Source organism: Petromyzon marinus, unplaced genomic scaffold (genome assembly GCF_048934315.1).
Source record: "Petromyzon marinus isolate PM22_M1 ecotype Great Lakes invasive population unplaced genomic scaffold, UKy_Petmar_22M1.pri1.0 PM_G_Scaffold_8, whole genome shotgun sequence".
NCBI lineage: Eukaryota > Metazoa > Chordata > Hyperoartia > Petromyzontiformes > Petromyzontidae > Petromyzon > Petromyzon marinus.
This window is the reverse complement of record NW_027423035.1, coordinates 1219193-1363371: the sequence shown is the minus strand read 5'-3', so window position 1 is coordinate 1363371 and position 144179 is coordinate 1219193.

Below are 144179 nucleotides of genomic sequence, written 5' to 3'. Positions count from 1 at the left end.
TGTATAGGTGACTTCCAATTCAGCCATATTGCATGGGGGACATTGTGCTGGTGGCCATGTTCTATAGGTGACTTCCAAGTCAGCCATATTGCTTGGGGGACATTGTGCTGGTTGTATTGTATAGGTGACTTCCAAGTCAGCCATATTGCATGGGGGACATTGTGCTGGTTGTGTTGTATAGGTGACTTCCAAGTCAGCCATATTGCATGGGGGACATTGTGCTGGTTGTATTGTATAGGTGACTTCCAAGTCAGCCATATTGCATGGGGGACATTGTGCTGGTTGTATTATATAGGTGACTTCCAAGTCAGCCATATTGCATGGGGGACATTGTGCTGGTGGCCATGTTCTATAGGTGACTTCCAAGTCAGCCATATTGCATGGGGGACATTGTGCTGGTTGTGTTGTATAGGTGACTTCCAAGTCAGCCATATTGCATGGGGGACATTGTGCTGGTTGTATTGTATAGGTGACTTCCAAGTCAGCCATATTGCAAGGGGGACATTGTGCTGGTTGTATTGTATAGGTGACTTCCAAGTCAGCCATATTGCATGGGGGTCATTGTGCTGGTTGCCATGTTCTATAGGTGACTTCCAAGTCAGCCATATTGCATGGGGGACATTGTGCTGGTGGCCATGTTCTATAGGTGACTTCCAAGTCAGCCATATTCGCATGGGGGACATTGTGCTGGTTGTCTTGTATAGGTGACTTCCAAGTCAGCCATATTCCATGGGGGACATTGTGCTGGTGGCCATGTTCTATAGGTGACTTCCAAGTGAGCCATATTGCTTGGGGGACATTGTGCTGGTTGTGTTGTGTACGTGACTTCCAAGTCAGACATATTGCATGGGGGACATTGTGCTGGTTGTCTTGTATAGGTGACTTCCAAGTCAGCCGTGTTGCATGGGGGACATTGTGCTGGTGGCCATGTTCTATAGGTGACATCCAAGTCAGCCATATTGCATGAGGGACATTGTGCTGGTTGCCATGTTGTATAGGTGACTTCCAAGTCAGCCATATTGCATGGGGGACATTGTACTGGTTGTCTTGTATAGGTGACTTCCAAGTCAGCCGTGTTGCATTGGGGACATTGTGCTGGTGGCCATGTTCTATAGGTGACTTCCAAGTCAGCCATATTGCATGGGGGACATTGTGCTGGTTGCCATGTTGTATAGGTGACTTCCAAGTCAGCCAAATTGCATGGGGGACATTGTGCTGGTTGCCATGTTGTATAGGTGACTTCCAAGTCAGCCATATTGCATGGGGGACATTGTGCTGGTTGTGTTGTATAGGTGACTTCCAAGTCAGCCATATTGCATGGGGGACATTGTGCTGGTTGTATTGTATAGGTGACTTCCAAGTCAGCCATATTGCATGGGGGACATTGTGCTGGTTGTATTGTATAGGTGCCTTCCAAGTCAGCCATATTGCATGGGGGACATTGTGCTGGTTGCCATGTCCTATAGGTGACTTCCAAGTCAGCCATATTGCATGGGGGACATTGTGCTGGTTGTCTTGTATAGGTGACGTCCAAGTCAGCCATATTGCTTGGGGGACATTGTGCTGGTTGCCATGTTCTATAGGTGACTTCCAAGTCAGCCATATTGCATGGGGGACATTGTGCTGGTTGTCTTGTATAGGTGACTTCCAAGTCAGCCATATTCCATGGGGGACATTGTGCTGGTGGCCATGTTCTATAGGTGACTTCCAAGTGAGCCATATTGCTTGGGGGACATTGTGCTGGTTGTGTTGTATACGTGACTTCCAAGTCAGACATATATTGCATGGGGGACATTGTGCTGGTTGTCTTGTATAGGGGACTTCCAAGTCAGCCGTGTTGCATGGGGGACATTGTGCTGGTGGCCATGTTCTATAGGTGACTTCCAAGTCAGCCATATTGCATGGGGGACATTGTGCTGGTGGCCATGTTCTATAGGTGACTTCCAAGTCAGCCGTTTTGCATGGGGGACATTGTGCTGGTTGCCATGTTCTATAGGTGACTTCCAGGTCAGCCATATTGCTTGGGGGACATTGTGCTGGTTGCCATGTTGTATAGGTGACTTCCAATTCAGCCATATTGCATGGGGGACATTGTGCTGGTGGCCATGTTCTATAGGTGACTTCCAAGTCAGCCATATTGCTTGGGGGACATTGTGCTGGTTGTATTGTATAGGTGACTTCCAAGTCAGCCATATTGCATGGGGGACATTGTGCTGGTTGTGTTGTATAGGTGACTTCCAAGTCAGCCATATTGCATGGGGGACATTGTGCTGGTTGTATTGTATAGGTGACTTCCAAGTCAGCCATATTGCATGGGGGACATTGTGCTGGTTGTATTATATAGGTGACTTCCAAGTCAGCCATATTGCATGGGGGACATTGTGCTGGTGGCCATGTTCTATAGGTGACTTCCAAGTCAGCCATATTGCATGAGGGACATTGTGCTGGTTGTGTTGTATAGGTGACTTCCAAGTCAGCCATATTGCATGGGGGACATTGTGCTGGTTGTATTGTATAGGTGACTTCCAAGTCAGCCATATTGCAAGGGGGACATTGTGCTGGTTGTATTGTATAGGTGACTTCCAAGTCAGCCATATTGCATGGGGGTCATTGTGCTGGTTGCCATGTTCTATAGGTGACTTCCAAGTCAGCCATATTGCATGGGGGACATTGTGCTGGTGGCCATGTTCTATAGGTGACTTCCAAGTCAGCCATATTGCATGGGGGACATTGTGCTGGTTGTCTTGTATAGGTGACTTCCAAGTCAGCCATATTCCATGGGGGACATTGTGCTGGTGGCCATGTTCTATAGGTGACTTCCAAGTGAGCCATATTGCTTGGGGGACATTGTGCTGGTTGTGTTGTGTACGTGACTTCCAAGTCAGACATATTGCATGGGGGACATTGTGCTGGTTGTCTTGTATAGGTGACTTCCAAGTCAGCCGTGTTGCATGGGGGACATTGTGCTGGTGGCCATGTTCTATAGGTGACATCCAAGTCAGCCATATTGCATGAGGGACATTGTGCTGGTTGCCATGTTGTATAGGTGACTTCCAAGTCAGCCATATTGCATGGGGGACATTGTACTGGTTGTCTTGTATAGGTGACTTCCAAGTCAGCCGTGTTGCATTGGGGACATTGTGCTGGTGGCCATGTTCTATAGGTGACTTCCAAGTCAGCCATATTGCATGGGGGACATTGTGCTGGTTGCCATGTTGTATAGGTGACTTCCAAGTCAGCCAAATTGCATGGGGGACATTGTGCTGGTTGCCATGTTGTATAGGTGACTTCCAAGTCAGCCATATTGCATGGGGGACATTGTGCTGGTTGTGTTGTATAGGTGACTTCCAAGTCAGCCATATTGCATGGGGGACATTGTGCTGGTTGTATTGTATAGGTGACTTCCAAGTCAGCCATATTGCATGGGGGACATTGTGCTGGTTGTATTGTATAGGTGCCTTCCAAGTCAGCCATATTGCATGGGGGACATTGTGCTGGTTGCCATGTCCTATAGGTGACTTCCAAGTCAGCCATATTGCATGGGGGACATTGTGCTGGTTGTCTTGTATAGGTGACGTCCAAGTCAGCCATAATGCTTGGGGGACATTGTGCTGGTTGCCATGTTCTATAGGTGACTTCCAAGTCAGCCATATTGCATGGGGGACATTGTGCTGGTTGTCTTGTATAGGTGACTTCCAAGTCAGCCATATTCCATGGGGGACATTGTGCTGGTGGCCATGTTCTATAGGTGACTTCCAAGTGAGCCATATTGCTTGGGGGACATTGTGCTGGTTGTGTTGTATACGTGACTTCCAAGTCAGACATATATTGCATGGGGGACATTGTGCTGGTTGTCTTGTATAGGTGACTTCCAAGTCAGCCGTGTTGCATGGGGGACATTGTGCTGGTGGCCATGTTCTATAGGTGACTTCCAAGTCAGCCATATTGCATGGGGGACATTGTGCTGGTGGCCATGTTCTATAGGTGACTTCCAAGTCAGCCGTTTTGCATGGGGGACATTGTGCTGGTTGCCATGTTCTATAGGTGACTTCCAGGTCAGCCATATTGCTTGGGGGACATTGTGCTGGTTGCCATGTTGTATAGGTGACTTCCAATTCAGCCATATTGCATGGGGGACATTGTGCTGGTGGGCATGTTCTATAGGTGACTTCCAAGTCAGCCATATTGCTTGGGGGACATTGTGCTGGTTGTATTGTATAGGTGACTTCCAAGTCAGCCATATTGCATGGGGGACATTGTGCTGGTTGTGTTGTATAGGTGACTTCCAAGTCAGCCATATTGCATGGGGGACATTGTGCTGGTTGTATTGTATAGGTGACTTCCAAGTCAGCCATATTGCATGGGGGACATTGTGCTGGTTGTCTTGTATAGGTGACTTCCAAGTCAGCCATATTCCATGGGGGACATTGTGCTGGTGGCCATGTTCTATAGGTGACTTCCAAGTGAGCCATATTGCTTGGGGGACATTGTGCTGGTTGTGTTGTATACGTGACTTCCAAGTCAGACATATATTGCATGGGGGACATTGTGCTGGTTGTCTTGTATAGGTGACTTCCAAGTCAGCCGTGTTGCATGGGGGACATTGTGCTGGTGGCCATGTTCTATAGGTGACTTCCAAGTCAGCCATATTGCATGGGGGACATTGTGCTGGTGGCCATGTTCTATAGGTGACTTCCAAGTCAGCCGTTTTGCATGGGGGACATTGTGCTGGTTGCCATGTTCTATAGGTGACTTCCAGGTCAGCCATATTGCTTGGGGGACATTGTGCTGGATGCCATGTTGTATAGGTGACTTCCAATTCAGCCATATTGCATGGGGGACATTGTGCTGGTGGGCATGTTCTATAGGTGACTTCCAAGTCAGCCATATTGCTTGGGGGACATTGTGCTGGTTGTATTGTATAGGTGACTTCCAAGTCAGCCATATTGCATGGGGGACATTGTGCTGGTTGTGTTGTATAGGTGACTTCCAAGTCAGCCATATTGCATGGGGGACATTGTGCTGGTTGTATTGTATAGGTGACTTCCAAGTCAGCCATATTGCATGGGGGACATTGTGCTGGTTGTATTGTATAGGTGACTTCCAAGTCAGCCATATTGCATGCGGGTCATTGTGCTGGTTGCCATGTTCTATAGGTGACTTCCAAGTCAGCCATATTGCATGGGGGACATTGTGCTGGTGGCCATGTTCTATAGGTGACTTCCAAGTCAGCCATATTGCATGGGGGACATTGTGCTGGTGGCCATGTTCTATAGGTGACTTCCAAGTCAGCCGTTTTGCATGGGGGACATTGTGCTGGTTGCCATGTTCTATAGGTGACTTCCAGGTCAGCCATATTGCTTGGGGGACATTGTGCTGGTTGCCATGTTGTATAGGTGACTTCCAAGTCAGCCATATTGCATGGGGGACATTGTGCTGGTTGTCTTGTATAGGTGACTTCCAAGTCAGCCATATTCCATGGGGGACATTGTGCTGGTGGCCATGTTCTATAGGTGACTTCCAAGTGAGCCATATTGCTTGGGGGACATTGTGCTGGTTGTGTTGTATACGTGACTTCCAAGTCAGACATATATTGCATGGGGGACATTGTGCTGGTTGTCTTGTATAGGTGACTTCCAAGTCAGCCGTGTTGCATGGGGGACATTGTGCTGGTGGCCATGTTCTATAGGTGACTTCCAAGTCAGCCATATTGCATGGGGGACATTGTGCTGGTGGCCATGTTCTATAGGTGACTTCCAAGTCAGCCGTTTTGCATGGGGGACATTGTGCTGGTTGCCATGTTCTATAGGTGACTTCCAGGTCAGCCATATTGCTTGGGGGACATTGTGCTGGTTGCCATGTTGTATAGGTGACTTCCAATTCAGCCATATTGCATGGGGGACATTGTGCTGGTGGGCATGTTCTATAGGTGACTTCCAAGTCAGCCATATTGCTTGGGGGACATTGTGCTGGTTGTATTGTATAGGTGACTTCCAAGTCAGCCATATTGCATGGGGGACATTGTGCTGGTTGTGTTGTATAGGTGACTTCCAAGTCAGCCATATTGCATGGGGGACATTGTGCTGGTTGTATTGTATAGGTGACTTCCAAGTCAGCCATATTGCATGGGGGACATTGTGCTGGTTGTATTGTATAGGTGACTTCCAAGTCAGCCATATTGCATGGGGGTCATTGTGCTGGTTGCCATGTTCTATAGGTGACTTCCAAGTCAGCCATATTGCATGGGGGACATTGTGCTGGTGGCCATGTTCTATAGGTGACTTCCAAGTCAGCCATATTGCATGGGGGACATTGTGCTGGTTGTGTTGTATAGGTGACTTCCAAGTCAGCCATATTGCATGGGGGACATTGTGCTGGTTGTATTGTATAGGTGACTTCCAAGTCAGCCATATTGCAAGGGGGACATTGTGCTGGTTGTATTGTATAGGTGACTTCCAAGTCAGCCATATTGCATGGGGGTCATTGTGCTGGTTGCCATGTTCTATAGGTGACTTCCAAGTCAGCCATATTGCATGGGGGACATTGTGCTGGTGGCCATGTTCTATAGGTGACTTCCAAGTCAGCCATATTGCATGGGGGACATTGTGCTGGTTGTCTTGTATAGGTGACTTCCAAGTCAGCCATATTCCATGGGGGACATTGTGCTGGTGGCCATGTTCTATAGGTGACTTCCAAGTGAGCCATATTGCTTGGGGGACATTGTGCTGGTTGTGTTGTATACGTGACTTCCAAGTCAGACATATTGCATGGGGGACATTGTGCTGGTTGTCTTGTATAGGTGACTTCCAAGTCAGCCGTGTTGCATGGGGGACATTGTGCTGGTGGCCATGTTCTATAGGTGACATCCAAGTCAGCCATATTGCATGGGGGACATTGTGCTGGTTGCCATGTTGTATAGGTGACTTCCAAGTCAGCCATATTGCATGGGGGACATTGTACTGGTTGTCTTGTATAGGTGACTTCCAAGTCAGCCGTGTTGCATTGGGGACATTGTGCTGGTGGCCATGTTCTATAGGTGACTTCCAAGTCAGCCATATTGCATGGGGGACATTGTGCTGGTTGCCATGTTGTATAGGTGACTTCCAAGTCAGCCAAATTGCATGGGGGACATTGTGCTGGTTGCCATGTTGTATAGGTGACTTCCAAGTCAGCCATATTGCATGGGGGACATTGTGCTGGTTGTGTTGTATAGGTGACTCCCAAGTCAGCCATATTGCATGGGGGACATTGTGCTGGTTGTATTGTATAGGTGACTTCCAAGTCAGCCATATTGCATGGGGGACATTGTGCTGGTTGTATTGTATAGGTGACTTCCAAGTCAGCCATATTGCATGGGGGACATTGTGCTGGTTGCCATGTCCTATAGGTGACTTCCAAGTCAGCCATATTGCATGGGGGACATTGTGCTGGTTGTCTTGTATAGGTGACGTCCAAGTCAGCCATATTGCTTGGGGGACATTGTGCTGGTTTCCATGTTCTATAGGTGACTTCCAAGTCAGCCATATTGCTTGGGGACATTGTGCTGGTTGTGTTGTATAGGTGACTTCCAAGTCAGCCATATTGCATGGGGGACATTGTGCTGGTTGTCTTGTATAGGTGACTTCCAATTCAGCCATATTGCATGCGTGACATTGTGCTGGTTGTGTTGTATAGGTGACTTCCAAGTCAGCCATATTGCATGGGGGACATTGTGCTGGTTGTATTGTATAGGTGACTTCCAAGTCAGCCATATTGCATGGGGGACATTGTGCTGGTTGTATTGTATAGGTGACTTCCAAGTCAGCCATATTGCATGGGGGACATTGTGCTGGTTGCCATGTCCTATAGGTGACTTCCAAGTCAGCCATATTGCATGGGGGACATTGTGCTGGTTGTCTTGTATAGGTGACGTCCAAGTCAGCCATATTGCTTGGGGGACATTGTGCTGGTTGCCATGTTCTATAGGTGACTTCCAAGTCAGCCATATTGCTTGGGGGACATTGTGCTGGTTGTGTTGTATAGGTGACTTCCAAGTCAGCCATATTGAATGGGGGACATTGTGCTGGTTGTATTGTATAGGTGACTTCCAAGTCAGCCATATTGCATGGGGGACATTGTGCTGGTTGTATTGTATAGGTGACTTCCAAGTCAGCCATATTGCATGGGGGACATTGTGCTGGTTGCCATGTCCTATAGGTGACTTCCAAGTCAGCCATATTGCATGGGGGACATTGTGCTGGTTGTCTTGTATAGGTGACTTCCAAGTCAGCCATATTGCTTGGGGGACATTGTGCTGGTTGCCATGTTCTATAGGTGACTTCCAAGTCAGCCATATTGCATGGAGGACATTGTGCTGGTTGTGTTGTATAGGTGACTTCCAAGTCAGCCATATTGCATGGGGGACATTGTGCTGGTGGCCATGTTCTATAGGTGACTTCCAAGTCAGCCATATTGCATGGGGGACATTGTGCTGGTTGTCTTGTATAGGTGACTTCCAAGTCAGCCATATTGCATGGGGGACATTGTGCTGGTGGCCATGTTCTATAGGTGACTTCCAAGTCAGCCATATTGCTTGGGGGACATTGTGCTGGTTGCCATGTTGTATAGGTGACTTCCAAGTCAGCCATATTGCATGGGGGACATTGTGCTGGTTGCCATGTTGTATAGGTGACTTCCAAGTCAGCCATATTGCATGGGGGACATTGTGCTGGTTGTGTTGTATAGGTGACTTCCAAGTCAGCCATATTGCATGGGGGACATTGTGCTGGTTGTATTGTATAGGTGACTTCCAAGTCAGCCATATTGCATGGGGGACATTGTGCTGGTTGCCATGTCCTATAGGTGACTTCCAAGTCAGCCATATTGCATGGGGGGCATTGTGCTGGTTGCCATGTTGTATAGGTGACTTCCAAGTCAGCCATATTGCTTGGGGGACATTGTGCTGGTTGCCATGTTCTATAGGTGACTTCCAAGTCAGCCATATTGCTTGGGGGACATTGTGCTGGTTGTGTTGTATAGGTGACTTCCAAGTCAGCCATATTGCATGGGGGACATTGTGCTGGTTGTCTTGTATAGGTGACTTCCAATTCAGCCATATTGCATGGGGGACATTGTGCTGGTGGCCATGTTCTATAGGTGACTTTCAAGTCAGCCATATTGCTTGGGGGACATTGTGCTGGTTGTATTGTATAGGTGACTTCCAAGTCAGCCATATTGCATGGGGGACATTGTGCTGGTTGTGTTGTATAGGTGACTTCCAAGTCAGCCATATTGCATGGGGGACATTGTGCTGGTTGTATTGTATAGGTGACTTCCAAGTCAGACATATTGCATGGGGGACATTGTGCTGGTTGTATTGTATAGGTGACTTCCAAGTCAGCCGTGTTGCATGGGGGACATTCTGCTGGTGGCCATGTTCTATAGGTGACATCCAAGTCAGCCATATTGCATGGGGGACATTGTGCTGGTTGCCATGTTGTATAGGTGACTTCCAAGTCAGCCATATTGCATGGGGGACATTGTACTGGTTGTCTTGTATAGGTGACTTCCAAGTCAGCCGTGTTGCATTGGGGACATTGTGCTGGTGGCCATGTTCTATAGGTGACTTCCAAGTCAGCCATATTGCATGGGGGACATTGTGCTGGTTGCCATGTTGTATAGGTGACTTCCAAGTCAGCCATATTGCATGGGGGACATTGTGCTGGTTGCCATGTTGTATAGGTGACTTCCAAGTCAGCCATATTGCATGGGGGACATTGTGCTGGTTGTGTTGTATAGGTGACTTCCAAGTCAGCCATATTGCATGGGGGACATTGTGCTGGTTGTATTGTATAGGTGACTTCCAAGTCAGCCATATTGCATGGGGGACATTGTGCTGGTTGTATTGTATAGGTGACTTCCAAGTCAGCCATATTGCATGGGGGACATTGTGCTGGTTGCCATGTCCTATAGGTGACTTCCAAGTCAGCCATATTGCATGGGGGACATTGTGCTGGTTGTTTTGTATAGGTGACGTCCAAGTCAGCCATATTGCTTGGGGGACATTGTGCTGGTTGCCATGTTCTATAGGTGACTTCCAAGTCAGCCATATTGCTTGGGGACATTGTGCTGGTTGTGTTGTATAGGTGACTTCCAAGTCAGCCATATTGCATGGGGGACATTGTGCTGGTTGTCTTGTATAGGTGACTTCCAATTCAGCCATATTGCATGGGGGACATTGTGCTGGTGGCCATGTTCTATAGGTGACTTCCAAGTCAGCCATATTGCTTGGGGGACATTGTGCTGGTTGTATTGTATAGGTGACTTCCAAGTCAGCCATATTGCATGGGGGACATTGTGCTGGTTGTGTTGTATAGGTGACTTCCAAGTCAGCCATATTGCATGGGGGACATTGTGCTGGTTGTATTGTATAGGTGACTTCCAAGTCAGCCATAATGCATGGGGGACATTGTGCTGGTTGTATTGTATAGGTGACTTCCAAGTCAGCCATATTGCATGGGGGTCATTGTGCTGGTTGCCATGTTCTATAGGTGAATTCCAAGTCAGCCATATTGCATAGGGGACATTGTGCTGGTGGCCATGTTCTATAGGTGACTTCCAAGTCAGCCATATTGCATGGGGGACATTGTGCTGGTTGTCTTGTATAGGTGACTTCCAAGTCAGCCATATTCCATGGGGGACATTGTGCTGGTGGCCATGTTCTATAGGTGACTTCCAAGTGAGCCATATTGCTTGGGGGACATTGTGCTGGCTGTGTTGTATACGTGACTTCCAAGTCAGACATATATTGCATGGGGGACATTGTGCTGGTTGTCTTGTATAGGTGACTTCCAAGTCAGCCGTGTTGCATGGGGGACATTGTGCTGGTGGCCATGTTCTATAGGTGACTTCCAAGTCAGCCATATTGCATGGGGGACATTGTGCTGGTGGCCATGTTCTATAGGTGACTTCCAAGTCAGCCGTTTTGCATGGGGGACATTGTGCTGGTTGCCATGTTCTATAGGTGACTTCCAGGTCAGCCATATTGCTTGGGGGACATTGTGCTGGTTGCCATGTTGTATAGGTGACTTCCAATTCAGCCATATTGCATGGGGGACATTGTGCTGGTGGCCATGTTCTATAGGTGACTTCCAAGTCAGCCATATTGCTTGGGGGACATTGTGCTGGTTGTATTGTATAGGTGACTTCCAAGTCAGCCATATTGCATGGGGGACATTGTGCTGGTTGTGTTGTATAGGTGACTTCCAAGTCAGCCATATTGCATGGGGGACATTGTGCTGGTTGTATTGTATAGGTGACTTCCAAGTCAGCCATATTGCATGGGGGACATTGTGCTGGTTGTATTGTATAGGTGACTTCCAAGTCAGCCATATTGCATGGGGGTCATTGTGCTGGTTGCCATGTTCTATAGGTGACTTCCAAGTCAGCCATATTGCATGGGGGACATTGTGCTGGTGGCCATGTTCTATAGGTGACTTCCAAGTCAGCCATATTGCATGGGGGACATTGTGCTGGTTGTGTTGTATAGGTGACTTCCAAGTCAGCCATATTGCATGGGGGACATTGTGCTGGTTGTATTGTATAGGTGACTTCCAAGTCAGCCATATTGCATGGGGGACATTGTGCTGGTTGTATTGTATAGGTGACTTCCAAGTCAGCCATATTGCATGGGGGTCATTGTGCTGGTTGCCATGTTCTATAGGTGACTTCCAAGTCAGCCATATTGCATGGGGGATATTGTGCTGGTGGCCATGTTCTATAGGTGACTTCCAAGTCAGCCATATTGCATGGGGGACATTGTGCTGGTTGTCTTGTATAGGTGACTTCCAAGTCAGCCATATTCCATGGGGGACATTGTGCTGGTGGCCATGTTCTATAGGTGACTTCCAAGTGAGCCATATTGCTTGGGGGACATTGTGCTGGTTGTGTTGTATACGTGACTTCCAAGTCAGACATTTTGCCTGGGGGACATTGTGCTGGTTGTCTTGTATAGGTGACTTCCAAGTCAGCCGTGTTGCATGGAGGACATTGTGCTGGTGGCCATGTTCTATAGGTGACTTCCAAGTCAGCCATATTGCATGGGGGACATTGTGCTGGTGGCCATGTTCTATAGGTGACTTCCAAGTCAGCCGTTTTGAATGGGGGACATTGTGCTGGTTGCCATGTTCTATAGGTGACTTCCAGGTCAGCCATATTGCTTGGGGGACATTGTGCTGGTTGCCATGTTGTATAGGTGACTTCCAAGTCAGCCATATTGCATGGGGGACATTGTGCTGGTTGTCTTGTATAGGGGACTTCCAAGTCAGCCATATTGCATGGGGGACATTGTGCTGGTGGCCATGTTCTATAGGTGACTTCCAAGTCAGCCATATTGCTTTGGGGACATTGTGCTGGTTGTATTGTATAGGTGACTTCCAAGTCAGCCATATTGCATGGGGGACATTGTGCTGGTGGCCATGTTCTATAGGTGACTTCCAAGTCAGCCATATTGCTTGGGGGACATTGTGCTGGTTGCCATGTTGTATAGGTGACTTCCAAGTCAGACATATTGCATGGGGGACATTGTGCTGGTGTCAATGTTCTATAGGTGACTTCCAAGTCAGCCATATTGCATTTGGGACATTGAGCTGGTTGCCTTGTATAGGTGACTTCCAAGTCAGCCATATTGCTTGGGGGACATTGTGCTGGTTGCCATGTCCTATAGGTGACTTCCAAGTCAGCCATATTGCATGGGGGTCATTGTGCTGGTTGCCATGTTCTATAGGTGACTTCCAAGTCAGCCATATTGCATGGGGGACATTGTGCTGGTGGCCATGTTCTATAGGTGACTTCCAAGTCAGCCATATTGCATGGGGGACATTGTGCTGGTTGTCTTGTATAGGTGACTTCCAAGTCAGCCATATTCCATGGGGGACATTGTGCTGGTGGCCATGTTCTATAGGTGACTTCCAAGTGAGCCATATTGCTTGGGGGACATTGTGCTGGTTGTGTTGTATACGTGACTTCCAAGTCAGACATATTGCATGGGGGACATTGTGCTGGTTGTCTTGTATAGGTGACTTCCAAGTCAGCCGTGTTGCATGGGGGACATTGTGCTGGTGGCCATGTTCTATAGGTGACATCCAAGTCAGCCATATTGCATGGGGGACATTGTGCTGGTTGCCATGTTGTATAGGTGACTTCCAAGTCAGCCATATTGCATGGGGGACATTGTACTGGTTGTCTTGTATAGGTGACTTCCAAGTCAGCCGTGTTGCATTGGGGACATTGTGCTGGTGGCCATGTTCTATAGGTGACTTCCAAGTCAGCCATATTGCATGGGGGACATTGTGCTGGTTGCCATGTTGTATAGGTGACTTCCAAGTCAGCCAAATTGCATGGGGGACATTGTGCTGGTTGCCATGTTGTATAGGTGACTTCCAAGTCAGCCATATTGCATGGGGGACATTGTGCTGGTTGTGTTGTATAGCTGACTTCCAAGTCAGCCATATTGCATGGGGGACATTGTGCTGGTTGTATTGTATAGGTGACTTCCAAGTCAGCCATATTGCATGGGGGACATTGTGCTGGTTGTATTGTATAGGTGACTTCCAAGTCAGCCATATTGCATGGGGGACATTGTGCTGGTTGCCATGTCCTATAGGTGACTTCCAAGTCAGCCATATTGCATGGGGGACATTGTGCTGGTTGTCTTGTATAGGTGACGTCCAAGTCAGCCATATTGCTTGGGGGACATTGTGCTGGTTGCCATGTTCTATAGGTGACTTCCAAGTCAGCCATATTGCTTGGGGACATTGTGCTGGTTGTGTTGTATAGGTGACTTCCAAGTCAGCCATATTGCATGGGGGACATTGTGCTGGTTGTCTTGTATAGGTGACTTCCAATTCAGCCATATTGCATGGGGGACATTGTGCTGGTGGCCATGTTCTATAGGTGACTTCCAAGTCAGCCATATTGCTTGGGGGACATTGTGCTGGTTGTATTGTATAGGTGACTTCCAAGTCAGCCATATTGCATGGGGGACATTGTGCTGGTTGTGTTGTATAGGTGACTTCCAAGTCGCCATATTGCATGGGGGACATTGTGCTGGTTGTATTGTATAGGTGACTTCCAAGTCAGCCATATTGCATGGGGGACATTGTGCTGGTTGTATTGTATAGGTGACTTCCAAGTCAGCCATATTGCATGGGGGTCATTGTGCTGGTTGCCATGTTCTATAGGTGACTTCCAAGTCAGCCATATTGCATGGGGGACATTGTGCTGGTGGCCATGTTCTATAGGTGACTTCCAAGTCAGCCATATTGCATGGGGGACATTGTGCTGGTTGTCTTGTATAGGTGACTTCCAAGTCAGCCATATTCCATGGGGGACATTGTGCTGGTGGCCATGTTCTATAGGTGACTTCCAAGTGAGCCATATTGCTTGGGGGACATTGTGCTGGTTGTGTTGTATACGTGACTTCCAAGTCAGACATATATTGCATGGGGGACATTGTGCTGGTTGTCTTGTATAGGTGACTTCCAAGTCAGCCGTGTTGCATGGGGGACATTGTGCTGGTGGCCATGTTCTATAGGTGACTTCCAAGTCAGCCATATTGCATGGGGGACATTGTGCTGGTGGCCATGTTCTATAGGTGACTTCCAAGTCAGCCGTTTTGCATGGGGGACATTGTGCTGGTTGCCATGTTCTATAGGTGACTTCCAGGTCAGCCATATTGCTTGGGGGACATTGTGCTGGTTGCCATGTTGTATAGGTGACTTCCAATTCAGCCATATTGCATGGGGGACATTGTGCTGGTGGCCATGTTCTATAGGTGACTTCCAAGTCAGCCATATTGCTTGGGGGACATTGTGCTGGTTGTATTGTATAGGTGACTTCCAAGTCAGCCATATTGCATGGGGGACATTGTGCTGGTTGTGTTGTATAGGTGACTTCCAAGTCAGCCATATTGCATGGGGGACATTGTGCTGGTTGTATTGTATAGGTGACTTCCAAGTCAGCCATATTGCATGGGGGACATTGTGCTGGTTGTATTGTATAGGTGACTTCCAAGTCAGCCATATTGCATGGGGGTCATTGTGCTGGTGGCCATGTTCTATAGGTGACTTCCAAGTCAGCCATATTGCATGGGGGACATTGTGCTGGTGGCCATGTTCTATAGGTGACTTCCAAGTCAGCCATATTGCATGGGGGACATTGTGCTGGTTGTGTTGTATAGGTGACTTCCAAGTCAGCTATATTGCATGGGGGACATTGTGCTGGTTGTATTGTATAGGTGACTTCCAAGTCAGCCATATTGCATGGGGGACATTGTGCTGGTTGTATTGTATAGGTGACTTCCAAGTCAGCCATATTGCATGGGGGTCATTGTGCTGGTTGCCATGTTCTATAGGTGACTTCCAAGTCAGCCATATTGCATGGGGGACATTGTGCTGGTGGCCATGTTCTATAGGTGACTTCCAAGTCAGCCATATTGCATGGGGGACATTGTGCTGGTTGTGTTGTATAGGTGACTTCCAAGTCAGCCATATTGCATGGGGGACATTGTGCTGGTTGTATTGTATAGGTGACTTCCAAGTCAGCCATATTGCATGGGGGACATTGTGCTGGTTGTATTGTATAGGTGACTTCCAAGTCAGCCATATTGCATGGGGGTCATTGTGCTGGTTGCCATGTTCTATAGGTGACTTCCAAGTCAGCCATATTGCATGGGGGACATTGTGCTGGTGGCCATGTTCTATAGGTGACTTCCAAGTCAGCCATATTGCATGGGGGACATTGTGCTGGTTGTCTTGTATAGGTGACTTCCAAGTCAGCCATATTCCATGGGGGACATTGTGCTGGTGGCCATGTTCTATAGGTGACTTCCAAGTGAGCCATATTGCTTGGGGGACATTGTGCTGGTTGTGTTGTATACGTGACTTCCAAGTCAGACATATTGCATGGGGGACATTGTGCTGGTTGTCTTGTATAGGTGACTTCCAAGTCAGCCGTGTTGCATGGGGGACATTGTGCTGGTGGCCATGTTCTATAGGTGACTTCCAAGTCAGCCATATTGCATGGGGGACATTGTGCTGGTGGTCATGTTCTATAGGTGACTTCCAAGTCAGCCGTTTTGCATGGGGGACATTGTGCTGGTTGCCATGTTCTATAGGTGACTTCCATGTCAGCCATATTGCTTGGGGGACATTGTGCTGGTTGCCATGTTGTATAGGTGACTTCCAAGTCAGCCATATTGCATGGGGGACATTGTGCTGGTTGTCTTGTATAGGGGACTTCCAAGTCAGCCATATTGCATGGGGGACATTGTGCTGGTGGCCATGTTCTATAGGTGACTTCCAAGTCAGCCATATTGCTTTGGGGACATTGTGCTGGTTGTATTGTATAGGTGACTTCCAAGTCAGCCATATTGCAATGGGGACATTGTGCTGGTGGCCATGTTCTATAGGTGACTTCCAAGTCAGCCATATTGCTTGGGGGACATTGTGCTGGTTGCCATGTTGTATAGGTGACTTCCAAGTCAGACATATTGCATGGGGGACATTGTGCTGGTGTCAATGTTCTATAGGTGACTTCCAAGTCAGCCATATTGCATGGGGGTCATTGTGCTGGTTGCCATGTTCTATAGGTGACTTCCAAGTCAGCCATATTGCATGGGGGACATTGTGCTGGTGGCCATGTTCTATAGGTGACTTCCAAGTCAGCCATATTGCATGGGGGACTATGTGCTGGTTGTCTTGTATAGGTGACTTCCAAGTCAGCCATATTCCATGGGGGACATTGTGCTGGTGGCCATGTTCTATAGGTGACTTCCAAGTGAGCCATATTGCTTGGGGGACATTGTGCTGGTTGTGTTGTATACGTGACTTCCAAGTCAGACATATTGCATGGGGGACATTGTGCTGGTTGTCTTGTATAGGTGACTTCCAAGTCAGCCGTGTTGCATGGGGGACATTGTGCTGGTGGCCATGTTCTATAGGTGACATCCAAGTCAGCCATATTGCATGGGGGACATTGTGCTGGTTGCCATGTTGTATAGGTGACTTCCAAGTCAGCCATATTGCATGGGGGACATTGTACTGGTTGTCTTGTATAGGTGACTTCCAAGTCAGCCGTGTTGCATTGGGGACATTGTGCTGGTGGCCATGTTCTATAGGTGACTTCCAAGTCAGCCATATTGCATGGGGGACATTGTGCTGGTTGCCATGTTGTATAGGTGACTTCCAAGTCAGCCAAATTGCATGGGGGACATTGTGCTGGTTGCCATGTTGTATAGGTGACTTCCAAGTCAGCCATATTGCATGGGGGACATTGTGCTGGTTGTGTTGTATAGGTGACTTCCAAGTCAGCCATATTGCATGGGGGACATTGTGCTGGTTGTATTGTATAGGTGACTTCCAAGTCAGCCATATTGCATGGGGGACATTGTGCTGGTTGTATTGTATAGGTGACTTCCAAGTCAGCCATATTGCATGGGGGACATTGTGCTGGTTGCCATGTCCTATAGGTGACTTCCAAGTCAGCCATATTGCATGGGGGACATTGTGCTGGTTGTCTTGTATAGGTGACGTCCAAGTCAGCCATATTGCTTGGGGGACATTGTGCTGGTTGCCATGTTCTATAGGTGACTTCCAAGTCAGCCATATTGCTTGGGGACATTGTGCTGGTTGTGTTGTATAGGTGACTTCCAAGTCAGCCATATTGCATGGGGGACATTGTGCTGGTTGTCTTGTATAGGTGACTTCCAATTCAGCCATATTGCATAGGGGACATTGTGCTGGTGGCCATGTTCTATAGGTGACTTCCAAGTCAGCCATATTGCTTGGGGGACATTGTGCTGGTTGTATTGTATAGGTGACTTCCAAGTCAGCCATATTGCATGGGGGACATTGTGCTGGTTGTGTTGTATAGGTGACTTCCAAGTCGCCATATTGCATGGGGGACATTGTGCTGGTTGTATTGTATAGGTGACTTCCAAGTCAGCCATATTGCATGGGGGACATTGTGCTGGTTGTATTGTATAGGTGACTTCCAAGTCAGCCATATTGCATGGGGGTCATTGTGCTGGTTGCCATGTTCTATAGGTGACTTCCAAGTCAGCCATATTGCATGGGGGACATTGTGCTGGTGGCCATGTTCTATAGGTGACTTCCAAGTCAGCCATATTGCATGGGGGACATTGTGCTGGTTGTCTTGTATAGGTGACTTCCAAGTCAGCCATATTCCATGGGGGACATTGTGCTGGTGGCCATGTTCTATAGGTGACTTCCAAGTGAGCCATATTGCTTGGGGGACATTGTGCTGGTTGTGTTGTATACGTGACTTCCAAGTCAGACATATATTGCATGGGGGACATTGTGCTGGTTGTCTTGTATAGGTGACTTCCAAGTCAGCCGTGTTGCATGGGGGACATTGTGCTGGTGGCCATGTTCTATAGGTGACTTCCAAGTCAGCCATATTGCATGGGGGACATTGTGCTGGTGGCCATGTTCTATAGGTGACTTCCAAGTCAGCCGTTTTGCATGGGGGACATTGTGCTGGTTGCCATGTTCTATAGGTGACTTCCAGGTCAGCCATATTGCTTGGGGGACATTGTGCTGGTTGCCATGTTGTATAGGTGACTTCCAATTCAGCCATATTGCATGGGGGACATTGTGCTGGTGGCCATGTTCTATAGGTGACTTCCAAGTCAGCCATATTGCTTGGGGGACATTGTGCTGGTTGTATTGTATAGGTGACTTCCAAGTCAGCCATATTGCATGGGGGACATTGTGCTGGTTGTGTTGTATAGGTGACTTCCAAGTCAGCCATATTGCATGGGGGACATTGTGCTGGTTGTATTGTATAGGTGACTTCCAAGTCAGCCATATTGCATGGGGGACATTGTGCTGGTTGTATTGTATAGGTGACTTCCAAGTCAGCCATATTGCATGGGGGTCATTGTGCTGGTGGCCATGTTCTATAGGTGACTTCCAAGTCAGCCATATTGCATGGGGGACATTGTGCTGGTGGCCATGTTCTATAGGTGACTTCCAAGTCAGCCATATTGCATGGGGGACATTGTGCTGGTTGTGTTGTATAGGTGACTTCCAAGTCAGCTATATTGCATGGGGGACATTGTGCTGGTTGTATTGTATAGGTGACTTCCAAGTCAGCCATATTGCATGGGGGACATTGTGCTGGTTGTATTGTATAGGTGACTTCCAAGTCAGCCATATTGCATGGGGGTCATTGTGCTGGTTGCCATGTTCTATAGGTGACTTCCAAGTCAGCCATATTGCATGGGGGACATTGTGCTGGTGGCCATGTTCTATAGGTGACTTCCAAGTCAGCCATATGGCATGGGGGACATTGTGCTGGTTGTCTTGTATAGGTGACTTCCAAGTCAGCCATATTCCATGGAGGACATTGTGCTGGTGGCCATGTTCTATAGGTGACTTCCAAGTGAGCCATATTGCTTGGGGGACATTGTGCTGGTTGTGTTGTATACGTGACTTCCAAGTCAGACATATTGCATGGGGGACATTGTGCTGGTTGTCTTGTATAGGTGACTTCCAAGTCAGCCGTGTTGCATGGTGGACATTGTGCTGGTGGCCATGTTCTATAGGTGACTTCCAAGTCAGCCATATTGCATGGGGGACATTGTGCTGGTGGCCATGTTCTATAGGTGACTTCCAAGTCAGCCGTTTTGCATGGGGGACATTGTGCTGGTTGCCATGTTCTATAGGTGACTTCCAGGTCAGCCATATTGCTTGGGGGACATTGTGCTGGTTGCCATGTTGTATAGGTGACTTCCAAGTCAGCCATATTGCATGGGGGACATTGTGCTGGTTGTCTTGTATAGGGGACTTCCAAGTCAGCCATATTGCATGGGGGACATTGTGCTGGTGGCCATGTTCTATAGGTGACTTCCAAGTCAGCCATATTGCTTTGGGGACATTGTGCTGGTTGTATTGTATAGGTGACTTCCAAGTCAGCCATATTGCATGGGGGACATTGTGCTGGTGGCCATGTTCTATAGGTGACTTCCAAGTCAGCCATATTGCTTGGGGGACATTGTGCTGGTTGCCATGTTGTATAGGTGACTTCCAAGTCAGACATATTGCATGGGGGACATTGTGCTGGTGTCAATGTTCTATAGGTGACTTCAAAGTCAGCCATATTGCATTTGGGACATTGAGCTGGTTGTCTTGTATAGGTGACTTCCAAGTCAGCCATATTGCTTGGGGGACATTGTGCTGGTTGCCATGTCCTATAGGTGACTTCCAAGTCAGCCATATTGCATGGGGGACATTGTGCTGGTGGCCATGTTCTATAGGTGACTTCCAAGTCAGCCATATTGCTTGGGGGACATTGTGCTGGTTGCCATGTTGTATAGGTGACTTCCAAGTCAGCCATATTGCATGGGGGACATTGTGCTGGTTGCCATGTTGTATAGGTGACTTCCAAGTCAGCCATATTGCATGGGGGACATTGTGCTGGTTTTGTTGTATAGGTGACTTCCAAGTCAGCCATATTGCATGGGGGACATTGTGCTGGTGGCCATGTTCTATAGGTGACTTCCAAGTCAGCCATATTGCTTTGGGGACATTGTGCTGGTTGTATTGTATAGGTGACTTCCAAGTCAGCCATATTGCATGGGGGACATTGTGCTGGTGGCCATGTTCTATAGGTGACTTCCAAGTCAGCCATATTGCTTGGGGGACATTGTGCTGGTTGCCATGTTGTATAGGTGACTTCCAAGTCAGACATATTGCATGGGGGACATTGTGCTGGTGTCAATGTTCTATAGGTGACTTCCAAGTCAGCCATATTGCATTTGGGACATTGAGCTGGTTGTCTTGTATAGGTGACTTCCAAGTCAGCCATATTGCTTGGGGGACATTGTGCTGGTTGCCATGTCCTATAGGTGACTTCCAAGTCAGCCATATTGCATGGGGGACATTGTGCTGGTGGCCATGTTCTATAGGTGACTTCCAAGTCAGCCATATTGCTTGGGGGACATTGTGCTGGTTGCCATGTTGTATAGGTGACTTCCAAGTCAGCCATATTGCATGGGGGACATTGTGCTGGTTGCCATGTTGTATAGGTGACTTCCAAGTCAGCCATATTGCATGGGGGACATTGTGCTGGTTGTGTTGTATAGGTGACTTCCAAGTCAGCCATATTGCATGGGGGACATTGTGCTGGTTGTGTTGTATAGGTGACTTCCAAGTCAGCCATATTGCATGGGGGACATTGTGCTGGTTGTCTTGTATAGGTGACTTCCAAGTCAGCCATATTGCATGGGGGACATTGTGCTGGTTGCCATGTAGTATAGGTGACTTCCAAGTCAGCCATATTGCATGGGGGACATTGTGCTGGTTGTCTTGTATAGGTGACGTCCAAGTCAGCCATATTGCTTGGGGGACATTGTGCTGGTTGCCATGTTCTATAGGTGACTTCCAAGTCAGCCATATTGCTTGGGGGACATTGTGCTGGTTGTGTTGTATAGGTGACTTCCAAGTCAGCCATATTGCATGGGGGACATTGTGCTGGTTGTCTTGTATAGGTGACTTCCAATTCAGCCATATTGCATGGGGGACATTGTGCTGGTGGCCATGTTCTATAGGTGACTTCCAAGTCAGCCATATTGCTTGGGGGACATTGTGCTGGTTGTATTGTATAGGTGACTTCCAAGTCAGCCATATTGCATGGGGGACATTGTGCTGGTTGTATTGTATAGGTGACTTCCAAGTCAGCCATATTGCATGGGGGACATTGTGCTGGTTGTATTGTATAGGTGACTTCCAAGTCAGCCGTGTTGCATGGGGGACATTGTGCTGGTGGCCATGTTCTATAGGTGACATCCAAGTCAGCCATATTGCATGGGGGACATTGTGCTGGTTGCCATGTTGTATAGGTGACTTCCAAGTCAGCCATATTGCATGGGGGACATTGTCCTGGTTCATCTTCTTTGGTTCTTTCGGTAAAGTCACGTAGAATGAGAATAAAATAATAAATTGATAAAATAAAATAACACAATAATATTCTCACGACGTTTCGGCCACAACACAAGCGGCCTTCATCAGGTGAAGGGAGCGAGACTGTCTGGTAGGACAGCGCTGGAGTGAGAGAGCCACGTTCAGATCACGGCTTTTAAGCTGTGTGAGAGGAACAAAGAGCCTTGACGAAGGAATTAGCATAAAATTTAGCATTGAAAAGGCTGAATGATTAGCTTGTGACTGGTCACAGAAATAGCTATGTTAAAAGTTAAAGCATACACATCCGCAGAGGCACCCATTGTTAAAAGGAATTAGCATAGAATTTAGCATTGAAATAGCTAAATTAAGGCATTCGCTTGTAACTGCTACAGAAATAGTTACGTTGAAGTCAGAGCATACACATTCACCGAGGCACTTAGTACAAATCAAAACAGGAGAATTTAGCATTGAAATAACTAGGCGAATTTAGCATTGAAATAACTGGGTGATTTGCTGGTGACTGGTCACAGAATACTATATACTATATAGTGAACCAATAAAAACTAAAATATAAATTACCTTCATGTTATCAATAAACTCTATATTCTCCAATCAGCTAAGCTACCAACCATAAGTCGTTATATATCACAATGCTATATGGCGAAAAAATGGGTGGATTCTTACCCTCAAATTTCCGTACCACGGATAGCTACGGGCCCCGTTCAGACGGACGAGTTCGTCCATGGTCGGAACAGAGGAGGGGGAGAGAGACAGCTGCGAAGCCCTAGTATACTCCATGTTGTAAACCATACCATTAACCGTGGTGTGAGAGGTATTAAGAGGCAATGCTGGCGAAAGAGCTGCGGTCTGAAGGTCATCGTAAAATTACAATTAATTAAGAACAGAAATGATTTAACACATCTTTCCAGTGGTTACTAAGCCTGAATCCATCTTCTCGGTTGAAATTGTCTCTGTGCTTGTATATGTGAATGGCCTCATGAACGAATCTCTCATGGTAGCCAGTTGGTTTGCAAAGAACCTCCGTCTTGGAGAAGTCAATGTCATGTGAGCCCACTGAATTGTAACAGTGATCTGCCACGGCAGAGGAGTTCGTCTTACCGTGTTTCAAGTCTGCTTTATGTTCGCGGATGCGGTCCGAGATATGTCTTTTGGTTTCTCCAATGTAGCTACTACCACAGAGGCACTTTAGTTTGTAAACGCCCGGGTACTGTATGTCTGGAAGAGCATCTTTTACAGATGGAACTAAATCACGGATTTTGTGTACTGTGTTGAATCGGACCTGGATCTTGTGTTTATTCAGGATTTTGGCGATCTTTTTAGTGACCCCTGCAATGTAGGGTAAGGTGATGGTTTTGAGTGGCTCCACAAGAGGATCCTTCTTCATGACTGGAGTGATGGCTTTGCGGATTGTGTAGTCGGAGTAGCCATTAGCCCTGAGAGCCTGGTGTACGTGCTTGAGTTCACTGGTAATGTGTTCCTGGTCGGAAATGCATTGGGCTCTATGGTATAGAGTCTTGATGAGGCAGTTCTTCTGGGATGGATGGTGGTGGGAATCCGGTTTCAAGTAAGCATCTGTATGGGTAGCTTTCCTGTAGACAGAGTGGCTCATTGAACCATCATGTCTCCTTTTAATTAAGACATCCAGAAAGGGTAGTTTGCCATCTTTTTCGACCTCCATGGTAAATCTGATGGCTGGGTGTATGGAATTGATGTGGTCGCGGAATTGGTCTAGAGCAGGCTGGCCATGTGGCCAGATGACAAAGGTGTCATCAACGTACCTCTTCCATAAGGTCGGGCGTAGAGTGGCAGTCTGGATGGCGTCAGTTTCAAATTTTTCCATGAATACGTTGGCTACAACCGGAGATAGGGGGGAGCCCATTGGGGTGCCCTCAGTTTGTTTGTAGAAAGTTCCATTCCAGGTGAAGTATGTGTTGGTTAAGCAATGTCTCACCAGGGGGGGTACATCAGTATGCAGTCCTTGATGAACCAGGTCTTCAATGATAGCGATGGTGTCAGGTACCGGGACTTTGGTGAACAAGGACACCACATCAAAACTGACAAGCAGGTCGTTTGGGGACAGGGAAATGTCTTTGATTGTCGATACCAGGTGAGTAGAATTTAGTACCGCAGAGGTGGTTTTTCCAGTGAAAGGTCGCAGTATATCAGCCAGAAAACGTGCCAGTTTGTAGGTGGGGGAGCTGATAGTAGAGACGATGGGACAAGGGGTGTATCTTCTTTGTGTATCTTTGGAAGGCCATATAATCTTGGTGGTCTGGCAGCAGAGGGTTTCAACAAGAACTGTTTGTTCTCATCAATTAATGCTGTTGAATCAGAGATAATTTTGTTCGTTTTGGTGACCAGGCTGTTGGTGGGATCTCTTTTTATTTTTGTATAGCTGCCATCGTTGAGTAGTTCTTGAATTTTGTTGTTATATTCTGTTTTGTCCATGATGACAGTGGCATTGCCTTTGTCGGCTGAGAGAACGACAATATCATCCCTCTTTTTTAATTGAGATAATTCAAAACGTTCGTCTTTGCTGATGTTGCTAGGTGGCAACTTAGCGTTTTTGAGGGTTGCAGCGATTTCAGATCTTGCTACGTCTGCAGAGATGTGACTCAAGCCCTTGAGTGCAACGTCGACATGGGCAATGATATCATTAACCGGTAAGTGTCTCGGTGTGACAGCAAAGTTTAGACCTTTAGCTAAAATCATTGCAGTCACGAAAGCTTTAAATCGAAATTTAACCGCCTCTACGGGGAGGGATTCCACACATCCTTAAGATCATTCAACAGACTTCGGGATAAGAAGGCTCAACTAATCGAGTCTCTCACCTTTCTGAAGAGATGCCGTGACTCTAAGGTAATACCAACCGCATTTACACTAACCTCTGCTATGAATCATTGCAGTCACGAAAGCTTTAAATCGAAATTTAACCGCCTCTACGGGGAGGGATTCCACACATCCTTAAGATCATTCAACAGACTTCGGGATAAGAAGGCTCAACTAATCGAGTCTCTCACCTTTCTGAAGAGATGCCGTGACTCTAAGGTAATACCAACCGCATTTACACTAACCTCTGCTATGAATCATTGCAGTCACGAAAGCTTTAAATCGAAATTTAACCGCCTCTTCGGGGAGGGATTCCACACATCCTTAAGATCATTCAACAGACTTCGGGATAAGAAGGCTCAACTAATCGAGTCTCTCACCTTTCTGAAGAGATGCCGTGACTCTAAGGTAATACCAACCGCATTTACACTAACCTCTGCTATGAATCATTGCAGTCACGAAAGCTTTAAATCGAAATTTAACCGCCTCTACGGGGAGGGATTCCACACATCCTTAAGATCATTCAACAGACTTCGGGATAAGAAGGCTCAACTAATCGAGTCTCTCACCTTTCTGAAGAGATGCCGTGACTCTAAGGTAATACCAACCGCATTTACACTAACCTCTGCTATGAATCATTGCAGTCACGAAAGCTTTAAATCGAAATTTAACCGCCTCTACGGGGAGGGATTCCACACATCCTTAAGATCATTCAACAGACTTCGGGATAAGAAGGCTCAACTAATCGAGTCTCTCACCTTTCTGAAGAGATGCCGTGACTCTAAGGTAATACCAACCGCATTTACACTAACCTCTGCTATGAATCATTGCAGTCACGAAAGCTTTAAATCGAAATTTAACCGCCTCTACGGGGAGGGATTCCACACATCCTTAAGATCATTCAACAGACTTCGGGATAAGAAGGCTCAACTAATCGAGTCTCTCACCTTTCTGAAGAGATGCCGTGACTCTAAGGTAATACCAACCGCATTTACACTAACCTCTGCTATGAATCATTGCAGTCACGAAAGCTTTAAATCGAAATTTAACCGCCTCTACGGGGAGGGATTCCACACATCCTTAAGATCATTCAACAGACTTCGGGATAAGAAGGCTCAACTAATCGAGTCTCTCACCTTTCTGAAGAGATGCCGTGACTCTAAGGTAATACCAACCGCATTTACACTAACCTCTGCTATGAATCATTGCAGTCACGAAAGCTTTAAATCGAAATTTAACCGCCTCTACGGGGAGGGATTCCACACATCCTTAAGATCATTCAACAGACTTCGGGATAAGAAGGCTCAACTAATCGAGTCTCTCACCTTTCTGAAGAGATGCCGTGACTCTAAGGTAATACCAACCGCATTTACACTAACCTCTGCTATGAATCATTGCAGTCACGAAAGCTTTAAATCGAAATTTAACCGCCTCTACGGGGAGGGATTCCACACATCCTTAAGATCATTCAACAGACTTCGGGATAAGAAGGCTCAACTAATCGAGTCTCTCACCTTTCTGAAGAGATGCCGTGACTCTAAGGTAATACCAACCGCATTTACACTAACCTCTGCTATGAATCATTGCAGTCACGAAAGCTTTAAATCGAAATTTAACCGCCTCTACGGGGAGGGATTCCACACATCCTTAAGATCATTCAACAGACTTCGGGATAAGAAGGCTCAACTAATCGAGTCTCTCACCTTTCTGAAGAGATGCCGTGACTCTAAGGTAATACCAACCGCATTTACACTAACCTCTGCTATGAATCATTGCAGTCACGAAAGCTTTAAATCGAAATTTAACCGCCTCTACGGGGAGGGATTCCACACATCCTTAAGATCATTCAACAGACTTCGGGATAAGAAGGCTCAACTAATCGAGTCTCTCACCTTTCTGAAGAGATGCCGTGACTCTAAGGTAATACCAACCGCATTTACACTAACCTCTGCTATGAATCATTGCAGTCACGAAAGCTTTAAATCGAAATTTAACCGCCTCTACGGGGAGGGATTCCACACATCCTTAAGATCATTCAACAGACTTCTGGATAAGAAGGCTCAACTAATCGAGTCTCTCACCTTTCTGAAGAGATGCCGTGACTCTAAGGTAATACCAACCGCATTTACACTAACCTCTGCTATGAATCATTGCAGTCACGAAAGCTTTAAATCGAAATTTAACCGCCTCTACGGGGAGGGATTCCACACATCCTTAAGATCATTCAACAGACTTCGGGATAAGAAGGCTCAACTAATCGAGTCTCTCACCTTTCTGAAGAGATGCCGTGACTCTAAGGTAATACCAACCGCATTTACACTAACCTCTGCTATGAATCATTGCAGTCACGAAAGCTTTAAATCGAAATTTAACCGCCTCTACGGGGAGGGATTCCACACATCCTTAAGATCATTCAACAGACTTCGGGATAAGAAGGCTCAACTAATCGAGTCTCTCACCTTTCTGAAGAGATGCCGTGACTCTAAGGTAATACCAACCGCATTTACACTAACCTCTGCTATGAATCATTGCAGTCACGAAAGCTTTAAATCGAAATTGTCCTGGTTGTCTTGTATAGGTGACTTCCAAGTCAGCCGTGTTGCATTGGGGATATTGTGCTGGTGGCCATGTTCTATAGGTGACTTCCAAGTCAGCCATATTGCATGGGGGACATTGTGCTGGTTGCCATGTTGTATAGGTGACTTCCAAGTCAGCCATATTGCATGGGGGACATTGTGCTGGTTGCCATGTTGTATAGGTGACTTCCAAGTCAGCCATATTGCATGGGGGCCGTGTGCTGGTTGTGTTGTATAGGTGACTTCCAAGTCAGCCATATTGCATGGGGGACATTGTGCTGGTTGTATTGTATAGGTGACTTCCAAGTCAGCCATATTGCATGGGGGACATTCTGCTGGTTGTATTGTATAGGTGACTTCCAAGTCAGCCATATTGCATGGGGGACACTGTGCTGGTTGCCATGTCCTATAGGTGACTTCCAAGTCAGCCATATTGCATGGGGGACATTGTGCTGGTTGTCTTGTATAGGTGACGTCCAAGTCAGCCATATTGCTTGGGGGACATTGTGCTGGTTGCCATGTTCTATAGGTGACTTCCAAGTCAGCCATATTGCTTGGGGGACATTGTGCTGGTTGCCATGTAATATAGGTGACTTCCAAGTCAGCCATATTGCATGGGAGACATTGTGCTGGTGGCCATGTTCTATAGGTGACTTCCAAGTCAGCCATATTGCATGGGGGACATTGTGCTGGTTGTCTTGTATAGGTGACTTCCAAGTCAGCCATTTTCCATGGGGGACATTGTGCTGGTGGCCATGTTCTATAGGTGACTTCCAAGTGAGCCATATTGCTTGGGGGACATTGTGCTGGTTGTGTTGTATACGTGACTTCCAAGTCAGACATATTGCATGGGGGACATTGTGCTGGTTGTATTGTATAGGTGACTTCCAAGTCAGCCGTGTTGCATGGGGGACATTGTGTTGGTGGCCATGTTCTATAGGTGACTTCCAAGTCAGCCATATTGCATGGGGGACATTGTGCTGGTTGTCATGTTGTATAGGTGACTTCCAAGTCAGCCATATTGCATGGGGGACATTGTGCTGGTTGTCTTGTATAGGGGACTTCCAAGTCAGCCATATTGCATGGGGGACATTGTGCTGGTGGCCATGTTCTATAGGTGACTTCCAAGTCAGCCATATTGCTTGGGGGACATTGTGCTGGTTGTATTGTATAGGTGACTTCCAAGTCAGCCATATTGCATGGGGGACATTGTGCAGGTGGCCATGTTCTATAGGTAACTTCCAAGTCAGCCATATTGCATGGGGGACATTGTGCTGGTGGCAATGTTCTATAGGTGACTTCCAAGTCAGCCATATTGCATTTGGGACATTAAGCTGGTTGTCTTGTATAGGTGACTTCCAAGTCAGCCATATTGCTTGGGGGACATTGTGCTAGTTGCCATGTCCTATAGGTGACTTCCAAGTCAGCCATATTGCATGGGGGACATTGTGCTGGTTGTCTTGTATAGGTGACTTTTAATAAGCAAGCAATATTGCTTGGGGGACATTGTGCTGGTTTTATTGTATAGGTGACTTCGAAGTCAGCCATATTGCATGGGGGACATTGTGCTGGTTGCCATGTTGTATAGGTGACTTCCAAGTCAGCCATATTGCATGGGGGACATTGTGCTGGTTGCCATGTTGTATAGGTGACTTCCAAGTCAGCCATATTGCATGGGGGACATTGTGCTGTTTGCAATGTTGTATAGGTGACTTCCAAGTCAGCCATATTGCATGGGGGACATTGTGCTGGTTGCCATGTTGTATAGGTGACTTCCAAGTCAGCCATATTGCATGGGGGACATTGTGCTGGTTGCCATGTTGTATAGGTGACTTCCAAGTCAGCCATATTGCATGGGGGACATTGTGCTGGTTGTGTTGTTTAGGTGACTTCCAAGTCAGCCATATTGCATGGGGGACATTGTGCTGGTTGTGTTGTTTAGGTGACTTCCAAGTCAGCCATATTGCATGGGGGACATTGTGCTGGTTGTATTGTATAGGTGACTTCCAAGTCAGCCATATTGCATGGGGGACATTGTGCTGGTTGTATTGTATAGGTGACTTCCAACTCAGCCATATTGCATGGGGGACATTGTGCTGGTTGTGTTGTATAGGTGACTTCCAAGTCAGCCATATTGCATGGGGGACATTGTGCTGGTTGTATTGTATAGGTGACTTCCAAGTCAGCCATATTGCATGGGGGACATTGTGCTGGTTGTCTTGTATAGGTGACTTCCAAGTCAGCCATATTGCATGGGGGACATTGTGCTGGTTGCCATGTCCTATAGGTGACTTCCAAGTCGGCCATATTGCATGGGGGACATTGTGCTGGTTGTCTTGTATAGGTGACTTCCAAGTCAGCCATATTGCTTAGGGGACATTGTGCTGGTTGCCATGTTCTATAGGTGACTTCCAAGTCAGCCATATTGCTTGGGGGACATTGTGCTGGTGGCCATGTTCTATAGGTGACTTCCAAGTCAGCCATATTGCTTGGGGGACATTGTGCTGGTTGCCATGTTGTATAGGTGACTTCCAAGTCAGCCATATTGCATGGGGGACATTGTGCTGGTGGCTATGTTTTATAGGTCACTTCCAAGTCAGCCATATTGCATGGGGGACATTGTGCTGGTTGTCTTATATAGGTGACTTCCAAGTCAGCCATATTGCATGGGGGACATTGTGCTGGTGGCCATGTTCTATAGGTGACTTCCAAGTCAGCCATATTGCTTGGGGGACATTGTGCTGGTTGTATTGTATAGATGACTTCCAAGTCAGCCATATTGCATGGGGGACATTGTGCTGGTTGCCATGTTGTATAGGTGACTTCCAAGTCAGCCATATTGCATGGGGGACATTGTGCTGGTTGCCATGTTGTATAGGTGACTTCCAAGTCAGCCATATTGCATGGGGACATTGTGCTGGTTGCCATGTTGTATAGGTGACTTCCAAGTCAGCCATATTGCATGGGGGACATTGTGCTGGTTGCCATGTTTTATAGGTGACTTCCAAGTCAGCCATATTGCATGGGGGACATTGTGCTGGTTGCCATGTTGTATAGGTGACTTCCAAGTCAGCCATATTGCATGGGGGACATTGTGCTGGTTGTGTTGTTTAGGTGACTTCCAAGTCAGCCATATTGCATGGGGGACATTGTGCTGGTTGTCTTGTATAGGTGACTTCCAAGTCAGCCATATTCCATGGGGGACATTGTGCTGGTGGCCATGTTCTATAGGTGACTTCCAAGTGAGCCATATTGCTTGGGGGACATTGTGCTGTTTGTGTTGTATACGTGACTTCCAAGTCAGCCATATTGCATGGGGGACATTGTGCTGGTTGTCTTGTATAGGTGACTTCCAAGTCAGCCGTGTTGCATGGGGGACATTGTGCTGGTGGCCATGTTCTATAGGTGACTTCCAAGTCAGCCATATTGCATGGGGGACATTGTGCTGGTGGCCATGTTCTATAGGTGACTTCCAAGTCAGCCATATTGCATGGGGGACATTGTGGTGGTTGTCTTGTATAGGTGACTTCCAAGTCAGCCATATTCCATGGGGGACATTGTGCTGGTGGCCATGTTCTATAGGTGACTTCCAAGTGAGCCATATTGCTTGGGGGACATTGTGCTGGTTGTGTTGTATACGTGACTTCCAAGTCAGCCATATTGCATGGGGGACATTGTGCTGGTTGTCTTGTATAGGTGACTTCCAAGTCAGCCGTGTTGCATGGGGGACATTGTGCTGGTGGCCATGTTCTATAGGTGACTTCCAAGTCAGCCATATTGCATGGGGGACATTGTGCTGGTGGCCATGTTCTATAGGTGACTTCCAAGTCAGCCGTGTTGCATGGGGGACATTGTGCTGGTTGCCATGTTGTATAGGTGACTTCCAAGTCAGCCATATTGCATGGGGGACATTGTGCTGTTTGCAATGTTGTATAGGTGACTTCCAAGTCAGCCATATTGCATGGGGGACATTGTGCTGGTTGCCATGTTGTATAGGTGACTTCCAAGTCAGCCATATTGCATGGGGGACATTGTGCTGGTCGCCATGTTGTATAGGTGACTTCCAAGTCAGCCATATTGCATGGGGGACATTGTGCTGGTGGCCATGTTCTATAGGTGACTTCCAAGTCAGCCGTTTTGCATGGGGGACATTGTGCTGGTTGCCATGTTCTATAGGTGACTTCCAGGTCAGCCATATTGCTTGGGGGACATTGTGCTGGTTGTCATGTTGTATAGGTGACTTCCAAGTCAGCCATATTGCATGGGGGACATTGTGCTGGTTGTCTTGTATAGGGGACTTCCAAGTCAGCCATATTGCATGGGGGACATTGTGCTGGTGGCCATGTTCTATAGGTGACTTCCAAGTCAGCCATATTGCTTGGGGGACATTGTGCTGGTTGTATTGTATAGGTGACTTCCAAGTCAGCCATATTGCATGGGGGACATTGTGCAGGTGGCCATGTTCTATAGGTAACTTCCAAGTCAGCCATATTGCATGGGGGACATTGTGCTGGTGGCAATGTTCTATAGGTGACTTCCAAGTCAGCCATATTGCATTTGGGACATTAAGCTGGTTGTCTTGTATAGGTGACTTCCAAGTCAGCCATATTGCTTGGGGGACATTGTGCTAGTTGCCATGTCCTATAGGTGACTTCCAAGTCAGCCATATTGCATGGGGGACATTGTGCTGGTTGTCTTGTATAGGTGACTTTTAATAAGCAAGCAATATTGCTTGGGGGACATTGTGCTGGTTTTATTGTATAGGTGACTTCGAAGTCAGCCATATTGCATGGGGGACATTGTGCTGGTTGCCATGTTGTATAGGTGACTTCCAAGTCAGCCATATTGCATGGGGGACATTGTGCTGGTTGCCATGTTGTATAGGTGACTTCCAAGTCAGCCATATTGCATGGGGGACATTGTGCTGTTTGCAATGTTGTATAGGTGACTTCCAAGTCAGCCATATTGCATGGGGGACATTGTGCTGGTTGCCATGTTGTATAGGTGACTTCCAAGTCAGCCATATTGCATGGGGGACATTGTGCTGGTTGCCATGTTGTATAGGTGACTTCCAAGTCAGCCATATTGCATGGGGGACATTGTGCTGGTTGTGTTGTTTAGGTGACTTCCAAGTCAGCCATATTGCATGGGGGACATTGTGCTGGTTGTGTTGTTTAGGTGACTTCCAAGTCAGCCATATTGCATGGGGGACATTGTGCTGGTTGTATTGTATAGGTGACTTCCAAGTCAGCCATATTGCATGGGGGACATTGTGCTGGTTGTATTGTATAGGTGACTTCCAACTCAGCCATATTGCATGGGGGACATTGTGCTGGTTGTGTTGTATAGGTGACTTCCAAGTCAGCCATATTGCATGGGGGACATTGTGCTGGTTGTATTGTATAGGTGACTTCCAAGTCAGCCATATTGCATGGGGGACATTGTGCTGGTTGTCTTGTATAGGTGACTTCCAAGTCAGCCATATTGCTTAGGGGACATTGTGCTGGTTGCCATGTTCTATAGGTGACTTCCAAGTCAGCCATATTGCTTGGGGGACATTGTGCTGGTGGCCATGTTCTATAGGTGACTTCCAAGTCAGCCATATTGCTTGGGGGACATTGTGCTGGTTGCCATGTTGTATAGGTGACTTCCAAGTCAGCCATATTGCATGGGGGACATTGTGCTGGTGGCTATGTTTTATAGGTCACTTCCAAGTCAGCCATATTGCATGGGGGACATTGTGCTGGTTGTCTTATATAGGTGACTTCCAAGTCAGCCATATTGCATGGGGGACATTGTGCTGGTGGCCATGTTCTATAGGTGACTTCCAAGTCAGCCATATTGCTTGGGGGACATTGTGCTGGTTGTATTGTATAGATGACTTCCAAGTCAGCCATATTGCATGGGGGACATTGTGCTGGTTGCCATGTTGTATAGGTGACTTCCAAGTCAGCCATATTGCATGGGGGACATTGTGCTGGTTGCCATGTTGTATAGGTGACTTCCAAGTCAGCCATATTGCATGGGGGACATTGTGCTGGTTGTGTTGTTTAGGTGACTTCCAAGTCAGCCATATTGCATGGGGGACATTGTGCTGGTTGTCTTGTATAGGTGACTTCCAAGTCAGCCATATTCCATGGGGGACATTGTGCTGGTGGCCATGTTCTATAGGTGACTTCCAAGTGAGCCATATTGCTTGGGGGACATTGTGCTGTTTGTGTTGTATACGTGACTTCCAAGTCAGCCATATTGCATGGGGGACATTGTGCTGGTTGTCTTGTATAGGTGACTTCCAAGTCAGCCGTGTTGCATGGGGGACATTGTGCTGGTGGCCATGTTCTATAGGTGACTTCCAAGTCTGCCATATTGCATGGGGGACATTGTGCTGGTGGCCATGTTCTATAGGTGACTTCCAAGTCAGCCATATTGCATGGGGGACATTGTGGTGGTTGTCTTGTATAGGTGACTTCCAAGTCAGCCATATTCCATGGGGGACATTGTGCTGGTGGCCATGTTCTATAGGTGACTTCCAAGTGAGCCATATTGCTTGGGGGACATTGTGCTGGTTGTGTTGTATACGTGACTTCCAAGTCAGCCATATTGCATGGGGGACATTGTGCTGGTTGTCTTGTATAGGTGACTTCCAAGTCAGCCGTGTTGCATGGGGGACATTGTGCTGGTGGCCATGTTCTATAGGTGACTTCCAAGTCAGCCATATTGCATGGGGGACATTGTGCTGGTGGCCATGTTCTATAGGTGACTTCCAAGTCAGCCGTGTTGCATGGGGGACATTGTGCTGGTTGCCATGTTGTATAGGTGACTTCCAAGTCAGCCATATTGCATGGGGGACATTGTGCTGTTTGCAATGTTGTATAGGTGACTTCCAAGTCAGCCATATTGCTTGGGGGACATTGTGCTGGTTGTGTTGTATACGTGACTTCCAAGTCAGCCATATTGCATGGGGGACATTGTGCTGGTTGTCTTGTATAGGTGACTTCCAAGTCAGCCGTGTTGCATGGGGGACATTGTGCTGGTGGCCATGTTCTATAGGTGACTTCCAAGTCAGCCATATTGCATGGGGGACATTGTGCTGGTGGCCATGTTCTATAGGTGACTTCCAAGTCAGCCGTGTTGCATGGGGGACATTGTGCTGGTTGCCATGTTGTATAGGTGACTTCCAAGTCAGCCATATTGCATGGGGGACATTGTGCTGTTTGCAATGTTGTATAGGTGACTTCCAAGTCAGCCATATTGCATGGGGGACATTGTGCTGGTTGCCATGTTGTATAGGTGACTTCCAAGTCAGCCATATTGCATGGGGGACATTGTGCTGGTCGCCATGTTGTATAGGTGACTTCCAAGTCAGCCATATTGCATGGGGGACATTGTGCTGGTTGTGTTGTTTAGGTGACTTCCAAGTCAGCCATATTGCATGGGGGACATTGTGCTGGTTGTGTTGTTTAGGTGACTTCCAAGTCAGCCATATTGCATGGGGGACATTGTGCTGGTTGTATTGTATAGGTGACTTCCAAGTCAGCCATATTGCATGGGGGACATTGTGCTGGTTGTATTGTATAGGTGACTTCCAACTCAGCCATATTGCATGGGGGACATTGTGCTGGTTGTGTTGTATAGGTGACTTCCAAGTCAGCCATATTGCATGGGGGACATTGTGCTGGTTGTATTGTATAGGTGACTTCCAAGTCAGCCATATTGCATGGGGGACATTGTGCTGGTTGTCTTGTATAGGTGACTTCCAAGTCAGCCATATTGCATGGGGGACATTGTGCTGGTTGCCATGTCCTATAGGTGACTTCCAAGTCGGCCATATTGCATGGGGGACATTGTGCTGGTTGTCTTGTATAGGTGACTTCCAAGTCAGCCATATTGCTTAGGGGACATTGTGCTGGTTGCCATGTTCTATAGGTGACTTCCAAATCAGCCATATTGCTTGGGAGACATTGTGCTGGTGGCCATGTTCTATAGGTGACTTCCAAGTCAGCCATATTGCTTGGGGGACATTGTGCTGGTTGCCATGTTGTATAGGTGACTTCCAAGTCAGCCATATTGCATGGGGGACATTGTGCTGGTGGCTATGTTTTATAGGTCACTTCCAAGTCAGCCATATTGCATGGGGGACATTGTGCTGGTTGTCTTATATAGGTGACTTCCAAGTCAGCCATATTGCATGGGGGACATTGTGCTGGTGGCCATGTTCTATAGGTGACTTCCAAGTCAGCCATATTGCTTGGGGGACATTGTGCTGGTTGTATTGTATAGATGACTTCCAAGTCAGCCATATTGCATGGGGGACATTGTGCTGTTTGCCATGTTGTATAGGTGACTTCCAAGTCAGCCATATTGCATGGGGGACATTGTGCTGGTTGCCATGTTGTATAGGTGACTTCCAAGTCAGCCATATTGCATGGGGACATTGTGCTGGTTGCCATGTTGTATAGGTGACTTCCAAGTCAGCCATAATGCATGGGGGACATTGTGCTGGTTGCCATGTTTTATAGGTGACTTCCAAGTCAGCCATATTGCATGGGGGACATTGTGCTGGTTGCCATGTTGTATAGGTGACTTCCAAGTCAGCCATATTGCATGGGGGACATTGTGCTGGTTGTGTTGTTTAGGTGACTTCCAAGTCAGCCATATTGCATGGGGGACATTGTGCTGGTGGCCATGTTCTATAGGTGACTTCCAAGTGAGCCATATTGCTTGGGGGACATTGTGCTGGTTGTGTTGTATACGTGACTTCCAAGTCAGCCATATTGCATGGGGGACATTGTGCTGGTTGTCTTGTATAGGTGACTTCCAAGTCAGCCGTGTTGCATGGGGGACATTGTGCTGGTGGCCATGTTCTATAGGTGACTTCCAAGTCAGCCATATTGCATGGGGGACATTGTGCTGGTGGCCATGTTCTATAGGTGACTTCCAAGTCAGCCGTGTTGCATGGGGGACATTGTGCTGGTTGCCATGTTCTATAGGTGACTTCCAAGTCAGCCATATTGCTTGGGGGACATTGTGCTGGTTGCCATGTTCTATAGGTGACTTCCAAGTCAGCCATATTGCATGGGGGACATTGTGCTGGTTGCCATGTTGTATAGGTGACTTCCAAGTCAGCCATATTGCATGGGGGACATTGTGCTGGTTGCCATGTTGTATAGGTGACTTCCAAGTCAGCCATATTGCTTGTGGGACATTGTGCTGGTTGCCATGTTGTATAGGTGACTTCCAAGTCAGCCATATTGCATGGGGGACATTGTGCTGGTTGCCATGTTGTATAGGTGACTTCCAAGTGAGCCATATTGCATGGGGGACATTGTGCTGGTTGTGTTGTATAGGTGACTTCCAAGTCAGCCATATTGCATGGGGGACATTGTGCTGGTGGCCATGTTCTATAGGTGACTTCCAAGTGAGCCATATTGCTTGGGGGACATTGTGCTGGTTGTGTTGTATACGTGACTTCCAAGTCAGCCATATTGCATGGGGGACATTGTGCTGGTTGTCTTGTATAGGTGACTTCCAAGTCAGCCGTGTTGCATGGGGGACATTGTGCTGGTGGCCATATTCTATAGGTGACTTCCAAGTCAGCCATATTGCATGGGGGACATTGTGCTGGTGGCCATGTTCTATAGGTGACTTCCAATCAGCCATATTGCATGGGGGACATTGTGCTGGTTGTCTTGTATAGGTGACTTCCAAGTCAGCCATATTCCATGGGGGACATTGTGCTGGTGGCCATGTTCTATAGGTGACTTCCAAGTGAGCCATATTGCTTGGGGGACATTGTGCTGGTTGTGTTGTATACGTGACTTCCAAGTCAGCCGTGTTGCATGGGGGACATTGTGCTGGTGGCCATGTTCTATAGGTGACTTCCAAGTCAGCCATATTGCATGGGGGACATTGTGCAGGTGGCCATGTTCTATAGGTAACTTCCAAGTCAGCCATATTGCATGGGGGACATTGTGCTGGTGGCAATGTTCTATAGGTGACTTCCAAGTCAGCCATATTGCATTTGGGACATTAAGCTGGTTGTCTTGTATAGGTGACTTCCAAGTCAGCCATATTGCTTGGGGGACATTGTGCTAGTTGCCATGTCCTATAGGTGACTTCCAAGTCAGCCATATTGCATGGGGGACATTGTGCTGGTTGTCTTGTATAGGTGACTTTTAATAAGCAAGCAATATTGCTTGGGGGACATTGTGCTGGTTTTATTGTATAGGTGACTTCGAAGTCAGCCATATTGCATGGGGGACATTGTGCTGGTTGCCATGTTGTATAGGTGACTTCCAAGTCAGCCATATTGCATGGGGGACATTGTGCTGGTTGCCATGTTGTATAGGTGACTTCCAAGTCAGCCATATTGCATGGGGGACATTGTGCTGTTTGCAATGTTGTATAGGTGACTTCCAAGTCAGCCATATTGCATGGGGGACATTGTGCTGGTTGCCATGTTGTATAGGTGACTTCCAAGTCAGCCATATTGCATGGGGGACATTGTGCTGGTTGCCATGTTGTATAGGTGACTTCCAAGTCAGCCATATTGCATGGGGGACATTGTGCTGGTTGTGTTGTTTAGGTGACTTCCAAGTCAGCCATATTGCATGGGGGACATTGTGCTGGTTGTGTTGTTTAGGTGACTTCCAAGTCAGCCATATTGCATGGGGGACATTGTGCTGGTTGTATTGTATAGGTGACTTCCAAGTCAGCCATATTGCATGGGGGACATTGTGCTGGTTGTATTGTATAGGTGACTTCCAACTCAGCCATATTGCATGGGGGACATTGTGCTGGTTGTGTTGTATAGGTGACTTCCAAGTCAGCCATATTGCATGGGGGACATTGTGCTGGTTGTATTGTATAGGTGACTTCCAAGTCAGCCATATTGCATGGGGGACATTGTGCTGGTTGTCTTGTATAGGTGACTTCCAAGTCAGCCATATTGCATGGGGGACATTGTGCTGGTTGCCATGTCCTATAGGTGACTTCCAAGTCGGCCATATTGCATGGGGGACATTGTGCTGGTTGTCTTGTATAGGTGACTTCCAAGTCAGCCATATTGCTTAGGGGACATTGTGCTGGTTGCCATGTTCTATAGGTGACTTCCAAGTCAGCCATATTGCTTGGGGGACATTGTGCTGGTGGCCATGTTCTATAGGTGACTTCCAAGTCAGCCATATTGCTTGGGGGACATTGTGCTGGTTGCCATGTTGTATAGGTGACTTCCAAGTCAGCCATATTGCATGGGGGACATTGTGCTGGTGGCTATGTTTTATAGGTCACTTCCAAGTCAGCCATATTGCATGGGGGACATTGTGCTGGTTGTCTTATATAGGTGACTTCCAAGTCAGCCATATTGCATGGGGGACATTGTGCTGGTGGCCATGTTCTATAGGTGACTTCCAAGTCAGCCATATTGCTTGGGGGACATTGTGCTGGTTGTATTGTATAGATGACTTCCAAGTCAGCCATATTGCATGGGGGACATTGTGCTGGTTGCCATGTTGTATAGGTGACTTCCAAGTCAGCCATATTGCATGGGGGACATTGTGCTGGTTGCCATGTTGTATAGGTGACTTCCAAGTCAGCCATATTGCATGGGGACATTGTGCTGGTTGCCATGTTGTATAGGTGACTTCCAAGTCAGCCATATTGCATGGGGGACATTGTGCTGGTTGCCATGTTTTATAGGTGACTTCCAAGTCAGCCATATTGCATGGGGGACATTGTGCTGGTTGCCATGTTGTATAGGTGACTTCCAAGTCAGCCATATTGCATGGGGGACATTGTGCTGGTTGTGTTGTTTAGGTGACTTCCAAGTCAGCCATATTGCATGGGGGACATTGTGCTGGTTGTCTTGTATAGGTGACTTCCAAGTCAGCCATATTCCATGGGGGACATTGTGCTGGTGGCCATGTTCTATAGGTGACTTCCAAGTGAGCCATATTGCTTGGGGGACATTGTGCTGTTTGTGTTGTATACGTGACTTCCAAGTCAGCCATATTGCATGGGGGACATTGTGCTGGTTGTCTTGTATAGGTGACTTCCAAGTCAGCCGTGTTGCATGGGGGACATTGTGCTGGTGGCCATGTTCTATAGGTGACTTCCAAGTCAGCCATATTGCATGGGGGACATTGTGCTGGTGGCCATGTTCTATAGGTGACTTCCAAGTCAGCCATATTGCATGGGGGACATTGTGGTGGTTGTCTTGTATAGGTGACTTCCAAGTCAGCCATATTCCATGGGGGACATTGTGCTGGTGGCCATGTTCTATAGGTGACTTCCAAGTGAGCCATATTGCTTGGGGGACATTGTGCTGGTTGTGTTGTATACGTGACTTCCAAGTCAGCCATATTGCATGGGGGACATTGTGCTGGTTGTCTTGTATAGGTGACTTCCAAGTCAGCCGTGTTGCATGGGGGACATTGTGCTGGTGGCCATGTTCTATAGGTGACTTCCAAGTCAGCCATATTGCATGGGGGACATTGTGCTGGTGGCCATGTTCTATAGGTGACTTCCAAGTCAGCCGTGTTGCATGGGGGACATTGTGCTGGTTGCCATGTTGTATAGGTGACTTCCAAGTCAGCCATATTGCATGGGGGACATTGTGCTGTTTGCAATGTTGTATAGGTGACTTCCAAGTCAGCCATATTGCATGGGGGACATTGTGCTGGTTGCCATGTTGTATAGGTGACTTCCAAGTCAGCCATATTGCATGGGGGACATTGTGCTGGTCGCCATGTTGTATAGGTGACTTCCAAGTCAGCCATATTGCATGGGGGACATTGTGCTGGTGGCCATGTTCTATAGGTGACTTCCAAGTCAGCCGTTTTGCATGGGGGACATTGTGCTGGTTGCCATGTTCTATAGGTGACTTCCAGGTCAGCCATATTGCTTGGGGGACATTGTGCTGGTTGTCATGTTGTATAGGTGACTTCCAAGTCAGCCATATTGCATGGGGGACATTGTGCTGGTTGTCTTGTATAGGGGACTTCCAAGTCAGCCATATTGCATGGGGGACATTGTGCTGGTGGCCATGTTCTATAGGTGACTTCCAAGTCAGCCATATTGCTTGGGGGACATTGTGCTGGTTGTATTGTATAGGTGACTTCCAAGTCAGCCATATTGCATGGGGGACATTGTGCAGGTGGCCATGTTCTATAGGTAACTTCCAAGTCAGCCATATTGCATGGGGGACATTGTGCTGGTGGCAATGTTCTATAGGTGACTTCCAAGTCAGCCATATTGCATTTGGGACATTAAGCTGGTTGTCTTGTATAGGTGACTTCCAAGTCAGCCATATTGCTTGGGGGACATTGTGCTAGTTGCCATGTCCTATAGGTGACTTCCAAGTCAGCCATATTGCATGGGGGACATTGTGCTGGTTGTCTTGTATAGGTGACTTTTAATAAGCAAGCAATATTGCTTGGGGGACATTGTGCTGGTTTTATTGTATAGGTGACTTCGAAGTCAGCCATATTGCATGGGGGACATTGTGCTGGTTGCCATGTTGTATAGGTGACTTCCAAGTCAGCCATATTGCATGGGGGACATTGTGCTGGTTGCCATGTTGTATAGGTGACTTCCAAGTCAGCCATATTGCATGGGGGACATTGTGCTGTTTGCAATGTTGTATAGGTGACTTCCAAGTCAGCCATATTGCATGGGGGACATTGTGCTGGTTGCCATGTTGTATAGGTGACTTCCAAGTCAGCCATATTGCATGGGGGACATTGTGCTGGTTGCCATGTTGTATAGGTGACTTCCAAGTCAGCCATATTGCATGGGGGACATTGTGCTGGTTGTGTTGTTTAGGTGACTTCCAAGTCAGCCATATTGCATGGGGGACATTGTGCTGGTTGTGTTGTTTAGGTGACTTCCAAGTCAGCCATATTGCATGGGGGACATTGTGCTGGTTGTATTGTATAGGTGACTTCCAAGTCAGCCATATTGCATGGGGGACATTGTGCTGGTTGTATTGTATAGGTGACTTCCAACTCAGCCATATTGCATGGGGGACATTGTGCTGGTTGTGTTGTATAGGTGACTTCCAAGTCAGCCATATTGCATGGGGGACATTGTGCTGGTTGTATTGTATAGGTGACTTCCAAGTCAGCCATATTGCATGGGGGACATTGTGCTGGTTGTCTTGTATAGGTGACTTCCAAGTCAGCCATATTGCATGGGGGACATTGTGCTGGTTGCCATGTCCTATAGGTGACTTCCAAGTCGGCCATATTGCATGGGGGACATTGTGCTGGTTGTCTTGTATAGGTGACTTCCAAGTCAGCCATATTGCTTAGGGGACATTGTGCTGGTTGCCATGTTCTATAGGTGACTTCCAAGTCAGCCATATTGCTTGGGGGACATTGTGCTGGTGGCCATGTTCTATAGGTGACTTCCAAGTCAGCCATATTGCTTGGGGGACATTGTGCTGGTTGCCATGTTGTATAGGTGACTTCCAAGTCAGCCATATTGCATGGGGGACATTGTGCTGGTGGCTATGTTTTATAGGTCACTTCCAAGTCAGCCATATTGCATGGGGGACATTGTGCTGGTTGTCTTATATAGGTGACTTCCAAGTCAGCCATATTGCATGGGGGACATTGTGCTGGTGGCCATGTTCTATAGGTGACTTCCAAGTCAGCCATATTGCTTGGGGGACATTGTGCTGGTTGTATTGTATAGATGACTTCCAAGTCAGCCATATTGCATGGGGGACATTGTGCTGGTTGCCATGTTGTATAGGTGACTTCCAAGTCAGCCATATTGCATGGGGGACATTGTGCTGGTTGCCATGTTGTATAGGTGACTTCCAAGTCAGCCATATTGCATGGGGGACATTGTGCTGGTTGTGTTGTTTAGGTGACTTCCAAGTCAGCCATATTGCATGGGGGACATTGTGCTGGTTGTCTTGTATAGGTGACTTCCAAGTCAGCCATATTCCATGGGGGACATTGTGCTGGTGGCCATGTTCTATAGGTGACTTCCAAGTGAGCCATATTGCTTGGGGGACATTGTGCTGTTTGTGTTGTATACGTGACTTCCAAGTCAGCCATATTGCATGGGGGACATTGTGCTGGTTGTCTTGTATAGGTGACTTCCAAGTCAGCCGTGTTGCATGGGGGACATTGTGCTGGTGGCCATGTTCTATAGGTGACTTCCAAGTCAGCCATATTGCATGGGGGACATTGTGCTGGTGGCCATGTTCTATAGGTGACTTCCAAGTCAGCCATATTGCATGGGGGACATTGTGGTGGTTGTCTTGTATAGGTGACTTCCAAGTCAGCCATATTCCATGGGGGACATTGTGCTGGTGGCCATGTTCTATAGGTGACTTCCAAGTGAGCCATATTGCTTGGGGGACATTGTGCTGGTTGTGTTGTATACGTGACTTCCAAGTCAGCCATATTGCATGGGGGACATTGTGCTGGTTGTCTTGTATAGGTGACTTCCAAGTCAGCCGTGTTGCATGGGGGACATTGTGCTGGTGGCCATGTTCTATAGGTGACTTCCAAGTCAGCCATATTGCATGGGGGACATTGTGCTGGTGGCCATGTTCTATAGGTGACTTCCAAGTCAGCCGTGTTGCATGGGGGACATTGTGCTGGTTGCCATGTTGTATAGGTGACTTCCAAGTCAGCCATATTGCATGGGGGACATTGTGCTGTTTGCAATGTTGTATAGGTGACTTCCAAGTCAGCCATATTGCTTGGGGGACATTGTGCTGGTTGTGTTGTATACGTGACTTCCAAGTCAGCCATATTGCATGGGGGACATTGTGCTGGTTGTCTTGTATAGGTGACTTCCAAGTCAGCCGTGTTGCATGGGGGACATTGTGCTGGTGGCCATGTTCTATAGGTGACTTCCAAGTCAGCCATATTGCATGGGGGACATTGTGCTGGTGGCCATGTTCTATAGGTGACTTCCAAGTCAGCCGTGTTGCATGGGGGACATTGTGCTGGTTGCCATGTTGTATAGGTGACTTCCAAGTCAGCCATATTGCATGGGGGACATTGTGCTGTTTGCAATGTTGTATAGGTGACTTCCAAGTCAGCCATATTGCATGGGGGACATTGTGCTGGTTGCCATGTTGTATAGGTGACTTCCAAGTCAGCCATATTGCATGGGGGACATTGTGCTGGTCGCCATGTTGTATAGGTGACTTCCAAGTCAGCCATATTGCATGGGGGACATTGTGCTGGTTGTGTTGTTTAGGTGACTTCCAAGTCAGCCATATTGCATGGGGGACATTGTGCTGGTTGTGTTGTTTAGGTGACTTCCAAGTCAGCCATATTGCATGGGGGACATTGTGCTGGTTGTATTGTATAGGTGACTTCCAAGTCAGCCATATTGCATGGGGGACATTGTGCTGGTTGTATTGTATAGGTGACTTCCAACTCAGCCATATTGCATGGGGGACATTGTGCTGGTTGTGTTGTATAGGTGACTTCCAAGTCAGCCATATTGCATGGGGGACATTGTGCTGGTTGTATTGTATAGGTGACTTCCAAGTCAGCCATATTGCATGGGGGACATTGTGCTGGTTGTCTTGTATAGGTGACTTCCAAGTCAGCCATATTGCATGGGGGACATTGTGCTGGTTGCCATGTCCTATAGGTGACTTCCAAGTCGGCCATATTGCATGGGGGACATTGTGCTGGTTGTCTTGTATAGGTGACTTCCAAGTCAGCCATATTGCTTAGGGGACATTGTGCTGGTTGCCATGTTCTATAGGTGACTTCCAAATCAGCCATATTGCTTGGGAGACATTGTGCTGGTGGCCATGTTCTATAGGTGACTTCCAAGTCAGCCATATTGCTTGGGGGACATTGTGCTGGTTGCCATGTTGTATAGGTGACTTCCAAGTCAGCCATATTGCATGGGGGACATTGTGCTGGTGGCTATGTTTTATAGGTCACTTCCAAGTCAGCCATATTGCATGGGGGACATTGTGCTGGTTGTCTTATATAGGTGACTTCCAAGTCAGCCATATTGCATGGGGGACATTGTGCTGGTGGCCATGTTCTATAGGTGACTTCCAAGTCAGCCATATTGCTTGGGGGACATTGTGCTGGTTGTATTGTATAGATGACTTCCAAGTCAGCCATATTGCATGGGGGACATTGTGCTGTTTGCCATGTTGTATAGGTGACTTCCAAGTCAGCCATATTGCATGGGGGACATTGTGCTGGTTGCCATGTTGTATAGGTGACTTCCAAGTCAGCCATATTGCATGGGGACATTGTGCTGGTTGCCATGTTGTATAGGTGACTTCCAAGTCAGCCATAATGCATGGGGGACATTGTGCTGGTTGCCATGTTTTATAGGTGACTTCCAAGTCAGCCATATTGCATGGGGGACATTGTGCTGGTTGCCATGTTGTATAGGTGACTTCCAAGTCAGCCATATTGCATGGGGGACATTGTGCTGGTTGTGTTGTTTAGGTGACTTCCAAGTCAGCCATATTGCATGGGGGACATTGTGCTGGTTGTCTTGTATAGGTGACTTCCAAGTCAGCCATATTCCATGGGGGACATTGTGCTGGTGGCCATGTTCTATAGGTGACTTCCAAGTGAGCCATATTGCTTGGGGGACATTGTGCTGTTTGTGTTGTATACGTGACTTCCAAGTCAGCCATATTGCATGGGGGACATTGTGCTGGTTGTCTTGTATAGGTGACTTCCAAGTCAGCCGTGTTGCATGGGGGACATTGTGCTGGTGGCCATGTTCTATAGGTGACTTCCAAGTCAGCCATATTGCATGGGGGACATTGTGCTGGTGGCCATGTTCTATAGGTGACTTCCAAGTCAGCCATATTGCATGGGGGACATTGTGGTGGTTGTCTTGTATAGGTGACTTCCAAGTCAGCCATATTCCATGGGGGACATTGTGCTGGTGGCCATGTTCTATAGGTGACTTCCAAGTGAGCCATATTGCTTGGGGGACATTGTGCTGGTTGTGTTGTATACGTGACTTCCAAGTCAGCCATATTGCATGGGGGACATTGTGCTGGTTGTCTTGTATAGGTGACTTCCAAGTCAGCCGTGTTGCATGGGGGACATTGTGCTGGTGGCCATGTTCTATAGGTGACTTCCAAGTCAGCCATATTGCATGGGGGACATTGTGCTGGTGGCCATGTTCTATAGGTGACTTCCAAGTCAGCCGTGTTGCATGGGGGACATTGTGCTGGTTGCCATGTTCTATAGGTGACTTCCAAGTCAGCCATATTGCTTGGGGGACATTGTGCTGGTTGCCATGTTCTATAGGTGACTTCCAAGTCAGCCATATTGCATGGGGGACATTGTGCTGGTTGCCATGTTGTATAGGTGACTTCCAAGTCAGCCATATTGCATGGGGGACATTGTGCTGGTTGCCATGTTGTATAGGTGACTTCCAAGTCAGCCATATTGCTTGTGGGACATTGTGCTGGTTGCCATGTTGTATAGGTGACTTCCAAGTCAGCCATATTGCATGGGGGACATTGTGCTGGTTGCCATGTTGTATAGGTGACTTCCAAGTGAGCCATATTGCATGGGGGACATTGTGCTGGTTGTGTTGTATAGGTGACTTCCAAGTCAGCCATATTGCATGGGGGACATTGTGCTGGTGGCCATGTTCTATAGGTGACTTCCAAGTGAGCCATATTGCTTGGGGGACATTGTGCTGGTTGTGTTGTATACGTGACTTCCAAGTCAGCCATATTGCATGGGGGACATTGTGCTGGTTGTCTTGTATAGGTGACTTCCAAGTCAGCCGTGTTGCATGGGGGACATTGTGCTGGTGGCCATGTTCTATAGGTGACTTCCAAGTCAGCCATATTGCATGGGGGACATTGTGCTGGTGGCCATGTTCTATAGGTGACTTCCAATCAGCCATATTGCATGGGGGACATTGTGCTGGTTGTCTTGTATAGGTGACTTCCAAGTCAGCCATATTCCATGGGGGACATTGTGCTGGTGGCCATGTTCTATAGGTGACTTCCAAGTGAGCCATATTGCTTGGGGGACATTGTGCTGGTTGTGTTGTATACGTGACTTCCAAGTCAGCCATATTGCATGGGGGACATTGTGCTGGTTGTCTTGTATAGGTGACTTCCAAGTCAGCCGTGTTGCATGGGGGACATTGTGCTGGTGGCCATGTTCTATAGGTGACTTCCAAGTCAGCCATATTGCATGGGGGACATTGTGCTGGTTGTATTGTATAGGTGACTTCCAAGTCAGCCATATTGCATGGGGGACATTGTGCTGGTTGTATTGTATAGGTGACTTCCAAGTCAGCCATATTGCATGGGGGACATTGTGCTGGTTTGCCATGTTCTATAGGTGACTTCCAAGTCAGCCATATTGCATGGGGGACATTGTGCTGGTTGCCATGTTGTATAGGTGACTTCCAAGTCAGCCATATTGCATGGGGGACATTGTGCTGGTTGCCATGTTGTATAGGTGACTTCCAAGTCAGCCATATTGCTTGTGGGACATTGTGCTGGTTGCCATGTTGTATAGGTGACTTCCAAGTCAGCCATATTGCATGGGGGACATTGTGCTGGTTGCCATGTTGTATAGGTGACTTCCAAGTCAGCCATATTGCATGGGGGACATTGTGCTGGTTGCCATGTTGTATAGGTGACTTCCAAGTCAGCCATATTGCATGGGGGACATTGTGCTGGTTGCCATGTTGTATAGGTGACTTCCAAGTCAGCCATATTGCATGGGGGACATTGTGCTGGTTGTGTTGTTTAGGTGACTTCCAAGTCAGCCATATTGCATGGGGGACATTGTGCTGGTTGTGTTGTTTAGGTGACTTCCAAGTCAGCCATATTGCATGGGGGACATTGTGCTGGTTGTATTGTATAGGTGACTTCCAAGTCAGCCATATTGCATGGGGGACATTGTGCTGGTTGTATTGTATAGGTGACTTCCAAGTCAGCCATATTGCATGGGGGACATTGTGCTGGTTGCCATGTCCTATAGGTGACTTCCAAGTCGGCCATATTGCATGGGGGACATTGTGCTGGTTGTCTTGTATAGGTGAATTCCAAGTCAGCCATATTTCTTAGGGGACATTGTGCTGGTTGCCATGTTCTATAGGTGACTTCCAAAGTCAGCCATATTGCTTGGGGGACATTGTGCTGGTGGCCATGTTCTATAGGTGACTTCCAAGTCAGCCATATTGCTTGGGGGACATTGTGCTGGTTGCCATGCTGTATAGGTGACTTCCAAGTCAGCCATATTGCATGGGGGACATTGTGCTGGTGGCTATGTTTTATAGGTCACTTCCAAGTCAGCCATATTGCATGGGGGACATTGTGCTGGTTGTCTTATATAGGTGACTTCCAAGTCAGCCATATTGCATGGGGGACATTGTGCTGGTGGCCATGTTCTATAGGTGACTTCCAAGTCAGCCATATTGCTTGGGGGACATTGTGCTGGTTGTATTGTATAGATGACTTCCAAGTCAGCCATATTGCATGGGGGACATTGTGCTGGTTGCCATGTTGTATAGGTGACTTCCAAGTCAGCCATATTGCATGGGGGACATTGTGCTGGTTGCCATGTTGTATAGGTGACTTCCAAGTCAGCCATATTGCATGGGGGACATTGTGCTGGTTGCCATGTTGTATAGGTGACTTCCAAGTCAGCCATATTGCATGGGGGACATTGTGCTGGTTGCCATGTCCTATAGGTGACTTCCAAGTCGGCCATATTGCATGGGGGACATTGTGCTGGTTGTCTTGTATAGGTGACTTCCAAGTCAGCCATATTTCTTAGGGGACATTGTGCTGGTTGCCATGTTCTATAGGTGACTTCCAAGTCAGCCATATTGCTTGGGGGACATTGTGCTGGTGGCCATGTTCTATAGGTGACTTCCAAGTCAGCCATATTGCTTGGGGGACATTGTGCTGGTTGCCATGCTGTATAGGTGACTTCCAAGTCAGCCATATTGCATGGGGGATATTGTGCTGGTGGCTATGTTTTATAGGTCACTTCCAAGTCAGCCATATTGCATGGGGGACATTGTGCTGGTTGTCTTATATAGGTGACTTCCAAGTCAGCCATATTGCATGGGGGACATTGTGCTGGTGGCCATGTTCTATAGGTGACTTCCAAGTCAGCCATATTGCTTGGGGGACATTGTGCTGGTTGTATTGTATAGATGACTTCCAAGTCAGCCATATTGCATGGGGGACATTGTGCTGGTTGCCATGTTGTATAGGTGACTTCCAAGTCAGCCATATTGCATGGGGGACATTGTGCTGGTTGCCATGTTGTATAGGTGACTTCCAAGTCAGCCATATTGCATGGGGGACATTGTGCTGGTTGCCATGTTGTATAAGGTGACTTCCAAGTCAGCCATATTGCATGGGGGACATTGTGCTGGTTGCCATGTTTTATAGGTGACTTCCAAGTCAGCCATATTGCATGGGGGACATTGTGCTGGTTGCCATGTTGTATAGGTGACTTCCAAGTCAGCCATATTGCATGGGGGACATTGTGCTGGTTGTGTTGTTTAGGTGACTTCCAAGTCAGCCATATTGCATGGGGGACATTGTGCTTTTTGTGTTGTATAGGTGACTTCCAAGTCAGCCATATTGCATGGGGGACATTGTGCTGGTTGTATTGTATAGGTGACTTCCAAGTCAGCCATATTGCATGGGGGACATTGTGCTGGTTGTCTTGTATAGGTGACTTCCAAGTCAGCCATATTGCATGGGGGACATTGTGCTGGTTGCCATGTCCTATAGGTGACTTCCAAGTCGGCCATATTGCATGGGGGACATTGTGCTGGTTGTCTTGTATAGGTGACTTCCAAGTCAGACATATTTCTTAGGGGACATTGTGCTGGTTGCCATGTTCTATAGGTGACTTTCAAGTCAGCCATATTGCTTGGGGGACATTGTGCTGGTGGCCATGTTCTATAGGTGACTTCCAAGTCAGCCATATTGCTTGGGGGACATTGTGCTGGTGGCCATGTTCTATAGGTGACTTCCAAGTGAGCCATATTGCTTGGGGGACATTGTGCTGGTTGTGTTGTATACGTGACTTCCAAGTCAGCCATATTGCATGGGGGACATTGTGCCGGTTGTCTTATATAGGTGACTTCCAAGTCAGCCATATTGCATGGGGGACATTGTGCTGGTGGCCATGTTCTATAGGTGACTTCCAAGTCAGCCATATTGCTTGGGGGACATTGTGCTGGTTGTATTGTATAGATGACTTCCAAGTCAGCCATATTGCATGGGGGACATTGTGCTGGTTGCCATGTTTTATAGGTGACTTCCAAGTCAGCCATATTGCATGGGGGACATTGTGCTGGTTGCCATGTTGTATAGGTGACTTCCAAGTCAGCCATATTGCATGGGGGACATTGTGCTGGTTGCCATGTTGTATAGGTGACTTCCAAGTCAGCCATATTGCATGGGGGACATTGTGCTGGTTGCCATGTTTTATAGGTGACTTCCAAGTCAGCCATTTTGCATGGGGGACATTGTGCTGGTTGCCATGTTGTATAGGTGACTTCCAAGTCAGCCATATTGCATGGGGGACATTGTGCTGGTTGCCATGTTGTATAGGTGACTTCCAAGTGAGCCATATTGCATGGGGGACATTGTGCTGGTTGTGTTGTATAGGTGACTTCCAAGTCAGCCATATTCCATGGGGGACATTGTGCTGGTGGCCATGTTCTATAGGTGACTTCCAAGTGAGCCATATTGCTTGGGGGACATTGTGCTGGTTGTGTTGTATACGTGACTTCCAAGTCAGCCATATTGCTTGGGGGACATTGTGCTGGTTGTCTTGTATAGGTGACTTCCAAGTCAGCCGTGTTGCATGGGGGACATTGTGCTGGTGGCCATGTTCTATAGGTGACTTCCAAGTCAGCCATATTGCATGGGGGACATTGTGCTGGTGGCCATGTTCTATAGGTGACTTCCAAGTCAGCCATATTGCATGGGGGACATTGTGCTGGTTGTCTTGTATAGGTGACTTCCAAGTCAGCCATATTCCATGGGGACATTGTGCTGGTGGCCATGTTCTATAGGTGACTTCCAAGTGAGCCATATTGCTTGGGGGACATTGTGCTGGTTGTGTTGTATACGTGACTTCCAAGTCAGCCATATTGCATGGGGGACATTGTGCTGGTTGTCTTGTATAGGTGACTTCCAAGTCAGCCGTGTTGCATGGGGGACATTGTGCTGGTGGCCATGTTCTATAGGTGACTTCCAAGTCAGCCATATTGCATGGGGGACATTGTGCTGGTGGCCATGTTCTATAGGTGACTTCCAAGTCAGCCGTGTTGCATGGGGGACATTGTGCTGGTTGCCATGTTCTATAGGTGACTTCCAAGTTAGCCATATTGCTTGGGGGACATTGTGCTGGTTGCCATGTTGTATAGGTGACTTCCAAGTGAGCCATATTGCATGGGGGACATTGTGCTGGTTGCCATGTTGTATAGGTGACTTCCAAGTCAGCCAAATTGCATGGGGGACATTGTGCTGGTTGCCATGTTGTATAGGTGACTTCCAAGTGAGCCATATTGCATGGGGGACATTGTGCTGGTTGCCATGTTGTATAGGTGACTTCCAAGTGAGTCATATTGCTTGGGGGACATTGTGCTGGTTGTGTTGTATAGGTGACTTCCAAGTCAGCCATATTACATGGGGGACATTGTGCTGGTTGTGTTGTATAGGTGACTTCCAAGTCAGCCATATTACATGGGGGACATTGTGCTGGTTGTGTTGTATAGGTGACTTCCAAGTCAGCCATATTGCTTGGGGGACATTGTGCTGGTTGCCATGTTGTATAGGTGACTTCCAAGTCAGCCATATTGCATGGGGGACATTGTGCTGGTTGTGTTGTTTAGGTGACTTCCAAGTCAGCCATATTGCATGGGGGACATTGTGCTGGTTGTGTTGTTTAGGTGACTTCCAAGTCAGCCATATTGCATGGGGGACATTGTGCTGGTTGTATTGTATAGGTGACTTCCAAGTCAGCCATATTGCATGGGGGACATTGTGCTGGTTGTATTGTATAGGTGACTTCCAACTCAGCCATATTGCATGGGGGACATTGTGCTGGTTGTGTTGTATAGGTGACTTCCAAGTCAGCCATATTGCATGGGGGACATTGTGCTGGTTGTATTGTATAGGTGACTTCCAAGTCAGCCATATTGCATGGGGGACATTGTGCTGGTTGTCTTGTATAGGTGACTTCCAAGTCAGCCATATTGCATGGGGGACATTGTGCTGGTTGCCATGTCCTATAGGTGACTTCCAAGTCGGCCATATTGCATGGGGGACATTGTGCTGGTTGTCTTGTATAGGTGACTTCCAAGTCAGCCATATTGCTTAGGGGACATTGTGCTGGTTGCCATGTTCTATAGGTGACTTCCAAGTCAGCCATATTGCTTGGGGGACATTGTGCTGGTGGCCATGTTCTATAGGTGACTTCCAAGTCAGCCATATTGCTTGGGGGACATTGTGCTGGTTGCCATGTTGTATAGGTGACTTCCAAGTCAGCCATATTGCATGGGGGACATTGTGCTGGTGGCTATGTTTTATAGGTCACTTCCAAGTCAGCCATATTGCATGGGGGACATTGTGCTGGTTGTCTTATATAGGTGACTTCCAAGTCAGCCATATTGCATGGGGGACATTGTGCTGGTGGCCATGTTCTATAGGTGACTTCCAAGTCAGCCATATTGCTTGGGGGACATTGTGCTGGTTGTATTGTATAGATGACTTCCAAGTCAGCCATATTGCATGGGGGACATTGTGCTGGTTGCCATGTTGTATAGGTGACTTCCAAGTCAGCCATATTGCATGGGGGACATTGTGCTGGTTGCCATGTTGTATAGGTGACTTCCAAGTCAGCCATATTGCATGGGGACATTGTGCTGGTTGCCATGTTGTATAGGTGACTTCCAAGTCAGCCATATTGCATGGGGGACATTGTGCTGGTTGCCATGTTTTATAGGTGACTTCCAAGTCAGCCATATTGCATGGGGGACATTGTGCTGGTTGCCATGTTGTATAGGTGACTTCCAAGTCAGCCATATTGCATGGGGGACATTGTGCTGGTTGTGTTGTTTAGGTGACTTCCAAGTCAGCCATATTGCATGGGGGACATTGTGCTGGTTGTCTTGTATAGGTGACTTCCAAGTCAGCCATATTCCATGGGGGACATTGTGCTGGTGGCCATGTTCTATAGGTGACTTCCAAGTGAGCCATATTGCTTGGGGGACATTGTGCTGTTTGTGTTGTATACGTGACTTCCAAGTCAGCCATATTGCATGGGGGACATTGTGCTGGTTGTCTTGTATAGGTGACTTCCAAGTCAGCCGTGTTGCATGGGGGACATTGTGCTGGTGGCCATGTTCTATAGGTGACTTCCAAGTCAGCCATATTGCATGGGGGACATTGTGCTGGTGGCCATGTTCTATAGGTGACTTCCAAGTCAGCCATATTGCATGGGGGACATTGTGGTGGTTGTCTTGTATAGGTGACTTCCAAGTCAGCCATATTCCATGGGGGACATTGTGCTGGTGGCCATGTTCTATAGGTGACTTCCAAGTGAGCCATATTGCTTGGGGGACATTGTGCTGGTTGTGTTGTATACGTGACTTCCAAGTCAGCCATATTGCATGGGGGACATTGTGCTGGTTGTCTTGTATAGGTGACTTCCAAGTCAGCCGTGTTGCATGGGGGACATTGTGCTGGTGGCCATGTTCTATAGGTGACTTCCAAGTCAGCCATATTGCATGGGGGACATTGTGCTGGTGGCCATGTTCTATAGGTGACTTCCAAGTCAGCCGTGTTGCATGGGGGACATTGTGCTGGTTGCCATGTTGTATAGGTGACTTCCAAGTCAGCCATATTGCATGGGGGACATTGTGCTGTTTGCAATGTTGTATAGGTGACTTCCAAGTCAGCCATATTGCATGGGGGACATTGTGCTGGTTGCCATGTTGTATAGGTGACTTCCAAGTCAGCCATATTGCATGGGGGACATTGTGCTGGTCGCCATGTTGTATAGGTGACTTCCAAGTCAGCCATATTGCATGGGGGACATTGTGCTGGTGGCCATGTTCTATAGGTGACTTCCAAGTCAGCCGTTTTGCATGGGGGACATTGTGCTGGTTGCCATGTTCTATAGGTGACTTCCAGGTCAGCCATATTGCTTGGGGGACATTGTGCTGGTTGTCATGTTGTATAGGTGACTTCCAAGTCAGCCATATTGCATGGGGGACATTGTGCTGGTTGTCTTGTATAGGGGACTTCCAAGTCAGCCATATTGCATGGGGGACATTGTGCTGGTGGCCATGTTCTATAGGTGACTTCCAAGTCAGCCATATTGCTTGGGGGACATTGTGCTGGTTGTATTGTATAGGTGACTTCCAAGTCAGCCATATTGCATGGGGGACATTGTGCAGGTGGCCATGTTCTATAGGTAACTTCCAAGTCAGCCATATTGCATGGGGGACATTGTGCTGGTGGCAATGTTCTATAGGTGACTTCCAAGTCAGCCATATTGCATTTGGGACATTAAGCTGGTTGTCTTGTATAGGTGACTTCCAAGTCAGCCATATTGCTTGGGGGACATTGTGCTAGTTGCCATGTCCTATAGGTGACTTCCAAGTCAGCCATATTGCATGGGGGACATTGTGCTGGTTGTCTTGTATAGGTGACTTTTAATAAGCAAGCAATATTGCTTGGGGGACATTGTGCTGGTTTTATTGTATAGGTGACTTCGAAGTCAGCCATATTGCATGGGGGACATTGTGCTGGTTGCCATGTTGTATAGGTGACTTCCAAGTCAGCCATATTGCATGGGGGACATTGTGCTGGTTGCCATGTTGTATAGGTGACTTCCAAGTCAGCCATATTGCATGGGGGACATTGTGCTGTTTGCAATGTTGTATAGGTGACTTCCAAGTCAGCCATATTGCATGGGGGACATTGTGCTGGTTGCCATGTTGTATAGGTGACTTCCAAGTCAGCCATATTGCATGGGGGACATTGTGCTGGTTGCCATGTTGTATAGGTGACTTCCAAGTCAGCCATATTGCATGGGGGACATTGTGCTGGTTGTGTTGTTTAGGTGACTTCCAAGTCAGCCATATTGCATGGGGGACATTGTGCTGGTTGTGTTGTTTAGGTGACTTCCAAGTCAGCCATATTGCATGGGGGACATTGTGCTGGTTGTATTGTATAGGTGACTTCCAAGTCAGCCATATTGCATGGGGGACATTGTGCTGGTTGTATTGTATAGGTGACTTCCAACTCAGCCATATTGCATGGGGGACATTGTGCTGGTTGTGTTGTATAGGTGACTTCCAAGTCAGCCATATTGCATGGGGGACATTGTGCTGGTTGTATTGTATAGGTGACTTCCAAGTCAGCCATATTGCATGGGGGACATTGTGCTGGTTGTCTTGTATAGGTGACTTCCAAGTCAGCCATATTGCATGGGGGACATTGTGCTGGTTGCCATGTCCTATAGGTGACTTCCAAGTCGGCCATATTGCATGGGGGACATTGTGCTGGTTGTCTTGTATAGGTGACTTCCAAGTCAGCCATATTGCTTAGGGGACATTGTGCTGGTTGCCATGTTCTATAGGTGACTTCCAAGTCAGCCATATTGCTTGGGGGACATTGTGCTGGTGGCCATGTTCTATAGGTGACTTCCAAGTCAGCCATATTGCTTGGGGGACATTGTGCTGGTTGCCATGTTGTATAGGTGACTTCCAAGTCAGCCATATTGCATGGGGGACATTGTGCTGGTGGCTATGTTTTATAGGTCACTTCCAAGTCAGCCATATTGCATGGGGGACATTGTGCTGGTTGTCTTATATAGGTGACTTCCAAGTCAGCCATATTGCATGGGGGACATTGTGCTGGTGGCCATGTTCTATAGGTGACTTCCAAGTCAGCCATATTGCTTGGGGGACATTGTGCTGGTTGTATTGTATAGATGACTTCCAAGTCAGCCATATTGCATGGGGGACATTGTGCTGGTTGCCATGTTGTATAGGTGACTTCCAAGTCAGCCATATTGCATGGGGGACATTGTGCTGGTTGCCATGTTGTATAGGTGACTTCCAAGTCAGCCATATTGCATGGGGGACATTGTGCTGGTTGTGTTGTTTAGGTGACTTCCAAGTCAGCCATATTGCATGGGGGACATTGTGCTGGTTGTCTTGTATAGGTGACTTCCAAGTCAGCCATATTCCATGGGGGACATTGTGCTGGTGGCCATGTTCTATAGGTGACTTCCAAGTGAGCCATATTGCTTGGGGGACATTGTGCTGTTTGTGTTGTATACGTGACTTCCAAGTCAGCCATATTGCATGGGGGACATTGTGCTGGTTGTCTTGTATAGGTGACTTCCAAGTCAGCCGTGTTGCATGGGGGACATTGTGCTGGTGGCCATGTTCTATAGGTGACTTCCAAGTCAGCCATATTGCATGGGGGACATTGTGCTGGTGGCCATGTTCTATAGGTGACTTCCAAGTCAGCCATATTGCATGGGGGACATTGTGGTGGTTGTCTTGTATAGGTGACTTCCAAGTCAGCCATATTCCATGGGGGACATTGTGCTGGTGGCCATGTTCTGTAGGTGACTTCCAAGTGAGCCATATTGCTTGGGGGACATTGTGCTGGTTGTGTTGTATACGTGACTTCCAAGTCAGCCATATTGCATGGGGGACATTGTGCTGGTTGTCTTGTATAGGTGACTTCCAAGTCAGCCGTGTTGCATGGGGGACATTGTGCTGGTGGCCATGTTCTATAGGTGACTTCCAAGTCAGCCATATTGCATGGGGGACATTGTGCTGGTGGCCATGTTCTATAGGTGACTTCCAAGTCAGCCGTGTTGCATGGGGGACATTGTGCTGGTTGCCATGTTGTATAGGTGACTTCCAAGTCAGCCATATTGCATGGGGGACATTGTGCTGTTTGCAATGTTGTATAGGTGACTTCCAAGTCAGCCATATTGCTTGGGGGACATTGTGCTGGTTGTGTTGTATACGTGACTTCCAAGTCAGCCATATTGCATGGGGGACATTGTGCTGGTTGTCTTGTATAGGTGACTTCCAAGTCAGCCGTGTTGCATGGGGGACATTGTGCTGGTGGCCATGTTCTATAGGTGACTTCCAAGTCAGCCATATTGCATGGGGGACATTGTGCTGGTGGCCATGTTCTATAGGTGACTTCCAAGTCAGCCGTGTTGCATGGGGGACATTGTGCTGGTTGCCATGTTGTATAGGTGACTTCCAAGTCAGCCATATTGCATGGGGGACATTGTGCTGTTTGCAATGTTGTATAGGTGACTTCCAAGTCAGCCATATTGCATGGGGGACATTGTGCTGGTTGCCATGTTGTATAGGTGACTTCCAAGTCAGCCATATTGCATGGGGGACATTGTGCTGGTCGCCATGTTGTATAGGTGACTTCCAAGTCAGCCATATTGCATGGGGGACATTGTGCTGGTTGTGTTGTTTAGGTGACTTCCAAGTCAGCCATATTGCATGGGGGACATTGTGCTGGTTGTGTTGTTTAGGTGACTTCCAAGTCAGCCATATTGCATGGGGGACATTGTGCTGGTTGTATTGTATAGGTGACTTCCAAGTCAGCCATATTGCATGGGGGACATTGTGCTGGTTGTATTGTATAGGTGACTTCCAACTCAGCCATATTGCATGGGGGACATTGTGCTGGTTGTGTTGTATAGGTGACTTCCAAGTCAGCCATATTGCATGGGGGACATTGTGCTGGTTGTATTGTATAGGTGACTTCCAAGTCAGCCATATTGCATGGGGGACATTGTGCTGGTTGTCTTGTATAGGTGACTTCCAAGTCAGCCATATTGCATGGGGGACATTGTGCTGGTTGCCATGTCCTATAGGTGACTTCCAAGTCGGCCATATTGCATGGGGGACATTGTGCTGGTTGTCTTGTATAGGTGACTTCCAAGTCAGCCATATTGCTTAGGGGACATTGTGCTGGTTGCCATGTTCTATAGGTGACTTCCAAATCAGCCATATTGCTTGGGAGACATTGTGCTGGTGGCCATGTTCTATAGGTGACTTCCAAGTCAGCCATATTGCTTGGGGGACATTGTGCTGGTTGCCATGTTGTATAGGTGACTTCCAAGTCAGCCATATTGCATGGGGGACATTGTGCTGGTGGCTATGTTTTATAGGTCACTTCCAAGTCAGCCATATTGCATGGGGGACATTGTGCTGGTTGTCTTATATAGGTGACTTCCAAGTCAGCCATATTGCATGGGGGACATTGTGCTGGTGGCCATGTTCTATAGGTGACTTCCAAGTCAGCCATATTGCTTGGGGGACATTGTGCTGGTTGTATTGTATAGATGACTTCCAAGTCAGCCATATTGCATGGGGGACATTGTGCTGTTTGCCATGTTGTATAGGTGACTTCCAAGTCAGCCATATTGCATGGGGGACATTGTGCTGGTTGCCATGTTGTATAGGTGACTTCCAAGTCAGCCATATTGCATGGGGACATTGTGCTGGTTGCCATGTTGTATAGGTGACTTCCAAGTCAGCCATAATGCATGGGGGACATTGTGCTGGTTGCCATGTTTTATAGGTGACTTCCAAGTCAGCCATATTGCATGGGGGACATTGTGCTGGTTGCCATGTTGTATAGGTGACTTCCAAGTCAGCCATATTGCATGGGGGACATTGTGCTGGTTGTGTTGTTTAGGTGACTTCCAAGTCAGCCATATTGCATGGGGGACATTGTGCTGGTTGTCTTGTATAGGTGACTTCCAAGTCAGCCATATTCCATGGGGGACATTGTGCTGGTGGCCATGTTCTATAGGTGACTTCCAAGTGAGCCATATTGCTTGGGGGACATTGTGCTGTTTGTGTTGTATACGTGACTTCCAAGTCAGCCATATTGCATGGGGGACATTGTGCTGGTTGTCTTGTATAGGTGACTTCCAAGTCAGCCGTGTTGCATGGGGGACATTGTGCTGGTGGCCATGTTCTATAGGTGACTTCCAAGTCAGCCATATTGCATGGGGGACATTGTGCTGGTGGCCATGTTCTATAGGTGACTTCCAAGTCAGCCATATTGCATGGGGGACATTGTGGTGGTTGTCTTGTATAGGTGACTTCCAAGTCAGCCATATTCCATGGGGGACATTGTGCTGGTGGCCATGTTCTATAGGTGACTTCCAAGTGAGCCATATTGCTTGGGGGACATTGTGCTGGTTGTGTTGTATACGTGACTTCCAAGTCAGCCATATTGCATGGGGGACATTGTGCTGGTTGTCTTGTATAGGTGACTTCCAAGTCAGCCGTGTTGCATGGGGGACATTGTGCTGGTGGCCATGTTCTATAGGTGACTTCCAAGTCAGCCATATTGCATGGGGGACATTGTGCTGGTGGCCATGTTCTATAGGTGACTTCCAAGTCAGCCGTGTTGCATGGGGGACATTGTGCTGGTTGCCATGTTCTATAGGTGACTTCCAAGTCAGCCATATTGCTTGGGGGACATTGTGCTGGTTGCCATGTTCTATAGGTGACTTCCAAGTCAGCCATATTGCATGGGGGACATTGTGCTGGTTGCCATGTTGTATAGGTGACTTCCAAGTCAGCCATATTGCATGGGGGACATTGTGCTGGTTGCCATGTTGTATAGGTGACTTCCAAGTCAGCCATATTGCTTGTGGGACATTGTGCTGGTTGCCATGTTGTATAGGTGACTTCCAAGTCAGCCATATTGCATGGGGGACATTGTGCTGGTTGCCATGTTGTATAGGTGACTTCCAAGTGAGCCATATTGCATGGGGGACATTGTGCTGGTTGTGTTGTATAGGTGACTTCCAAGTCAGCCATATTGCATGGGGGACATTGTGCTGGTGGCCATGTTCTATAGGTGACTTCCAAGTGAGCCATATTGCTTGGGGGACATTGTGCTGGTTGTGTTGTATACGTGACTTCCAAGTCAGCCATATTGCATGGGGGACATTGTGCTGGTTGTCTTGTATAGGTGACTTCCAAGTCAGCCGTGTTGCATGGGGGACATTGTGCTGGTGGCCATGTTCTATAGGTGACTTCCAAGTCAGCCATATTGCATGGGGGACATTGTGCTGGTGGCCATGTTCTATAGGTGACTTCCAATCAGCCATATTGCATGGGGGACATTGTGCTGGTTGTCTTGTATAGGTGACTTCCAAGTCAGCCATATTCCATGGGGGACATTGTGCTGGTGGCCATGTTCTATAGGTGACTTCCAAGTGAGCCATATTGCTTGGGGGACATTGTGCTGGTTGTGTTGTATACGTGACTTCCAAGTCAGCCATATTGCATGGGGGACATTGTGCTGGTTGTCTTGTATAGGTGACTTCCAAGTCAGCCGTGTTGCATGGGGGACATTGTGCTGGTGGCCATGTTCTATAGGTGACTTCCAAGTCAGCCATATTGCATGGGGGACATTGTGCTGGTTGTATTGTATAGGTGACTTCCAAGTCAGCCATATTGCATGGGGGACATTGTGCTGGTTGTATTGTATAGGTGACTTCCAAGTCAGCCATATTGCATGGGGGACATTGTGCTGGTTTGCCATGTTCTATAGGTGACTTCCAAGTCAGCCATATTGCATGGGGGACATTGTGCTGGTTGCCATGTTGTATAGGTGACTTCCAAGTCAGCCATATTGCATGGGGGACATTGTGCTGGTTGCCATGTTGTATAGGTGACTTCCAAGTCAGCCATATTGCTTGTGGGACATTGTGCTGGTTGCCATGTTGTATAGGTGACTTCCAAGTCAGCCATATTGCATGGGGGACATTGTGCTGGTTGCCATGTTGTATAGGTGACTTCCAAGTCAGCCATATTGCATGGGGGACATTGTGCTGGTTGCCATGTTGTATAGGTGACTTCCAAGTCAGCCATATTGCATGGGGGACATTGTGCTGGTTGCCATGTTGTATAGGTGACTTCCAAGTCAGCCATATTGCATGGGGGACATTGTGCTGGTTGTGTTGTTTAGGTGACTTCCAAGTCAGCCATATTGCATGGGGGACATTGTGCTGGTTGTGTTGTTTAGGTGACTTCCAAGTCAGCCATATTGCATGGGGGACATTGTGCTGGTTGTATTGTATAGGTGACTTCCAAGTCAGCCATATTGCATGGGGGACATTGTGCTGGTTGTATTGTATAGGTGACTTCCAAGTCAGCCATATTGCATGGGGGACATTGTGCTGGTTGCCATGTCCTATAGGTGACTTCCAAGTCGGCCATATTGCATGGGGGACATTGTGCTGGTTGTCTTGTATAGGTGAATTCCAAGTCAGCCATATTTCTTAGGGGACATTGTGCTGGTTGCCATGTTCTATAGGTGACTTCCAAAGTCAGCCATATTGCTTGGGGGACATTGTGCTGGTGGCCATGTTCTATAGGTGACTTCCAAGTCAGCCATATTGCTTGGGGGACATTGTGCTGGTTGCCATGCTGTATAGGTGACTTCCAAGTCAGCCATATTGCATGGGGGACATTGTGCTGGTGGCTATGTTTTATAGGTCACTTCCAAGTCAGCCATATTGCATGGGGGACATTGTGCTGGTTGTCTTATATAGGTGACTTCCAAGTCAGCCATATTGCATGGGGGACATTGTGCTGGTGGCCATGTTCTATAGGTGACTTCCAAGTCAGCCATATTGCTTGGGGGACATTGTGCTGGTTGTATTGTATAGATGACTTCCAAGTCAGCCATATTGCATGGGGGACATTGTGCTGGTTGCCATGTTGTATAGGTGACTTCCAAGTCAGCCATATTGCATGGGGGACATTGTGCTGGTTGCCATGTTGTATAGGTGACTTCCAAGTCAGCCATATTGCATGGGGGACATTGTGCTGGTTGCCATGTTGTATAGGTGACTTCCAAGTCAGCCATATTGCATGGGGGACATTGTGCTGGTTGCCATGTCCTATAGGTGACTTCCAAGTCGGCCATATTGCATGGGGGACATTGTGCTGGTTGTCTTGTATAGGTGACTTCCAAGTCAGCCATATTTCTTAGGGGACATTGTGCTGGTTGCCATGTTCTATAGGTGACTTCCAAGTCAGCCATATTGCTTGGGGGACATTGTGCTGGTGGCCATGTTCTATAGGTGACTTCCAAGTCAGCCATATTGCTTGGGGGACATTGTGCTGGTTGCCATGCTGTATAGGTGACTTCCAAGTCAGCCATATTGCATGGGGGATATTGTGCTGGTGGCTATGTTTTATAGGTCACTTCCAAGTCAGCCATATTGCATGGGGGACATTGTGCTGGTTGTCTTATATAGGTGACTTCCAAGTCAGCCATATTGCATGGGGGACATTGTGCTGGTGGCCATGTTCTATAGGTGACTTCCAAGTCAGCCATATTGCTTGGGGGACATTGTGCTGGTTGTATTGTATAGATGACTTCCAAGTCAGCCATATTGCATGGGGGACATTGTGCTGGTTGCCATGTTGTATAGGTGACTTCCAAGTCAGCCATATTGCATGGGGGACATTGTGCTGGTTGCCATGTTGTATAGGTGACTTCCAAGTCAGCCATATTGCATGGGGGACATTGTGCTGGTTGCCATGTTGTATAAGGTGACTTCCAAGTCAGCCATATTGCATGGGGGACATTGTGCTGGTTGCCATGTTTTATAGGTGACTTCCAAGTCAGCCATATTGCATGGGGGACATTGTGCTGGTTGCCATGTTGTATAGGTGACTTCCAAGTCAGCCATATTGCATGGGGGACATTGTGCTGGTTGTGTTGTTTAGGTGACTTCCAAGTGAGCCATATTGCATGGGGGACATTGTGCTTTTTGTGTTGTATAGGTGACTTCCAAGTCAGCCATATTGCATGGGGGACATTGTGCTGGTTGTATTGTATAGGTGACTTCCAAGTCAGCCATATTGCATGGGGGACATTGTGCTGGTTGTCTTGTATAGGTGACTTCCAAGTCAGCCATATTGCATGGGGGACATTGTGCTGGTTGCCATGTCCTATAGGTGACTTCCAAGTCGGCCATATTGCATGGGGGACATTGTGCTGGTTGTCTTGTATAGGTGACTTCCAAGTCAGACATATTTCTTAGGGGACATTGTGCTGGTTGCCATGTTCTATAGGTGACTTCCAAGTCAGCCATATTGCTTGGGGGACATTGTGCTGGTGGCCATGTTCTATAGGTGACTTCCAAGTCAGCCATATTGCTTGGGGGACATTGTGCTGGTGGCCATGTTCTATAGGTGACTTCCAAGTGAGCCATATTGCTTGGGGGACATTGTGCTGGTTGTGTTGTATACGTGACTTCCAAGTCAGCCATATTGCATGGGGGACATTGTGCCGGTTGTCTTATATAGGTGACTTCCAAGTCAGCCATATTGCATGGGGGACATTGTGCTGGTGGCCATGTTCTATAGGTGACTTCCAAGTCAGCCATATTGCTTGGGGGACATTGTGCTGGTTGTATTGTATAGATGACTTCCAAGTCAGCCATATTGCATGGGGGACATTGTGCTGGTTGCCATGTTTTATAGGTGACTTCCAAGTCAGCCATATTGCATGGGGGACATTGTGCTGGTTGCCATGTTGTATAGGTGACTTCCAAGTCAGCCATATTGCATGGGGGACATTGTGCTGGTTGCCATGTTGTATAGGTGACTTCCAAGTCAGCCATATTGCATGGGGGACATTGTGCTGGTTGCCATGTTTTATAGGTGACTTCCAAGTCAGCCATTTTGCATGGGGGACATTGTGCTGGTTGCCATGTTGTATAGGTGACTTCCAAGTCAGCCATATTGCATGGGGGACATTGTGCTGGTTGCCATGTTGTATAGGTGACTTCCAAGTGAGCCATATTGCATGGGGGACATTGTGCTGGTTGTGTTGTATAGGTGACTTCCAAGTCAGCCATATTCCATGGGGGACATTGTGCTGGTGGCCATGTTCTATAGGTGACTTCCAAGTGAGCCATATTGCTTGGGGGACATTGTGCTGGTTGTGTTGTATACGTGACTTCCAAGTCAGCCATATTGCTTGGGGGACATTGTGCTGGTTGTCTTGTATAGGTGACTTCCAAGTCAGCCGTGTTGCATGGGGGACATTGTGCTGGTGGCCATGTTCTATAGGTGACTTCCAAGTCAGCCATATTGCATGGGGGACATTGTGCTGGTGGCCATGTTCTATAGGTGACTTCCAAGTCAGCCATATTGCATGGGGGACATTGTGCTGGTTGTCTTGTATAGGTGACTTCCAAGTCAGCCATATTCCATGGGGACATTGTGCTGGTGGCCATGTTCTATAGGTGACTTCCAAGTGAGCCATATTGCTTGGGGGACATTGTGCTGGTTGTGTTGTATACGTGACTTCCAAGTCAGCCATATTGCATGGGGGACATTGTGCTGGTTGTCTTGTATAGGTGACTTCCAAGTCAGCCGTGTTGCATGGGGGACATTGTGCTGGTGGCCATGTTCTATAGGTGACTTCCAAGTCAGCCATATTGCATGGGGGACATTGTGCTGGTGGCCATGTTCTATAGGTGACTTCCAAGTCAGCCGTGTTGCATGGGGGACATTGTGCTGGTTGCCATGTTCTATAGGTGACTTCCAAGTTAGCCATATTGCTTGGGGGACATTGTGCTGGTTGCCATGTTGTATAGGTGACTTCCAAGTGAGCCATATTGCATGGGGGACATTGTGCTGGTTGCCATGTTGTATAGGTGACTTCCAAGTCAGCCAAATTGCATGGGGGACATTGTGCTGGTTGCCATGTTGTATAGGTGACTTCCAAGTGAGCCATATTGCATGGGGGACATTGTGCTGGTTGCCATGTTGTATAGGTGACTTCCAAGTGAGTCATATTGCTTGGGGGACATTGTGCTGGTTGTGTTGTATAGGTGACTTCCAAGTCAGCCATATTACATGGGGGACATTGTGCTGGTTGTGTTGTATAGGTGACTTCCAAGTCAGCCATATTACATGGGGGACATTGTGCTGGTTGTGTTGTATAGGTGACTTCCAAGTCAGCCATATTGCTTGGGGGACATTGTGCTGGTTGCCATGTTCTATAGGTGACTTCCAAGTCAGCCATATTGCATGGGGGACATTGTGCTGGTGGCCATGTTCTATAGGTGACTTCCAAGTCAGCCATATTGCATGGGGGACATTGTGCTGGTTGTCTTGTATAGGTGACTTCAAAGTCAGCCATATTGCATGGGGGACATTGTGCTGGTGGCCATGTTCTATAGGTGACTTCCAAGTCAGCCATATTGCTTGGGGGACATTGTGCTGGTTGTATTGTATAGGTGACTTCCAAGTCAGCCATATTGCATGGGGGACATTGTGCTGGTTGCCATGTTGTATAGGTGACTTCCAAGTCAGCCATATTGCATTGGGGACATTGTGCTGGTGACCATGTTCTATAGGTGACTTCCAAGTGAGCCATATTGCATGGGGGACATTGTGCTGGTTGCCATATTGTATAGGTGACTTCCAAGTCAGCCATATTGCATGGGGGACATTGTGCTGGTTGCCATGTTGTATAGGTGACTTCCAAGTCAGCCATATTGCATGGGGGACATTGTGCTGGTTGTATTGTATAGGTGACTTCCAAGTCAGCCATATTGCATGGGGGACATTGTGCTGGTTGCCATGTCCTATAGGTGACTTCCAAGTCAGCCATATTGCATGGGGGAAATTGTTCTGGTTGTCTTGTATAGGTGACTTCCAAGTCAGCCATATTGCTTGGGGGACATTGTGCTGGTTGCCATGTTCTATAGGTGACTTCCAAGTCAGCCATATTGCATGGGGGACATTGTGCTGGTGGCCATGTTCTATAGGTGACTTCCAAGTCAGCCATATTGCATGGTGGACATTGTGCTGGTTGTCTTGTATAGGTGACTTCCAAGTCAGCCATATTGCATGGGGGACATTGTGCTTGTGGCCATGTTCTATAGGTGACTTCCAAGTCAGCCATATTGCTTGGGGGACATTGTGCTGGTTGTATTGTATAGGTGACTTCCAAGTCAGCCATATTGCATGGGGGACATTGTGCTGGTTGCCATGTTGTATAGGTGACTTCCAAGTGAGCCATATTGCATGGGGGACATTGCGCTGGTTGTGTTGTATAGGTGACTTCCAAGTCAGCCATATTGCATGGGGGACATTGTGCTGGTTGTCTTGTATAGGTGACTTCCAAGTCAGCCGTGTTGCATGGGGGACATTGTGCTGGTTGTCTTGTATAGGTGACTTCCAAGTCAGCCATATTGCTTGGGGGACATTGTGCTGGTTGCCATGTTGTATAGGTGACTTCCAAGTCAGCCATATTGCATGGGGGACATTGTGCTGGTGGCCATGTTCTATAGGTGACTTCCAAGTCAGCCATATTGCATTTGGGACATTGTGCTGGTTGTCTTGTATAGGTGACTTCCAAGTCAGCCATATTGCTTGGGGGACATTGTGCTGGTTGCCATGTCCTATAGGTGACTTCCATGTCAGCCATATTGCATGGGGGACATTGTGCTGGTTGTCTTGTATAGGTGACTTCCAAGTCAGCCATATTGCATGGGGGGCATTGTGCTGGTTGCCATGTTGTATAGGTGACTTCCAAGTCAGCCATTTTGCATGGGGGACATTGTGCTGGTTGCCATGTTGTATAGGTGACTTCCAAGTGAGCCATATTGCTTGGGGGACATTGTGCTGGTTGCCATGTTGTATAGGTGACTTCCAAGTCAGCCATATTGCATGGGGGACATTGTGCTGTTTGCCATGTTGTAGAGGTGACTTCCAAGTCAGCCATATTGCATGGGGGACATTGTGCTGGTTGCCATGTTGTATAGGTGACTTCCAAGTCAGCCATATTGCATGGGGGACATTGTGCTGGTGGCCATGTTCTATAGGTGACTTCCAAGTCAGCCATATTGCATGGGGACATTGTGCTGGTTGTCTTGTATAGGTGACTTCCAAGTCAGCCATATTGCATGGGGGACATTGTGCTGGTTGCCATGTTGTATAGGTGACTTCCAAGTCAGCCATATTGCATGGGGGGCATTGTGTTGGTTGCCATGATGTATAGGTGACTTCCAAGTCACCCATATTGCATGGGGGACATTGTGCTGGTTGCCATGTTGTATAGGTGACTTCCAAGTGAGCCATATTGCATGGGGGACATTGTGCTGGTTGTGTTGTATAGGTGACTTCCAAGTCAGCCATATTGCATGGGGGACATTGTGCTGGTTGTGTTGTTTAGGTGACTTCCAAGTCAGCCATATTGCATGGGGGATATTGTGCTGGTTGTGTTGTATTGGTGACTTCCAAGTCAGCCATATTGCATGGGGGACATTGTGCTGGTTGTATTGTATAGGTGACTTCCAAGTCAGCCATATTGCATGGGGGACATTGTGCTGGTTGCCATGTCCTATAGGTGACTCCCAAGTCAGCCATATTGCATGGGAGACATTGTGCTGGTTGTCTTGTATAGGTGACTTCCAAGTCAGCCATATTGCTTGGGGGACATTGTGCTGGTTGCCATGTTCTATAGGTGACTTCCAAGTCAGCCATATTGCTTGGGGGACATTGTGCTGGTTGCCATGTTGTATAGGTGACTTCCAAGCCAGCCATATTGCATGGGGGACATTGTGCTGGTGGCCATGTTCTATAGGTGACTTCCAAGTCAGCCATATTGCATGGGGGCCATTGTGCTGGTTGTCTTGTATAGGTGACTTCCAAGTCAGCCATACTGCTTGGGGGACATTGTGCTGGTTGCCATGTCCTATAGGTGACTTCCAAGTCAGCCATATTGCATGGGGGACATTGTGCTGGTTGTCTTGTATAGGTGACTTCCAAGTCAGCCATATTGCATGGGGGACATTGTGCTGGTTGCCATGTTGTATAGGTGACTTCCAAGTCAGCCATATTGCATGGGGGACATTGTGCTGGTTGCCATGTTGTATAGGTGACTTCCAAGTGAGCCATATTGCTTGGGGGACATTGTGCTGGTTGCCATGTTGTATAGGTGACTTCCAAGTCAGCCATATTGCATGGGGGACATTGTGCTGTTTGCCATGTTGTAGAGGTGACTTGCAAGTCAGCCATATTGCATGGTGGACATTGTGCTGGTTGCCATGTTGTATAGGTGACTTCCAAGTCAGCCATATTGCATGGGGGACATTGTGCTGGTTGCCATGTTGTATAGGTGACTTCCAAGTGAGCCATATTGCTTGGGGGACATTGTGCTGGTTGTGTTGTATAGGTGACTTCCAAGTCAGCCATATTGCATGGGGGACATTGTGCTGTTTGCCATGTTGTAGAGGTGACTTCCAAGTCAGCCATATTGCATGGGGGACATTGTGCTGGTTGCCATGTTGTATAGGTGACTTCCAAGTCAGCCATATTGCATGGGGGACATTGTGCTGGTGGCCATGTTCTATAGGTGACTTCCAAGTCAGCCATATTGCATGGGGACATTGTGCTGGTTGTCTTGTATAGGTGACTTCCAAGTCAGCCATATTGCATGGGGGACATTGTGCTGGTTGCCATGTTGTATAGGTGACTTCCAAGTCAGCCATATTGCATGGGGGGCATTGTGTTGGTTGCCATGATGTATAGGTGACTTCCAAGTCACCCATATTGCATGGGGGACATTGTGCTGGTTGCCATGTTGTATAGGTGACTTCCAAGTGAGCCATATTGCATGGGGGACATTGTGCTGGTTGTGTTGTATAGGTGACTTCCAAGTCAGCCATATTGCATGGGGGACATTGTGCTGGTTGTGTTGTTTAGGTGACTTCCAAGTCAGCCATATTGCATGGGGGATATTGTGCTGGTTGTGTTGTATTGGTGACTTCCAAGTCAGCCATATTGCATGGGGGACATTGTGCTGGTTGTATTGTATAGGTGACTTCCAAGTCAGCCATATTGCATGGGGGACATTGTGCTGGTTGCCATGTCCTATAGGTGACTCCCAAGTCAGCCATATTGCATGGGAGACATTGTGCTGGTTGTCTTGTATAGGTGACTTCCAAGTCAGCCATATTGCTTGGGGGACATTGTGCTGGTTGCCATGTTCTATAGGTGACTTCCAAGTCAGCCATATTGCTTGGGGGACATTGTGCTGGTTGCCATGTTGTATAGGTGACTTCCAAGCCAGCCATATTGCATGGGGGACATTGTGCTGGTGGCCATGTTCTATAGGTGACTTCCAAGTCAGCCATATTGCATGGGGGCCATTGTGCTGGTTGTCTTGTATAGGTGACTTCCAAGTCAGCCATACTGCTTGGGGGACATTGTGCTGGTTGCCATGTCCTATAGGTGACTTCCAAGTCAGCCATATTGCATGGGGGACATTGTGCTGGTTGTCTTGTATAGGTGACTTCCAAGTCAGCCATATTGCATGGGGGACATTGTGCTGGTTGCCATGTTGTATAGGTGACTTCCAAGTCAGCCATATTGCATGGGGGACATTGTGCTGGTTGCCATGTTGTATAGGTGACTTCCAAGTGAGCCATATTGCTTGGGGGACATTGTGCTGGTTGCCATGTTGTATAGGTGACTTCCAAGTCAGCCATATTGCATGGGGGACATTGTGCTGTTTGCCATGTTGTAGAGGTGACTTGCAAGTCAGCCATATTGCATGGTGGACATTGTGCTGGTTGCCATGTTGTATAGGTGACTTCCAAGTCAGCCATATTGCATGGGGGACATTGTGCTGGTTGCCATGTTGTATAGGTGACTTCCAAGTGAGCCATATTGCTTGGGGGACATTGTGCTGGTTGTGTTGTATAGGTGACTTCCAAGTCAGCCATATTGCATGGGGGACATTGTGCTGGTTGTCTTGTATAGGTGACTTCCAAGTCAGCCGTGTTGCATGGGGGACATTGTGCTGGTGGCCATGTTCTATAGGTGACTTCCAAGTCAGCCATATTGCATGGGGGACATTGTGCTGGTTGCCATGTTGTATAGGTGACTTCCAAGTAAGCCATATTGCATGGGGGACATTGTGCTGGTTGTCTTGTATAGGTGACTTCCAAGTCAGCCGTGTTGCATGGGGGACATTGTGCTGGTGGCCATGTTCTATAGGTGACTTCCAAGTCAGCCATATTGCATGGGGGACATTGTGGTGGTTGTCTTGTATAGGTGACTTCCAAGTCAGCCATATTGCATGGGGGACATTGTGCTGGTTGCCATGTTGTATAGGTGACTTCCAAGTGAGCCATATTGCTTGGGGGACATTGTGCTGGTTGCCATGTTGTATAGGTGACTTCCAAGTCAGCCATATTGCATGGGGGACATTGTGCTGGTGGCCATGTTCTATAGGTGACTTCCAAGTCAGCCATATTGCATGGGGACATTGTGCTGGTTGGCTTGTATAGGTGACTTCCAAGTCAGCCATATTGCATGGGGGACATTGTGCTGGTTGCCATGTTGTATAGGTGACTTCCAAGTCAGCCATATTGCATGGGGGACATTGTGCTGGTTGCCATGTTGTATAGGTGACTTCCAAGTCAGCCATATTGCATGGGGGACATTGTGCTGGTTGCCATGTTGTATAGGTGACTTCCAAGTGAGCCATATTGCATGGGGGACATTGTGCTGGTTGTGTTGTATAGGTGACTTCCAAGTCAGCCATATTGCATGGGGGACATTGTCCTGGTGTGTTGTTTAGGTGACTTCCAAGTCAGCCATATTGCATGGGGGACATTGTGCTGGTTGTGTTGTATTGGTGACTTCCAAGTCAGCCATATTGCATGGGGGACATTGTGCTGGTTGTATTGTATAGGTGACTTCCAAGTCAGCCATATTGCATGGGGGACATTGTGCTGGTTGCCATGTCCTATAGGAGACTTCCAAGTCAGCCATATTGCATGGGAGACATTGTGCTGGTTGTCTTGTATAGGTGACTTCCAAGTCAGCCATATTGCTTGGGGGACATTGTGCTGGTTGCCATGTTCTATAGGTGATTTCCAAGTCAGCCATATTGCTTGGGGGACATTGTGCTGGTTGCCATGTTGTTTAGGTGACTTCCAAGTCAGCCATATTGCATGGGGGACATTGTGCTGGTGGCCATGTTCTATAGGTGACTTCCAAGTCAGCCATATTGCATGGGGGACATTGTGCTGGTTGTCTTGTATAGGTGACTTCCAAGTCAGCCATATTGCTTGGGGGACATTGTGCTGGTTGCCATGTTGTATAGGTGACTTCCAAGTGAGCCATATTGCTTGGGGGACATTGTGCTGGTTGCCATGTTGTATAGGTGACTTCCAAGTCAGCCATATTGCATGGGGGACATTGTGCTGGTGGCCATGTCCTATAGGTGACTTCCAAGTCAGCCATATTGCATGGGGGACATTGTGCTGGTTGCCATGTTGTATAGGTGACTTCCAAGTGAGCCATATTGCTTGGGGGACATTGTGCTGGTTGCCATGTTGTATAGATGACTTCCAAGTCAGCCATATTGCATGGGGGACATTGTGCTGGTTGCCATGTTGTATAGGTGACTTCCAAGTGAGCCATATTGCATGGGGGACATTGTGCTGGTTGCCATGTTGTATAGGTGACTTCCAAGTCAGCCATATTGCATGGGGGACATTGTGCTGGTTGCCATGTTGTATAGGTGACTTCCAAGTGAGCCATATTGCATGGGGGACATTGTGCTGGTTGTGTTGTATAGGTGACTTCCAAGTCAGCCATATTGCATGGGGGACATTGTGCTGGTTGTGTTGTATAGGTGACTTCCAAGTCAGCCATATTGCATGGGGGACATTGTGCTGGTTGTATTGTATAGGTGACTTCCAAGTCAGCCATATTGCATGGGGGACATTGTGCTGGTTGCCATGTCCTATAGGTGACTTCCAAGTCAGCCATATTGCATGGGAGACATTGTGCTGGTTGTCTTGTATAGGTGACTTCCAAGTCAGCCATATTGCTTGGGGGACATTGTGCTGGTTGCCATGTTCTATAGGTGACTTCCAAGTCAGCCATATTGCTTGGGGACATTGTGCTGGTTGCCATGTTGTATAGGTGACTTCCAAGTCAGCCATATTGCATGGGGGACATTGTGCTGGTGGCCATGTTCTATAGGTGACTTCCAAGTCAGCCATATTGCATGGGGGACATTGTGCTGGTTGTCTTGTATAGGTGACTTCCAAGTCAGCCATATTGCATGGGGGACATTGTGCTGGTGGCCATGTTCTATAGGTGACTTCCAAGTCAGCCATATTGCTTGGGGGACATTGTGCTGGTTGCCATGTCCTATAGGTGACTTCCAAGTCAGCCATATTGCATGGGGGACATTGTGCCGGTTGTCTTGTATAGGTGACTTCCGAGTCAGCCATATTGCATGGGGGACATTGTGCTGGTTGCCATGTTGTATAGGTGACTTCCAAGTCAGCCATATTGCATGGGGGACATTGTGCTGGTTGCCATGTTGTATAGGTGACTTCCAAGTCAGCCATATTGCATGGGGGACATTGTGCTGGTTGTCTTGTATAGGTGACTTCCAAGTCAGCCATATTGCATTGGGGACATTGTGCTGGTTGCCATGTTGTATAGGTGACTTCCAAGTGAGCCATATTGCTTGGGGGACATTGTGCTGGTTGCCATGTTGTATAGGTGACTTCCAAGTCAGCCATATTGCATGGGGGACATTGTGCTGTTTGCCATGTTGTAGAGGTGACTTCCAAGTCAGCCATATTGCATGGGGGACATTGTGCTGGTTGCCATGTTGCATAGGTGACTTCCAAGTCAGCCATATTGCATGGGGGACATTGTGCTGGTTGCCATGTTGTATAGGTGACTTCCAAGTGAGCCATATTGCTTGGGGGACATTGTGCTTGTTGTGTTGTATAGGTGACTTCCAAGTCAGCCATATTGCATGGGGGACATTGTGCTGGTTGCCATGTTGTATAGGTGACTTCCAAGTGAGCCATATTGCATGGGGGACATTGTGCTGGTTGTGTTGTATAGGTGACTTCCAAGTCAGCCATATTGCATGGGGGACATTGTGCTGGTTGCCATGTTGTATAGGTGACTTCCAAGTCAGCCATATTGCATGGGGGACATTGTGCTGGTTGTATTGTATAGGTGACTTCCAAGTCAGCCATATTGCATGGGGGACATTGTGCTGGTTGCCATGTCCTATAGGTGACTTCCAAGTCAGCCACATTGCATGGGAGACATTGTGCTGGTTGTCTTGTATAGGTGACTTCCAAGTCAGCCATATTGCTTGGGGGACATTGTGCTGGTTGCCATGTTCTATAGGTGACTTCCAAGTCAGCCATATTGCTTGGGGACATTGTGCTGGTTGCCATGTTGTATAGGTGACTTCCAAGTCAGCCATATTGCATGGGGGACATTGTGCTGGTGGCCATGTCCTATAGGTGACTTCCAAGTCAGCCATATTGCATGTGGGACATTGTGCTGGTTGTCTTGTATAGGTGACTTCCAAGTCAGCCATATTGCATGGGGGACATTGTGCTGGTTGCCATGTTGTATAGGTGACTTCCAAGTCAGCCATATTGCATGGGGGACATTGTGCTGGTTGTATTGTATAGGTGACTTCCAAGTCAGCCATATTGCATGGGGGACATTGTGCTGGTTGCCATGTCCTATAGGTGACTTCCAAGTCAGCCACATTGCATGGGAGACATTGTGCTGGTTGTCTTGTATAGGTGACTTCCAAGTCAGCCATATTGCTTGGGGGACATTGTGCTGGTTGCCATGTTCTATAGGTGACTTCCAAGTCAGCCATATTGCTTGGGGACATTGTGCTGGTTGCCATGTTGTATAGGTGACTTCCAAGTCAGCCATATTGCATGGGGGACATTGTGCTGGTGGCCATGTCCTATAGGTGACTTCCAAGTCAGCCATATTGCATGTGGGACATTGTGCTGGTTGTCTTGTATAGGTGACTTCCAAGTCAGCCATATTGCATGGGGGACATTGTGCTGGTGGCCATGTTCTATAGGTGACTTCCAAGTCAGCCATATTGCTTGGGGGACATTGTGCTGGTTGTATTGTATAGGTGACTTCCAAGTGAGCCATATTGCATGGGGGACATTGTGCTGGATGCCATGTTGTATAGGTGACTTCCAAGTCAGCCATATTGCTTGGGGGACATTGTGCTGGTTGTTTTGTATAGGTGACTTCCAAGTCAGCCATATTGCATGGGGGACATTGTGCTGGTTGTGTTGTATAGGTGACTTCCAAGTCAGCCATAGTGTATGGGGGACATTGTGCTGGTTGCCATATTGTATAGGTGACTTCCAAGTCAGCCATATTGCATGGGGGACATTGTGCTGGTTGCCATGTTGTATAGGTGACTTCCAAGTCAGCGATATTGCATATGGGACATTGTGCTGGTTGTGTTGTATAGGTGACTTCCAAGTCAGCCATAGTGCATGGGGGACATTGTGCTGGTTGCCATATTGTATAGGTGACTTCCAAGTCAGCCATACTGCATGGGGGACATTGTGCTGGTTGCCATGTTGTATAGGTGATTTCCAAGTCAGCCATATTGCATGGGGGACATTGTGCTGGTTGTATTGTATAGGTGACTTCCAAGTCAGCCATATTGCATGGGGGACATTGTGCTGGTTGCCATGTCCTATAGGTGACTTCCAAGTCAGCCATATTGCATGGGGGAAATTGTGCTGGTTGTCTTGTATAGGTGACTTCCAAGTCAGCCATATTGCTTGGGGGACATTGTGCTGGTGGCCATGTTCTATAGGTGACTTCCAAGTCAGCCATATTGCATGGGGGACATTGTGCTGGTTGCCATGTTGTATAGGTGACTTCCAAGTCAGCCATATTGCATGGGGGACATTGTGCTGGTTGCCATGTTGTAAAGGTGACTTCCAAGTCAGCCATATTGCATTTGGGACATTGTGCTGGTTGTCTTGTATAGGTGACTTCCAAGTCAGCCATATTGCTTGGTTGACATTGTGCTGGTTGCCCTGTCCTATAGGTGACTTCCAAGTCAGCCATATTGCATGGGGGACCTTGTGCTGGTTGTCTTGTATAGGTGACTTCCAAGTCAGCCATATTGCATGGGGGACATTGTGCTGGTTGCCATGTTGTATAGGTGACATCCAAGTCAGCCATATTGCATGGGGGACATTGTGCTGGTTGCCATGTTGTATAGGTGAGTTCCAAGTGAGCCATATTGCTTGGGGGACATTGTGCTGGTTGCCATGTTGTATAGGTGACATCCAAGTCGGCCATATTGCATGGGGGACATTGTGCTGGTTGCCATGTTCTATAGGTGACTTCCAAGTGAGCCATATTGCTTGGGGGACATTGTGCTGGTTGTGTTATATAGGTGACTTCCAAGTCAGCCATATTGCATGGGGGACATTGTGCTGGTTGTCTTGTATAGGTGACTTCCAAGTCAGCCGTGTTGCATGGGAGACATTGTGCTGGTGGCCATGTTCTATAGGTGACTTCAGCCATATTGCATGGGGGACATTGTGCTGGTGGCCATGTTCTATAGGTGACTTCCAAGTCAGCCATATTGCATGGGGGACATTGTGCTGGTGGCCATGTTCTATAGGTGACTTCCAAGTCAGCCGTGTTGCATGGGGGACATTGTGCTGGTTGCCATGTTCTATAGGTGACTTCCAAGTCAGCCATATTGCTTGGGGGACATTGTGCTGGTTGCCATGTTGTATAGGTGACTTCCAAGTGAGCCATATTGCATGGGGGACATTGTGCTGGTTGCCATGTTGTATAGGTGACTTCCAAGTCAGCCAAATTGCATGGGGGACATTGTGCTGGTTGCCATGTTGTATAGGTGACTTCCAAGTGAGCCATATTGCATGGGGGACATTGTGCTGGTTGCCATGTTGTATAGGTGACTTCCAAGTGAGTCATATTGCTTGGGGGACATTGTGCTGGTTGTGTTGTATAGGTGACTTCCAAGTCAGCCATATTACATGGGGGACATTGTGCTGGTTGTGTTGTATAGGTGACTTCCAAGTCAGCCATATTACATGGGGGACATTGTGCTGGTTGTGTTGTATAGGTGACTTCCAAGTCAGCCATATTGCTTGGGGGACATTGTGCTGGTTGCCATGTTCTATAGGTGACTTCCAAGTCAGCCATATTGCATGGGGGACATTGTGCTGGTGGCCATGTTCTATAGGTGACTTCCAAGTCAGCCATATTGCATGGGGGACATTGTGCTGGTTGTCTTGTATAGGTGACTTCAAAGTCAGCCATATTGCATGGGGGACATTGTGCTGGTGGCCATGTTCTATAGGTGACTTCCAAGTCAGCCATATTGCTTGGGGGACATTGTGCTGGTTGTATTGTATAGGTGACTTCCAAGTCAGCCATATTGCATGGGGGACATTGTGCTGGTTGCCATGTTGTATAGGTGACTTCCAAGTCAGCCATATTGCATTGGGGACATTGTGCTGGTGACCATGTTCTATAGGTGACTTCCAAGTGAGCCATATTGCATGGGGGACATTGTGCTGGTTGCCATATTGTATAGGTGACTTCCAAGTCAGCCATATTGCATGGGGGACATTGTGCTGGTTGCCATGTTGTATAGGTGACTTCCAAGTCAGCCATATTGCATGGGGGACATTGTGCTGGTTGTATTGTATAGGTGACTTCCAAGTCAGCCATATTGCATGGGGGACATTGTGCTGGTTGCCATGTCCTATAGGTGACTTCCAAGTCAGCCATATTGCATGGGGGAAATTGTTCTGGTTGTCTTGTATAGGTGACTTCCAAGTCAGCCATATTGCTTGGGGGACATTGTGCTGGTTGCCATGTTCTATAGGTGACTTCCAAGTCAGCCATATTGCATGGGGGACATTGTGCTGGTGGCCATGTTCTATAGGTGACTTCCAAGTCAGCCATATTGCATGGTGGACATTGTGCTGGTTGTCTTGTATAGGTGACTTCCAAGTCAGCCATATTGCATGGGGGACATTGTGCTTGTGGCCATGTTCTATAGGTGACTTCCAAGTCAGCCATATTGCTTGGGGGACATTGTGCTGGTTGTATTGTATAGGTGACTTCCAAGTCAGCCATATTGCATGGGGGACATTGTGCTGGTTGCCATGTTGTATAGGTGACTTCCAAGTGAGCCATATTGCATGGGGGACATTGCGCTGGTTGTGTTGTATAGGTGACTTCCAAGTCAGCCATATTGCATGGGGGACATTGTGCTGGTTGTCTTGTATAGGTGACTTCCAAGTCAGCCGTGTTGCATGGGGGACATTGTGCTGGTTGTCTTGTATAGGTGACTTCCAAGTCAGCCATATTGCTTGGGGGACATTGTGCTGGTTGCCATGTTGTATAGGTGACTTCCAAGTCAGCCATATTGCATGGGGGACATTGTGCTGGTGGCCATGTTCTATAGGTGACTTCCAAGTCAGCCATATTGCATTTGGGACATTGTGCTGGTTGTCTTGTATAGGTGACTTCCAAGTCAGCCATATTGCTTGGGGGACATTGTGCTGGTTGCCATGTCCTATAGGTGACTTCCATGTCAGCCATATTGCATGGGGGACATTGTGCTGGTTGTCTTGTATAGGTGACTTCCAAGTCAGCCATATTGCATGGGGGGCATTGTGCTGGTTGCCATGTTGTATAGGTGACTTCCAAGTCAGCCATTTTGCATGGGGGACATTGTGCTGGTTGCCATGTTGTATAGGTGACTTCCAAGTGAGCCATATTGCTTGGGGGACATTGTGCTGGTTGCCATGTTGTATAGGTGACTTCCAAGTCAGCCATATTGCATGGGGGACATTGTGCTGTTTGCCATGTTGTAGAGGTGACTTCCAAGTCAGCCATATTGCATGGGGGACATTGTGCTGGTTGCCATGTTGTATAGGTGACTTCCAAGTCAGCCATATTGCATGGGGGACATTGTGCTGGTGGCCATGTTCTATAGGTGACTTCCAAGTCAGCCATATTGCATGGGGACATTGTGCTGGTTGTCTTGTATAGGTGACTTCCAAGTCAGCCATATTGCATGGGGGACATTGTGCTGGTTGCCATGTTGTATAGGTGACTTCCAAGTCAGCCATATTGCATGGGGGGCATTGTGTTGGTTGCCATGATGTATAGGTGACTTCCAAGTCACCCATATTGCATGGGGGACATTGTGCTGGTTGCCATGTTGTATAGGTGACTTCCAAGTGAGCCATATTGCATGGGGGACATTGTGCTGGTTGTGTTGTATAGGTGACTTCCAAGTCAGCCATATTGCATGGGGGACATTGTGCTGGTTGTGTTGTTTAGGTGACTTCCAAGTCAGCCATATTGCATGGGGGATATTGTGCTGGTTGTGTTGTATTGGTGACTTCCAAGTCAGCCATATTGCATGGGGGACATTGTGCTGGTTGTATTGTATAGGTGACTTCCAAGTCAGCCATATTGCATGGGGGACATTGTGCTGGTTGCCATGTCCTATAGGTGACTCCCAAGTCAGCCATATTGCATGGGAGACATTGTGCTGGTTGTCTTGTATAGGTGACTTCCAAGTCAGCCATATTGCTTGGGGGACATTGTGCTGGTTGCCATGTTCTATAGGTGACTTCCAAGTCAGCCATATTGCTTGGGGGACATTGTGCTGGTTGCCATGTTGTATAGGTGACTTCCAAGCCAGCCATATTGCATGGGGGACATTGTGCTGGTGGCCATGTTCTATAGGTGACTTCCAAGTCAGCCATATTGCATGGGGGCCATTGTGCTGGTTGTCTTGTATAGGTGACTTCCAAGTCAGCCATACTGCTTGGGGGACATTGTGCTGGTTGCCATGTCCTATAGGTGACTTCCAAGTCAGCCATATTGCATGGGGGACATTGTGCTGGTTGTCTTGTATAGGTGACTTCCAAGTCAGCCATATTGCATGGGGGACATTGTGCTGGTTGCCATGTTGTATAGGTGACTTCCAAGTCAGCCATATTGCATGGGGGACATTGTGCTGGTTGCCATGTTGTATAGGTGACTTCCAAGTGAGCCATATTGCTTGGGGGACATTGTGCTGGTTGCCATGTTGTATAGGTGACTTCCAAGTCAGCCATATTGCATGGGGGACATTGTGCTGTTTGCCATGTTGTAGAGGTGACTTGCAAGTCAGCCATATTGCATGGTGGACATTGTGCTGGTTGCCATGTTGTATAGGTGACTTCCAAGTCAGCCATATTGCATGGGGGACATTGTGCTGGTTGCCATGTTGTATAGGTGACTTCCAAGTGAGCCATATTGCTTGGGGGACATTGTGCTGGTTGTGTTGTATAGGTGACTTCCAAGTCAGCCATATTGCATGGGGGACATTGTGCTGGTTGTCTTGTATAGGTGACTTCCAAGTCAGCCGTGTTGCATGGGGGACATTGTGCTGGTGGCCATGTTCTATAGGTGACTTCCAAGTCAGCCATATTGCATGGGGGACATTGTGCTGGTTGCCATGTTGTATAGGTGACTTCCAAGTAAGCCATATTGCATGGGGGACATTGTGCTGGTTGTCTTGTATAGGTGACTTCCAAGTCAGCCGTGTTGCATGGGGGACATTGTGCTGGTGGCCATGTTCTATAGGTGACTTCCAAGTCAGCCATATTGCATGGGGGACATTGTGGTGGTTGTCTTGTATAGGTGACTTCCAAGTCAGCCATATTGCATGGGGGACATTGTGCTGGTTGCCATGTTGTATAGGTGACTTCCAAGTGAGCCATATTGCTTGGGGGACATTGTGCTGGTTGCCATGTTGTATAGGTGACTTCCAAGTCAGCCATATTGCATGGGGGACATTGTGCTGGTGGCCATGTTCTATAGGTGACTTCCAAGTCAGCCATATTGCATGGGGACATTGTGCTGGTTGGCTTGTATAGGTGACTTCCAAGTCAGCCATATTGCATGGGGGACATTGTGCTGGTTGCCATGTTGTATAGGTGACTTCCAAGTCAGCCATATTGCATGGGGGACATTGTGCTGGTTGCCATGTTGTATAGGTGACTTCCAAGTCAGCCATATTGCATGGGGGACATTGTGCTGGTTGCCATGTTGTATAGGTGACTTCCAAGTGAGCCATATTGCATGGGGGACATTGTGCTGGTTGTGTTGTATAGGTGACTTCCAAGTCAGCCATATTGCATGGGGGACATTGTCCTGGTGTGTTGTTTAGGTGACTTCCAAGTCAGCCATATTGCATGGGGGACATTGTGCTGGTTGTGTTGTATTGGTGACTTCCAAGTCAGCCATATTGCATGGGGGACATTGTGCTGGTTGTATTGTATAGGTGACTTCCAAGTCAGCCATATTGCATGGGGGACATTGTGCTGGTTGCCATGTCCTATAGGAGACTTCCAAGTCAGCCATATTGCATGGGAGACATTGTGCTGGTTGTCTTGTATAGGTGACTTCCAAGTCAGCCATATTGCTTGGGGGACATTGTGCTGGTTGCCATGTTCTATAGGTGATTTCCAAGTCAGCCATATTGCTTGGGGGACATTGTGCTGGTTGCCATGTTGTTTAGGTGACTTCCAAGTCAGCCATATTGCATGGGGGACATTGTGCTGGTGGCCATGTTCTATAGGTGACTTCCAAGTCAGCCATATTGCATGGGGGACATTGTGCTGGTTGTCTTGTATAGGTGACTTCCAAGTCAGCCATATTGCTTGGGGGACATTGTGCTGGTTGCCATGTTGTATAGGTGACTTCCAAGTGAGCCATATTGCTTGGGGGACATTGTGCTGGTTGCCATGTTGTATAGGTGACTTCCAAGTCAGCCATATTGCATGGGGGACATTGTGCTGGTGGCCATGTCCTATAGGTGACTTCCAAGTCAGCCATATTGCATGGGGGACATTGTGCTGGTTGCCATGTTGTATAGGTGACTTCCAAGTGAGCCATATTGCTTGGGGGACATTGTGCTGGTTGCCATGTTGTATAGATGACTTCCAAGTCAGCCATATTGCATGGGGGACATTGTGCTGGTTGCCATGTTGTATAGGTGACTTCCAAGTGAGCCATATTGCATGGGGGACATTGTGCTGGTTGCCATGTTGTATAGGTGACTTCCAAGTCAGCCATATTGCATGGGGGACATTGTGCTGGTTGCCATGTTGTATAGGTGACTTCCAAGTGAGCCATATTGCATGGGGGACATTGTGCTGGTTGTGTTGTATAGGTGACTTCCAAGTCAGCCATATTGCATGGGGGACATTGTGCTGGTTGTGTTGTATAGGTGACTTCCAAGTCAGCCATATTGCATGGTGGACATTGTGCTGGTTGTATTGTATAGGTGACTTCCAAGTCAGCCATATTGCATGGGGGACATTGTGCTGGTTGCCATGTCCAATAGGTGACTTCCAAGTCAGCCATATTGCATGGGAGACATTGTGCTGGTTGTCTTGTATAGGTGACTTCCAAGTCAGCCATATTGCTTGGGGGACATTGTGCTGGTTGCCATGTTCTATAGGTGACTTCCAAGTCAGCCATATTGCTTGGGGACATTGTGCTGGTTGCCATGTTGTATAGGTGACTTCCAAGTCAGCCATATTGCATGGGGGACATTGTGCTGGTGGCCATGTTCTATAGGTGACTTCCAAGTCAGCCATATTGCATGGGGGACATTGTGCTGGTTGTCTTGTATAGGTGACTTCCAAGTCAGCCATATTGCATGGGGGACATTGTGCTGGTGGCCATGTTCTATAGGTGACTTCCAAGTCAGCCATATTGCTTGGGGGACATTGTGCTGGTTGCCATGTCCTATAGGTGACTTCCAAGTCAGCCATATTGCATGGGGGACATTGTGCTGGTTGTCTTGTATAGGTGACTTCCGAGTCAGCCATATTGCATGGGGGACATTGTGCTGGTTGCCATGTTGTATAGGTGACTTCCAAGTCAGCCATATTGCATGGGGGACATTGTGCTGGTTGCCATGTTGTATAGGTGACTTCCAAGTCAGCCATATTGCATGGGGGACATTGTGCTGGTTGTCTTGTATAGGTGACTTCCAAGTCAGCCATATTGCATTGGGGACATTGTGCTGGTTGCCATGTTGTATAGGTGACTTCCAAGTGAGCCATATTGCTTGGGGGACATTGTGCTGGTTGCCATGTTGTATAGGTGACTTCCAAGTCAGCCATATTGCATGGGGGACATTGTGCTGTTTGCCATGTTGTAGAGGTGACTTCCAAGTCAGCCATATTGCATGGGGGACATTGTGCTGGTTGCCATGTTGCATAGGTGACTTCCAAGTCAGCCATATTGCATGGGGGACATTGTGCTGGTTGCCATGTTGTATAGGTGACTTCCAAGTGAGCCATATTGCTTGGGGGACATTGTGCTTGTTGTGTTGTATAGGTGACTTCCAAGTCAGCCATATTGCATGGGGGACATTGTGCTGGTTGCCATGTTGTATAGGTGACTTCCAAGTGAGCCATATTGCATGGGGGACATTGTGCTGGTTGTGTTGTATAGGTGACTTCCAAGTCAGCCATATTGCATGGGGGACATTGTGCTGGTTGCCATGTTGTATAGGTGACTTCCAAGTCAGCCATATTGCATGGGGGACATTGTGCTGGTTGTATTGTATAGGTGACTTCCAAGTCAGCCATATTGCATGGGGGACATTGTGCTGGTTGCCATGTCCTATAGGTGACTTCCAAGTCAGCCACATTGCATGGGAGACATTGTGCTGGTTGTCTTGTATAGGTGACTTCCAAGTCAGCCATATTGCTTGGGGGACATTGTGCTGGTTGCCATGTTCTATAGGTGACTTCCAAGTCAGCCATATTGCTTGGGGACATTGTGCTGGTTGCCATGTTGTATAGGTGACTTCCAAGTCAGCCATATTGCATGGGGGACATTGTGCTGGTGGCCATGTCCTATAGGTGACTTCCAAGTCAGCCATATTGCATGTGGGACATTGTGCTGGTTGTCTTGTATAGGTGACTTCCAAGTCAGCCATATTGCATGGGGGACATTGTGCTGGTGGCCATGTTCTATAGGTGACTTCCAAGTCAGCCATATTGCTTGGGGGACATTGTGCTGGTTGTATTGTATAGGTGACTTCCAAGTGAGCCATATTGCATGGGGGACATTGTGCTGGATGCCATGTTGTATAGGTGACTTCCAAGTCAGCCATATTGCTTGGGGGACATTGTGCTGGTTGTTTTGTATAGGTGACTTCCAAGTCAGCCATATTGCATGGGGGACATTGTGCTGGTTGTGTTGTATAGGTGACTTCCAAGTCAGCCATAGTGTATGGGGGACATTGTGCTGGTTGCCATATTGTATAGGTGACTTCCAAGTCAGCCATATTGCATGGGGGACATTGTGCTGGTTGCCATGTTGTATAGGTGACTTCCAAGTCAGCGATATTGCATATGGGACATTTTGCTGGTTGTGTTGTATAGGTGACTTCCAAGTCAGCCATAGTGCATGGGGGACATTGTGCTGGTTGCCATATTGTATAGGTGACTTCCAAGTCAGCCATACTGCATGGGGGACATTGTGCTGGTTGCCATGTTGTATAGGTGATTTCCAAGTCAGCCATATTGCATGGGGGACATTGTGCTGGTTGTATTGTATAGGTGACTTCCAAGTCAGCCATATTGCATGGGGGACATTGTGCTGGTTGCCATGTCCTATAGGTGACTTCCAAGTCAGCCATATTGCATGGGGGAAATTGTGCTGGTTGTCTTGTATAGGTGACTTCCAAGTCAGCCATATTGCTTGGGGGACATTGTGCTGGTGGCCATGTTCTATAGGTGACTTCCAAGTCAGCCATATTGCATGGGGGACATTGTGCTGGTTGCCATGTTGTATAGGTGACTTCCAAGTCAGCCATATTGCATGGGGGACATTGTGCTGGTTGCCATGTTGTAAAGGTGACTTCCAAGTCAGCCATATTGCATTTGGGACATTGTGCTGGTTGTCTTGTATAGGTGACTTCCAAGTCAGCCATATTGCTTGGTTGACATTGTGCTGGTTGCCCTGTCCTATAGGTGACTTCCAAGTCAGCCATATTGCATGGGGGACCTTGTGCTGGTTGTCTTGTATAGGTGACTTCCAAGTCAGCCATATTGCATGGGGGACATTGTGCTGGTTGCCATGTTGTATAAGTGACATCCAAGTCAGCCATATTGCATGGGGGACATTGTGCTGGTTGCCATGTTGTATAGGTGAGTTCCAAGTGAGCCATATTGCTTGGGGGACATTGTGCTGGTTGCCATGTTGTATAGGTGACATCCAAGTCGGCCATATTGCATGGGGGACATTGTGCTGGTTGCCATGTTCTATAGGTGACTTCCAAGTGAGCCATATTGCTTGGGGGACATTGTGCTGGTTGTGTTATATAGGTGACTTCCAAGTCAGCCATATTGCATGGGGGACATTGTGCTGGTTGTCTTGTATAGGTGACTTCCAAGTCAGCCGTGTTGCATGGGAGACATTGTGCTGGTGGCCATGTTCTATAGGTGACTTCAGCCATATTGCATGGGGGACATTGTGCTGGTTGCCATGTTGTATAGGTGACTTCCAAGTGAGCCATATTGCATGGGGGACATTGTGCTGGTTGTGTTAAATAGGTGACTTCCAAGTCAGCCATATTGCATGGGGGACATTGTGCTGGTTGTGTTGTATAGTTGACTTCCAAGTCAGCCATATTGCATGGGGGACATTGTGCTGGTTGTGTTGTATAGGTGACTTCCAAGTCAGCCATAGTGCATGGGGGACATTGTGCTGGTTGCCATATTGTATAGGTGACTTCCAAGTCAGCCATACTGCATGGGGGACATTGTGCTGGTTGCCATGTTGTATAGGTGATTTCCAAGTCAGCCATATTGCATGGGGGACATTGTGCTGGTTGTATTGTATAGGTGACTTCCAAGTCAGCCATATTGCATGGGGGACATTGTGCTGGTTGCCATGTCCTATAGGTGACTTCCAAGTCAGCCATATTGCATGGGGGAAATTGTGCTGGTTGTCTTGTATAGGTGACTTCCAAGTCAGCCATATTGCATGGGGGACATTGTGCTGGTGGCCATGTTCTATAGGTGACTTCCAAGTCAGCCATATTGCATGGGGGACATTGTGCTGGTTGTCTTGTATAGGTGACTTCCAAGTCAGCCATATTGCATGGGGGACATTGTGCTGGTGGCCATGTTCTATAGGTGACTTCCAAGTCAGCCATATTGCTTGGGGGACATTGTGCTGGTTGCCATGTCCTATAGGTGACTTCCAAGTCAGCCATATTGCATGGGGGACATTGTGCTGGTTGTCTTGTATAGGTGACTTCCGAGTCAGCCATATTGCATGGGGGACATTGTGCTGGTTGCCATGTTGTATAGGTGACTTCCAAGTCAGCCATATTGCATGGGGGACATTGTGCTGGTTGCCATGTTGTATAGGTGACTTCCAAGTCAGCCATATTGCATGGGGGACATTGTGCTGGTTGTCTTGTATAGGTGACTTCCAAGTCAGCCATATTGCATTGGGGACATTGTGCTGGTTGCCATGTTGTATAGGTGACTTCCAAGTGAGCCATATTGCTTGGGGGACATTGTGCTGGTTGCCATGTTGTATAGGTGACTTCCAAGTCAGCCATATTGCATGGGGGACATTGTGCTGTTTGCCATGTTGTAGAGGTGACTTCCAAGTCAGCCATATTGCATGGGGGACATTGTGCTGGTTGCCATGTTGCATAGGTGACTTCCAAGTCAGCCATATTGCATGGGGGACATTGTGCTGGTTGCCATGTTGTATAGGTGACTTCCAAGTGAGCCATATTGCTTGGGGGACATTGTGCTTGTTGTGTTGTATAGGTGACTTCCAAGTCAGCCATATTGCATGGGGGACATTGTGCTGGTTGCCATGTTGTATAGGTGACTTCCAAGTGAGCCATATTGCATGGGGGACATTGTGCTGGTTGTGTTGTATAGGTGACTTCCAAGTCAGCCATATTGCATGGGGGACATTGTGCTGGTTGCCATGTTGTATAGGTGACTTCCAAGTCAGCCATATTGCATGGGGGACATTGTGCTGGTTGTATTGTATAGGTGACTTCCAAGTCAGCCATATTGCATGGGGGACATTGTGCTGGTTGCCATGTCCTATAGGTGACTTCCAAGTCAGCCACATTGCATGGGAGACATTGTGCTGGTTGTCTTGTATAGGTGACTTCCAAGTCAGCCATATTGCTTGGGGGACATTGTGCTGGTTGCCATGTTCTATAGGTGACTTCCAAGTCAGCCATATTGCTTGGGGACATTGTGCTGGTTGCCATGTTGTATAGGTGACTTCCAAGTCAGCCATATTGCATGGGGGACATTGTGCTGGTGGCCATGTCCTATAGGTGACTTCCAAGTCAGCCATATTGCATGTGGGACATTGTGCTGGTTGTCTTGTATAGGTGACTTCCAAGTCAGCCATATTGCATGGGGGACATTGTGCTGGTGGCCATGTTCTATAGGTGACTTCCAAGTCAGCCATATTGCTTGGGGGACATTGTGCTGGTTGTATTGTATAGGTGACTTCCAAGTGAGCCATATTGCATGGGGGACATTGTGCTGGATGCCATGTTGTATAGGTGACTTCCAAGTCAGCCATATTGCTTGGGGGACATTGTGCTGGTTGTTTTGTATAGGTGACTTCCAAGTCAGCCATATTGCATGGGGGACATTGTGCTGGTTGTGTTGTATAGGTGACTTCCAAGTCAGCCATAGTGTATGGGGGACATTGTGCTGGTTGCCATATTGTATAGGTGACTTCCAAGTCAGCCATATTGCATGGGGGACATTGTGCTGGTTGCCATGTTGTATAGGTGACTTCCAAGTCAGCGATATTGCATATGGGACATTTTGCTGGTTGTGTTGTATAGGTGACTTCCAAGTCAGCCATAGTGCATGGGGGACATTGTGCTGGTTGCCATATTGTATAGGTGACTTCCAAGTCAGCCATACTGCATGGGGGACATTGTGCTGGTTGCCATGTTGTATAGGTGATTTCCAAGTCAGCCATATTGCATGGGGGACATTGTGCTGGTTGTATTGTATAGGTGACTTCCAAGTCAGCCATATTGCATGGGGGACATTGTGCTGGTTGCCATGTCCTATAGGTGACTTCCAAGTCAGCCATATTGCATGGGGGAAATTGTGCTGGTTGTCTTGTATAGGTGACTTCCAAGTCAGCCATATTGCTTGGGGGACATTGTGCTGGTGGCCATGTTCTATAGGTGACTTCCAAGTCAGCCATATTGCATGGGGGACATTGTGCTGGTTGCCATGTTGTATAGGTGACTTCCAAGTCAGCCATATTGCATGGGGGACATTGTGCTGGTTGCCATGTTGTAAAGGTGACTTCCAAGTCAGCCATATTGCATTTGGGACATTGTGCTGGTTGTCTTGTATAGGTGACTTCCAAGTCAGCCATATTGCTTGGTTGACATTGTGCTGGTTGCCCTGTCCTATAGGTGACTTCCAAGTCAGCCATATTGCATGGGGGACCTTGTGCTGGTTGTCTTGTATAGGTGACTTCCAAGTCAGCCATATTGCATGGGGGACATTGTGCTGGTTGCCATGTTGTATAAGTGACATCCAAGTCAGCCATATTGCATGGGGGACATTGTGCTGGTTGCCATGTTGTATAGGTGAGTTCCAAGTGAGCCATATTGCTTGGGGGACATTGTGCTGGTTGCCATGTTGTATAGGTGACATCCAAGTCGGCCATATTGCATGGGGGACATTGTGCTGGTTGCCATGTTCTATAGGTGACTTCCAAGTGAGCCATATTGCTTGGGGGACATTGTGCTGGTTGTGTTATATAGGTGACTTCCAAGTCAGCCATATTGCATGGGGGACATTGTGCTGGTTGTCTTGTATAGGTGACTTCCAAGTCAGCCGTGTTGCATGGGAGACATTGTGCTGGTGGCCATGTTCTATAGGTGACTTCAGCCATATTGCATGGGGGACATTGTGCTGGTTGCCATGTTGTATAGGTGACTTCCAAGTGAGCCATATTGCATGGGGGACATTGTGCTGGTTGTGTTAAATAGGTGACTTCCAAGTCAGCCATATTGCATGGGGGACATTGTGCTGGTTGTGTTGTATAGTTGACTTCCAAGTCAGCCATATTGCATGGGGGACATTGTGCTGGTTGTGTTGTATAGGTGACTTCCAAGTCAGCCATAGTGCATGGGGGACATTGTGCTGGTTGCCATATTGTATAGGTGACTTCCAAGTCAGCCATACTGCATGGGGGACATTGTGCTGGTTGCCATGTTGTATAGGTGATTTCCAAGTCAGCCATATTGCATGGGGGACATTGTGCTGGTTGTATTGTATAGGTGACTTCCAAGTCAGCCATATTGCATGGGGGACATTGTGCTGGTTGCCATGTCCTATAGGTGACTTCCAAGTCAGCCATATTGCATGGGGGAAATTGTGCTGGTTGTCTTGTATAGGTGACTTCCGAGTCAGCCATATTGCATGGGGGACATTGTGCTGGTTGCCATGTTGTATAGGTGACTTCCAAGTCAGCCATATTGCATGGGGGACATTGTGCTGGTTGCCATGTTGTATAGGTGACTTCCAAGTCAGCCATATTGCATGGGGGACATTGTGCTGGTTGTCTTGTATAGGTGACTTCCAAGTCAGCCATATTGCATTGGGGACATTGTGCTGGTTGCCATGTTGTATAGGTGACTTCCAAGTGAGCCATATTGCTTGGGGGACATTGTGCTGGTTGCCATGTTGTATAGGTGACTTCCAAGTCAGCCATATTGCATGGGGGACATTGTGCTGTTTGCCATGTTGTAGAGGTGACTTCCAAGTCAGCCATATTGCATGGGGGACATTGTGCTGGTTGCCATGTTGCATAGGTGACTTCCAAGTCAGCCATATTGCATGGGGGACATTGTGCTGGTTGCCATGTTGTATAGGTGACTTCCAAGTGAGCCATATTGCTTGGGGGACATTGTGCTTGTTGTGTTGTATAGGTGACTTCCAAGTCAGCCATATTGCATGGGGGACATTGTGCTGGTTGCCATGTTGTATAGGTGACTTCCAAGTGAGCCATATTGCATGGGGGACATTGTGCTGGTTGTGTTGTATAGGTGACTTCCAAGTCAGCCATATTGCATGGGGGACATTGTGCTGGTTGCCATGTTGTATAGGTGACTTCCAAGTCAGCCATATTGCATGGGGGACATTGTGCTGGTTGTATTGTATAGGTGACTTCCAAGTCAGCCATATTGCATGGGGGACATTGTGCTGGTTGCCATGTCCTATAGGTGACTTCCAAGTCAGCCACATTGCATGGGAGACATTGTGCTGGTTGTCTTGTATAGGTGACTTCCAAGTCAGCCATATTGCTTGGGGGACATTGTGCTGGTTGCCATGTTCTATAGGTGACTTCCAAGTCAGCCATATTGCTTGGGGACATTGTGCTGGTTGCCATGTTGTATAGGTGACTTCCAAGTCAGCCATATTGCATGGGGGACATTGTGCTGGTGGCCATGTCCTATAGGTGACTTCCAAGTCAGCCATATTGCTTGGGGGACATTGTGCTGGTTGTATTGTATAGGTGACTTCCAAGTGAGCCATATTGCATGGGGGACATTGTGCTGGATGCCATGTTGTATAGGTGACTTCCAAGTCAGCCATATTGCTTGGGGGACATTGTGCTGGTTGTTTTGTATAGGTGACTTCCAAGTCAGCCATATTGCATGGGGGACATTGTGCTGGTTGTGTTGTATAGGTGACTTCCAAGTCAGCCATAGTGTATGGGGGACATTGTGCTGGTTGCCATATTGTATAGGTGACTTCCAAGTCAGCCATATTGCATGGGGGACATTGTGCTGGTTGCCATGTTGTATAGGTGACTTCCAAGTCAGCGATATTGCATATGGGACATTTTGCTGGTTGTGTTGTATAGGTGACTTCCAAGTCAGCCATAGTGCATGGGGGACATTGTGCTGGTTGCCATATTGTATAGGTGACTTCCAAGTCAGCCATACTGCATGGGGGACATTGTGCTGGTTGCCATGTTGTATAGGTGATTTCCAAGTCAGCCATATTGCATGGGGGACATTGTGCTGGTTGTATTGTATAGGTGACTTCCAAGTCAGCCATATTGCATGGGGGACATTGTGCTGGTTGCCATGTCCTATAGGTGACTTCCAAGTCAGCCATATTGCATGGGGGAAATTGTGCTGGTTGTCTTGTATAGGTGACTTCCAAGTCAGCCATATTGCTTGGGGGACATTGTGCTGGTGGCCATGTTCTATAGGTGACTTCCAAGTCAGCCATATTGCATGGGGGACATTGTGCTGGTTGCCATGTTGTATAGGTGACTTCCAAGTCAGCCATATTGCATGGGGGACATTGTGCTGGTTGCCATGTTGTAAAGGTGACTTCCAAGTCAGCCATATTGCATTTGGGACATTGTGCTGGTTGTCTTGTATAGGTGACTTCCAAGTCAGCCATATTGCTTGGTTGACATTGTGCTGGTTGCCCTGTCCTATAGGTGACTTCCAAGTCAGCCATATTGCATGGGGGACCTTGTGCTGGTTGTCTTGTATAGGTGACTTCCAAGTCAGCCATATTGCATGGGGGACATTGTGCTGGTTGCCATGTTGTATAAGTGACATCCAAGTCAGCCATATTGCATGGGGGACATTGTGCTGGTTGCCATGTTGTATAGGTGAGTTCCAAGTGAGCCATATTGCTTGGGGGACATTGTGCTGGTTGCCATGTTGTATAGGTGACATCCAAGTCGGCCATATTGCATGGGGGACATTGTGCTGGTTGCCATGTTCTATAGGTGACTTCCAAGTGAGCCATATTGCTTGGGGGACATTGTGCTGGTTGTGTTATATAGGTGACTTCCAAGTCAGCCATATTGCATGGGGGACATTGTGCTGGTTGTCTTGTATAGGTGACTTCCAAGTCAGCCGTGTTGCATGGGAGACATTGTGCTGGTGGCCATGTTCTATAGGTGACTTCAGCCATATTGCATGGGGGACATTGTGCTGGTTGCCATGTTGTATAGGTGACTTCCAAGTGAGCCATATTGCATGGGGGACATTGTGCTGGTTGTGTTAAATAGGTGACTTCCAAGTCAGCCATATTGCATGGGGGACATTGTGCTGGTTGTGTTGTATAGTTGACTTCCAAGTCAGCCATATTGCATGGGGGACATTGTGCTGGTTGTGTTGTATAGGTGACTTCCAAGTCAGCCATAGTGCATGGGGGACATTGTGCTGGTTGCCATATTGTATAGGTGACTTCCAAGTCAGCCATACTGCATGGGGGACATTGTGCTGGTTGCCATGTTGTATAGGTGATTTCCAAGTCAGCCATATTGCATGGGGGACATTGTGCTGGTTGTATTGTATAGGTGACTTCCAAGTCAGCCATATTGCATGGGGGACATTGTGCTGGTTGCCATGTCCTATAGGTGACTTCCAAGTCAGCCATATTGCATGGGGGAAATTGTGCTGGTTGTCTTGTATAGGTGACTTCCAAGTCAGCCATATTGCTTGGGGGACATTGTGCTGGTGGCCATGTTCTATAGGTGACTTCCAAGTCAGCCATATTGCATGGGGGACATTGTGCTGGTTGCCATGTTGTATAGGTGACTTCCAAGTCAGCCATATTGCATGGGGGACATTGTGCTGGTTGCCATGTTGTAAAGGTGACTTCCAAGTCAGCCATATTGCATTTGGGACATTGTGCTGGTTGTCTTGTATAGGTGACTTCCAAGTCAGCCATATTGCTTGGTTGACATTGTGCTGGTTGCCCTGTCCTATAGGTGACTTCCAAGTCAGCCATATTGCATGGGGGACCTTGTGCTGGTTGTCTTGTATAGGTGACTTCCAAGTCAGCCATATTGCATGGGGGACATTGTGCTGGTTGCCATGTTGTATAGGTGACATCCAAGTCAGCCATATTGCATGGGGGACATTGTGCTGGTTGCCATGTTGTATAGGTGAGTTCCAAGTGAGCCATATTGCTTGGGGGACATTGTGCTGGTTGCCATGTTGTATAGGTGACATCCAAGTCGGCCATATTGCATGGGGGACATTGTGCTGGTTGCCATGTTCTATAGGTGACTTCCAAGTGAGCCATATTGCTTGGGGGACATTGTGCTGGTTGTGTTATATAGGTGACTTCCAAGTCAGCCATATTGCATGGGGGACATTGTGCTGGTTGTCTTGTATAGGTGACTTCCAAGTCAGCCGTGTTGCATGGGAGACATTGTGCTGGTGGCCATGTTCTATAGGTGACTTCAGCCATATTGCATGGGGGACATTGTGCTGGTTGCCATGTTGTATAGGTGACTTCCAAGTGAGCCATATTGCATGGGGGACATTGTGCTGGTTGTGTTAAATAGGTGACTTCCAAGTCAGCCATATTGCATGGGGGACATTGTGCTGGTTGTGTTGTATAGTTGACTTCCAAGTCAGCCATATTGCATGGGGGACATTGTGCTGGTTGTATTGTATAGGTGACTTCCAAGTCAGCCATATTGCATGGGGGACATTGTGCTGGTTGCCATGTCCTATAGGTGACTTCCAAGTCAGCCATATTGCATGGGAGACATTGTGCTGGTTGTCTTGTATAGGTGACTTCCAAGTCAGCCATATTGCTTGTGGGACATTGTGCTGGTTGCCATGTTCTATAGGTGACTTCCAAGTCAGCCATATTGCTTGGGGACATTGTGCTGGTTGCCATGTTGTATAGGTGACTTCCAAGTCAGCCATATTGCATGGGGGACATTGTGCTGGTGGCCATGTTCTATAGGTGACTTCCAAGTCAGCCATATTGCATGGGGGACATTGTGCTGGTTGTCTTGTATTGGTGACTTCCAAGTCAGCCATATTGCATGGAGGACATTGTGCTGGTGGCCATGTTCTATAGGTGACTTCCAAGTCAGCCATATTGCTTGGGGGACATTGTGCTGGTTGCCATGTCCTATAGGTGACTTCCAAGTCAGCCATATTGCATGGGGGACATTGTGCTGGTTGTGTTGTATAGGTGACTTCCAAGTCAGCCATATTGCATGGGGGACATTGTGCTGGTTGCCATGTTGTATAGGTGACTTCCAAGTCAGCCATATTGCATGGGGGACATTGTGCTGGTTGCCATGTTGTATAGGTGACTTCCAAGTCAGCCATATTGCATGGGGGACATTGTGCTGGTTGTCTTGTATAGGTGACTTCCAAGTCAGCCATATTGCATGGGGGACATTGTGCTGGTTGCCATGTTGTATAGGTGACTTCCAAGTGAGCCATATTGCTTGGGGGACATTGTGCTGGTTGCCATGTTGTATAGGTGACTTCCAAGTCAGCCATATTGCATGGGGGACATTGTGCTGTTTGCCATGTTGTAGAGGTGACTTCCAAGTCAGCCATATTGCATGGGGGACATTGTGCTGGTTGCCATGTTGTATAGGTGACTTCCAAGTCAGCCATATTGCATGGGGGACATTGTGCTGGTTGCCATGTTGTATAGGTGACTTCCAAGTGAGCCATATTGCTTGGGGGACATTGTGCTTGTTGTGTTGTATAGGTGACTTCCAAGTCAGCCATATTGCATGGGGGACATTGTGCTGGTTGCCATGTTGTATAGGTGACTTCCAAGTGAGCCATATTGCATGGGGGACATTGTGCTGGTTGTGTTGTATAGGTGACTTCCAAGTCAGCCATATTGCATGGGGGACATTGTGCTGGTTGCCATGTTGTATAGGTGACTTCCAAGTCAGCCATATTGCATGGGGGACATTGTGCTGGTTGTATTGTATAGGTGACTTCCAAGTCAGCCATATTGCATGGGGGACATTGTGCTGGTTGCCATGTCCTATAGGTGACTTCCAAGTCAGCCATATTGCATGGGAGACATTGTGCTGGTTGTCTTGTATAGGTGACTTCCAAGTCAGCCATATTGCTTGGGGGACATTGTGCTGGTTGCCATGTTCTATAGGTGACTTCCAAGTCAGCCATATTGCTTGGGGACATTGTGCTGGTTGCCATGTTGTATAGGTGACTTCCAAGTCAGCCATATTGCATGGGGGACATTGTGCTGGTGGCCATGTTCTATAGGTGACTTCCAAGTCAGCCATATTGCATGTGGGACATTGTGCTGGTTGTCTTGTATAGGTGACTTCCAAGTCAGCCATATTGCATGGGGGACATTGTGCTGGTGGCCATGTTCTATAGGTGACTTCCAAGTCAGCCATATTGCTTGGGGGACATTGTGCTGGTTGTATTGTATAGGTGACTTCCAAGTGAGCCATATTGCATGGGGGACATTGTGCTGGTTGCCATGTTGTATAGGTGACTTCCAAGTCAGCCATATTGCTTGGGGGACATTGTGCTGGTTGTTTTGTATAGGTGACTTCCAAGTCAGCCATATTGCATGGGGGACATTGTGCTGGTTGTGTTGTATAGGTGACTTCCAAGTCAGCCATAGTGTATGGGGGACATTGTGCTGGTTGCCATATTGTATAGGTGACTTCCAAGTCAGCCATATTGCATGGGGGACATTGTGCTGGTTGCCATGTTGTATAGGTGACTTCCAAGTCAGCCATATTGCATATGGGACATTGTGCTGGTTGTGTTGTATAGGTGACTTCCAAGTCAGCCATAGTGCATGGGGGACATTGTGCTGGTTGCCATATTGTATAGGTGACTTCCAAGTCAGCCATACTGCATGGGGGACATTGTGCTGGTTGCCATGTTGTATAGGTGACTTCCAAGTCAGCCATATTGCATGGGGGACATTGTGCTGGTTGTATTGTATAGGTGACTTCCAAGTCAGCCATATTGCATGGGGGACATTGTGCTGGTTGCCATGTCCTATAGGTGACTTCCAAGTCAGCCATATTGCATGGGGGAAATTGTGCTGGTTGTCTTGTATAGGTGACTTCCAAGTCAGCCATATTGCTTGGGGGACATTGTGCTGGTGGCCATGTTCTATAGGTGACTTCCAAGTCAGCCATATTGCATGGGGGACATTGTGCTGGTTGCCATGTTGTATAGGTGACTTCCAAGTCAGCCATATTGCATGGGGGACATTGTGCTGGTTGCCATGTTGTAAAGGTGACTTCCAAGTCAGCCATATTGCATTTGGGACATTGTGCTGGTTGTCTTGTATAGGTGACTTCCAAGTCAGCCATATTGCTTGGTTGACATTGTGCTGGTTGCCCTGTCCTATAGGTGACTTCCAAGTCAGCCATATTGCATGGGGGACCTTGTGCTGGTTGTCTTGTATAGGTGACTTCCAAGTTAGCCATATTGCATGGGGGACATTGTGCTGGTTGCCATGTTGTATAGGTGACATCCAAGTCAGCCATATTGCATGGGGGACATTGTGCTGGTTGCCATGTTGTATAGCTGAGTTCCAAGTGAGCCATATTGCTTGGGGGACATTGTGCTGGTTGCCATGTTGTATAGGTGACATCCAAGTCGGCCATATTGCATGGGGGACATTGTGCTGGTTGTCTTGTATAGGTGACTTCCAAGTCAGCCGTGTTGCATGGGAGACATTGTGCTGGTGGCCATGTTCTATAGGTGACTTCAGCCATATTGCATGGGGGACATTGTGCTGGTTGCCATGTTGTAGAGGTGACTTCCAAGTGAGCCATATTGCTTGGGGGACATTGTGCTGGTTGCCATGTTGTATAGGTGACTTCCAAGTCAGCCATATTGCATGGGGGACATTGTGCTGGTTGTATTGTATAGGTGACTTCCAAGTCAGCCATATTGCATGGGGGACATTGTGCTGGTTGCCATGTCCTATAGGTGACTTCCAAGTCAGCCATATTGCATGGGGGACATTGTGCTGGTTGTCTTGTATAGGTGACTTCCAAGTCAGCCATATTGCATGGGGGACATTGTGCTGGTGGCCATGTTCTATAGGTGACTTCCAAGTCAGCCATATTGCTTGGGGGACATTGTGCTGGTTGTATTGTATAGGTGACCTCCAAGTCAGCCATATTGCTTGGGTGACATTGTGCTGGTTGCCATGTTGTATAGGTGACTTCCAAGTAAGCCATATTGCATGGAGGACATTGTGCTGGTGGCCATGTTCTATAGGTGACTTCCAAGTCAGCCATATTGCATGGGGGACATTGTGCTGGTTGTCTTGTATAGGTGACTTCCAAGTCAGCCATATTGCATTGGGGACATTGTGCTGGTTGTATTGTATAGGTGACTTCCAAGTCAGCCATATTGCATGGGGGACATTGTGCTGGTTGCCATGTCCTATAGGTGACTTGCAAGTCAGCCATATTGCATGGGGGACATTGTGCTGGTTGCCATGTTGTATAGGTGACTTCCAAGTCAGCCATATTGCATGGGGGACATTGTGCTGGTTGCCATGTTGTATAGGTGACTTCCAAGTAAGCCATATTGCATGGGGGACATTGTGCTGGTGGCCATGTTCTATAGGTGACTTCCAAGTCAGCCATATTGCATGGGGGACATTGTGCTGGTTGTCTTGTATAGGTGACTTCCAAGTCAGCCATATTGCATGGGGACATTGTGCTGGTGGCCATGTTCTATAGGTGACTTCCAAGTCAGCCGTGTTGCATGGGGGACATTGTGCTGGTTGCCATGTTCTATAGGTGACTTCCAAGTCAGCCATATTGCATGGGGGACATTGTGCTGGTTGTCTTGTATAGGTGACTTCCAAGTCAGCCGTGTTGCATGGGGGACATTGTGCTGGTTGTCTTGTATAGGTGACTTCCAAGTCAGCCATATTGCTTGGGGGACATTGTGCTGGTTGCCATGTTCTGTAGGTGACTTCCAAGTCAGCCATATTGCTTGGGGGAGATTGTGCTAGTGGCCATGTTCTATAGGTGACTTCCAAGTCAGCCTTATTGCTTGGGGGACATTGTGCTGGTTGCCATGTTGTATAGGTGACTTCCAAGTCAGCCATATTGCATTGGGGACATTGTGCTGGTGGCCATGTTCTATTGGTGACTTCCAAGTCAGCCATATTGCATTTGAGACATTGTGCTGGTTGTCTTGTATAGGTGACTTCCAAGTCAGCCATATTGCTTGGGGGACATTGTGCTGGTTGCCATGTCCTATAGGTGACTTCCAAGTCAGCCATATTGCATGGGGGACATTGTGCTGGTTGTCTTATATAGGTGACTTCCAAGTCAGCCATATTGCATGGGGGACATTGTGCTGGTGGCCATGTTGTATAGGTGACTTCCAAGTCAGCCATATTGCATGGGGGACATTGTGCTGGTTGCCATGTTGTATAGGTGACTTCCAAGTGAGCCATATTGCATTGGGGACATTGTACTGGTTGCCATGTTGTATAGGTGACTTCCAATTCAGCCATATTGCTTGGGGGACATTGTGCTGGTTGCCATGTTGTATAGGTGACTTCCAAGTCAGCCATATTGCCTGGGGGACATTGTGCTGGTTGTATTGTATAGGTGACTTCCAAGTCAGCAATATTGCATGGGGGACATTGTGCTGGTTGTCTTGTATAGGTGACTTCCAAGTCAGCCGTGTTGCATGGGGGACATTGTGCTGGTTGTCTTGTATAGGTGACTTCCAAGTCAGCCATATTGCTTGGGGGACATTGTGCTGGTTGCCATGTCCTATAGGTGACTTCCAAGTCAGCCATATTGCATGGGGGACATTGTGCTGGTTGTCTTGTATAGGTGACTTCCAAGTCAGCCATATTGCATGGGGGACATTGTGCTGGTGGCCATGTTGTATAGGTGACTTCCAAGTCAGCCATATTGCATGGGGGACATTGTGCTGGTTGCCATGTTGTATAGGTGACTTCCAAGTGAGCCATATTGCATGGGGGACATTGTACTGGTTGCCATGTTGTATAGGTGACTTCCAAGTCAGCCATATTGCTTGGGGGACATTGTGCTGGTTGCCATGTTGTATAGGTGACTTCCAAGTCAGCCATATTGCCTGGGGGACATTGTGCTGGTTGTATTGTATAGGTGACTTCCAAGTCAGCCATATTGCATGGGGGACATTGTGCTGGTTGTCTTGTATAGGTGACTTCCAAGTCAGCCGTGTTGCATGGGGACATTGTGCTGGTTGTCTTGTATAGGTGACTTCCAAGTCAGCCATATTGCTTGGGGGACATTGTGCTGGTTGCCATGTTCTGTAGATGACTTCCAAGTCAGCCATATTGCTTGGGGGACATTGTGCTGGTGGCCATGTTCTATAGGTGACTTCCAAGTCAGCCATATTGCTTGGGGGACATTGTGCTGGTTGCCATGTTGTATAGGTGACTTCCAAGTCAGCCATATTGCATGGGGGACATTGTGCTGGTGGCCATGTTCTATAGGTGACTTCCAAGTCAGCCATATTGCATTTGGGACATTGTGCTGGTTGTCTTGTATAGGTGACTTCCAAGTCAGCCATATTGCTTGGGGGACATTGTACTGGTTGCCATGTCCTATAGGTGACTTCCAAGTCAGCCATATTGCATGGGGGACATTGTGCTGGTTGTCTTGTATAGGTGACTTCCAAGTCAGCCATATTGCATGGGGGACATTGTGCTGGTGGCCATGTTGTATAGGTGACTTCCAAGTCAGCCATATTGCATGGGGGACATTGTGCTGGTTGCCATGTTGTATAGGTGACTTCCAAGTCAGCCATATTGCATTGGGGACATTGTGCTGGTGGCCATGTTCTATAGGTGACTTCCAAGTCAGCCATATTGCATTTGAGACATTGTGCTGGTTGTCTTGTATAGGTGACTTCCAAGTCAGCCATATTGCTTGGGGGACATTGTGCTGGTTGCCATGTCCTATAGGTGACTTCCAAGTCAGCCATATTGCATGGGGGACATTGTGCTGGTTGTCTTATATAGGTGACTTCCAAGTCAGCCATATTGCATGGGGGACATTGTGCTGGTGGCCATGTTGTATAGGTGACTTCCAAGTCAGCCATATTGCATGGGGGACATTGTGCTGGTTGCCATGTTGTATAGGTGACTTCCAAGTGAGCCATATTGCATTGGGGACATTGTACTGGTTGCCATGTTGTATAGGTGACTTCCAAGTCAGCCATATTGCTTGGGGGACATTGTGCTGGTTGCCATGTTGTATAGGTGACTTCCAAGTCAGCCATATTGCCTGGGGGACATTGTGCTGGTTGTATTGTATAGGTGACTTCCAAGTCAGCCATATTGCATGGGGGACATTGTGCTGGTTGTCTTGTATAGGTGACTTCCAAGTCAGCCGTGTTGCATGGGAGACATTGTGCTGGTTGTCTTGTATAGGTGACTTCCAAGTCAGCCATATTGCTTGGGGGACATTGTGCTGGTTGCCATGTCCTATAGGTGACTTCCAAGTCAGCCATATTGCATGGGGGACATTGTGCTGGTTGTCTTGTATAGGTGACTTCCAAGTCAGCCATATTGCATGGGGGACATTGTGCTGGTGGCCATGTTGTATAGGTGACTTCCAAGTCAGCCATATTGCATGGGGGACATTGTGCTGGTTGCCATGTTGTATAGGTGACTTCCAAGTGAGCCATATTGCATGGGGGACATTGTACTGGTTGCCATGTTGTATAGGTGACTTCCAAGTCAGCCATATTGCTTGGGGGACATTGTGCTGGTTGCCATGTTGTATAGGTGACTTCCAAGTCAGCCATATTGCCTGGGGGACATTGTGCTGGTTGTATTGTATAGGTGACTTCCAAGTCAGCCATATTGCATGGGGGACATTGTGCTGGTTGTCTTGTATAGGTGACTTCCAAGTCAGCCGTGTTGCATGGGGGACATTGTGCTGGTTGTCTTGTATAGGTGACTTCCAAGTCAGCCATATTGCTTGGGGGACATTGTGCTGGTTGCCATGTTCTGTAGGTGACTTCCAAGTCAGCCATATTGCTTGGGGGACATTGTGCTGGTGGCCATCTTCTATAGGTGACTTCCAAGTCAGCCATATTGCTTGGGGGACATTGTGCTGGTTGCCATGTTGTATAGGTGACTTCCAAGTCAGCCATATTGCATGGGGGACATTGTGCTGGTGGCCATGTTCTATAGGTGACTTCCAAGTCAGCCATATTGCATTTGGGACATTGTGCTGGTTGTCTTGTATAGGTGACTTCCAAGTCAGCCATATTGCTTGGGGGACATTGTACTGGTTGCCATGTCCTATAGGTGACTTCCAAGTCAGCCATATTGCATGGGGGACATTGTGCTGGTTGTCTTGTATAGGTGACTTCCAAGTCAGCCATATTGCATGGGGGACATTGTGCTGGTGGCCATGTTGTATAGGTGACTTCCAAGTCAGCCATATTGCATGGGGGACATTGTGCTGGTTGCCATGTTGTATAGGTGACTTTCAAGTGAGCCATATTGCATGGGGGACATTGTGCTGGTTGCCATGTTGTATAGGTGACTTCCAAGTCAGCCATATTGCTTGGGGGACATTGTGCTGGTTGCCATGTTGTATAGGTGACTTCCAAGTCAGCCATATTGCCTGGGGGACATTGTGCTGGTTGTATTGTATAGGTGACTTCCAAGTCAGCCATATTGCATGGGGGACATTGTGCTGGTTGCCATGTTGTATAGGTGACTTCCAAGTCAGCCATATTGCATGGGGGACATTGTGCTGGTTGCCATGTTGTATAGGTGACTTCCAAGTGAGCCATATTGCTTGGGGGACTTTGTGCTGGTTGTGTTGTATAGGTGACTTCCAAGTCAGCCATATTGCATGGGGGACATTGTGCTGGTTGTCTTGTATAGGTGACTTCCAAGTCAGCCGTGTTGCATGGGGGACATTGTGCTGGTGGCCATGTTCTATAGGTGACTTCCAAGTCAGCCATATTGCATGGGGGACATTGTGCTGGTTGCCATGTTGTATAGGTGACTTCCAAGTGAGCCATATTGCTTGGGGGACATTGTGCTGGTTGCCATGTTGTATAGGTGACTTCCAAGTCAGCCATATTGCATGGAGGACATTGTGCTGGTGGCCATGTTCTTTAGGTGACTTCCAAGTCAGCCATATTGCATGGGGACATTGAGATGGTTGTCTTGTATAGGTGACTTCCAAGTCAGCCATATTGCATGGGGGACATTGTGCTGGTTGCCATGTTGTATATTTGACTTCCAAGTCAGCCATATTGCATGGGGGACATTGTGCTGGTTGCCATGTTGTATAGGTGACTTCCAAGTCAGCCATATTGCATGGGGGACATTGTGCTGGTTGCCATGTTGTATATTTGACTTCCAAGTCAGCCATATTGCATGGGGGACATTGTGCAGGTTATATTGTATAGGTGACTTCCAAGTCAGCCATATTTCATGGGGGACATTGTGCTGGTTGTATTATATAGGTGACTTCCAAGTGAGCCATATTGCTTGGGGGACATTGTGCTGGTGGCCATGTTGTATAGGTGACTTCCAAGTCAGCCATATTGCTTGGGGGACATTGTGCTGGTTGCCATGTTCTATAGGTGACTTCCAAGTCAGCCATATTGCATGGGGGACATTATGCTGGTTGTGTTGTATAGGTGACTTCCAAGTGAGCCATATTGCATGGGGGACATTGTGCTGGTTGTGTTGTATAGGTGACTTCCAAGTCAGCCATATTGCATGGGGGACATTGTGCTGGTTGTATTGCATAGGTGACTTCCAAGTCAGCCATATTGCATGGGGGACATTGTGCTGGTTGCCATGTCCTATAGGTGACTTCCAAGTCAGCCGTGTTGCATGGGGGACATTGTGCTGGTTGTCTTGTATAGGTGACTTCCAAGTCAGCCATATTGCTTGGGGGACATTGTGCTGGTTGCCATGTTCTGTAGGTGACTTCCAAGTCAGCCATATTGCTTGGGGGACATTGTGCTGGTGGCCATGTTCTATAGGTGACTTCCAAGTCAGCCATATTGCTTGGGGGACATTGTGCTGGTTGCCATGTTGTATAGGTGACTTCCAAGTCAGCCATATGGCATGGGGGACATTGTGCTGGTGGCCATGTCCTATAGGTGACTTCCAAGTCAGCCATATTGCATGGGGACATTGTGCTGGTTGTCTTGTATAGGTGACTTCCAAGTCAGCCATATTGCATGGGGGACATTGTGCTGGTTGTGTTGTATAGGTGACTTCCAAGTCAGCCATATTGCATGGGGGACATTGTGCTGGTTGTATTGCATAGGTGACTTCCAAGTCAGCCATATTGCATGGGGGACATTGTGCTGGTTGCCATGTTGTATAGGTGACTTCCAAGTGAGCCATATTGCATGGGGGACATTGTGCTGGTTGCCATGTTGTATAGGTGACTTCCAAGTTAGCCATATTGCTTGGGGGACATTGTGCTGGTTGCCATGTTGTATAGGTGACTTCCAAGTCAGCCATATTGCCTGGGGGACATTGTGCTGGTTGTATTGTATAGGTGACTTCCAAGTCAGCCATATTGCATGGGGGACATTGTGCTGGTTGCCATGTTGTATAGGTGACTTCCAAGTCAGCCATATTGCATGGGGGACATTGTGCTGGTTGCCATGTTGTATAGGTGACTTCCAAGTGAGCCATATTGCTTGGGGGACATTGTGCTGGTTGTGTTGTATAGGTGACTTCCAAGTCAGCCATATTGCATGGGGGACATTGTGCTGATTGTCTTGTATAGGTGACTTCCAAGTCAGCCGTGTTGCATGGGGGACATTGTGCTGGTGGCCATGTTCTATAGGTGACTTCCAAGTCAGCCATATTGCATGGGGGACATTGTGCTGGTTGCCATGTTGTATAGGTGACTTCCAAGTGAGCCATATTGCTTGGGGGACATTGTGCTGGTTGCCATGTTGTATAGGTGACTTCCAAGTCAGCCATATTGCATGGAGGACATTGTGCTGGTGGCCATGTTCTATAGGTGACTTCCAAGTCAGCCATATTGCATGGGGACATTGAGCTGGTTGTCTTGTATAGGTGACTTCCAAGTCAGCCATATTGCATGGGGGACATTGTGCTGGTTGCCATGTTGTATATTTGACTTCCAAGTCAGCCATATTGCATGGGGGACATTGTGCTGGTTGCCATGTTGTATAGGTGACTTCCAAGTCAGCCATATTGCCTGGGGGACATTGTGCTGGTTGTATTGTATAGGTGACTTCCAAGTCAGCCATATTGCATGGGGGACATTGTGCTGGTTGCCATGTTGTATAGGTGACTTCCAAGTCAGCCATATTGCATGGGGGACATTGTGCTGGTTGCCATGTTGTATAGGTGACTTCCAAGTCAGCCATATTGCATGGGGGACATTGTGCTGGTGGCCATGTTCTATAGGTGACTTCCAAGTCAGCCATATTGCATGGGGACATTGAGCTGGTTGTCTTGTATAGGTGACTTCCAAGTCAGCCATATTGCATGGGGGACATTGTGCTGGTTGCCATGTTGTATATTTGACTTCCAAGTCAGCCATATTGCATGGGGGACATTGTGCTGGTTGCCATGTTGTATAGGTGACTTCCAAGTCAGCCATATTGCATGGTGGACATTGTGCTGGTTGCCATGTTGTATATTTGACTTCCAAGTCAGCCATATTGCATGGGGGACATTGTGCTGGTTATATTGTATAGGTGACTTCCAAGTCAGCCATATTTCATGGGGGACATTGTGCTGGTTGTATTGTATAGGTGACTTCCAAGTGAGCCATATTGCTTGGGGGACATTGTGCTGGTGGCCATGTTGTATAGGTGACTTCCAAGTCAGCCATATTGCTTGGGGGACATTGTGCTGGTTGCCATGTTCTATAGGTGACTTCCAAGTCAGCCATATTGCATGGGGGACTTTGTGCTGGTTGTGTTGTATAGGTGACTTCCAAGCCAGCCATATTGCATGGGGGACATTGTGCTGGTTGTGTTGTATAGGTGACTTCCAAGTCAGCCATATTGCATGGGGGACATTGTGCTGGTTATATTGCATAGGTGACTTCCAAGTCAGCCATATTGCATGGGGGACATTGTGCTGGTTGCCATGTCCTATAGGTGACTTCCAAGTCAGCCGTGTTGCATGGGGGACATTGTGCTGGTTGTCTTGTATAGGTGACTTCCAAGTCAGCCATATTGCTTGGGGGACATTGTGCTGGTTGCCATGTTCTGTAGGTGACTTCCAAGTCAGCCATATTGCTTGGGGGACATTGTGCTGGTGGCCATGTTCTATAGGTGACTTCCAAGTCAGCCATATTGCTTGGGGGACATTGTGCTGGTTGCCATGTTGTATAGGTGACTTCCAAGTCAGCCATATGGCATGGGGGACATTGTGCTGGTGGCCATGTCCTATAGGTGACTTCCAAGTCAGCCATATTGCATGGGGGACATTGTGCTGGTTGTCTTGTATAGGTGACTTCCAAGTCAGCTATATTGCATGGGGGACATTGTGCTGGTGGCCATGTTGTATAGGTGACTTCCAAGTCAGCCATATTGCATGGGGGACATTGTGCTGGTTGCCATGTTGTATAGGTGACTTCCAAGTGAGCCATATTGCATGGGGGACATTGTGCTGGTTGCCATGTTGTATAGGTGACTTCCAAGTCAGCCATATTGCATGGGGGACATTGTGCTGGTTGTATTGCATAGGTGACTTCCAAGTCAGCCATATTGCATGGGGGACATTGTGCTGGTTGCCATGTTGTATAGGTGACTTCCAAGTGAGCCATATTGCATGGGGGACATTGTGCTGGTTGCCATGTTGTATAGGTGACTTCCAAGTTAGCCATATTGCTTGGGGGACATTGTGCTGGTTGCCATGTTGTATAGGTGACTTCCAAGTCAGCCATATTGCCTGGGGGACATTGTGCTGGTTGTATTGTATAGGTGACTTCCAAGTCAGCCATATTGCATGGGGGACATTGTGCTGGTTGCCATGTTGTATAGGTGACTTCCAAGTCAGCCATATTGCATGGGGGACATTGTGCTGGTTGCCATGTTGTATAGGTGACTTCCAAGTGAGCCATATTGCTTGGGGGACATTGTGCTGGTTGTATTGTATAGGTGACTTCCAAGTCAGCCATATTGCATGGGGGACATTGTGCTGATTGTCTTGTATAGGTGACTTCCAAGTCAGCCGTGTTGCATGGGGGACATTGTGCTGGTTGCCATGTTGTATAGGTGACTTCCAAGTGAGCCATATTGCTTGGGGGACATTGTGCTGGTTGCCATGTTGTATAGGTGACTTCCAAGTCAGCCATATTGCATGGGGGACATTGTGCTGGTGCCCATGTTCTATAGGTGACTTCCAAGTCAGCCATATTGCATGGGGACATTGAGCTGGTTGTCTTGTATAGGTGACTTCCAAGTCAGCCATATTGCATGGGGGACATTGTGCTGGTTGCCATGTTGTATATTTGACTTCCAAGTCAGCCATATTGCATGGGGGACATTGTGCTGGTTGCCATGTTGTATAGGTGACTTGCAAGTCAGCCATATTGCCTGGGGGACATTGTGCTGGTTGTATTGTATAGGTGACTTCCAAGTCAGCCATATTGCATGGGGGACATTGTGCTGGTTGCCATGTTGTATAGGTGACTTCCAAGTCAGCCATATTGCATGGGGGACATTGTGCTGGTTGCCATGTTGTATAGGTGACTTCCAAGTCAGCCATATTGCATGGGGGACATTGTGCTGGTTGTCTTGTATAGGTGACTTCCAAGTCAGCCGTGTTGCATGGGGGACATTGTGCTGGTGGCCATGTTCTATAGGTGACTTCCAAGTCAGCCATATTGCATGGGGGACATTGTGCTGGTTGCCATGTTGTATAGGTGACTTCCAAGTGAGCCATATTGCTTGGGGGACATTGTGCTGGTTGCCATGTTGTATAGGTGACTTCCAAGTCAGCCATATTGCATGGGGGACATTGTGCTGGTGGCCATGTTCTATAGGTGACTTCCAAGTCAGTCATATTGCATGGGGACATTGAGCTGGTTGTCTTGTATAGGTGACTTCCAAGTCAGCCATATTGCATGGGGGACATTGTGCTGGTTGCCATGTTGTATATTTGACTTCCAAGTCAGCCATATTGCATGGGGGACATTGTGCTGGTTGCCATGTTGTATAGGTGACTTCCAAGTCAGCCATATTGCATGGGGGACATTGTGCTGGTTGCCATGTTGTATATTTGACTTCCAAGTCAGCCATATTGCATGGGGGACATTGTGCTGGTTATATTGTATAGGTGACTTCCAAGTCAGCCATATTTCATGGGGGACATTGTGCTGGTTGTATTGTATAGGTGACTTCCAAGTGAGCCATATTGCTTGGGGGACATTGTGCTGGTGGCCATGTTGTATAGGTGACTTCCAAGTCAGCCATATTGCTTGGGGGACATTGTGCTGGTTGCCATGTTCTATAGGTGACTTCCAAGTCAGCCATATTGCATGGGGGACATTGTGCTGGTTGTGTTGTATAGGTGACTTCCAAGCCAGCCATATTGCATGGGGGACATTGTGCTGGTTGTGTTGTATAGGTGACTTCCAAGTCAGCCATATTGCATGGGGGACATTGTGCTGGTTATATTGCATAGGTGACTTCCAAGTCAGCCATATTGCATGGGGGACATTGTGCTGGTTGCCATGTCCTATAGGTGACTTCCAAGTCAGCCGTGTTGCATGGGGGACATTGTGCTGGTTGTCTTGTATAGGTGACTTCCAAGTCAGCCATATTGCTTGGGGGACATTGTGCTGGTTGCCATGTTCTGTAGGTGACTTCCAAGTCAGCCATATTGCTTGGGGGACATTGTGCTGGTGGCCATGTTCTATAGGTGACTTCCAAGTCAGCCATATTGCTTGGGGGACATTGTGCTGGTTGCCATGTTCTATAGGTGACTTCCAAGTCAGCCAAATTGCATGGGGGACATTGTGCTGGTTGTGTTGTATAGGTGACTTCCAAGCCAGCCATATTGCATGGGGGACATTGTGCTGGTTGTGTTGTATAGGTGACTTCCAAGTCAGCCATATTGCATGGGGGACATTGTGCTGGTTATATTGCATAGGTGACTTCCAAGTCAGCCATATTGCATGGGGGACATTGTGCTGGTTGCCATGTCCTATAGGTGACTTCCAAGTCAGCCGTGTTGCATGGGGGACATTGTGCTGGTTGTCTTGTATAGGTGACTTCCAAGTCAGCCATATTGCTTGGGGGACATTGTGCTGGTTGCCATGTTCTGTAGGTGACTTCCAAGTCAGCCATATTGCTTGGGGGACATTGTGCTGGTGGCCATGTTCTATAGGTGACTTCCAAGTCAGCCATATTGCTTGGGGGACATTGTGCTGGTTGCCATGTTGTATAGGTGACTTCCAAGTCAGCCATATGGCATGGGGGACATTGTGCTGGTGGCCATGTCCTATAGGTGACTTCCAAGTCAGCCATATTGCATGGGGGACATTGTGCTGGTTGTCTTGTATAGGTGACTTCCAAGTCAAATATATTGCATGGGGGACATTGTGCTGGTGGCCATGTTGTATAGGTGACTTCCAAGTCAGCCATATTGCATGGGGGACATTGTGCTGGTTGCCATGTTGTATAGGTGACTTCCAAGTGAGCCATATTGCATGGGGGACATTGTGCTGGTTGCCATGTTGTATAGGTGACTTCCAAGTCAGCCATATTGCTTGGGGGACATTGTGCTGGTTGCCATGTTGTAGAGGTGACTTCCAAGTCAGCCATATTGCCTGGGGGACATTGTGCTGGTTGTATTGTATAGGTGACTTCCAAGTCAGCCATATTGCATGGGGGACATTGTGCTGGTTGCCATGTTGTATAGGTGACTTCCAAGTGAGCCATATTGCTTGGGGGACATTGTGCTGGTTGTGTTCTATAGGTGACTTCCAAGTCAGCCATATTGCATGGGGGACATTGTGCTGGTTGTCTTGTATAGGTGACTTCCAAGTCAGCCGTGTTGCATGGGGGACATTGTGCTGGTGGCCATGTTCTATAGGTGACTTACAAGTCAGCCATATTGCATGGGGGACATTGTGCTGGTTGTCTTGTATAGGTGACTTCCAAGTCAGCCATATTGCATGGGGGACATTGTGCTGGTGGCCATGTTCTATAGGTGACTTCCAAGTCAGCCATATTGCTTGGGGGACATTGTGCTGGTTGTATTGTATAGGTGACTTCCAAGTCAGCCATATTGCATTGGGGACATTGTGCTGGTTGCCATGTTGTATAGGTGACTTCCAAGTGAGCCATATTGCATGGGGGACATTGTGCTGGTTGCCATGTTGTATGGGTGACTTCCAAGTGAGCCATATTGCTTGGGAGACATTTTGCTGGTTGTATTGTATAGTTGACTTCCAAGTCAGCCATATTGCATGGGGGACATTGTGCTGGTTGTATTGTATAGGTGACTTCCAAGTCAGCCGTGTTGCATGGTGGACATTGTGCTGGTGGCCATGTTCTATAGGTGACATCCAAGTCAGCCATTTTGCATGGGGGACATTGTGCTGGTTGCCATGTTGTATAGGTGACTTCCAAGTCAGCCATATTGCATGGGGGACATTGTACTGGTTGTCTTGTATAGGTGACTTCCAAGTCAGCCGTGTTGCATTGGGGACATTGTGCTGGTGGCCATGTTCTATAGGTGACTTCCAAGTCATCCATATTGCATGGGGGACATTGTGCTGGTTGCCATGTTGTATAGGTGACTTCCAAGTCAGCCATATTGCATGGGGGACATTGTGCTGGTTGCCATCTTGTATAGGTGACTTCCAAATCAGCCATATTGCATGGGGGACATTGTGCTGGTTGTGTTGTATAGGTGACTTCCAAGTCAGCCATATTGCATGGGGGACATTGTGCTGGTTGTATTGTATAGGTGACTTCCAAGTCAGCCATATTGCATGGGGGACGTTGTGCTGGTTGTATTGTATAGGTGACTTCCAAGTCAGCCATATTGCATGGGGGACATTGTGCTGGTTGCCATGTCCTATAGGTGACCTCCAAGTCAGCCATATTGCATGGGGGACATTGTGCTGGTTGTCTTGTATAGGTGACTTCCAAGTCAGCCATATTGCATGGGGGACATTGTGCTGGTTGCCATGTTGTATAGGTGACTTCCAAGTCAGCCATATTGCATGGGGGACATTGTGCTGATTGCCATGTTGTATAGGTGACTTCCACGTCAGCCATATTGCATGGGGGACATTGTGCTGGTTGTCTTGTATAGGTGACTTCCAAGTCAGCCGTGTTGCATGGGGGACATTGTGCTGGTGGCCATGTTCTATAGGTGACTTCCAAGTCAGCCATATTGCTTGGGGGACATTGTGTTGGTTGCCATGTTGTATAGGTGACTTCCAAGTCAGCCATATTGCATGGGGGACATTGTGCTGGTGGCCATGTTCTATAGGTGACTTCCAAGTCAGTCATATTGCATGGGGACATTGAGCTGGTTGTCTTGTATAGGTGACTTCCAAGTCAGCCATATTGCATGGGGGACATTGTGCTGGTTGCCATGTTGTATAGGTGACTTCCAAGTCAGCCATATTGCATGGGGGACATTGTGCTGGTTGCCATGTTGTAGAGGTGACTTCCAAGTCAGCCATATTGCCTGGGGGACATTGTGCTGGTTGTATTGTATAGGTGACTTCCAAGTCAGCCATATTGCATGGGGGACATTGTGCTGGTTGCCATGTTGTATAGGTGACTTCCAAGTGAGCCATATTGCTTGGGGGACATTGTGCTGGTTGTGTTCTATAGGTGACTTCCAAGTCAGCCATATTGCATGGGGGACATTGTGCTGGTTGTCTTGTATAGGTGACTTCCAAGTCAGCCGTGTTGCATGGGGGACATTGTGCTGGTGGCCATGTTCTATAGGTGACTTACAAGTCAGCCATATTGCATGGGGGACATTGTGCTGGTTGTCTTGTATAGGTGACTTCCAAGTCAGCCATATTGCATGGGGGACATTGTGCTGGTGGCCATGTTCTATAGGTGACTTCCAAGTCAGCCATATTGCTTGGGGGACATTGTGCTGGTTGTATTGTATAGGTGACTTCCAAGTCAGCCATATTGCATGGGGGACATTGTGCTGGTTGCCATGTTGTATAGGTGACTTCCAAGTGAGCCATATTGCATGGGGGACATTGTGCTGGTTGCCATGTTGTATGGGTGACTTCCAAGTGAGCCATATTGCTTGGGAGACATTTTGCTGGTTGTATTGTATAGTTGACTTCCAAGTCAGCCATATTGCATGGGGGACATTGTGCTGGTTGTATTGTATAGGTGACTTCCAAGTCAGCCGTGTTGCATGGTGGACATTGTGCTGGTGGCCATGTTCTATAGGTGACATCCAAGTCAGCCATTTTGCATGGGGGACATTGTGCTGGTTGCCATGTTGTATAGGTGACTTCCAAGTCAGCCATATTGCATGGGGGACATTGTACTGGTTGTCTTGTATAGGTGACTTCCAAGTCAGCCGTGTTGCATTGGGGACATTGTGCTGGTGGCCATGTTCTATAGGTGACTTCCAAGTCATCCATATTGCATGGGGGACATTGTGCTGGTTGCCATGTTGTATAGGTGACTTCCAAGTCAGCCATATTGCATGGGGGACATTGTGCTGGTTGCCATCTTGTATAGGTGACTTCCAAATCAGCCATATTGCATGGGGGACATTGTGCTGGTTGTGTTGTATAGGTGACTTCCAAGTCAGCCATATTGCATGGGGGACATTGTGCTGGTTGTATTGTATAGGTGACTTCCAAGTCAGCCATATTGCATGGGGGACGTTGTGCTGGTTGTATTGTATAGGTGACTTCCAAGTCAGCCATATTGCATGGGGGACATTGTGCTGGTTGCCATGTCCTATAGGTGACCTCCAAGTCAGCCATATTGCATGGGGGACATTGTGCTGGTTGTCTTGTATAGGTGACTTCCAAGTCAGCCATATTGCATGGGGGACATTGTGCTGGTTGCCATGTTGTATAGGTGACTTCCAAGTCAGCCATATTGCATGGGGGACATTGTGCTGATTGCCATGTTGTATAGGTGACTTCCACGTCAGCCATATTGCATGGGGGACATTGTGCTGGTTGTCTTGTATAGGTGACTTCCAAGTCAGCCGTGTTGCATGGGGGACATTGTGCTGGTGGCCATGTTCTATAGGTGACTTCCAAGTCAGCCATATTGCATGGGGGACATTGTGCTGGTTGCCATGTTGTATAGGTGACTTCCAAGTGAGCCATATTGCTTGGGGGACATTGTGCTGGTTGCCATGTTGTATAGGTGACTTCCAAGTCAGCCATATTGCATGGGGGACATTGTGCTGGTGGCCATGTTCTATAGGTGACTTCCAAGTCAGTCATATTGCATGGGGACATTGAGCTGGTGGTCTTGTATAGGTTACTTCCAAGTCAGCCATATTGCATGGGGGACATTGTGCTGGTTGCCATGTTGTATAGGTGACTTCCAAGTCAGCCATATTGCATGGGGGACATTGTGCTGGTTGCCATGTTGTATATTTGACTTCCAAGTCAGCCATATTGCATGGGGGACATTGTGCTGGTTATATTGTATAGGTGACTTCCAAGTCAGCCATATTTCATGGGGGACATTGTGCTGGTTGTATTGTATAGGTGACTTCCAAGTGAGCCATATTGCTTGGGGGACATTGTGCTGGTGGCCATGTTGTATAGGTGACTTCCAAGTCAGCCATATTGCTTGGGGGACATTGTGCTGGTTGCCATGTTCTATAGGTGACTTCCAAGTCAGCCATATTGCATGGGGGACATTGTGCTGGTTGTGTTGTATAGGTGACTTCCAAGCCAGCCATATTGCATGGGGGACATTGTGCTGGTTGTGTTGTATAGGTGACTTCCAAGTCAGCCATATTGCATGGGGGACATTGTGCTGGTTATATTGCATAGGTGACTTCCAAGTCAGCCATATTGCATGGGGGACATTGTGCTGGTTGCCATGTCCTATAGGTGACTTCCAAGTCAGCCGTGTTGCATGGGGGACATTGTGCTGGTTGTCTTGTATAGGTGACTTCCAAGTCAGCCATATTGCTTGGGGGACATTGTGCTGGTTGCCATGTTCTGTAGGTGACTTCCAAGTCAGCCATATTGCTTGGGGGACATTGTGCTGGTGGCCATGTTCTATAGGTGACTTCCAAGTCAGCCATATTGCTTGGGGGACATTGTGCTGGTTGCCATGTTGTATAGGTGACTTCCAAGTCAGCCATATGGCATGGGGGACATTGTGCTGGTGGCCATGTCCTATAGGTGACTTCCAAGTCAGCCATATTGCATGGGGGACATTGTGCTGGTTGTCTTGTATGTGTGACTTCCAAGTCAGCTATATTGCATGGGGGACATTGTGCTGGTGGCCATGTTGTATAGGTGACTTCCAAGTCAGCCATATTGCATGGGGGACATTGTGCTGGTTGCCATGTTGTATAGGTGACTTCCAAGTGAGCCATATTGCATGGGGGACATTGTGCTGGTTGCCATGTTGTATAGGTGACTTCCAAGTCAGCCATATTGCTTGGGGGACATTGTGCTGGTTGCCATGTTGTATAGGTGACTTCCAAGTCAGCCATATTGCCTGGGGGACATTGTGCTGGTTGTATTGTATAGGTGACTTCCAAGTCAGCCATATTGCATGGGGGACATTGTGCTGGTTGCCATGTTGTATAGGTGACTTCCAAGTGAGCCATATTGCTTGGGGGACATTGTGCTGGTTGTGTTCTATAGGTGACTTCCAAGTCAGCCATATTGCATGGGGGACATTGTGCTGGTTGTCTTGTATAGGTGACTTCCAAGTCAGCCGTGTTGCATGGGGGACATTGTGCTGGTGGCCATGTTCTATAGGTGACTTACAAGTCAGCCATATTGCATGGGGGACATTGTGCTGGTTGTCTTGTATAGGTGACTTCCAAGTCAGCCATATTGCATGGGGGACATTGTGCTGGTGGCCATGTTCTATAGGTGACTTCTAAGTCAGCCATATTGCTTGGGGGACATTGTGCTGGTTGTATTGTATAGGTGACTTCCAAGTCAGCCATATTGCATGGGGGACATTGTGCTGGTTGCCATGTTGTATAGGTGACTTCCAAGTGAGCCATATTGCATGGGGGACATTGTGCTGGTTGCCATGTTGTATGGGTGACTTCCAAGTGAGCCATGTTGCTTGGGGGACATTTTGCTGGTTGTATTGTATAGGTGACTTCCAAGTCAGCCATATTGCATGGGGGACATTATGCTGGTTGTATTGTATAGGTGACTTCCAAGTCAGCCGTGTTGCATGGTGGACATTGTGCTGGTGGCCATGTTCTATAGGTGACATCCAAGTCAGCCATATTGCATGGGGGACATTGTGCTGGTTGCCATGTTGTATAGGTGACTTCCAAGTCAGCCATATTGCATGGGGGACATTGTACTGGTTGTCTTGTATAGGTGACTTCCAAGTCAGCCGTGTTGCATTGGGGACATTGTGCTGGTGGCCATGTTCTATAGGTGACTTCCAAGTCATCCATATTGCATGGGGGACATTGTGCTGGTTGCCATGTTGTATAGGTGACTTCCAAGTCAGCCATATTGCATGGGGGACATTGTGCTGGTTGCCATCTTGTATAGGTGACTTCCAAATCAGCCATATTGCATGGGGGACATTGTGCTGGTTGTGTTGTATAGGTGACTTCCAAGTCAGCCATATTGCATGGGGGACATTGTGCTGGTTGTATTGTATAGGTGACTTCCAAGTCAGCCATATTGCATGGGGGACGTTGTGCTGGTTGTATTGTATAGGTGACTTCCAAGTCAGCCATATTGCATGGGGGACATTGTGCTGGTTGCCATGTCCTATAGGTGACCTCCAAGTCAGCCATATTGCATGGGGGACATTGGGCTGGTTGTCTTGTATAGGTGACGTCCAAGTCAGCCATATTGCTTGGGGGACATTGTGCTGGTTGCCATGTTCTATAGGTGACTTCCAAGTCAGCCATATTGCTTGGGGGACATTGTGCTGGTTGTGTTGTATAGGTGACTTCCAAGTCAGCCATATTGCATGGGGGACATTGTGCTGGTTGTCTTGTATAGGTGACTTCCAATTCAGCCATATTGCATGGGGGACATTGTGCTGGTGGCCATGTTCTATTGGTGACTTCCAAGTCAGCCATATTGCTTGGGGGACATTGTGCTGGTTGTATTGTATAGGTGACTTCCAAGTCAGCCATATTGCATGGGGGACATTGTGCTGGTTGTATTGTATAGGTGACGTCCAAGTCAGCCATATTGCATGGGGGACATTGTGCTGGTTGTATTGTATAGGTGACTTCCAAGTCAGCCATATTGCATGGGGTCATTGTGCTGGTTGCCATGTTCTATAGGTGACTTCCAAGTCAGCCATATTGCATGGGGGACATTGTGCTGGTGGCCATGTTCTATAGGTGACTTCCAAGTCAGCCATATTGCATGGGGGACATTGTGCTGGTTGTCTTGTATAGGTGACTTCCAAGTCAGCCATATTGCATGGGGGACATTGTGCTGGTTGTCTTGTATAGGTGACTTCCAAATCAGCCATATTGCATGGGGGACATTGTACTGGTTGCCATGTTCTATAGGTGACTTCCAAGTCAGCCATATTGCATGGGGGACATTGTGCTGGTTGCCATGTTGTATAGGTGACTTCCAAGTCAGCCATATTGCTTGGGGGACATTGTGCTGGTTGCCATGTTGTATAGGTGACTTCCAAGTCAGCCATATTGCCTGGGGGACATTGTGCTGGTTGTATTGTATAGGTGACTTCCAAGTCAGCCATATTTCATGGGGGACATTGTGCTGGTTGCCATGTTGTATAGGTGACTTCCAAGTGAGCCATATTGCTTGGGGGACATTGTGCTGGTTGTGTTCTATAGGTGACTTCCAAGTCAGCCATATTGCATGGGGGACATTGTGCTGGTTGTCTTGTATAGGTGACTTGCAAGTCAGCCGTGTTGCATGGGGGACATTGTGCTGGTGGCCATGTTCTATAGGTGACTTCCAAGTCAGCCATATTGCATGGGGGACATTGTGCTGGTTGTCTTGTATAGGTGACTTCCAAGTCAGCCGTGTTGCATTGGGGACATTGTGCTGGTGGCCATGTTCTATAGGTGACTTCCAAGTCATCCATATTGCATGGGGGACATTGTGCTGGTTGCCATGTTGTATAGGTGACTTCCAAGTCAGCCATATTGCATGGGGGACATTGTGCTGGTTGCCATCTTGTATAGGTGACTTCCAAATCAGCCATATTGCATGGGGGACATTGTGCTGGTTGTGTTGTATAGGTGACTTCCAAGTCAGCCATATTGCATGGGGGACATTGTGCTGGTTGTATTGTATAGGTGACTTCCAAGTCAGCCATATTGCATGGGGGACGTTGTGCTGGTTGTATTGTATAGGTGACTTCCAAGTCAGCCATATTGCATGGGGGACATTGTGCTGGTTGCCATGTCCTATAGGTGACCTCCAAGTCAGCCATATTGCATGGGGGACATTGTGCTGGTTGTCTTGTATAGGTGACTTCCAAGTCAGCCATATTGCATGGGGGACATTGTGCTGGTTGCCATGTTGTATAGGTGACTTCCAAGTCAGCCATATTGCATGGGGGACATTGTGCTGGTTGCCATGTTGTATAGGTGACTTCCACGTCAGCCATATTGCATGGGGGACATTGTGCTGGTTGTCTTGTATAGGTGACTTCCAAGTCAGCCGTGTTGCATGGGGGACATTGTGCTGGTGGCCATGTTCTATAGGTGACTTCCAAGTCAGCCATATTGCATGGGGGACATTGTGCTGGTTGCCATGTTGTATAGGTGACTTCCAAGTGAGCCATATTGCTTGGGGGACATTGTGCTGGTTGCCATGTTGTATAGGTGACTTCCAAGTCAGCCATATTGCATGGGGGACATTGTGCTGGTGGCCATGTTCTATAGGTGACTTCCAAGTCAGTCATATTGCATGGGGACATTGAGCTGGTTGTCTTGTATAGGTGACTTCCAAGTCAGCCATATTGCATGGGGGACATTGTGCTGGTTGCCATGTTGTATAGGTGACTTCCAAGTCAGCCATATTGCATGGGGGACATTGTGCTGGTTGCCATGTTGTATATTTGACTTCCAAGTCAGCCATATTGCATGGGGGACATTGTGCTGGTTATATTGTATAGGTGACTTCCAAGTCAGCCATATTTCATGGGGGACATTGTGCTGGTTGTATTGTATAGGTGACTTCCAAGTGAGCCATATTGCTTGGGGGACATTGTGCTGGTGGCCATGTTGTATAGGTGACTTCCAAGTCAGCCATATTGCTTGGGGGACATTGTGCTGGTTGCCATGTTCTATAGGTGACTTCCAAGTCAGCCATATTGCATGGGGGACATTGTGCTGGTTGTGTTGTATAGGTGACTTCCAAGCCAGCCATATTGCATGGGGGACATTGTGCTGGTTGTGTTGTATAGGTGACTTCCAAGTCAGCCATATTGCATGGGGGACATTGTGCTGGTTATATTGCATAGGTGACTTCCAAGTCAGCCATATTGCATGGGGGACATTGTGCTGGTTGCCATGTCCTATAGGTGACTTCCAAGTCAGCCGTGTTGCATGGGGGACATTGTGCTGGTTGTCTTGTATAGGTGACTTCCAAGTCAGCCATATTGCTTGGGGGACATTGTGCTGGTTGCCATGTTCTGTAGGTGACTTCCAAGTCAGCCATATTGCTTGGGGGACATTGTGCTGGTGGCCATGTTCTATAGGTGACTTCCTAGTCAGCCATATTGCTTGGGGGACATTGTGCTGGTTGCCATGTTGTATAGGTGACTTCCAAGTCAGCCATATGGCATGGGGGACATTGTGCTGGTGGCCATGTCCTATAGGTGACTTCCAAGTCAGCCATATTGCATGGGGGACATTGTGCTGGTTGTCTTGTATGTGTGACTTCCAAGTCAGCTATATTGCATGGGGGACATTGTGCTGGTGGCCATGTTGTATAGGTGACTTCCAAGTCAGCCATATTGCATGGGGGACATTGTGCTGGTTGCCATGTTGTATAGGTGACTTCCAAGTGAGCCATATTGCATGGGGGACATTGTGCTGGTTGCCATGTTGTATAGGTGACTTCCAAGTCAGCCATATTGCTTGGGGGACATTGTGCTGGTTGCCATGTTGTATAGGTGACTTCCAAGTCAGCCATATTGCCTGGGGGACATTGTGCTGGTTGTATTGTATAGGTGACTTCCAAGTCAGCCATATTGCATGGGGGACATTGTGCTGGTTGCCATGTTGTATAGGTGACTTCCAAGTGAGCCATATTGCTTGGGGGACATTGTGCTGGATGTGTTCTATAGGTGACTTCCAAGTCAGCCATATTGCATGGGGGACATTGTGCTGGTTGTCTTGTATAGGTGACTTCCAAGTCAGCCGTGTTGCATGGGGGACATTGTGCTGGTGGCCATGTTCTATAGGTGACTTACAAGTCAGCCATATTGCATGGGGGACATTGTGCTGGTTGTCTTGTATAGGTGACTTCCAAGTCAGCCATATTGCATGGGGGACATTGTGCTGGTGGCCATGTTCTATAGGTGACTTCTAAGTCAGCCATATTGCTTGGGGGACATTGTGCTGGTTGTATTGTATAGGTGACTTCCAAGTCAGCCATATTGCATGGGGGACATTGTGCTGGTTGCCATGTTGTATAGGTGACTTCCAAGTGAGCCATATTGCATGGGGGACATTGTGCTGGTTGCCATGTTGTATGGGTGACTTCCAAGTGAGCCATGTTGCTTGGGGGACATTTTGCTGGTTGTATTGTATAGGTGACTTCCAAGTCAGCCATATTGCATGGGGGACATTGTGCTGGTTGTATTGTATAGGTGACTTCCAAGTCAGCCGTGTTGCATGGTGGACATTGTGCTGGTGGCCATGTTCTATAGGTGACATCCAAGTCAGCCATATTGCATGGGGGACATTGTACTGGTTGTCTTGTATAGGTGACTTCCAAGTCAGCCGTGTTGCATTGGGGACATTGTGCTGGTGGCCATGTTCTATAGGTGACTTCCAAGTCATCCATATTGCATGGGGGACATTGTGCTGGTTGCCATGTTGTATAGGTGACTTCCAAGTCAGCCATATTGCATGGGGGACATTGTGCTGGTTGCCATCTTGTATAGGTGACTTCCAAATCAGCCATATTGCATGGGGGACATTGTGCTGGTTGTGTTGTATAGGTGACTTCCAAGTCAGCCATATTGCATGGGGGACATTGTGCTGGTTGTATTGTATAGGTGACTTCCAAGTCAGCCATATTGCATGGGGGACGTTGTGCTGGTTGTATTGTATAGGTGACTTCCAAGTCAGCCATATTGCATGGGGGACATTGTGCTGGTTGCCATGTCCTATAGGTGACCTCCAAGTCAGCCATATTGCATGGGGGACATTGGGCTGGTTGTCTTGTATAGGTGACGTCCAAGTCAGCCATATTGCTTGGGGGACATTGTGCTGGTTGCCATGTTCTATAGGTGACTTCCAAGTCAGCCATATTGCTTGGGGGACATTGTGCTGGTTGTGTTGTATAGGTGACTTCCAAGTCAGCCATATTGCATGGGGGACATTGTGCTGGTTGTCTTGTATAGGTGACTTCCAATTCAGCCATATTGCATGGGGGACATTGTGCTGGTGGCCATGTTCTATTGGTGACTTCCAAGTCAGCCATATTGCTTGGGGGACATTGTGCTGGTTGTATTGTATAGGTGACTTCCAAGTCAGCCATATTGCATGGGGGACATTGTGCTGGTTGTATTGTATAGGTGACGTCCAAGTCAGCCATATTGCATGGGGGACATTGTGCTGGTTGTATTGTATAGGTGACTTCCAAGTCAGCCATATTGCATGGGGTCATTGTGCTGGTTGCCATGTTCTATAGGTGACTTCCAAGTCAGCCATATTGCATGGGGGACATTGTGCTGGTGGCCATGTTCTATAGGTGACTTCCAAGTCAGCCATATTGCATGGGGGACATTGTGCTGGTTGTCTTGTATAGGTGACTTCCAAGTCAGCCATATTGCATGGGGGACATTGTGCTGGTTGTCTTGTATAGGTGACTTCCAAATCAGCCATATTGCATGGGGGACATTGTACTGGTTGCCATGTTCTATAGGTGACTTCCAAGTCAGCCATATTGCATGGGGGACATTGTGCTGGTTGCCATGTTGTATAGGTGACTTCCAAGTCAGCCATATTGCTTGGGGGACATTGTGCTGGTTGCCATGTTGTATAGGTGACTTCCAAGTCAGCCATATTGCCTGGGGGACATTGTGCTGGTTGTATTGTATAGGTGACTTCCAAGTCAGCCATATTTCATGGGGGACATTGTGCTGGTTGCCATGTTGTATAGGTGACTTCCAAGTGAGCCATATTGCTTGGGGGACATTGTGCTGGTTGTGTTCTATAGGTGACTTCCAAGTCAGCCATATTGCATGGGGGACATTGTGCTGGTTGTCTTGTATAGGTGACTTCCAAGTCAGCCGTGTTGCATGGGGGACATTGTGCTGGTGGCCATGTTCTATAGGTGACTTCCAAGTCAGCCATATTGCATGGGGGACATTGTGCTGGTTGTCTTGTATAGGTGACTTCCAAGTCAGCCATATTGCATGGGGGACATTGTGCTGGTGGCCATGTTCTATAGGTGACTTCCAAGTCAGCCATATTGCTTGGGGGACATTGTGCTGGTTGTATTGTATAGGTGACTTCCAAGTCAGCCATATTGCATGGGGGACATTGTGCTGGTTGCCATGTTGTATAGGTGACTTCCAAGTGAGCCATATTGCATGGGGGACATTGTGCTGGTTGCCATGTTGTATGGGTGACTTCCAAGTGAGCCATATTGCTTGGGGGACATTTTGCTGGTTGTATTGTATAGGTGACTTCCAAGTCAGCCATATTGCATGGGGGACATTGTGCTGGTTGTATTGTATAGGTGACTTCGAAGTCAGCCGTGTTGCATGGTGGACATTGTGCTGGTGGCCATGTTCTATAGGTGACATCCAAGTCAGCCATATTGCATGGGGGACATTGTGCTGGTTGCCATGTTGTATAGGTGACTTCCAAGTCAGCCATATTGCATGGGGGACATTGTACTGGTTGTCTTGTATAGGTGACTTCCAAGTCAGCCGTGTTGCATTGGGGACATTGTGCTGGTGGCCATGTTCTATAGGTGACTTCCAAGTCATCCATATTGCATGGGGGACATTGTGCTGGTTGCCATGTTGTATAGGTGACTTCCAAGTCAGCCATATTGCATGGGGGACATTGTGCTGGTTGCCATGTTGTATAGGTGACTTCCAAGTCAGCCATATTGCATGGGGCACATTGTGCTGGTTGTGTTGTATAGGTGACTTCCAAGTCAGCCATATTGCATGGGGGGACATTGTGCTGGTTGTATTGTATAGGTGACTTCCAAGTCAGCCATATTGCATGGGGGACGTTGTGCTGGTTGTATTGTATAGGTGACTTCCAAGTCAGCCATATTGCATGGGGGACATTGTGCTGGTTGCCATGTCCTATAGGTGACCTCCAAGTCAGCCATATTGCATGGGGGACATTGTGCTGGTTGTCTTGTATAGGTGACGTCCAAGTCAGCCATATTGCTTGGGGGACATTGTGCTGGTTGCCATGTTCTATAGGTGACTTCCAAGTCAGCCATATTGCTTGGGGGACATTGTGCTGGTTGTGTTGTATAGGTGACTTCCAAGTCAGCCATATTGCATGGGGGACATTGTGCTGGTTGTCTTGTATAGGTGACTTCCAATTCAGCCATATTGCATGGGGGACATTGTGCTGGTGGCCATGTTCTATTGGTGACTTCCAAGTCAGCCATATTGCTTTGGGGACATTGTGCTGGTTGTATTGTATAGGTGACTTCCAAGTCAGCCATATTGCATGGGGGACATTGTGCTGGTTGTATTGTATAGGTGACGTCCAAGTCAGCCATATTGCATGGGGGACATTGTGCTGGTTGTATTGTATAGGTGACTTCCAAGTCAGCCATATTGCATGGGGTCATTGTGCTGGTTGCCATGTTCTATAGGTGACTTCCAAGTCAGCCATATTGCATGGGGGACATTGTGCTGGTGGCCATGTTCTATAGGTGACTTCCAAGTCAGCCATATTGCATGGGGGACATTGTGCTGGTTGTCTTGTATAGGTGACTTCCAAGTCAGCCATATTGCATGGGGGACATTGTGCTGGTTGTCTTGTATAGGTGACTTCCAAATCAGCCATATTGCATGGGGGACATTGTACTGGTTGCCATGTTCTATAGGTGACTTCCAAGTCAGCCATATTGCATGGGGGACATTGTGCTGGTGGCCATGTTCTATAGGTGACTTCCAAGTCAGCCATATTGCTTGGGGGACATTGTGCTGGTTGCCATGTTGTATAGGTGACTTTCAAGTCAGCCATATTGCATGGGTGACATTGTGCTGGTGGCCATGTTGTATAGGTGACTTCCAAGTGAGCCATATTGCATGGGGGACATTGTGCTGGTTGTCTTGTATAGGTGACTTCCAAGTCAGCCATATTGCATGGGGGACATTGTGCTGGTTGTCTTGTATAGGTGACTTCCAAATCAGCCATATTGCATGGGGGACATTGTACTCTGTTGCCATGTTCTATAGGTGACTTCCAAGTCAGCCATATTGCATGGGGGACATTGTGCTGGTTGCCATGTTGTATAGGTGACTTCCAAGTCAGCCATATTGCATGGGGGACATTGTGCTGGTTGCCATGTTGTATAGGTGACTTCCAAGTCAGCCATATTGCATGGGGGACATTGTGCTGGTTGCCATGTTGTATAGGTGACTTCCAAGTGAGGCATATTGCATGGGGGACATTGTGCTGGTTGTGTTGTATAGGTGACTTCCAAGTCAGCCATATTGCATGGGGGACATTGTGCTGGTTGCCATGTTGTATAGGTGACTTCCAAGTCAGCCATATTGCATGGGGGACATTGTGCTGGTGGCCATGTTCTATAGGTGACTTCCAAGTCAGCCATATTGCATGGGGGACATTGTGCTGGTTGTGTTGTTTAGGTGACTTCCAAGTCAGCCATATTGCATGGGGGACATTGTGCTGGTTGTGTTGTATAGGTGACTTTCAAGTCAGCCATATTGCATGGGGGACATTGTGCTGGTTGTATTGTATAGGTGACTTCCAAGTCAGCCATATTGCATGGGGGACATTGTGCTGGTTGTATTGTATAGGTGACTTCCAAGTCAGCCATATTGCTTGGGGGACATTGTCCTGGTGGCCATGTTCTATAGGTGACTTCCAAGTCAGCCATATTGCTTGGGGGACATTGTGCTGGTTGCCATGTTCTATAGGTGACTTCCAAGTCAGCCATATTGCATGGGGGACATTGTGCTGGTGGCCATGTTCTATAGGTGACTTCCAAGTCAGCCATATTGCATGGGGGACATTGTGCTGGTTGTATTGTATAGGTGACTTCCAAGTCAGCCATATTGCATGGGGGACATTGTGCTGGTGGCCACCAGCACAATGTCCCCCATGCAACAATTCAGCCATATTGCATGGGAGACATTGTGCTGGTGGCCACCAGCACAATGTCCCCCATGCAACACGGCTGACTTGGAAGTCACCTATACAAGACAACCAGCACAATGTCCCCCATGCAATATGGCTGACTTGGAAGTCACCTATACAACACAACCAGCACAATGTCCCCCAAGCAATATGGCTGACTTGGAAGTCACCTATACAAGACAACCAGCACAATGTCCCAAATGCAATATGGCTGACTTGGAAGTCACCTATAGAACATGGCCACCAGCACAATGTCCCCCATGCAATATGGCTGACTTGGAAGTCACCTATACAACATGGCAACCAGCACAATGTCCCCCATGCAATATGGCTGACTTGGAAGTCACCTATACAATGCAACCAGCACAATGTCCCCCAAGCAATATGGCTGACTTGGAAGTCACCTATACAAGACAACCAGCACAATGTCCCCCATGCAATATGGCTGACTTGGAAGTCACCTATAGGACATGGCCACCAGCACAATGTCCCCCATGCAATATGGCTGACTTGGAAGTCACCTATACAATACAACCAGCACAATGTCCCCCATGCAATATGGCTGACTTGGAAGTCACCTATACAATACAACCAGCACAATGTCCCCCATGCAATATGGGTGATTTGGAAGTCACCTATACAACACAACCAGCACAATGTCCCCCATGCAATATGGCTGACTTGGAAGTCACCTATACAAGACATCCAGCACAATGTCCCAAATGCAATATGGCTCACTTGGAAGTCACCTATACAATACAACCAGCACAATGTCCCCCATGCAATATGGGTGATTTGGAAGTCACCTATACAACACAACCAGCACAATGTCCCCCATGCAATATGGCTGACTTGGAAGTCACCTATACAAGACATCCAGCACAATGTCCCAAATGTAATATGGCTGACTTGGAAGTCACCTATAGAACATGGCCACCAGCACAATGTCCCCCATGCAATATGGCTGACTTGGAAGTCACCTATACAACATGGCAACCAGCACAATGTCCCCCATGCAATATGGCTGACTTGGAAGTCACCTATGCAATACAACCAGCACAATGTCCCCCATGCAATATGGCTGACTTGGAAGTCACCTATACAACACAACCATCACAATGTCCCCCATGCAATATGGCTGACTTGGAAGTCACCTATACAACACAACCAGCACAATGTCCCCCATGCAATATGGCTGACTTGGAAGTCACCTATAGAACATGGCAACCAGCACAATGTCCCCCAAGCAATATGGCTGACTTGGAAGTCACCTATACAACATGGCCACCAGCACAATGTCCCCCAAGCAATATGGCTCACTTGGAAGTCACCTATACAATACAACCAGCACAATGTCCCCCATGCAATATGGCTGACTTGGAAGTCACCTATACAATACAACCAGCACAATGTCCCCCATGCAATATGGCTGACTTGGAAGTCACCTATACAACACAACCAGCACAATGTCCGCCATGCAATATGGCTGACTTGGAAGTCACCTATACAACATGGCAACCAGCACAATGTCCCCCATGCAATATGGCTGACTTGGAAGTCACCTATACAACATGGCAACCAGCACAATGTCCCCCATGCAATATGGCTGACTTGGAAGTCACCTATACAAGACAACCAGCACAATGTCCCCATGCAATATGGCTGACTTGGAAGTCACCTATAGAACATGGCCACCAGCACAATGTCCCCCATGCAATATGGCTGACTTGGAAGTCACCTATACAACATGGCAACCAGCACAATGTCCCCCATGCAATATGGCTGACTTGGAAGTCACCTATAGAACATGGCCACCAGCACAATGTCCCCCATGCAACACGGCTGACTTGGAAGTCACCTATACAAGACAACCAGCACAATGTCCCCCATGCAATATGGCTGACTTGGAAGTCACCTATACAACACAACCAGCACAATGTCCCCCAAGCAATATGGCTCACTTGGAAGTCACCTATACAACATGGCAACCAGCACAATGTCCCCCATGCAATATGGCTGACTTGGAAGTCACCTATACAAGACAACCAGCACAATGTCCCCCATGCAATATGGCTGACTTGGAAGTCACCTATAGGACATGGCAACCAGCACAATGTCCCCCAAGCAATATGGCTGACTAGGACGTCACCTATACAAGACAACCAGCACAATGTCCCAAATGCAATATGGCTGACTTGGAAGTCACCTATAGAACATGGCCACCAGCACAATGTCCCCCATGCAATATGGCTGACTTGGAAGTCACCTATACAACATGGCAACCAGCACAATGTCCCCCATGCAATATGGCTGACTTGGAAGTCACCTATACAACATGGCAACCAGCACAATGTCCCCCATGCAATATGGCTGACTTGGAAGTCACCTATACAAGACAACCAGCACAATGTCCCCATGCAATATGGCTGACTTGGAAGTCACCTATAGAACATGGCCACCAGCACAATGTCCCCCATGCAATATGGCTGACTTGGAAGTCACCTATACAACATGGCAACCAGCACAATGTCCCCCATGCAATATGGCTGACTTGGAAGTCACCTATAGAACATGGCCACCAGCACAATGTCCCCCATGCAACACGGCTGACTTGGAAGTCACCTATACAAGACAACCAGCACAATGTCCCCCATGCAATATGGCTGACTTGGAAGTCACCTATACAACACAACCAGCACAATGTCCCCCAAGCAATATGGCTCACTTGGAAGTCACCTATACAACATGGCAACCAGCACAATGTCCCCCATGCAATATGGCTGACTTGGAAGTCACCTATACAAGACAACCAGCACAATGTCCCCCATGCAATATGGCTGACTTGGAAGTCACCTATAGGACATGGCAACCAGCACAATGTCCCACAAGCAATATGGCTGACTTGGACGTCACCTATACAAGACAACCAGCACAATGTCCCAAATGCAATATGGCTGACTTGGAAGTCACCTATAGGACATGGCCACCAGCACAATGTCCCCCATGCAATATGGCTGACTTGGAAGTCACCAATACAATACAACCAGCACAATGTCCCCCATGCAATATGGCTGACTTTGAAGTCACCTATACAAGACAACCAGCACAATGTCCCCATGCAATATGGCTGACTTGGAAGTCACCTATAGAACATGGCCACCAGCACAATGTCCCCCATGCAATATGGCTGACTTGGAAGTCACCTCTACAACATGGCAACCAGCACAATGTCCCCCATGCAATATGGCTGACTTGGAAGTCACCTAGAGAACATGGCCACCAGCACAATGTCCCCCATGCAACACGGCTGACTTGGAAGTCACCTATACAACACAACCAGCACAATGTCCCCCATGCAATATGGCTGACTTGGAAGTCACCTATACAACACAACCAGCACAATGTCCCCCAAGCAATATGGCTCACTTGGAAGTCACCTATACAACATGGCAACCAGCACAATGTCCCCCATGCAATATGGCTGACTTGGAAGTCACCTATACAATACAACCAGCACAATGTCCCCCAAGCAATATGGCTGACTTGGAAGTCACCTATACAAGACAACCAGCACAATGTCCCCCATGCAATATGGCTGACTTGGAAGTCACCTATAGGACATGGCCACCAGCACAATGTCCCCCATGCAATATGGCTGACTTGGAAGTCACCTATACAATACAACCAGCACAATGTCCCCCATGCAATATGGCTGACTTGGAAGTCACCTATACAATACAACCAGCACAATGTCCCCCATGCAATATGGCTGATTTGGAAGTCACCTATACAACACAACCAGCACAATGTCCCCCATGCAATATGGCTGACTTGGAAGTCACCTATACAAGACAACCAGCACAATGTCCCCCATGCAATATGGCTGACTTGGAAGTCACCTATACAAGACAACCAGCACAATGTCCCCATGCAATATGGCTGACTTGGAAGTCACCTATAGAACATGGCCACCAGCACAATGTCCCCCATGCAATATGGCTGACTTGGAAGTCACCTCTACAACATGGCAACCAGCACAATGTCCCCCATGCAATATGGCTGACTTGGAAGTCACCTATAGAACATGGCCACCAGCACAATGTCCCCCATGCAACACGGCTGACTTGGAAGTCACCTATACAAGACAACCAGCACAATGTCCCCCATGCAATATGGCTGACTTGGAAGTCACCTATACAACACAACCAGCACAATGTCCCCCAAGCAATATGGCTCACTTGGAAGTCACCTATACAACATGGCAACCAGCACAATGTCCCCCATGCAATATGGCTGACTTGGAAGTCACCTATACAAGACAACCAGCACAATGTCCCCCATGCAATATGGCTGACTTGGAAGTCACCTATAGGACATGGCAACCAGCACAATGTCCCCCAAGCAATATGGCTGACTTGGAAGTCACCTATACAAGACAACCAGCACAATGTCCCCCATGCAATATGGCTGACTTGGAAGTCACCTATACAAGACAACCAGCACAATGTCCCCCATGCAATATGGCTGACTTGGAAGTCACCTATAGGACATGGCAACCAGCACAATGTCCCCCAAGCAATATGGCTGACTTGGAAGTCACCTATACAAGACAACCAGCACAATGTCCCAAATGCAATATGGCTGGCTTGGAAGTCACCTATACAACATGGCAACCAGCACAATGTCCCCCATGCAATATGGCTGACTTGGAAGTCACCTATACAATACAACCAGCACAATGTCCCCCATGCAATATGGCTGACTTGGAAGTCACCTTTACAATACAACCAGCACAATGTCCCCCATGCAATATGGCTGATTTGGAAGTCACCTATACAACACAACCAGCACAATGTCCCCCATGCAATATGGCTGACTTGGAAGTCACCTATACAAGACAACCAGCACAATGTCCCAAATGCAATATGGCTGACTTGGAAGTCACCTATAGAACATGGCCACCAGCACAATGTCCCCAATGCAATATGGCTGACTTGGAAGTCACCTATACAACATGGCAACCAGCACAATGTCCCCCATGTAATATGGCTGACTTGGAAGTCACCTATGCATTACAACCAGCACAATGTCCCCCATGCAATATGGCTGACTTGGAAGTCACCTACACAACACAACCAGCACAATGTCCCCCATGCAATATGGCTGACTTGGAAGTCACCTATACAACACAACCAGCACAATGTCCCCCATGCAATATGGCTGACTTGGAAGTCACCTATACAAGACAACCAGCACAATGTCCCAAATGCAATATGGCTGACTTGGAAGTCACCTATAGAACATGGCCACCAGCACAATGTCCCCAATGCAATATGGCTGACTTGGAAGTCACCTATACAACATGGCAACCAGCACAATGTCCCCCATGTAATATGGCTGACTTGGAAGTCACCTATGCATTACAACCAGCACAATGTCCCCCATGCAATATGGCTGACTTGGAAGTCACCTACACAACACAACCAGCACAATGTCCCCCATGCAATATGGCTGACTTGGAAGTCACCTATACAACACAACCAGCACAATGTCCCCCATGCAATATGGCTGACTTGGAAGTCACCTATAGAACATGGCAACCAGCACAATGTCCCCCAAGCAATATTGCTGACTTGGAAGTCACCTATGCAACATGGCCACCAGCACAATGTCCCCCAAGCAATATGGCTCACTTGGAAGTCACCTATACAATACAACCAGCACAATGTCCCCCATGCAATATGGCTGACTTGGAAGTCACCTATACAATACAACCAGCACAATGTCCCCCATGCAATATGGCTGACTTGGAAGTCACCTATACAACACAACCAGCACAATGTCCCCCATGCAATATGGCTGACTTGGAATTCACCTATACAACATGGCAACTAGCACAATGTCCCCGATGCAATATGGCTGACTTGGAAGTCACCTATACAACATGGCAACCAGCACAATGTCCCCCATGCAATATGGCTGACTTGGAAGTCACCTATACAAGACAACCAGCACAATGTCCCCATGTATATGGCTGACTTGGAATTCACCTATAGAACATGGCCACCAGCACAATGTCCCCCATGCAATATGGCTGACTTGGAAGTCACCTATACAACATGGCAACCAGCACAATGTCCCCCAAGCAATATGGCTCACTTGGAAGTCACCTATACAACATGGCAACCAGCACAATGTCCCCCATGCAATGTGGCTGACTTGGAAGTCACCTATAGAACATGGCCACCAGCACAATGTCCCCCATGCAACACGGCTGACTTGGAAGTCACCTATACAAGACAACCAGCACAATGTCCCCCATGCAATATGGCTGACTTGGAAGTCACCTATACAACACAACCAGCACAATGTCCCCCAAGCAATATGGCTCACTTGGAAGTCACCTATACAACATGGCAACCAGCACAATGTCCCCCATGCAATATGGCTGACTTGGAAGTCACCTATACAACATGGCAACCAGCACAATGTCCCCCAGGCAATATGGCTGACTTGGAAGTCACCTATACAACATGGCAACCAGCACAATGTCCCCCAAGCAATATGGCTGACTTGGAAGTCACCTATACAACATGGCAACCAGCACAATGTCCCCCATGCAATATGGCTGACTTGGAAGTCACTTATACAACATGGCAACCAGCACAATGTCCCCCATGCAATATGGCTGACTTGGAAGTCACCTATACAACATGGCAACCAGCACAATGTCCCCCATGCAATATGGCTGACTTGGAAGTGACCTATACAACATGGCCACCAGCACAATGTCCCCCATGCAATATGGCTGACTTGGAAGTCACCTATACAAGACAACCAGCACAATGTCCCCCATGCAATATGGCTGACTTGGAAGCCACCTATAGGACATGGCAACCAGCACAATGTCCCCCAAGAAATATGGCTGACTTGGAAGTCACCTATACAAGACAACCAGCACAATGTGCCAAATGCAATATGGCTGACTTTTAAGTCACCTATAGAACATGGCCACCAGCACATTGTCCCCCATGCAATATGGCTGACTTGGAAGTCACCTATACAACATGGCAACCAGCACAATGTCACCCAAGCAATATGGCTGACTTGGAAGTCAACTATAGAACATGGCCACCAGCACAATGTCCCCCAAGCAATATGGCTGACTTGGAAGTCACCTACAGAACATGGCAACCAGCACAATGTCCCCCAAGCAATATGGCTGACTTGGAAATCACCTATACAAGACAACCAGCACAATGTCCCCCATGCAACACGGCTGACTTGGAAGTAACCTATACAAGACAACCAGCACAATGTCCCCCATGCAATATGGCTGACTTGGAAGTCACCTATACAACACAACCAGCACAATGTCCCCCAAGCAATATGGCTCACTTGGAAGTCACCTATACAACATGGCAACCAGCACAATGTCCCCCATGCAATATGGCTGACTTGGAAGTCACCTATACAATACAACCAGCACAATGTCCCCCAAGCAATATGGCTGACTTGGAAGTCACCTATAGAACATGGCCACCAGCACAATGTCCCCCATGCAATATGGCTGACTTGGAAGTCACCTATACAAGACAACCAGCACAATGTCCCCCATGCAATATGGCTGACTTGGAAGTCACCTATAGAACATGGCCACCAGCACAATGTCCCCCATGCAATATGGCTGACTTGGAAGTCACCTATAGAACATGGCAACCAGCACAATGTCCCAAAGCAATATGGCTGACTTGGAAGTCACCTATACAAGACAACCAGCACAATTTCCCCCATGCAATATGGCTGACTTGGAAGTCACCTATAGGACTTGGCAACCAGCACAATGTCCCCCATGCAATATGGCTGACTTGGAAGTCACCTATACAACATGGCAACCAGCACAATGTCCCCCATGTAATATGGCTGACTTGGAAGTCACCTATGCATTACAACCAGCACAATGTCCCCCATGCAATATGGCTGACTTGGAAGTCACCTATACAACACAACCAGCACAATGTCCCCCATGCAATATGGCTGACTTGGAAGTCACCTATACAACACAACCAGCACAATGTCCCCCATGCAATATGCCTGACTTGGAAGTCACCTATAGAACATGGCAACCAGCACAATGTCCCCCAAGCAATATTGCTGACTTGGAAGTCACCTATGCAACATGGCCACCAGCACAATGTCCCCCAAGCAATATGGCTCACTTGGAAGTCACCTATACAATACAACCAGCACAATGTCCCCCATGCAATATGGCTGACTTGGAAGTCACCTATACAATACAACCAGCACAATGTCCCCCATGCAATATGGCTGACTTGGAAGTCACCTATACAACACAACCAACACAATGTCCCCCATGCAATATGGCTGACTTGGAAGTCACCTATACAACATGGCAACCAGCACAATGTCCCCCATGCAATATGGCTGACTTGGAAGTCACCTATACAACATGGCAACCAGCACAATGTCCCCCATGCAATATGGCTGACTTGGAAGTCACCTATACAAGACAACCAGCACAATGTCCCCATGTAATATGGCTGACTTGGAAGTCACCTATAGAACATGGCCACCAGCACAATGTCCCCCATGCAATATGGCTGACTTGGAAGTCACCTATACAACATGGCAACCAGCACAATGTCCCCCAAGCAATATGGCTCACTTGGAAGTCACCTATACAACATGGCAACCAGCACAATGTCCCCCATGCAATGTGGCTGACTTGGAAGTCACCTATAGAACATGGCCACCAGCACAATGTCCCCCATGCAACACGGCTGACTTGGAAGTCACCTATACAAGACAACCAGCACAATGTCCCCCATGCAATATGGCTGACTTGGAAGTCACCTATACAACACAACCAGCACAATGTCCCCCAACCAATATGGCTCACTTGGAAGTCACCTATACAACATGGCAACCAGCACAATGTCCCCCATGCAATATGGCTGACTTGGAAGTCACCTATACAACATGGCAACCAGCACAATGTCCCCCAGGCAATATGGCTGACTTGGAAGTCACCTATACAACATGGCAACCAGCACAATGTCCCCCAAGCAATATGGCTGACTTGGAAGTCACCTATACAACATGGCAACCAGCACAATGTCCCCCATGCAATATGGCTGACTTGGAAGTCACCTATACAACATGGCAACCAGCACAATGTCCCCCATGCAATATGGCTGACTTGGAAGTCACCTATACAACATGGCAACCAGCACAATGTCCCCCATGCAATATGGCTGACTTGGAAGTGACCTATACAACATGGCCACCAGCACAATGTCCCCCATGCAATATGGCTGACTTGGAAGTCACCTATACAAGACAACCAGCACAATGTCCCCCATGCAATATGGCTGACTTGAAAGCCACCTATAGGACATGGCAACCAGCACAATGTCCCCCAAGCAATATGGCTGACTTGGAAGTCACCTATACAAGACAACCAGCACAATGTGCCAAATGCAATATGGCTGACTTGGAAGTCACCTATAGAACATGGCCACCAGCACAATGTCCCCCATGCAATATGGCTGACTTGGAAATCACCTATACAACATGGCAACCAGCACAATGTCACCCAAGCAATATGGCTGACTTGGAAGTCAACTATAGAACATGGCCACCAGCACAATGTCCCCCAAGCAATATGGCTGACTTGGAAGTCACCTACAGAACATGGCAACCAGCACAATGTCCCCCAAGCAATATGGCTGACTTGGAAGTCACCTATACAAGACAACCAGCACAATGTCCCCCATGCAACACGGCTGACTTGGAAGTCCCCTATACAAGACAACCAGCACAATGTCCCCCATGCAATATGGCTGACTTGGAAGTCACCTATACAACACAACCAGCACAATGTCCCCCAAGCAATATGGCTCACTTGGAAGTCACCTATACAACATGGCAACCAGCACAATGTCCCCCATGCAATATGGCTGACTTGGAAGTCACCTATACAATACAACCAGCACAATGTCCCCCAAGCAATATGGCTGACTTGGAAGTCACCTATAGAACATGGCCACCAGCACAATGTCCCCCATGCAATATGGCTGACTTGGAAGTCACCTATACAAGACAACCAGCACAATGTCCCCCATGCAATATGGCTGACTTGGAAGTCACCTATAGAACATGGCCACCAGCACAATGTCCCCCATGCAATATGGCTGACTTGGAAGTCACCTATAGAACATGGCAACCAGCACAATGTCCCAAAGCAATATGGCTGACTTGGAAGTCACCTATACAAGACAACCAGCACAATTTCCCCCATGCAATATGGCTGACTTGGAAGTCACCTATAGGACATGGCAACCAGCACAATGTCCCCCATGCAATATGGCTGACTTGGAAGTCACCTATACAATACAACCAGCACAATGTCCCCCATGCAATATGGCTGACTTGGAAGTCACCTATACAACATGGCAACCAGCACAATGTCCCCCATGCAATATGGCTGACTTGGAAGTCACCTATAGAACATGTCCACCAGCACAATGTCCCCCATGCAATATGGCTGACTTGGAAGTCACCTATAAAACATGGCAACCAGCACAATGTCCCCCAAGCAATATGGCTGACTTGGAAGTCACCTATAGAACATGGCCACCAGCACAATGTCCCCCAAGCAATATGGCTGACTTGGAAGTCACCTATAGAACATGGCAACCAGCACAATGTCCCCCAAGCAATATGGCTGACTTGGAAGTCACCTATACAAGACAACCAGCACAATGTCCCCCATGCAATATGGCTGACTTGGAAGTCACCTATAGGACATGGCAACCAGCACAATGTCCCCCATGCAATATGGCTGACTTGGAAGTCACCTATAGAACATGGCCACCAGCACAATGTCCCCCATGCAATATGGCTGACTTGGAAGTCACCTATACAACATGGCAACCAGCACAATGTCCCCCATGCAATATGGCTGACTTGGAAGTCACCTATACAATACAACCAGCACAATGTCCCCCAAGCAATATGGCTGACTTGGAAGTCACCTATACAATACAACCAGCACAATGTCCCCCATGCAATATGGCTGATTTGGAAGTCACCTATACAATACAACCAGCACAATGTCCCCCATGCAATATGGCTGACTTGGAAGTCACCTATACAACACAACCAGCACAATGTCCCCCAGGCAATATGGCTGACTTGGAAGTCACCTATACAACATGGCAACCAGCACAATGTCCCCCATGCAATATGGCTGACTTGGAAGTGACCTATACAACATGGCCACCAGCACAATGTCCCCCATGCAATATGGCTGACGTGGAAGTCACCTATACAAGACAACCAGCACAATGTCCCCCATGCAATATGGCTGACTTGGAAGTCACCTATAGGACATGGCCACCAGCACAATGTCCCCCATGCAATATGGCTGACTTGGAAGTCACCTATACAATACAACCAGCACAATGTCCCCCATGCAATATGGCTGACTTGGAAGTCACCTATACAATACAACCAGCACAATGTCCCCCATGCAATATGGCTGATTTGGAAGTCACCTATACAACACAACCAGCACAATGTCCCCCATGCAATATGGCTGACTTGGAAGTCACCTATACAAGACAACCAGCACAATGTCCCCCATGCAATATGGCTGACTTGGAAGTCACCTATACAAGACAACCAGCACAATGTCCCCATGCAATATGGCTGACTTGGAAGTCACCTATAGAACATGGCCACCAGCACAATGTCCCCCATGCAATATGGCTGACTTGGAAGTCACCTCTACAACATGGCAACCAGCACAATGTCCCCCATGCAATATGGCTGACTTGGAAGTCACCTATAGAACATGGCCACCAGCACAATGTCCCCCATGCAACACGGCTGACTTGGAAGTCACCTATACAAGACAACCAGCACAATGTCCCCCATGCAATATGGCTGACTTGGAAGTCACCTATACAACACAACCAGCACAATGTCCCCCAAGCAATATGGCTCACTTGGAAGTCACCTATACAACATGGCAACCAGCACAATGTCCCCCATGCAATATGGCTGACTTGGAAGTCACCTATACAAGACAACCAGCACAATGTCCCCCATGCAATATGGCTGACTTGGAAGTCACCTATAGGACATGGCAACCAGCACAATGTCCCCCAAGCAATATGGCTGACTTGGAAGTCACCTATACAAGACAACCAGCACAATGTCCCAAATGCAATATGGCTGACTTGGAAGTCACCTATAGAACATGGCCACCAGCACAATGTCCCCCATGCAATATGGCTGACTTGGAAGTCACCTATACAACATGGCAACCAGCACAATGTCCCCCATGCAATATGGCTGACTTGGAAGTCACCTATACAATACAACCAGCACAATGTCCCCCAAGCAATATGGCTGACTTGGAAGTCACCTATACAAGACAACCAGCACAATGTCCCCCATGCAATATGGCTGACTTGGAAGTCACCTATAGGACATGGCCACCAGCACAATGTCCCCCATGCAATATGGCTGACTTGGAAGTCACCTATACAATACAACCAGCACAATGTCCCCCATGCAATATGGCTGACTTGGAAGTCACCTATACAATACAACCAGCACAATGTCCCCCATGCAATATGGCTGATTTGGAAGTCACCTATACAACACAACCAGCACAATGTCCCCCATGCAATATGGCTGACTTGGAAGTCACCTATACAATACAACCAGCACAATGTCCCCCATGCAATATGGCTGACTTGGAAGTCACCTATACAATACAACCAGCACAATGTCCCCCATGCAATATGGCTGATTTGGAAGTCACCTATACAACACAACCAGCACAATGTCCCCCATGCAATATGGCTGACTTGGAAGTCACCTATACAAGACAACCAGCACAATGTCCCCCATGCAATATGGCTGACTTGGAAGTCACCTATACAAGACAACCAGCACAATGTCCCCATGCAATATGGCTGACTTGGAAGTCACCTATAGAACATGGCCACCAGCACAATGTCCCCCATGCAATATGGCTGACTTGGAAGTCACCTCTACAACATGGCAACCAGCACAATGTCCCCCATGCAATATGGCTGACTTGGAAGTCACCTATAGAACATGGCCACCAGCACAATGTCCCCCATGCAACACGGCTGACTTGGAAGTCACCTATACAAGACAACCAGCACAATGTCCCCCATGCAATATGGCTGACTTGGAAGTCACCTATACAACACAACCAGCACAATGTCCCCCAAGCAATATGGCTCACTTGGAAGTCACCTATACAACATGGCAACCAGCACAATGTCCCCCATGCAATATGGCTGACTTGGAAGTCACCTATACAAGACAACCAGCACAATGTCCCCCATGCAATATGGCTGACTTGGAAGTCACCTATAGGACATGGCAACCAGCACAATGTCCCCCAAGCAATATGGCTGACTTGGAAGTCACCTATACAAGACAACCAGCACAATGTCCCAAATGCAATATGGCTGACTTGGAAGTCACCTACAGAACATGGCCACCAGCACAATGTCCCCCATGCAATATGGCTGACTTGGAAGTCACCTATACAACATGGCAACCAGCACAATGTCCCCCATGCAATATGGCTGACTTGGAAGTCACCTATACAATACAACCAGCACAATGTCCCCCAAGCAATATGGCTGACTTGGAAGTCACCTATACAAGACAACCAGCACAATGTCCCCCATGCAATATGGCTGACTTGGAAGTCACCTATAGGACATGGCCACCAGCACAATGTCCCCCATGCAATATGGCTGACTTGGAAGTCACCTATACAATACAACCAGCACAATGTCCCCCATGCAATATGGCTGACTTGGAAGTCACCTATACAATACAACCAGCACAATGTCCCCCATGCAATATGGCTGATTTGGAAGTCACCTATACAACACAACCAGCACAATGTCCCCCATGCAATATGGCTGACTTGGAAGTCACCTATACAAGACAACCAGCACAATGTCCCAAATGCAATATGGCTGACTTGGAAGTCACCTATAGAACATGGCCACCAGCACAATGTCCCCAATGCAATATGGCTGACTTGGAAGTCACCTATACAACATGGCAACCAGCACAATGTCCCCCATGTAATATGGCTGACTTGGAAGTCACCTATGCATTACAACCAGCACAATGTCCCCCATGCAATATGGCTGACTTGGAAGTCACCTACACAACACAACCAGCACAATGTCCCCCATGCAATATGGCTGACTTGGAAGTCACCTATACAACACAACCAGCACAATGTCCCCCATGCAATATGGCTGACTTGGAAGTCACCTATACAAGACAACCAGCACAATGTCCCAAATGCAATATGGCTGACTTGGAAGTCACCTATAGAACATGGCCACCAGCACAATGTCCCCAATGCAATATGGCTGACTTGGAAGTCACCTATACAACATGGCAACCAGCACAATGTCCCCCATGTAATATGGCTGACTTGGAAGTCACCTATGCATTACAACCAGCACAATGTCCCCCATGCAATATGGCTGACTTGGAAGTCACCTACACAACACAACCAGCACAATGTCCCCCATGCAATATGGCTGACTTGGAAGTCACCTATACAACACAACCAGCACAATGTCCCCCATGCAATATGGCTGACTTGGAAGTCACCTATAGAACATGGCAACCAGCACAATGTCCCCCAAGCAATATTGCTGACTTGGAAGTCACCTATGCAACATGGCCACCAGCACAATGTCCCCCAAGCAATATGGCTCACTTGGAAGTCACCTATACAATACAACCAGCACAATGTCCCCCATGCAATATGGCTGACTTGGAAGTCACCTATACAATACAACCAGCACAATGTCCCCCATGCAATATGGCTGACTTGGAAGTCACCTATACAACACAACCAGCACAATGTCCCCCATGCAATATGGCTGACTTGGAATTCACCTATACAACATGGCAACTAGCACAATGTCCCCGATGCAATATGGCTGACTTGGAAGTCACCTATACAACATGGCAACCAGCACAATGTCCCCCATGCAATATGGCTGACTTGGAAGTCACCTATACAAGACAACCAGCACAATGTCCCCATGTAATATGGCTGACTTGGAAGTCACCTATAGAACATGGCCACCAGCACAATGTCCCCCATGCAATATGGCTGACTTGGAAGTCACCTATACAACATGGCAACCAGCACAATGTCCCCCAAGCAATATGGCTCACTTGGAAGTCACCTATACAACATGGCAACCAGCACAATGTCCCCCATGCAATGTGGCTGACTTGGAAGTCACCTATAGAACATGGCCACCAGCACAATGTCCCCCATGCAACACGGCTGACTTGGAAGTCACCTATACAAGACAACCAGCACAATGTCCCCCATGCAATATGGCTGACTTGGAAGTCACCTATACAACACAACCAGCACAATGTCCCCCAAGCAATATGGCTCACTTGGAAGTCACCTATACAACATGGCAACCAGCACAATGTCCCCCATGCAATATGGCTGACTTGGAAGTCACCTATACAACATGGCAACCAGCACAATGTCCCCCAGGCAATATGGCTGACTTGGAAGTCACCTATACAACATGGCAACCAGCACAATGTCCCCCAAGCAATATGGCTGACTTGGAAGTCACCTATACAACATGGCAACCAGCACAATGTCCCCCATGCAATATGGCTGACTTGGAAGTCACTTATACAACATGGCAACCAGCACAATGTCCCCCATGCAATATGGCTGACTTGGAAGTCACCTATACAACATGGCAACCAGCACAATGTCCCCCATGCAATATGGCTGACTTGGAAGTGACCTATACAACATGGCCACCAGCACAATATCCCCCATGCAATATGGCTGACTTGGAAGTCACCTATACAAGACAACCAGCACAATGTCCCCCATGCAATATGGCTGACTTGGAAGCCACCTATAGGACATGGCAACCAGCACAATGTCCCCCAAGCAATATGGCTGACTTGGAAGTCACCTATACAAGACAACCAGCACAATGTGCCAAATGCAATATGGCTGACTTGGAAGTCACCTATAGAACATGGCCACCAGCACATTGTCCCCCATGCAATATGGCTGACTTGGAAGTCACCTATACAACATGGCAACCAGCACAATGTCACCCAAGCAATATGGCTGACTTGGAAGTCAACTATAGAACATGGCCACCAGCACAATGTCCCCCAAGCAATATGGCTGACTTGGAAGTCACCTACAGAACATGGCAACCAGCACAATGTCCCCCAAGCAATATTGCTGACTTGGAAATCACCTATACAAGACAACCAGCACAATGTCCCCCATGCAACACGGCTGACTTGGAAGTCACCTATACAAGACAACCAGCACAATGTCCCCCATGCAATATGGCTGACTTGGAAGTCACCTATACAACACAACCAGCACAATGTCCCCCATGCAATATGGCTGACTTGGAAGTCACCTATACAACACAACCAGCACAATGTCCCCCAAGCAATATGGCTCACTTGGAAGTCACCTATACAACATGGCAACCAGCACAATGTCCCCCAAGCAATATGGCTGACTTGGAAGTCACCTATAGAACATGGCCACCAGCACAATGTCCCCCATGCAATATGGCTGACTTGGAAGTCACCTATACAAGACAACCAGCACAATGTCCCCCATGCAATATGGCTGACTTGGAAGTCACCTATAGAACATGGCCACCAGCACAATGTCCCCCATGCAATATGGCTGACTTGGAAGTCACCTATAGAACATGGCAACCAGCACAATGTCCCAAAGCAATATGGCTGACTTGGAAGTCACCTATACAAGACAACCAGCACAATTTCCCCCATGCAATATGGCTGACTTGGAAGTCACCTATAGGACTTGGCAACCAGCACAATGTCCCCCATGCAATATGGCTGACTTGGAAGTCACCTATACAACATGGCAACCAGCACAATGTCCCCCATGTAATATGGCTGACTTGGAAGTCACCTATGCATTACAACCAGCACAATGTCCCCCATGCAATATGGCTGACATGGAAGTCACCTATACAACACAACCAGCACAATGTCCCCCATGCAATATGCCTGACTTGGAAGTCACCTATAGAACATGGCAACCAGCACAATGTCCCCCAAGCAATATTGCTGACTTGGAAGTCACCTATGCAACATGGCCACCAGCACAATGTCCCCCAAGCAATATGGCTCACTTGGAAGTCACCTATACAATACAACCAGCACAATGTCCCCCATGCAATATGGCTGACTTGGAAGTCACCTATACAATACAACCAGCACAATGTCCCCCATGCAATATGGCTGACTTGGAAGTCACCTATACAACACAACCAGCACAATGTCCCCCATGCAATATGGCTGACTTGGAAGTCACCTATACAACATGGCAACCAGCACAATGTCCCCCATGCAATATGGCTGACTTGGAAGTCACCTATACAACATGGCAACCAGCACAATGTCCCCCATGCAATATGGCTGACTTGGAAGTCACCTATACAAGACAACCAGCACAATGTCCCCATGTAATATGGCTGACTTGGAAGTCACCTATAGAACATGGCCACCAGCACAATGTCCCCCATGCAATATGGCTGACTTGGAAGTCACCTATACAACATGGCAACCAGCACAATGTCCCCCAAGCAATATGGCTCACTTGGAAGTCACCTATACAACAATGCAACCAGCACAATGTCCCCCATGCAATGTGGCTGACTTGGAAGTCACCTATAGAACATGGCCACCAGCACAATGTCCCCCATGCAACACGGCTGACTTGGAAGTCACCTATACAAGACAACCAGCACAATGTCCCCCATGCAATATGGCTGACTTGGAAGTCACCTATACAACACAACCAGCACAATGTCCCCCAAGCAATATGGCTCACTTGGAAGTCACCTATACAACATGGCAACCAGCACAATGTCCCCCATGCAATATGGCTGACTTGGAAGTCACCTATACAACATGGCAACCAGCACAATGTCCCCCAGGCAATATGGCTGACTTGGAAGTCACCTATACAACATGGCAACCAGCACAATGTCCCCCAAGCAATATGGCTGACTTGGAAGTCACCTATACAACATGGCAACCAGCACAATGTCCCCCATGCAATATGGCTGACTTGGAAGTCACCTATACAACATGGCAACCAGCACAATGTCCCCCATGCAATATGGCTGACTTGGAAGTCACCTATACAACATGGCAACCAGCACAATGTCCCCCATGCAATATGGCTGACTTGGAAGTGACCTATACAACATGGCCACCAGCACAATGTCCCCCATGCAATATGGCTGACTTGGAAGTCACCTATACAAGACAACCAGCACAATGTCCCCCATGCAATATGGCTGACTTGAAAGCCACCTATAGGACATGGCAACCAGCACAATGTCCCCCAAGCAATATGGCTGACTTGGAAGTCACCTATACAAGACAACCAGCACAATGTGCCAAATGCAATATGGCTGACTTGGAAGTCACCTATAGAACATGGCCACCAGCACAATGTCCCCCATGCAATATGGCTGACTTGGAAATCACCTATACAACATGGCAACCAGCACAATGTCACCCAAGCAATATGGCTGACTTGGAAGTCAACTATAGAACATGGCCACCAGCACAATGTCCCCCAAGCAATATGGCTGACTTGGAAGTCACCTACAGAACATGGCAACCAGCACAATGTCCCCCAAGCAATATGGCTGACTTGGAAGTCACCTATACAAGACAACCAGCACAATGTCCCCCATGCAACACGGCTGACTTGGAAGTCACCTATACAAGACAACCAGCACAATGTCCCCCATGCAATATGGCTGACTTGGAAGTCACCTATACAACACAACCAGCACAATGTCCCCCAAGCAATATGGCTCACTTGGAAGTCACCTATATAACATGGCAACCAGCACAATGTCCCCCATGCAATATGGCTGACTTGGAAGTCACCTATACAATACAACCAGCACAATGTCCCCCAAGCAATATGGCTGACTTGGAAGTCACCTATAGAACATGGCCACCAGCACAATGTCCCCCATGCAATATGGCTGACTTGGAAGTCACCTATACAAGACAACCAGCACAATGTCCCCCATGCAATATGGCTGACTTGGAAGTCACCTATAGAACATGGCCACCAGCACAATGTCCCCCATGCAATATGGCTGACTTGGAAGTCACCTATAGAACATGGCAACCAGCACAATGTCCCAAAGCAATATGGCTGACTTGGAAGTCACCTATACAAGACAACCAGCACAATTTCCCCCATGCAATATGGCTGACTTGGAAGTCACCTATAGGACATGGCAACCAGCACAATGTCCCCCATGCAATATGGCTGACTTGGAAGTCACCTATACAATACAACCAGCACAATGTCCCCCATGCAATATGGCTGACTTGGAAGTCACCTATACAACATGGCAACCAGCACAATGTCCCCCATGCAATATGGCTGACTTGGAAGTCACCTATAGAACATGTCCACCAGCACAATGTCCCCCATGCAATATGGCTGACTTGGAAGTCACCTATAAAACATGGCAACCAGCACAATGTCCCCCAAGCAATATGGCTGACTTGGAAGTCACCTATAGAACATGGCCACCAGCACAATGTCCCCCAAGCAATATGGCTGACTTGGAAGTCACCTATAGAACATGGCAACCAGCACAATGTCCCCCAAGCAATATGGCTGACTTGGAAGTCACCTATACAAGACAACCAGCACAATGTCCCCCATGCAATATGGCTGACTTGGAAGTCACCTATAGGACATGGCAACCAGCACAATGTCCCCCATGCAATATGGCTGACTTGGAAGTCACCTATAGAACATGGCCACCAGCACAATGTCCCCCAAGCAATATGGCTCACTTCGAAGTCACCTATACAATACAACCAGCACAATGTCCCCAATGCAATATGGCTGACTTGGAAGTCACCTATACAATACAACCAGCACAATGTCCCCCATGCAATATGGCTGACTTGGAAGTCACCTATACAACATGGCAACCAGCACAATGTCCCCCATGCAATATGGCTGACTTGGAAGTCACCTATACAATACAACCAGCACAATGTCCCCCAAGCAATATGGCTGACTTGGAAGTCACCTATACAATACAACCAGCACAATGTCCCCCATGCAATATGGCTGATTTGGAAGTCACCTATACAATACAACCAGCACAATGTCCCCCATGCAATATGGCTGACTTGGAAGTCACCTATACAACACAACCAGCACAATGTCCCCCAGGCAATATGGCTGACTTGGAAGTCACCTATACAACATGGCAACCAGCACAATGTCCCCCATGCAATATGGCTGACTTGGAAGTGACCTATACAACATGGCCACCAGCACAATGTCCCCCATGCAATATGGCTGACTTGGAAGTCACCTATACAAGACAACCAGCACAATGTGCCAAATGCAATATGGCTGACTTGGAAGTCACCTATACAACATGGCAACCAGCACAATGTCCCCCATGCAATATGGCTGACTTGGAAGTGACCTATACAACATGGCCACCAGGACAATGTCCCCCATGCAATATGGCTGACTTGGAAGTCACCTATACAAGACAACCAGCACAATGTGCCAAATGCAATATGGCTGACTTGGAAGTCACCTATAGAACATGGCCACCAGCACAATGTCCCCCATGCAATATGGCTGACTTGGAAGTCACCTATACAACATGGCAACCAGCACAATGTCACCCAAGCAATATGGCTGACTTGGAAGTCAACTATAGAACATGGCCACCAGCACAATGTCCCCCAAGCAATATGGCTGACTTGGAAGTCACCTACAGAACATGGCAACCAGCACAATGTCCCCCATGCAATATGGCTGACTTGGAAGTCACCTATACAACATGGCAACCAGCACAATGTCCCCCATGCAATATGGCTGACTTGGAAGTCACCTATACAACATGGCAACCAGCACAATGTCCCCCATGCAATATGGCTGACTTGGAAGTCACCTATACAATACAACCAGCACAATGTCCCCCAAGCAATATGGCTGACTTGGAAGTCACCTATACAATACAACCAGCACAATGTCCCCCATGCAATATGGCTGATTTGGAAGTCACCTATACAATACAACCAGCACAATGTCCCCCATGCAATATGGCTGACTTGGAAGTCACCTATACAACACAACCAGCACAATGTCCCCCAGGCAATATGGCTGACTTGGAAGTCACCTATACAACATGGCAACCAGCACAATGTCCCCCATGCAATATGGCTGACTTGGAAGTGACCTATACAACATGGCCACCAGCACAATGTCCCCCATGCAATATGGCTGACTTGGAAGTCACCTATACAAGACAACCAGCACAATGTGCCAAATGCAATATGGCTGACTTGGAAGTCACCTATACAACATGGCAACCAGCACAATGTCCCCCATGCATTATGGCTGACTTGGAAGTGACCTATACAACATGGCCACCAGCACAATGTCCCCCATGCAATATGGCTGACTTGGAAGTCACCTATACAAGACAACCAGCACAATGTGCCAAATGCAATATGGCTGACTTGGAAGTCACCTATAGAACATGGCCACCAGCACAATGTCCCCCATGCAATATGGCTGACTTGGAAGTCACCTATACAACATGGCAACCAGCACAATGTCCCCCAAGCAATATGGCTGACTTGGAAGTCACCTATACAAGACAACCAGCACAATGTCCCCCATGCAATATGGCTGACTTGGAAGTCACCTATACAACACAACCAGCACAATGTCCCCCAAGCAATATGGCTCACTTGGAAGTCACCTATACAACATGGCAACCAGCACAATGTCCCCCATGCAATATGGCTGACTTGGAAGTCACCTATACAATACAACCAGCACAATGTCCCCCAAGCAATATGGCTGACTTGGAAGTCACCTATAGAACATGGCCACCAGCACAATGTCCCCCATGCAATATGGCTGACTTGGAAGTCACCTATACAAGACAACCAGCACAATGTCCCCCATGCAATATGGCTGACTTGGAAGTCACCTATAGAACATGGCCACCAGCACAATGTCCCCCATGCAATATGGCTGACTTGGAAGTCACCTATAGAAC